Source organism: Podarcis cretensis (genome assembly GCF_951804945.1).
Source record: "Podarcis cretensis genome assembly, chromosome: 4".
Lineage (NCBI taxonomy): Eukaryota > Metazoa > Chordata > Lepidosauria > Squamata > Lacertidae > Podarcis > Podarcis cretensis.
The window spans coordinates 104,214,147-104,358,325 of record NC_137173.1 but is presented as its reverse complement, the minus strand read 5'-3'; the positions used below and the strand labels follow the sequence as shown (position 1 = coordinate 104,358,325).

General features: G+C 43.7%; 2 long non-coding RNA genes across 2 annotated transcripts; both read right to left on the bottom strand.

The window, feature by feature from the left end:
- Nucleotides 1-16,366: 16,366 nt before the first annotated feature.
- On the bottom strand, nt 16,367-21,639 carry LOC307214484. The gene is made up of 3 exons (XR_013838145.1): nt 21,494-21,639; nt 17,684-17,832; nt 16,367-16,597 (listed from the first exon to the last, which is right to left on the bottom strand). It is a non-coding gene; the product is annotated as an uncharacterized lncRNA (long non-coding RNA).
- Nucleotides 21,640-49,106: 27,467 nt separating this feature from the next.
- Nucleotides 49,107-143,738, bottom strand: LOC307214516. The gene is made up of 3 exons (XR_013838179.1): nt 143,614-143,738; nt 49,541-49,645; nt 49,107-49,126 (listed from the first exon to the last, which is right to left on the bottom strand). It is a non-coding gene; the product is annotated as an uncharacterized lncRNA (long non-coding RNA).
- Nucleotides 143,739-144,179: the final 441 nt, after the last annotated feature.

Sequence of the window (144,179 nt, the reverse complement as noted above, 5' to 3'; positions counted from 1 at the left end):
TTCCCCTCTCAGCTTTTCTGTCTTTCACATGGATTCTTGGCTTAAAACCTCCTCTAACGTGTTACATTTTTATATTGACATTTGTGTCACTTCTCTACATTTTTCTAGATCAGACATGCCTTGAGGCCTCTGTGTTGGGCAACGCAGCACAAGAAATTTCAGCTGTAGTGCTTTCTTACACATGCTCTGACACCTACACAGAAAGCAGAAAGCCAGAAAGCCAAAAGTATCTACGCTGCGGTTTAATTAAAATGATACAGCCCTGTTTCCAGGAACAATCATGTGCCGTGTGTTACGGAGCAAAGTGAAGTCATGCCCCAACTTTCTCTCTCTCTCTCTCTCTATATATATATATCTCACAGACACCCTACAAGAACAACCAAGAGAGAACTGTGTTTTTAATCTAGCCTTTGGGACTAAAATAACCACAGTTTCCCAGGCAGGGACAGGAATCACCTTTTCAAACCACTCCTTGTCAGCTTCATTCTAAGCAGGGGTTACAACATGTCTCCTTGTAGAGTTGTTGGGGGTTTTTTCTGGCTTCATCACACATTTCATAAGCTTGGGGAAAACAGTCTTTATTTCCCCTGTGGGAAAAGACGTGTGACCTACCTTCACAGGTTTGCTGAAAAGATAAATATGCAGCTAATAATGGTAAAGGATGAGTGTGTGCAATGGGAATGAGAAATAGTAACTATTTAAATTTTGACATTCAGCTTATTATTTTTACCCTTCACTAGTGTCCTGTTGGCAACTGTCTCAGGTTCCAAGGCTCCTTTATTGTGGATGAGGAAGGATTTACCCCTCGCCATGCAGGCGATTCAGTAGGAGACAAACAGAAATATAGCCATCTCATCTACTTCTCAGCAACCTTGCCTAATTCATTTTGGCATATCTACTATTTTCTTCTGACCACATTTATTAAATCACTTTTCAGATTCAGATATACATACACAATGGCTGGGCCACAATGCAGGCACATTATTTGATCGCTTCAATGTCAAGTGATGGCTGTCATCTGTGAACAGGCCCTCATGAATATATTTGTTGTTGTTGTTGTTTAGTCGTGTCCGACTCTTTGTGACCCCATGGACCAGAGCACGCCAGGCACTCCTGTCTTTCATTGCCTCCCACAGCTTGGTCATAGAATCACAGAATCATAGAGTTGGAAGAGACCACAAGGGCCATCGAGTCCAACCCCCTGCCAAGCAGGAAACACCATCAGAGCACTCCTGACATATGGTTGTCAAGCCTCTGCTTAAAGACCTCCAAAGAAGGAGACTCCACCACACTCCTTGGCAGCAAATTCCACTGTCAAACAGCTCTTACTGTCAGGAAGTTCTTCCTAATGTTTAGGTGGAATCTTTTTATTAAAATGATACAGCCCTGTTTCCAGGAACAATCATGTGCCGTGTGTTACGGAGCTGATGATCTTAGGTGGTCAAACTCATGTTGGTCATGAATATATACTCAACCAAAATTTTCACATTATCTTGAACCACAAACACACTTCACATATTCAACTCTCGCATATAGGAATTAAAGATGTGACCACAGATCACTCTGAAGTCAGTTTTTAAAAAGAAGCTTACTGACTTGACAATGAGAACCACCATCCCATAAATGAAAGCACAAAACCTCATTGCCTTTTAACATAAAGAGGATCCAGCCCCAGCCCATACTTTCTTTTGTAGCCCCAAATCAGTATTTTAATAAATAGTAAGTTTGCATGTTAAAGAATGGTTTCTAGTTGAGGTCTCTCGCTTTACACTGTGTTATTTAAGGCTTCTAATCTAAACCTTTCAAAATCCTTGTTTTTTCCAAAAAAACATTTCCAATTCTTTTAACTGCTTGTTGTTTCCTTCCCAACCTGTGGGATTTGCACTGGGAAAGAGTTAAGTGTTGTTTCCCTTAAATCTGAAAGTATTCAAGGTTAATTTGCTCTCAATGTTATCAGCTGAGAGGGAGACCTTGCTGATTTTTGGTGTTTCTGCATGCCTAAAATGGGCTTCTTCTGCGTATCCAGTGGACTTCACCTGCTTCTGCTTTTTTCTACTAACCTTTGTTGATTTTTTGAAGACTTTGTGTCAGCGCTCGTGATATGGAGTTGTTGTCAAGAAGGGTCTAATAGGTGTGAGGAAAATATTGACAGGATTGAACACAGAGGAATTACTGCTACCATTACCTTTGCTGACTGGCCAGAAACAGGGGAGGCTGAAGAGCAGCTTCTGAGTGGTAGGTGCTGCATTGATTTCATATTATATCTATTATGGACTCGCAAGGGTACAATAAGATAAAGAGATCAAGAGGCCAGTTAGGGCCTCCAGCTGTCCCAAATTCATCTAACATTGACAACTTTCTGTGTGGTAGCTCTGGTACGCTCCCTCAGACACCCTCACTGGACAGCCCTGAGCCCGCGGTTGCCTCTCTGACGTATTTAGCTAGTAGCTGATGATCTTAGAAACAGCTGACTCTGTAACCTAACAAACTCTGTGGTTAGAAGTTCCCTGCTATTGCCAAAGTTTCCTGTTAAAAAGTGCAAGTACAGTGGACGTTCGGGTTGCGAATGTGATCCGTGTGGGATGCACATTTGCAACCCGCAGCATTCGGGGGCTCAGGGCTGTCCAGTGAGGGTGTCCGAGGGTGCCTGGCTGACCAATTCGACCTCTGCTGTAGTATCCTAAATTCTGATGTTCTGCAGAGAATGGCTCACACATATCAATGAAGGATGAAATAATATGCTACATGCATAAGTGTAACAAAAGCAGGCACTACCTTTTTCTAGGGAAATGCTTGCTAGGGAGGGAAAGCATTTCAATTTTGAATATTCTGATTATTTCTACTTTTAGTTTTTATTTATTTATTTACTTGATTGGGGGGGCAACCACCCCCTTCCCCCTTATTACACCCATGATCAGTTCTAGCAGCTTCCCAGATTGAGGAAAATGAGGCAAATATTTAAAGTTTTAATAGTGAGATCTATGCCATACATACAAAGTTTGCACCCTTCCTGGTATTATCACATTCTAGACAGGTTTCACTTTCTCTGTTTTTGGCATTTACTACATATTCTTCCCTATGTTTATGTAGCAAGCATGTTGTTTTGGTTTTACTGTACTGTATTTTAATTAAAAAAAATATTAAGGGAAGACAGGGAGGAAAGGGATATAGAGGCATGGCTAAACAAACCATCTTTTCCTCAAACGGATACTTCATGAAGAGTCTGGTACCCAAGCAACAGCATTGTTCAGAGAAAGGCATAGTGTGGGAGTCCACAAGATTCAGGTTCTTTGTGTCCTTGCTGAGAGGTGTGCAGTAAGGTCAAAGAGGTGAACTACACAGCGCTTTTGAAGTGCTCTTTGAAAAAGGACATTTATTTTCTGCTGTTTTGTCTTGTTCTTTGTTGGTTTGCAGAAACCAACCAGTGCCTTTGTGCTGCACTTCCTCCTGCAAAATGTATTTTTTCTGCCAGGGCTCCATGACCAAAACCTTGACATTAGTAGATTTAAAAAGGAATTATGGTTGATGCAAATGTAAATCTGGTGATAAGCAATGTTAACAAGGTTTCTTGCTTGTCCCTTTATATGGTTTTGTCATTTAATGGTGCCATATACAAGACCTGCCCTTTCTTCCATCATGGGTTGAACTTTTCATTGGATCCTGTTAACAGTATAGCATTTAAAAATCACAATCTAAGGCCTATATTATTTAGGTATATTTTGTAAGTATCCTTTGTATTCTTTGTCAGCAGCTTAGGGTCTTTTTTGCAGTTAACACATTGTTAAATAAATTAAAGACAGTCAGTCTTACTGGGTTGGTAAACCTGTGTCTGAATGGTATCACTTCAGAAAGCATATCCTCCAACATTCCCCAGTTGAAAATAGGGACATTTCTCACTCCCCCCACCCACAACTGACCCTCCTCGACCCCCCATTCTCCCCTTGCAGAGCATTTCCTCCACCACGACACCTACAGGACACAGCACACACACCTTCCACCATCCTGAGAAAACCCTTTAATCCCGATTTTGTGTTATTATTTGGTAGATTGACAAAAAGAAAAGCACACACCAATAAATTAATTTTAGAAAGGGGCAAGATTTGATGTGGATCCACAAAGCATTTTTTTTAAAAAACACCAAGACTCCTTGCACTCTGCTCCACTCACCCTTTCTTCCCATCCAGGGTGGCCCACCCCTGTGCCTGCCCCTCAGAGACATGGGGTGGGCCTCTGCCTCGGCCGTCTCTCCTCCTCTCAGCAGCTGGCAGTGGCAGCCATGGAGAGGCAACGAGATGCTCCCTTGTAGCCATCACTGCCGCCGCCACCACTCAGGACAAGCGCTGGCTCATCCTCCTCCCTGAACTCGGTGGCGGCACTGGGGAGGGAAATAAAGACATCCCGGGAGGGGGGGGGGATGGATAAAATCATTCCAGGATGGCTTTCATAGTTCTAGAAGCATCCCTGGAAAATAGGGACACTTGGGGGGTATGAGATGTGGGGCACTCACTTGATTGAATGCTCCTGCATGCAAAAAGTTTGCTCCTCATGGTGAAGGCTAGGATAGAATCCTCCCATCCGATGTGCTAGCTTTTTATGTTCTTTTTTTGAAATGGAGAAGAAATCGGTCTTGCGCATTCCCTCCTGTAGTCACAACTGGCATATTATAGACCCAGGTTTGCCAGCTCATTGAGAATGAGATCTAGTGCACAGGATTTCAATATATCCATTCTGCGTCACAAATGTTATTCTTAACTGCAACAGGTTTTGCAGCCTTAACACTGGAGAGATGAAGATAAGACAACAGGTGCTGGCAGACCAGGAGCATGACGTTGGAAAGATTAGAAAATGCAGCAGAAACCAATTACATACTGGTCCTTTTTCTTCTCTAAGCAAAAGAAAGTATTAGAAAAGAAAAATGACTACAGCAGAAGTTGCTGTAATGTCTTTAATGAGCAAAAGATCTACATTTCCCCCCTCCGAGAACCAAATTCCAGCTTCAGAGTAAATTACAAATAAATTGTCTGCCTTGCCATGATTATTATAGTTCACTGCACTGGAAATCATGCCACCTGCACAGAGAGAAATTCATTCAATAACCTAAACAATCAAACGTAATTAATGTGATAGTCAGAATTAATATGATGTTTTCATATCTAAGACATAGCAGGCAGATGGGGAAGAAAACTCTCAGATGCATCTGGTACTAAACAATAGGAGCCTGACAAAAGATCCCCCTCCCTTTCAGGGCTTGTTATTTTCATATTTGACTAAATGCAATGGGGTCTTTGCTGTTCTTGTGTAACACAGTGCAAGAATGCATAGAATCCTACATGGTCTGTATGCTAGGGGTCTAAAAATGGGGTGGGCATTACCATCTAGAGTGAAGAAATAAGGTAGCTATTTTTTATATAGCACATGACCCCAATAAAATTATCAGCTACTAGTAATGTGTAGCTTTTACCAAACAAAAAACCCCTTAATTATGTGAAGAAGAGAGAACCAAACAGCTAACACCCAGTTTGGAGTTATAAATTTTACAACTGCCCAATCTGGGTCCAAGAGAGCTCAAGGGGACTAGAAGAGGCCCATAATGTATTGAAATAATTTTTGAAAGCATCCCTGAAAATATTTGGATCAGACATTACAAAATCTGTAAATAATGTGTGTGGGCACACTACTTTTTTGGATTTCACTTATGTGTTATTGAAAATATTATTCACAGAGGCTGAGAAACAATCTATCATCTGCATATCATACAGCAAAACAAAAACAAAAAAACATGTGGTCTGCTATCTCTTACTGATTGGTGAAAGATCATACATATATCCACTGAGGTAACATTCCTGATGTAAAACAATGTAAGCAACAAAAGGACAAAGCAAGCTGACAAATGGCGAATCCTGTCCTCCTTATTATGCTGCCGTGACCTTCCTAGACCATTCACAAATCCATAAAGACAGGGAAGTGGAATCAGCCCAGCCCCACAAATTGCCATCATTGAAGGACAAAACCTGGGAGCTATAGGTTACATAGCACTTTCAGCCTCAGCCTTGATGTAGAGCATACTTCAGCTCTTTTTTAAAAAAAGTAAGTTTTAAAGTGGTGTTTGCACTTCTCTTTGAATAGAAATGTAAAAAATAACTCTTCGGTATGGTGAAAATAAATGGCCGCTCAACTGCTTTCCTAGGTGGGCAATGTCCTTTAGATGCCCTCCCTGGGTGGCTAGAGATCACTTTGCCGGCTGGCTATAGGGGAATTTGCCTGGCTGGCTGCTCTGCAGGGCATAATTGCCCGCCAAAGCCTTAAGTTCAAATGCGCCAATCAGAGGCCCTTGTTGCTGGTCAGTGTCTTGCTGGTTGGCCAGGCATTGTCTGTTTTCATGCCCAGACACACTGACGCCAACTCTATGAGGTCCTGGGTGCCCGGGTTCTTACAATTTTGTGTGTGGAGGCTCAGCCCCAACACCGTGGGGCTCTGACATGGTTTTAACATGCACACTACATTGTGCATTTCCCAGGGCTGTAGCTAGGGGCTTGGGAGGTGGGCGCCTGCCAGGGGCGCAGGCGAGGGGGGACACAAAATCGGCTGCCAAGACCCTCCAGCCAGCACTCCCTGCCCACAGCCCAGGCAGGGCGGGGAAGAGGGTCTGGGCGGCAGCTGCTCCCGGCTGCTCCCCTCACCCCTTGGCCCTCCTGGCAGCCAGGCGCAGCGCCCCATCCCGTTTGGCTGTGAGGCACTGGCTCTGCCTCTCCCAGACCTCGTGGGGTCAGGGCAGGGAAGGTCCACCAGCCTTGGGCCCTGGCACTGCCCAGTCCACCTCACTGCCCAAGCCCCTGCCTCTCCGGGCGCAGATCCTCCTTCAAGGGTGCTAACTTGAATAAAATATATGGAGGGGGGCAGGTAAGCATCGCCCTGTATAATCAAGATGGAGCACTATTTGAATGGCAATGCCCATTAACTGGGGCAGGGCGAGGCAGAGGAACCCTGGCCCCAAGGAGTTGGCTCCCATGCCCTCCTCCCTATTAGTGGGGTGCTTCCCATTTTATGTGATTTCACTTATGCATGCAGGGGCCCAGAACATAACCCGCACATAAGTGGGGAGACGCCTATATACCATCATCTAGGTCAGCCTTCCCCATCTTGGTGTCCGCGCTCTTTTTTGGCCTCCTTCAATCAGAATTCATTGCAAAAAAAAGAATTCATTACAAGGTGAAGTGTGTGAGGCATTGAATGGGTGCCGGGGGGGGGGGGTTGGAAGAGAGGCGGAAAGAAGAGCCAATTTGTCCGTAGCTAGGGGGCGCAATCTGGATGGTTCTGCCAGGGGTGCAAGATCAGCTAGCTACGGCCCTGGCACTTCTCCACCCAGTGGCTGGGTCCACATTTTTTGTGGCAGTCTGCAGGAACAGAGAAACACACATAATTACATCACAACACGAGGTAGATATATTACTACACTTTACAAGGGAGAGAAGTATACTAATCAATATTTCCGCCGCCATACTAACTGATATTGCGGGACTGTGGTAGTGACTGAGATAATGTATATGAAATGCTCTCAACAATTAAACACTGTATATAAATGCCATCATCATCATTATTTATCAAGTTACTATCGGCCAGCCTGCAAGGATCAGCATTTTTGGGATGCGTTTACTGAACAGCATTTTACATCAGCTCATACAGAGGTTTCAGAAGGCTCCTTCTCCCACCTCAGCCACCAGCTGGGCTTTCAAATGTGCCTCATCTGGGCTGTTGCAATCCTGGTCAGCAGATTCACCGGGGGAAAGTTATTAAATGCAACCTGTAGCAATTATTCAGCAATTCCAGCTGAAAATGCAGCACTACATGCTCACCACTCTTTTCCACCAAATGCATGAAAGAATGAAGTGCCCTTTGAGTGAGGGATAAGTAGCTATGGAGGCAAAATAAAGTATGCAATGTCCTGGAACAGGGAGCAGATCTGTAGCACTGCACTGACAGATAATACAAAAGAATTCCATATAGGTATCTGAAGGTGTAAGACAGGGGTCAGCAAACTTTTTCAGCAGGGGGCTGGTCCGCTGTCCCTCAAACCTTGTGGGGGGCTAGACTATATTTTTTGGGGGGGTGAATGATTTCAGCCTACCTACAAAGAGGCCTGAAGATGCTTCACTTTACCTGTCCCAGTTGTTGTCCCAATAGCCACAGGTGGGCGTCTCCAGCTGGCCAGGCGCCGTGGTGGGGTAGAAGGCTACGTTGGCTGGTGAAGACAGAAGTAGCAGCCCTGGCAGAGGAGCCACAGACAGAGGTAAGGTAACCGTGGCGCTGCCAGAGCTTTTACCCACCACCACCTGATGCTGCTTCCTGAGTGGCACCGCGGAGAAAAGAGAGCTGCCTGCCAACCCGCAAGCAGCAGCCACAGCCACTGCAACGACCCGCCTGAACGCCATGGGAGGAATGAAGGAGGAAGGCAGGCAGGCAGCAGCGAAGAAAGTGTGTGAGGAACTGGCACGGAAAAGGAAGGAAGGGCAGACTGAGGGAGAGGGAGGAGGAGCAGGAGGAAAATGCAGTGACAGCCAGCGTCACACGCCCCCTTCACAGCGCCACCCTGCTGAGGCGGGCAGGCTGGTGAGATGATTCCCGCTGCTGACGGCTCCCAGTGGGGGCCAAGATTGCTCCGTCCCTGAGGAGAAAAGTGCCACTGTGTGAGGGAGAGGAAGGGAGAGGGAAAGAACGAGCACGCTGGTGATCCACACGGCGATTCCCGGGCCGTCCGTGGGCCAGATCGAGAAGGCAATTGGGCCTGATCTGGCCCGCCAGCCTTAGTTTGCCGACCATGGTGTAAGAGAACAGAGAAAAGGGCTGGCCTGGCCCTGAAGCAGCGTGAGGCAGTTGCCTCAGGCGGCATATCTGCTCAGTGCAACATCCCTGCTTACTGCCCAACACCAACACCCACTTCCTTTTACTCCCCAGGCACTTCAGGCAGCATCCGTGTGGCGGCATTTTTAGTTCCGCCTAGTGTGGCAACACCTTCTGGGCCAGCCCTGGTTAAGAAGAACCATAGGGGATGAATTAATACATTCAGACCTCAGCTCCCGAATGGCTCAGTTTTCAAACGTTTTGGCTCCTAAACACCAAAAACCTGGAAGTAAGCGCTCCGGTTTTTTAATGTTTTTCATAAGCTGAATTTCCGACATGGCTTCTGCTTGAGTGCAGGGAGCTTTTGCAACCAATCGGAAGTTGTGCCTTGGTTGGTGAACGTTTTGGAAGCCAAACGGGCTTCCGGAATGGATTATGTTCTGACAACCGAGGTTTGACTGTACCAGGAATTAGCTGAGAAATCAGGAGAATGTTGCCTGAAGGGGAGGCAAGTAAGGAGAAGCCCATTTATCCACTGGCTCCTTGTGCAAGCAGAAGCTGTGGTGTCCGCTCCTTGGTCTTGCCTCTTTCAAAGGATCAGAACATAAGGGGGGAAATCAAGCAAAAATCCCATCTAGTCCAGCATTCTGTTCTCACAGACTGGGTGAAGCCCACAAACAGGACATGAGAGCAATATTACCCTCCTTCGTGATCCCCACCAACTGGTATTCAGAGACATATTGCAGAGACAACTCCAGCAAACCACTGAAGGCAAGACTGTGATTCAACCATTCCTTAACAATGATGGACATTCAGGTGTGCATATTAGTGCACGTGCGCACACACAGGAGAAGTTCATTGTGACCACAAGACAGGAGTGGGGGTCCATTTCCCCCCTCCCACTCAGCTTCTTCTATTCTCCATTTCTTGATGGACCCCACATCATACCATCATTTTAGCTGCTTCCTCCTCCTTGCCCTCCCCGTCCTTCAACTCCACTGCTGAAGATGAGCATGTGTAATGGAGGCAGAGCTCTTCACCATGTCTGTGAATCTGGGCAATGGCACCAATGTCGGTGGCCACAGCTGGCAGGCCTTCTGCCCAGGAGCGGGTCCCAAGTGCCAAACAACAGTTCTGGATATGGATATCTCTCATGTAGGAAGAACTGCCTCTTCTGTTGCATCCTAGAAGGGGCTACAGGATGCACATGTCTCTCTGCTTTTGGCTGAGATGCAGAAATATGGTGTAAGGAAGAAGAAAAACCCTATTCACATCATGTCTATCCAGAGAGTGATTATTCTTAACACATCTTGTTTCTATTGATATATATTATCCAACCAATCCTTGAGGGGAAGACTCAAAATTCTACAATATGGGATCGGTGCTCTAAATTACTAATATCTTTTAAATATATAATGTGGATATATTGTGTTCAGTTGTAGAAACAAGCTTGATCACACACCCACACCCGGAAACTGTCTTCAACATGTGAAATATCCTCTCTCTGATTATCGCTCATTTCTAGGAAGAGGTCTTTATCCACTGACATACAGCGTGTGCTCTTTGCCAGCTCTTGACGATAAATAGGTTCCTTCCATGAGGCTTTAACAGCCTCTAGAGGAAATCACTTGTAGGCAGCATTAATACATTCTGGAGGTGATGGATGTAAAAGAAGCTCATTAATATTCAAACAAGTATGCTGTGTGTCTGAAGGAGCTTGGAGAAAGGAATAAAGCATGCATGCTTTCGTCCCTGGAACCAAAGCTGCATCTAATCTTCTCACATCTAAATTCCTAGTAAATTAACAGCCCATGTAGGACTTGGAACTTAGGGTGAAACCCAGAGATAAGGAGCTAAGAGACTAAGCTACCAACAAGCCACTTTCCATTTTGTCATCATCAACAACTTTATTGCTGTAGCCATGGGCCTTGGCACTTCACCGATAAAATTTCCCTTACAGAAAGTTACAATAAAATCTACTTCAAATCTCATCTCTGGCACAATTTTACCAGGAGGCCTTAGGCAAGCACTAACTCACAGTCTTAGTTCCCCATCTGCAATATAGGGATGACAACATCAGTCTACCTTATGGGGGTTGTTGTAAGGTTAACTAAGATAACAAGCACTGTGGTTTGAACATGGCTGACTTATAAATGGTACAGTGGGAGCAACTGCACTAGGGCCCAGACTGCAAGGACTATGCCAACAAGGCAGGCAAAGCCACTGCCCAGGCACCATGCCCACAGTGTCTGGCCACCTCCAGAGAAGTGTGGCCACCATCAGTGCCACTATTGGACAAGATCTCACCTGTAATTGGCAAAATCTCCCCCAAAATCAGTACCAATGGCTGTGCTGCTTCTCTACCAGTGGTGGATGCTGAGGGGTGTGCTGCGGTGGCAGAACAGGTGGCAGCAGGATCAGGTGGGTGGTGGCGGGAGCAGGGTAAAGCAGCACTTCCCATTTTGCCTCAAATGGCAAAGCAGGACCTACCGCCCCAGCTGTGCCAACAGAGTTCCTTCAGTGCAGCAACACTTCCATTTCCTCTATTTGTCATGTGCTCCCTCCAATTTTCTTCAGAGGGTACACAACCCTCTGGAGCAGATTTCAAGGGTGCACTTGGGGGGACTGCAGGGAAGGAACTGACCAATAATGCTACACCCCTGGCTGACAGAACTGGTCACATCAAATTCTGAATGTGAGGATGAGGTTGAGGATGGCGAGCATGAACCAGCCAGCTGAAACCTGCAGAAATCTTCTTGACTCTTCCAAGTCCTAAAGTACACAAATGATCTGATTGCAGAGTTTGACACCCCTCCCTCCCCCATGAAATGCAGTCTCAAGATCATCCATGAGATTACAGATACTCTGAGGCTGTACAAGCAAATGTTTGATGACTTCAAGAGACAACAGCAGCAGCTGCCAATCACCAGGTTCGTCACAAAGAAACCACCAGCAGCAGATGTGCATAGGCAACCCACCTCTGGATCTGAACCACAGCCAAGCATTGCTTCTGGCTACTGGTCAATTCCCCTGGTCCTCATATCATCTGCAACATCATTCAGAAGGGAAAAGGAGGCAGAAGGCTAAGAAGACTAAGAGCAACATTTGTCCCTCACCAGTAAGTGCAGCAATTTTTTAAATGGCTTTTAAATAGTTTTCTAGGGGTCATTCTGGCTTTACTCGATTTTGCTTAAACCTGTGATGGCCAGGAAGATAACCCCCACCTAAGATGCAAGTTACCTGTATTCATTTAAACAGTTGCGTTAGTGCAATGATGTTTAGCTGCACATTGTAACTTCCTGCCCTCTCCTCTCAACTCCCCCCCCCCCATGCGCAGACAGAAGAGAGGGGGAGGAAGCGAAGTTGTTGTGCTAGTTCATGCCAGCCTTATGCATGAGTGTAGTGGGGGGGCAGGGGAGCACACCCCCCCCCTAAATCAAGCAAATAATACAAATACTTAACTAACTAACCAATTATGTCACAGATAACTCAGTTCTGCGCCCCCCCCTAACATGATGCCCGTTTTTATGATGATGATTTGTCTTCTTTTTTTATATATATAAATATTTTTATTAATTTTCATTTGCCACGTACATAACATAAACATAGACCTCTACATAAACGTGAAAAAAGTGAGTTAAAAAAAGAAAAGTACACTTACACATAAAACACGAAAAAAAAATTAATAAAGGGCAGAAAAGAAAAAAAAAAGGAAAAACATTGAACATTTACATTACAGTATACATTTCAGATACACAGGTACACATACTGACTTCCTTCCCTTCTGGTTTCGGGTTTCTTAGATTAAAGGCTTCACTTTCTGCAGCTGGTATTGGTTACTAGTTTATACATCATGTTTTATAACATACCTACTATAGTTGGTAAGTTTCTATAGTTTCCATCAATATAGACCATAAATTTATTCCAATCTCCAATAAACTTTGTATTTTTTTGATTTCTGACTCTTTGCGTCATACTTGCCAATTCAACAAATTCAAATAGTTTTAGTTACAGATAGGTAGCCGTGTTGGTCTGCCATAGTCAAAACAAAAAAAATTCCTTCCAGTAGCACCTTAAAGACCAACTAAGTTAGTTCTTGGTATGAGCTTTCGTGTGCATGCACACTTCTTCAGATACACATGCACACGAAAGCTCATACCAAGAACTAACTTAGTTGGCCTTTAAGGTGCTACTGGAAGGAATTTTTTTTGTTTCAAATAGTTTTGACTGCCAATCCCTCACCGTTGGTAATTTTGCGCTTTTCCAGTTTTGTGCGATTAATATTCTGGCTGCTGCTGTCGAATATTGGAATAAAATTCTATCTTCTTTCTTAATTTCTTCTCCAATAATTCCTAATAGAAAAGCCTCTGGCTTTTTGAGGAATGTGTACTTAAATATTTTTTTTAATTCATTATAAATCAGGTTCCAAAATTTCTTCACTTCCTCACATGATTTGTCTTCTTACTAATCTTTATAAGCTACTCTGCAAGCCTTTTCTGGTTGAAGAGTGGGGTAAAACCACTTTATCATATGCAAAATTTAAAAAATGCTACTTCAGCAAAGTGGAGTTTGCATAGGTTCTTGAAGCAATGAGGAATGTTAGTAAAAAGCTGGAGTCAAGAAACCAGAAATAAACAACCAGTTTTTAAAAAATGGTGGGAGGAGCTCCTGTGCATCTAAGAGTAACTGAACTGGGTCCATCTTGCCCAGCACCCTGCTTTCCACAATGACAGTCAGATCCAGGAGGAAGCTCATAAGCAGGGATTGAGGCCAACAGCCTTTTCCTGTTGTTTTGTCTCTCCCCTTTCATCATATTTAGAGGCAGACAGCTTCCGAAGCTGGAGATGGAAAGGTGGCCATCAAGCCGAGATTGGTTTCTGACACCTCCAGGTTCAGAGGAAGTCTACTGAGGCATCTAATCATAAGCCTGCATTTTTATTAAAGCTTATATGTTTAATCAGGGCCTGTATCTTAAAAGACCAGTCTTAGAAGACCAGTTGCCTAAAAACCTTGACAAGATGTTTTACTCCTAGACAAGGGGCCCCCCTGATTTATAGCAGAAAACAATTCTCAAAGTCGTAAAAACGGAATTACAGGCTGACAGCCAAGGTTACACTGACCCTACAAATTAAGGGTGGATAAATAGTAAAATGAGCCATATCTTCTTCCTAAGGTTAAGAAGGTCAAGAGCAGTGAAAAAGCATCTAGCTGGCAGAAACAGAACATTTTCTGGGAAATCTTTTCTAAAGCTGTTTGTTTCTTAAACTAAGATCCTTTTAAGATTTCTTTTCCTTTTAAAAGGTTATTTATGTATTAAATATATTAGTTTAAATATAATTATGCAAAGGATTTAAGAAATGCTAGATTCTTATTTCATATAGTTGGAAGAGATCACAAGGGCCATCAGCCATCAGCCCCCCCCCCTTGCCAGACAGAAGACGCCAATCGAGCGCTCCTGATATATGGTTGTCAGGCCTTTTGTTTAGAAACCTTCAAATGAAGGAGATCTCTCAATGTTGATGTGAACTCAATCCTTGACATGCATAAGATAAAAATTCAAGATTAATTATCTGTTTTGGAAGGCAATAGGGCAAGGAGGGCAAGAGGTGAGCTGGTAATTAAGATTCCTTGTTGAGACACATGTAAGATATATTACTACTTATTTGTCATTTATAGATAGAAGAATATATAGCTTTTTGATTTCCATAAAAGGGCAAGAAGGAAATGGGTGTATCTTTTGTGATTGGCTCTAGCAAACAGCCAATAGGAATTTCAACCAGGCTGATTGGACAGAGGCAGCCACAGGAGGAGCAAGGGGGCTGGATTAAGGAAATATAAGTGCTGGCCAGAATGGCAAGAGGCCAGGCCAGAGCTTGGTAACCATATACCACTGTGCCTCATATTTATTTGTCTGACAAATAAATTACTATTTTAATTTCTCTATTGCTGCGTTGAATATTTCATTCCAGCTAAGCGTTAACCACAAGCAGGGTGCTACACTACCTCTGTATATGTTGAAGTTGTGGAGATTAGCAACAGAAAAAAGCATTGGGTCTCAAACCCTGCTTTGTCTAATCACCTTTTAAAGGGTGTGCAAGCGAATGGTGAACAGCACATAATGTGCTACGTGAAGTAGCCCTGAACATACTGCTCCCTTTCATGTTTCGCTGGGAGATCCTGAATTTTAGTGCTACTGAAATTATGAATACCTATGAGTGCCATGCAAACATTTGCACAAAGCAGCATTTGGAAAAATACCTAAAAGACAACTGGCAATCTCTTCTAATCTCAGATCTACGCAATGCACTCCTTTGCATGTTTACTCACAGTCCTAGCCATCCCTCCCATCCTCAGGCAGCCTTCAGGCTCCAAATCCTGTCCTCATGGGGTTTGAGCCTTGGAGTGTGTATTTATAGGTTTCTCCTCAGAAACTCTGGCACAATGCACTGGTTTGGCCCAATGCAGCCAGCACCCACCACCCACGATACTCTTTCACCAAATATTGGGAAACAGCCATCTACAGTGGCCCAGGGATCAAAGGGGCACCTCCAGGAGCAAAAAGTTGAGCCCAGGCTCTTTAATAATGTGCATGCCCTTTCTTTTTAATACCCCACAGCTGACTGGACTGAAGAGTCATGGAGAAGACAGGGAGTAAAGAAATCACTCCCAACTCTTAGCCGCTCCTTCCCTCGACTATCAGGGGCAGCAGGTAGAAGGGCTGGGGAGGATAATGGTTTGCTCCACATTTTGCTCCCTTCAGGCCCATACATAGAACCAAATTGTTGATATGAGGATTAAGCCACATAATCAATAGACCAAACTGTGCATGAATCCATACTGTATTTAGGAGGTGATATGAGGGCTGCCTCTTCGCTCCTTTTGCCTTTGTTTTAGATTGCTTGGAGCAGCTCTGTGACTACACCCTTAAAAAAATCCATTTAAAAATGCTTCTAGGATGCGACTGTACCTGACAGGGCAGCCATTTTTTTCCTGTATAGTTCCCCAGGAAGGGACTGCATGTTATGATGTACAGTCACTTCCTCGAAGCATTTTTAAAGGGATTTCTCTTTTTTTGTCATGCAGCCACAGAACTGCTTCAAGCAACTTCAGACATCTAAAGGGTTAGAGGAAGAAAGAAGTAGCTTTCTGAACACCTCATAAGTGCCTTTTTTGTTGTTGTCCTTCCATGGTCAGGTCAAAACTGTTTCATTTCTGCAGGCTTTCAGGAAGTGACTGCTTTTAAGGAAAGGGCTTTGAATAGCTCTGTGCTGTTTTTACTCTCTGCATTTTAATAGATGTTTTGACAACATTTTAATTCTCCTATAGTTTAATTATTTTAACTATTATATTTTATATGTTTCAGCTAGCTGTTTTAATTTTTGTGGCCTGCCTTGAGTCCAAATTCTGGGAGAAAGGAGGGATATAAATAAATGTTTGTTTATTTGAAGAAACTTACCAAACAGATTCAGAAAACAATGGGCAGAGAAATATACAAATGTTTAAAAATAACATGGTCACCCTATACAGTCTTTTCAGAAAGACAAGTATGCACTATGGATGTGGTTTCTTAGTTTTGTGATCTTCCTCTCACACATTTATAAAAATGCTATACATACTCACATCTCTGCTTTTATAATTCAAAATATCACTAGGAATATATAGATAGATAGGCAGATGCAGCTAACAGCATTTTTTTCCTCCTTCAGACATTATGGGTCTTGTTTTGCTGTTAACAAACTTCTTGTGTCACACCATTCACCTGGTGCCAAAAAAGAAAAGCAGAAGCAGATGATTCTTCTGCAGCAGCTGACCTCCCAAGCCTGGGAAAATTAAAACCATCCAAGTTAAATATAAGTTCTTCCATTTAGAAAATGTCAGTCTGGCAGCCTTTACCTGACCGTTTAGCTGGAGCTCCTAACTTGACAGAGAAATGAGCCTTTTTGGATAGCTAGGGGTTAATCCAGTCTGCCATCCAAGCCAGGGGAGAGAAGCAGATTCCCAGATGCCCCTGCTAGAGAAATTAATCCTGGAGCTTAGCATCTGGATCCTTCAACTGCCAAGCTTGCCCCAACAGTCTGTTTCATCACTGGGCCAGATTAAATAAGAATGATGAGCAGGAGCAGGTTCTGCACCGTCAGCGACAAGGAAAAAAACACACCTCCAAACCAAATCAGTTTTACCATTGTGTGTTCCCATGCTAATGTGCATTTAAACAACGTGCCACTTTAAAGCTATATCAAAGAAATCACAGCCAAGCTGTCAGTGTGCTTTTCACAAAAGTTAGAGGTAGGGGAGGAAGTGTATATAGACAGTTCCATTAGGACACCACCTGTTTCTTATGTATACAGTTTATAGTGTGGGACTAATGTATTTTGTTCCAGGCATCTTGCAAAAATTGCCTGATATTTTCCTCCATTTATTAATGCAACTTGCAACAACAGATGGGGCTTGAGCTGCTGAATTCTGATCAGGATTTCAATCCCTTGAAGCTCAGCCATTTATTACAGCAGGGAGATTACTTTGGAAGTAGCAGCAACCGGTAGCATCTGAATATTGAATTAGATTTTGAACAATATAAAAGTGAGGGTGTTTGGGACATCACTCTGAGTCAGCAAGAGCTGACCAGCTCACAGCCCTAAAGTGCTGACTGATATAAGCATGCTTCGTGTAGGGACTCAGGGTCAGCCTTGTGTGTGAGCTAGGACACAAGTATTCTCTGGTTTCAATCTGAGAGTAATTTTAGCCCTGTTTCTTACATTCATTTCTGACAAAATGTGACTTTTGCCCATAATGTTTCACATGATTACTTTTCTTGGGACATCTCATGCTATCTTCCCACCCTTACCTCTCTTTATATCCCTGCTTGTGACCCCCACTCTTTCAGCTTGACCTTTTTTCCTTAGCTGTCCATAAAGGCTCCTGCTAAATAACTTTGCCCAATGTCCCACGCTGGAGCTTTGTGGCTCAGATTCCCAGAAGAGCATGAGAGAGTAACTCAAGAGCAAAACTGAGGAAACAATGAAGAACCTATCCCCCTACAGCTAAGAGTAAAAACAAGGAGTTATACAACAGAGGTGTTGCATGAGCAGCATCTGAAGGGCATATGGATAATACCCAGCTTGCAACTCCATATAAAATGAAAGTGAGGCTTGATATCAGTAAAACTGAAGTCAATGGCCATTCGTTGAGAGCAGTGATAGGAAAGGACCATATTGTCCACCTTCTAAACACTGATGTAAAGCTACGTACCCAGATTCAATGGGCTCTTATGTGCCCCTTCATGGCCTGCATTCTGCAGTTTCCATTTGTGCATGTGGGTTTCTTGTGCCCACCTCTAGAAATGTCCAATCTGATTTATTTGTGCTGGAACATTCTACTTGAACACTTACAACAAACCACCTCTCTCATCCCTTAAGCACAAAACCCATTTTTTCCATGGCTTAAAGGTAAAGGTAAAGGACCCCTGACCGTTAAGTCCAGTTGTGGACGACACTGGGGTTGCGGCGTGCATCTCGCTTTACTGGCCGAGGGAGCCGGCGTTTGTCCGCAGACAGCTTCTGGGTCATGTGGCCAGCATGACTAAGCCGCTTCTGGCAAACCAGAGCAGCACACAGAAATGCTGTTTACCTTCCCGCCAGAGCGGTACCTATTTATTTACTTGCACTTTGAGGTGCTTTTGAACTGCTAGGTTGGCAGGAGCAGGGACCGAGCAATGGGAGTTCACCCTGTCACAGGGTTTCCAACCGCCAACCTTCTGATCAGCAAGCCCTAGGTTCTGTGGTTTAGACCACAGAGCCACCCGCGTACCTTTTCCCATGGCTTAATACCCCTTAACACTTATCCCAACTGAACCAATGTCTAAATATGTGCAGAAAGGTGAGTGATTCATTCCTGATCCACATAAATAGCAGATTAGAATGCAGCTATCCTTCAGTTTTCACACTTCTCCAAATTTTGCAGTATGGTTCTGATTTAAAAACCTAGTCAACTGCACATAAAATGCAAGTTTTCATGCTTTTTAAAATTGCAGATTGATGGAGAAATGAAACAGAACAGACTTAAGGAGGAAAAACTATTCTGGAGCAGAAATAGATGGATCTGTCCATCCTTAAGAATATGTCATTTTTCTGCTTTCCTTTTTAATGTCTAGTTATGTCATGAAAGAAAGGTTAAAATTCTACTGGTCCATTTGAAAGAAATGTTCACCATTCCAGCCTAGCATGGAAGTTGGTTTTAGGCATTACTTTGGAAAATGCAAAACAGAGGCACAAAGTTTGTAGGACTATTACAAATAACACTCAAATATCAAAGTGTATTTTAAATTTGTTAGAATTGCTTCATAATAACTGCACAGTGTTTTCAGCACAAGCAGCAGAATCACATTTCTTTGTCCTCTGTCTCTGCATTGCTTTTTAGACATAGATTCAGCATGTACAGGTAGTTCTTAGGCACATTTAATTGTTTGTTGTTTAGAACAGCCTTCCACTGGGCATTCACCTGGCAGTCATAGGTGACGAGGAATTGTATGCCAGCAAGGAAGACTCTTTTTTACACAGGCTGCCACAATCGGGGCAGGTTGCCTGCTCTGCCTCCTTCCCTCTGGTGCTTGGCATGGCAGTGATTGGGCTGGTGGTGTCTACTCACAGCTGTGCAAGATTTAATCCCAAAGAATCAAATGAAACAATTATGCATCAACAGTTTTGTTCTGCCCATAAATAGGCTAATTTTGTTTTTGTAAGTTGGTAGCTTTTGTAGGTTCATTCATAGGGCTGGTGTAAAATGAGAAAGTTGGTAAGAATTACAGTGGTACCACGGGTTACAGACGCTTCAACTTACAGACTTCGCTAACCCAGAAATAGTACCTCAGGTTAAGAACTATGCTTCAGGATGAGAACAGAAATTGTGGCGTGGTGGCAATTAGCTAATGTGGTACCTCAGGTTAAGAACGGACCATCAGAATGAATTAAGTTCTTAACCCAAGGTACCACTGTATAGATTGCAAACCTGAAGAATCATCACATTATCTTAAAGCCAGGGAGTTAGGGAGAGTTGCTATCCACTAAAATTAGGGCCCAAATGTTGGGCTTCTGAGGCATTTGAATACCTGCTGTTTTGATTTTCCAGTGCCCAAATGACCTAGGTTCTTTCCTATGCAGATTTTGCTTCATACTTTTTCAAAACATATATTAATACTGAGGAATTTTGATGATATCCTTGAAAGACAGACCTGCATGGAACCTTTCTATTGATGCTGCAGAAGTGGCTTAGGTTTGTGAGGCTACTCACCTACAAAACTCTGATTTCCAAGGCAGCACCCTTAAAAGATAATGAGTTCCCAAGAGAGAGAGCCTATATTTTACATCAACACTGAGTTTTCTTCACTGCTTGAAGGAATTATTTTGGTTTGTCTGTGTGACATGGGACTAGGTTAATTTAAAGGTGGCTTTGGGCTCTGATGTAGATGTGCAATCTGTTGGGGGAAACTCTAACACAAAACAGAGAAGGTGGTGGTTTTTATCTGATGAATGCCTGTTGAGATTTAATTGTACACTGGCATGCATTAGTGAACTGGACACCTATTCATTTGTGAGTAGCTACAGACAGAGCCCTGCTGCTTGGCATTATACTTTGTCACCAGCTTCTCCATTTTATTGTCTCCATATCTTGGTTACTTCAGCTGAAATTTTGACAAGTGACAGGCTGGTGACCTTAATCTGTCCATTTTACCCTCTTTGCTTCTTCTTCGATGAAAGCACACAACTGGGAGGTCAACCTTTGGTAAGGACCTAGCCTATCACAATGGCAATAAATTGTTATTACGGATGTTCCTAACTTAATGCTCCTCACTAATATCCCTGCAGTAATGATTAAAAAAGCAAGCCCCAACAGTAGGCCAGCATATCCTACATTAGAAGTGGAAAGCTGAGGCTGAGAGATAGTGACTTGCCTAAGGCCCCCTCAGTATGGGCCAAATTAGAGGTTATCTTGCCAAAAGCATGCAATCAAGTCCCAAGCTTTTTATAATGGGAGACAAGAAGGTCTGAGGGGAGGAAGAGTGTGGTGGGAAAAGAGGATATTGAGCATATGAAAAAATGCTACACCTGCACACCTGAAGTGATACAGTCCAGACTGTTGCCACTTCAGTCTACACAATACGTAGGTCTGCATTTAGGAAACAGCAAGGAAATTAAAATAGTTTCAAATTTACCTACAGGATTTCCACTTCAGAACACTATTTTAGATTTATTTGTAAAGATGGAAAATTCACTCTTAGAAATGTGAGGGGATACCCACCCCCAGTGAGCTAAGATGTACATTGCACTGGTATTATCTTTACTGCATTTTTCAAATAACTCATCATAACAAACCATTGTTCCTTGGGGCACATTCAAATTATAACATTTTCCTCACTGAGAATGAGTACAATGTACCTCTGGAGCTGTTAAGAGTATCCAAATATGCTCTGCAAACATTCAGAAGCTAAGAGCACAAACCTAGGAGAGAGCGCCAAATTAGCTTTACTTAAAAGGATTTAATGGGAACCTAATTTTTAGAAAGGTTACTGCCATTTGGCAATTAGATGATGATAGGAAGACAGAAAGTTCTATGAATTAATACCAAACTGCTATGAGTAAGGTAATTAATTTATTCTCACCCTTTGGTGACATTAATTTGATGCAGCCTTCCTTGATTGGCACTGTGATAGTTCAGAACTAACAAGATCAGACCATCACTGTTTTCTCTTCGGCTGATCATTTTTCCTGTATTTTTCCTGTATTGTGGTGGAGATGGCAAACTAGATATGACCCATGGGCCAAATCCTGTTTTCAAGGATTTAGATCCTGCAAAATAGTAAATCAGTTTATGGTAATATGGTTGCCCAGTTTCACCCATAAGAAAGAACATTTGCAAGCTGCATAAAAAAAAGAACCTGGAAAAGTTAATAATTTAATGATACACCTTTTTTATTTTCTTCTTTTCATATGTAATATGCATGTAATATGTGCACATTTGTATAAAATACTGTGTCTGGGTGTAAGGGCTCCGTGGGTGTGACCCATCATTGCTGGATGGTCCCAGCTTTATTACGCAGCCTGAGGGGTCGGTTTAAGTGACAAAATACTTCCAGCCTTTGGTCTGGAGATCCTAATAGCTCCAAAGAATGCAGAAATTGTTCACTAGTGCATTATGAAATTGGTATCTCATCAATATATGGGGAGATATATTGTATTTCTCTTTGAATTATACCAATTATTCCTTAATTTACACCTAAAAATATGAATCCTCACATGCAAATTTTATGCGTTGGCGTCGCTTTGGTCTTTTTTTGCTGATGCAAGTCCTCCTTTATCGGCAATTCATAACTGGCCATCCTATGTCTGTTTCAGTTTGCTCTTAGAGCCTGTGTTCATGGTTCCACCTGGTTCAGATAATTGTGTTTTCTAAAGAAATACACCAGTGTTCTCTCTGCCTAATTTGCACATCAAGAAAATGTTTTGTGTGGGGACTGTAGCTTGCTTGAAAGCTCTTCTCCTTGTTTGCTTTCCTTGCTGTAATTTCAATTCAGTTGGTTAATACTTTCTGCACAGAAAATTATACCACCTAAATTTGCTTTGTCAAAGGCAAAAGGACTTCAGGGGGGGAAATATGTTTAGGATGGGAGTGTTAATGAGAAATAGGCTGTTATTTCTCTTTCAGAAATCTAACATGGGCTATAGCTCACACACCAATAAATGCATTTTGTCTCTCCTCAATTTTCTGGTGCCACACTGGTTATCTTTTTATTAACTTGGTAGTCATAAGAAGAGCCCTACTGAATCAGGGTAAAGGCCCATCTGGCAGAGGCAGACTTTGGGCTCTCCAATTTCAGCACCCTGTGCAACACTAAAAATTGACGCCTCCCCATCTCTTGTACTCCATTGTACAGCATTGTTGTGGCATCCCCGACAGCACAGCGCCTGGTGTGCCCAAACTGTGTGAGCTACCATAAAACCACCTCTATCATCTAGAAGGGCTGTGCAACCACTTTGTCCATATCCCAAATACTAAGGCTAGCTGGGCATATACTGACAGAAATGGACCTCCAAGCTATTTGGAGACAACAGATTAAAAACAACAACAGTTACAGGTATCCCTCTCATATAAGGGAGATGCCAGGGTGGGAGGAGGGATCTGGGGTTGGCCAATTGAGAGGCCCATCTTCCAGTCCAGGCCTGGGATCTCAACTAACGGTGTCCAATCACAGTGCTTGCAAGAAAGAATGTTGGTTCTATAAATGCTTTAAAGGTAAAGGGACCCCCGACCATTAGGACCAGTCGTGGCCGACTCTGGGGTTATGGCGCTCATCTTGCTTTATTGGCCGAGGGAGCCAGCATACAGCTTCCAGGTCATGTGGCCAGCATGACTAAGCCGCTTCAGGTGAGCCAGAGCAGCGCACGGAAATGCTGTTTACCTTTCTGCCAGAGTGGTACCTATTTATCTACTTGCACTTTTGACATGCTTTCAAACTGCTAGGTGGGCAGGAGCAGGGACTGAGCAACAGGAGCTCAGTCCCTCTGATCAGCAAGCTCTAGGCTCTGTGGTTTACCCCACAGCTCCACTCGCGTCCCCATAAACTCTTTACCCAAGTGCATTTTACCCCTCACTCTTTGGCTAGTTTTCTGAATATTATAGAATCATAGAATCGGAGAGTTGGACGGAACCCCAAGGGTCATCTAGTCCAGCCCCCTGCAATGCAGAAATCTCAGCTAAAGCACCCATGACAGATGGATGAGCCCCAAAAGGTTGACACAAACAGGCAGGTCTTGCAATGACTCCAAATGGTGCTCAGGTTTAGATGTTTTATGGAGAGGGAACTCCACAGTGGGGGGGGGGTGGCAGCTGCACCTTGTTTTCTGCCCTTGCTGGCTGAACTTGATGCATGGATGTTATCATTAGGAGAGCATCATGGGTGGACAGAGCTGACCTGCTCATGAGGTGAAGCGGTTGCCTTAGGGCAGCAGGGCAACCCTCCCCACTGCCAATTTCTCTCCTAACTCACTCAGCCCCCCACTGCCAGCTCCCCACCCCTTTTGCTGGCTTCTTTTTCAGCCTCTATTTCTCCCCTTTTTCTAGTCATCAGTGTGAGGAATAAGAATATGCTTTTTCAAAGGCCATAAAGTTAAAATGCTGCGTAATCACAGACTTGCTTATAGGGCGTATCTTTAGAACAGCATGTGGTTAGGATGCTCATAGATAAGGTCCGTTTGCAATTGAAATGCTGTTTATTGTATACTTCGGCTAATATGGAGCTTGTTTACACCCACTAGTGGTTGGTATGTGGCTTAAAGGTAATCAAGGGTGGTAGTCGCCGAAATTAGAGTAATGGGTATAAGAAATGAAAATGTTGCTCTTTCATATATAAAAGCCACAAGGCCACAGCTATTAGGCAATTCCAAGACATGGTGTTGCTTTGCTCAAGGCCATAGCTACGCATAATGTTGATTTGTAATCTCAGACAGTTCAGATTAGCAGGCGTCAGCAAGAACCGGCTGACACCTGCTAGTGGTCAGAAGGTGGCTGTGATAAGTAGACAAGTACAGCAAGTACAGAGATCAATTCACACTTGTCTCCAGGTATTTTTGCTTGGCTTAGCAAATAGTTGCATAGGAAATAGACCAAATAAGGTAAATAATGAATAATGTTAATAGATTAATTAGGTGGTTGTGATAGGCTGTAAACCTTGTAGTCTCCACCCAAGGAGAGACAAGGGAGAGAACCTAGGCTTCAACTATATGGAATATAAGCTGGTGTTTTATCAGTTTGTGTGTCCCTACTTTTGGACACCTGTTCTTGCAAGAAGGTGGTTGTAATCAATAAACTCTTTGCTGCTTCACCAGTTTTGTTCAGATTTTATTTTGAGGGTCTCAGACCCACTTCTAACAATCAATATGTAATATCAGACCCTTTGTCTATAACCTTTGAGAATTCTTGGAGAACAGGTGAGATCCCTGCAAACTGGAGGCAAGGAAATGTTGTCCCCATCTTCAAAAAGGGGAACCTGCAAGGCAACTTACAAGCATGAAATATAAACCACAGCTACAGACAGCACCTTATTGTGGCTGGCTGGCTGTAGCTTGGTGGCCTCCTCTACTGCCAAGACAAAGGAAACTGGTTAGTTGGGCACTGGTGGTGGTGAGAGTGAATGAAACATACAGTTCCAAGAAACTACAATGAACATATCGCTACTGTCAGCATGAAGGTGTGAAATGTACCTATTTTCATTTGACAAATATTTAGAGGTATGGAATCAGTGAAAAAGCCCACTCTACTTAGTCTTCCCTGTGATCAGACAGACAGTTCAAATATCCTTTCAGCCACATTTGGGGGGGCGGGGGGGAGCAAGGAGGGGACAAATGAATGTCACACTTCCTAATGTTTAACGTAAGTTAAAATGATGTTTAAGGCTAAAACGGGTGGCATACAAAAGTAACAAATAAAATGTTTCTAGTGCAACACCAGGAAGTGCTCTGTTAACAGGAAGAACATTTTGCTAACATTATCACCTTCTCGTGCAAAGGCATCCAATTAGTGTTTGTGCCTGCACAAATGGGCAGATCTTTAACTTCTTATCTCTGCTGTTTTTCCAACAGTTAACAGAAGACAGCTGGATAAAATGCTTGGTCTCAAGGACAGAAAGAGCAGTCAAGGGGTTTGGAGGGCTCCCCCCTTTTCTCTTTTGTCTGGGAGCCTAGTGGAACTGCAGACTCCTGCAGATATTTAATAAAAGCCAGCATCTGTGCTCATCTCCCTCCAATTAGCTAGCATTATCCTGAGGCCAGTCGACTGTTTCTTACACGCAGTGATGCTTGAAACAACAGCTACAACAACAGAGGACCAGAGTGACCATTTCCTTTGCCTCTAGCAGCAACCGCTCAAAGTTCTGTTTGGTTTTATTTGCCTCTAGGATGGCCTTGGCTAAAGTACCATAAATGATAAGGCCCACAGCAACTGCTCCCTTATCAGGGACAACTTCATCAATCCCGAGTGCCTTTGGGGATAGGAAATCTGAGTAAGAACTGTTGTGTCATGCATGAGAAACAAATGCAGTGATAGTACAACATTGCTGGTGCTTTCATTCTGTTAGGCCAGGGAACTGCCAGAATGTAAAGGGAGGGACCACAACCATGTAAATGAAGTTCCATCAATTCTGAATAGCTCATGCTGGAGAACAGTAAGTTTTTCCACTTAGAAAACAGTTTGAAAAGAGAGCTTGCTGCTCACTCTCACTTTGGGGATGAGGTTTTTGCATTGTGTCACTTACCTATTTGAATAAGGTGACCATGTGGCCAAAGAAGAGGTCTATGTATGAGAGAGAAGAACAGTGGGTGTGACTGGTCCATTATTCTTAGACTTAGAACATGGTGTTCTACCTGGAAGGTGAGTGAGTGGGATGGACTGGAAGTAACCAGGGGAGGAGGCTCTGCATTCCTTAGAGGAATAAAGCCATGGCTGAAAGCAAGACAGGGGAAGGAGTGAAGAATCGATACATGGGCAGAAGGAGAATGAATGCTGAATCTGACATAAGACTCAAGCTGACAACTGTTACAACAAACATCAAAGATCTTTGTTTAACTGGCACATCCACAGATCCACTGCATTAGAATATTCACACTCATTTTGAACTGAATTGCTTCTTATGCTTCTTTATTGTATTTTGTTGTATTAAAATTTGAATTCCATATATTCTTTTGAAAATACTTCAACACCTAGTGCAGCACAACACTACTGCAAAACAATGGACAGAAAAATCATTAAGCTGTCACCAAGACCCTCAGCAATTCACTGCAATCCTGGACTTAATCTTTTGTGGTGGCCAGAGTCTGGTATAAAATGCAAGTGTTGCTGAACTGATTGGGAACAGTGACCACAGTGCTATCAAATTCAACATATGTGCAAGTGGGCAATTGCCCAAAAGTTCAGCACAGTCACATTTGATTTCAAAACAGGAACTCTAGAAAAATTGGGGGAATTGGTAAATCAAGAGGGTCAAAGCATGCTTCGGGGTCTTGGAGCTTATTGCAAATTACTGTTGCTAAAGTGAAATATCAGGACAGAAGTTTGGCTTGGCATTGAATTAACTGGACACTTTTGAAGTAAACAGATCAGCATCAATTGAGCCTACCTTTAAAATGCATGTTTCATAATCTAGGATTCCCCAGACACATTCATTCACTTTCCTTCACATCCCTATCTGACCTTGTGTCATAGCAGTCTTCAAATATTAAACAAAACCTAACGAGAGAAAGTCACAATTTTTTTTTTAAGCACAACAATTACGCATTCCAAATGGGACCTCCATAAATTCATTCCTGCAGAGGGCATCTGCATGAAGATCCAAGCCTTTCGTTTAGAAAATCCCCCCACTGCAGAGGGTTGCACTAGATGACGCTCAGGGTCCTTCCAACTCTGCCGTTCTATGATTCTATGAAATATCTCCAGAATGTTTGGGGAATGGTCAAACAATAATAGAAGTTCAGCTAGGATGTATTCCACAGATCAGAAAAGGTATCACTAGGACTAAGAGAATTTAGAGCCAAGGTTTCCATTATGCCTTGATATCAATGCCATCCTCTAAGACCAAGCACTCAGGTTCACCTGTCTTGGCTTGGAGGCTTCTGAGGCTTCACCCATATTGGCTCGGAGAGAAGATGACATATCATTGTCAGAAACTAGTAAAAGAACAGAGATGAGCGAGTAGGAATAAACCGACAGGCCTCCTGATGGAGGGATGTAAGATGTGGGGTTCTTCAGGAATCAAAACCTAGGCTTTTCAACTTGCTTACAGATGACCTGGAGTTTTGTCGATCAGAGAAGTGGCCAAGTTTGCTGATGACATCAGATTATTCAGTGTGCTGAGAACAAAAAGGGATTTGGGGAACTCCAGAAGGACCTATCCAAACTGGGTGAATGGGCACTAAAATGGCAAGTGTACTTTAGTGTAACAAAGTGTACAGTGATCACATTGGGGCAAAATTTTGGAGCATACTTCATACATAATCTTTTGGAGTCTGGGCTAGCAGTGAAGGACTAGGAAAGAGCTCTTGTAGTCATGGTGGGTAGCTCCATGAAAATGTCATCCCATTGTGTGCCAACTGTGAAAACTGTAAATTCTTGACTAGGGATCATTAGGAAAGGGATTGAAAATAAAAGTGCTGCTGTTATAGTAATCTATGTACTGTGTACAATTTTGATACCATGATGTAAGAATTAAAGACCCAGGGTGTAGATTTTTTATTTTAAAAATGTTTCAATATTAATTGCATTGAACCTTTGGCTAGAATGTATTAGGCTTGATTTTTATGTCCCTGCATTTTGTAACCCTCATGCCACTCTCCTGCACTGTGTAGAGCTGTGCAAACATTGCTTACCACTTCCAGCCTCATCTGACCCTAGAAGGGGGTATGTAACACATCCCAAAGAAGTATGTGTTAAGTTAGCATCCGAGTGAGGACTAGCAATTTTCCTTGAAGCTAAGTGAGGCCCAGAAAGAGGAAATGGGAGAGGAATTTATGAGCCTCTTCCCTTCTCATGGAACGTCTGGTTGTCTAGACAACTGTCCAACAAGTTGTATGCCGAGACCACATGTTTTGGGACACCCCAAGGAAGTTGATGCCAGTGTGGAGTCATGTATCTTTATATCTCATGACCCGTAACCTTTCTTAATGTACACTGAAAAATGTTCAAGGGTGTTTTGATGGCTTTGTGTGCTGTGTGTTAGTAGCCTATATAAGCTGTGTTCTGATATACCTCATAGCAGTCTTTCTAACTAGCAGTTCTGCTGAGCAGCTGGTTGGCAAGGCTGCCCTATTGCAATAGCTCTAATAAACCGGGTTCCTACAGGATGCCTCACCTTGCTATTCTATTGGGCTTTTGTTTTATTTAAGGTGTTCCCTCACCTGGTAACAAACTGATGGTGTAGAAGTAAATTCTTACCACAACTGCACCTCAAAACAGATATTGTAGAGGTGGAAAAGTTTGGACACAGGTAGACCAAAATGATCAACTCCCCTAAGAAGGAAACTTACAACATTTGGGGCTTTTTGGTTTAGGGAAAAAAATGTATAAGCAGGCATATGAAAATGATGCATACAATTATGCATCATGTGGATAATGTATAGAGGGAAGTTTTTCTCTGTCTTCAATAATACTAAAACCTAGGCTTACCCACTGAAGCTGAATGTTGGAAGATTTAGGACAAAAAGAAACACTTCTTCGTCCAGCAGCACATGGATAAATGATAAGATTCAGTACCACAAAATATGCTAATGGCCACCAAGATAGAGGGCTTTAAAGGGGGATTAGACAAGTTCATAGTTCATAGTGGGTACTAGCCTTGATTGCTGAGTAGTAGCTCCAGCATCAGAGGTGGTATGAACACTGCTTGCTGCACAGCACAGAGAGAGTGAGCTGTTGGCCTCAGGTTCCACTCGCAGGTTTCCCACAGGCTTCTGGGTGGCCACCTTGAGAACAGCATGCCAGACCAGATGATCCAGCAGAGCTCTATTTGTGTTCTTTAAGTACTTTCAACATCCTCTTCAAACTATTGTCTGTTGCCAATATTGCAATCAGTGCAGAGATCCCTAATAAGGAGGGGAGGGGAGCCCAGTGCATCTAAGAATCAATATGTGTTACAGGCATATTTACTGATAGTAAAATAAAGACTTCATTTCAAAAATCAGCAAACTGAGCACACCACAAGTTTGAAAATGGAAAGTGAGATGAGGAGAAGGAAAGAGATTCTCTCATCATCACCTGCAATCCCAAATTTGTATTGAAGTGCTAATGCAATGAAGAATATTCATGCCTATGTCTAGCTCATTGCCAAGGAAAACAGACACAAAGAGGAAGCGTCACATGGAATCCCCAAGGTGATTCTCAGAAGCATAGAAGGTGCATTTTTGAGACATTTTGTCATTGGAAACCAATACAGGAGCACAAAAATTCACATGACTCTAATAATAATGAATGGTGGTGCATATATAACTCATGTTTTCTCCATTATATTGTATGGACAAAGGGACCCAACCCTTATGCAGTCATTGCTTAGGAACACTTTACAAGGTAAGGCAGAACACCCCAAAAGCTGGTGTAAATTAAGCCAGTCTCAAGTTATACCAGATCCAACCTCCATTCAGCACCAGGGCTATTCCTGGCTGAGCTGCCCTAAGCCTGGCAGAGAAAAAACAAGCCTTTAAAAAATGTCTGCCAGCATATGCCAGGTTGCCATACAAAAGTTGGTCCTGGGGCGCAGTAGAACAGGGCGGCACAACCAGAGCAGGCTCTGACGTTGCCTTTGCCTGCTCCCCTCATTCTTCATTTCACAGGACAGACAGTGTCCTTTGATCTCAGAGTGGGTCACAACATGCAACTATACAATCATCTCTTATATACATAGAAAACTAACCTATAGGCTGCACAGATAAGATGGGTAGTTTGCCAGTTATCTTACTCCGAAACATACTTTTGCTCGTACAGAAGCTTGTTATAACAACAGTGTTTTCATCTGGTGCTAAAAGCAGGTTAATGGAGGTACCAGCCTAACTTCAGGGTGTAGAACATCCCAGAATTTCCAGACAACTGGACTTTACTTGATGATATAATAACCTGAAGGGACATCTCAACACATCTCAGATCATGGACAGGGCCAGGCCTGGAGAGATGCTCCTTCGGATACCTGGTTTTTAAGCTGCCCATCAAACAAATATCAAAATTAGCACCTTGAATTTGGCTTAGTAGCAAACAGGCAGCTAGTGTTATATGGTCCTCTTGTACTCAATTGCCTCATAAAGGTAAAGGTAAAGGTACCCCTGCCCGTAGGGGCCAGTCTTGACAGACTCTGGGGTTGTGCGCCCATCTCACTTAAGAGGCCAGGGGCCAGCGCTGTCCGGAGACACTTCCGGGTCACGTGGCCAGCGTGACATCGCTGCTCTGGCGAGCCAGAGCCGCACACGGAAACGCCGTTTACCTTCCCGCTGGTAAGTGGTCCCTATTTATCTACTTGCACCCGGAGGTGCTTTCGAACTGCTAGGTTGGCAGGCGCTGGGACCGAGCGGCGGGAGCGCACCCCGCCGCAATTGCCTCATAGCCGCAATCTATTAATAATCTCTAAGGACATTTCAAATACAGTAAGCCTGCAACTTTTACAGGGATTGCACCAAAAGCCAAAATCAGGTATATTCAAAACCCACTGGGTTCAATGGTAGGTGGGATTGCCAAAGTCGTTTTCCCCGGAACTCCTCCCTCTTTCTGCCCTCCCCCCCTTTTTAATGTTTTTTGCCAAGCGTATAAAACAGAGTGTGCATTAAGTTGTGGGCTTACAATGATAAACAAGGTGGAAATTAACTGCTTTTTTAAAAACCACCAGAAGTAATACAAAGGAAAATGAGCTCAAAATGAACAAAAGATTTTGGGATAAAAATGAAAATATTTCATCCATGTGGCAACAAAAAGGGAAAGGCTGTGGAACCCCTATTACTGTATATTTTGAAAACGACTTTAGCCTGAAGAATAGTTGAGATATGTGAAGTCTAATTGGTCTTGCTTCAGTGCCAGATGATGGACTATTGAACTTTTAAGATCCTCTTCAGGCCTTGAAATCCTATGATTTGATGCTGCAAAGGTTAGGCAAATCCACTTCAGATGGAAGTGCTGCTATTGGGATAGCACTATGGCACCAGCTTGTAGAGGTTGGCAGTCTGTCACTATAAGCTAATCAATCATTCTGAAATTTAAATACTCCGGTACAATCTCATATCATTATACTAGGTTGTACATGTCAGTCAGCGAAGAACTGCATGGGAAATTTCCAAGTCAGTTCAAAAGCCTCAAACATCAAATCTTCTCCCCCCCCCCCTTGTGTGACTGATTTTCACAGCCTCCAAGTTTCTATTAAATGTTTTTGTTCTGCTCACAAATAACTGCGTTTTTTTAATGGTTTTCCTTTTAAAAGAAGTTATTTCGAAAACAGCCTACTACAAAATACATCCGCTCCTGCCCAAATTATTTAAAACTAGCCATGCAAACACAAGTGGCTCCACATGTTATAATCCTAGATATGCAGCACCAGATATGAGCCCCATGCTTTTGCAAGATATAGTAATATTAAATGTATATATTAATGGACTGACTTCTAAGCAGTTTATTAGCATAAGGTCAATTAAGAAATCCATACATAATCAAAATATGCAAGAAAACAATTCCATTGAAACATTAAAAACATCTATATTTAAAATATACAGTAGAACAAGCCCAATAAAAAGCACAACAATTAAAACAGTTAAAAGAGAAAGAAGTTCAAGTTCAGGCGGATGGTTGCCTAACCAGGTGTGTCTTCAAGAGGAAGCAGAGTGCCAATGTGGAGGGGGAATCTCATGCTTCAGGAGGGAGGGCATTCTACATCCCTGATTTAATACTGATTTAATATGGAACACAGTTTGACCCATATCTGAAGTCATAATCCAAACTGTGCAGGCAGAGGGTGGGTCCAGTGGGAACAGAGCAAGAGCGGGAGTTTATGCAGGGTGGGCAGAGGATGGGTCTGGTAGGACTGCCCCCGAATTACAATTATTTCCTTTCCTGCCTTGTGCACAGGAGAACTGTGGACAGCAGGTTTGAGTTCCTTTGTCTTTTTAGTGAAGAAGTTCTTCATGAAGAATTTGGCGAAGCTGGAACTGTTGATGTCTCCCAGCTGCTCCAGGGTGCTGAGGTGGTGGCTCACCTCAAAGGTGTTGCAGAAGTTGAGGTTATGCCCTTGAAGGCCAGTGAGGGCAGGCACCCTTCAGGAAGACAGGTACTCGTTCTGGGGCTTTCATGCAGGTCTTGCTCCTGGATGAACTCCATTCTTCATTGGGGTGGCTCCATCCTTCACAGCCTGCTCTCTAAGTTATGTGCTCAATAAGATGAGCACCAATGGTACCTCTTATGGCAGGTAGCTGAGACTAGTGTGAGGACCTTCCAGGCCAGACACAATAATATGTGGTGACTGCCTCTACAATTACAACCACAGTTTAAGGTAGGTCATCTCATAAAAGCTATTTCTGATAAGTTCCCATATATCTGTTTCAGTCCAGCTTGATATAATAACCGCATGGAAGCTTGCTTCCACTTGCATATTCCTAGATAGATGAACCAATCACCCACAAAAACACATGTCCATTGTATTTCCTTGGCTGATCCAGGAGGGGCTGAGCTAGACCTTAAAAGACACAAAAGCCATAAGGATGAAATCAGCTGCCCCAGGGGCAGTAGGAGGCTGACCTGATTGGTGGAATTTGAACTGTATTCTATCCAGTATTTTTATCTTATGAGCTGCTCTGAGATCTTCAGCCAAAGTCCAAAACATGGGATATACATTTTCTAAAAACAGATCACCACTTTGGTGACAGCCCAGAGTCATGTACAATGCTCAGGCCCTCCAAACTGACCTGTGCAAAGTCTTGCAACTTGATTGTTGAACTCTGTTGTGGATAAATCCAAAAAAGAAACCAGACAACAAAAAGATCTCTGCCCTCCAAGAATAGTAAATAATCTCACTTAGGTTCTACTGCTCTACTACACAAAGACACTAAGCCTCTGAAGCAGATTCAGTCTACCTTCACTCAACTGCTCTGCCTGAGGCATTGACTGGAAAGACAACCTGACTGTAGCATATACTTTTTATGCCAACTCATTTGCCTCCTTGCCAAAACTGAACTGGGCAAAAGATTTTCACATTCATTCCCAAACTTGCAATTAATTACAACTTTAAGGTCCTTTCCAAAGCATTAAACACCTCTCTCTCTCTCTCTCTCTCTCTCTCTCTCTCTCTCCCTCTATCTCTCTCTCTCTCTCTCTCTCTCTCTCACACACACACACCTTTTTCACAATGTTATTCTTGTACAAGCCCAAGATCACCACCACTAGTGGAATATTTTATATATTTATATTTGATAACAATATTTATAGTCATATTCTCAAGGGCTCCCAAGGTGACTTACACTCATCAGCATAAAACAACTGATAATATAAAACATAATTTAAAAACTTGAAAACTATTAGAGAAGCATGTCTCACCATCATAGCAACACAGCACCAATTTATGCACCTCAGTCGTGTAATGAAGCACTGAAATGTCCGGGGCATTCTGGGTGTATGGCAACCCATGACAGAAGTGGAGGTATTTCTCATAAAAATAGCTCAACATCTTTTGTGTCTGAAATATGGCAGCCCTAGTCACGAGGCCTCTGCCTCAAGGGCCTTTTGCAGCAGGAATGTCTTTGTCAACCCTTAGAAGGATAATAGAAAGCAGGCTTAAAGGATCTCTCTGGGAAGGAAATTCCACAAATATGTTCACTATTTTATTTTAATCAAACATGCTGAAATGGGAGACTGCACAGCCTTAAAAGAAGCAAATAAGATCCTTATTGTTAAGTTGTGGGTTGACATAGCAGACGACACAGCGATTTCTCCAAAGCAGCTCTTTATTTTGTACGCTGGAATAGAACTGACTGCAAACAGCTCAGCCGGCCTGCTTTTATAGGCAGCCGGTTGTCAACATTGTAGCAACAACAACCCAGAGTTTCCCGCCTAAAATAACTGATGTGGACCTGAGTGAAAACTATCTACAGTATCCCCCTGCTGGCCCAGGGTGAAACTTCACTACATAACACTTATTGCAATGGTGAGCAGGGCCGGACCAAGCCAATTTGGCACCTGAGGTGAATCACAAGAAGGCCACAACCTCCCTGCCGGGGACGAAGGAGTGAGGGGAAACGGAGGGGGAGGGGACAGATCTACCTCAGGAGGCAGACTGAAGCAGTTGCCTCACCTTGCCTCATGGGTGGGCCAGCCTTTTCCTGGCATTTCACCTTTAGCATGGAATAAATACAAACAGGGCCACAGGGACACCCGAGAGAAAGTGGACTGGCCCCTGGCACTTTGCTGCCTGACAAGACCGGCAGCTAAATCTTCTTCTTTAACACAGGGAAAGGGACAGTGTCTTCCATTCCCCCTGCAGAGAGGAGGCTAGCAGAGCAGACACAGAGCAGGAGACCAGAGCACAGACAACTCCGTCCTCAGACAGATGGGGGAAATTGTGGCCAAGGGGTTCTGCCGTCTCTCCTTCAACATATGCTGCCTGAGGTTGCCTCACTCTGATTAATGGTACGGCAGAACTCAAAACAGCATCTGCTAAAGCAGATACAAACACAATTCAGTTCTCCTCTCACCCTGCCCCACATTTTCCCATTTCCCCCATCACCAATGGAAGAGAGGCATAAAACTAGGCAGTAACTGACAGATGGGAAAACCATCAACATACTGAGAATTTAGAACATGGAAAAGAGTTGTGTTGCTCACAGCAACTAAATATTGCCTCGAGTATTAGAATGCCCAGCAACTGCGCAACAGAAACACAGAGCTGAAGGAGGATGTTTGTATAACAAATGCACAATTATTGGGCTGAAAAACCAATGACACATTATTATCTGAAAAATGCTTCAGTTTCCTGCAAGAAGTGTGCTCAGTTCAGAAACATCACTTCTCACAAAGCACTGCATCAAGGAAGAACCAAAGACAAAATATGAATATGTATTTTATTTTCCCCTCCCCTCCTCCAAGCAGCTCTGGCAGTACACAGGTCACTAACCTCATTTATCCTCATAACAATCTTGTGAGGTAGGTTATGGCGATATGGGAATTACTGAACCAAAGTCACTAAATGGACTTTGTAGCTAGGCAAATATTTGACTGCCAGCTCTCTCCAGTCCAAGCACACCATCTACTGCACCAAAATGGCTCCTAATTATTTGTGTAGAAGTAAGCAATAGGTGTTCATGTGAGAAGACCATGCAGATTAAAGAGGTAGAAGCATATTCCAGCTTCCCTATTATACACACAGAACACGAGAGAAAGTAACCAAGGTACATGATCATGCTAAGCCATCCTAATGTGAAGCCAGCATTATTCCAAATTAAACAAATCTTTGATTTAAGTAAGTGTGCAGTTCCTTTTGTGATGCCATTTCAAGCTTTGTCCTTTCTCTTTGCCCGAATGCCAATTTGATGTCGTTCTTCTCAAATGTCACAACCATCACCATTTAAGTATCAAATAAAAGCCTGCCTTCTGCTCCCATAATTGAGGTAGTTCCCCATCCCACCCCCCAAATTAAATCGGCCTGAGATGCAACAGTATATTTAACCCAGCCTCAGTGACACCTTTCCTATACATAAATATGCCACAGGTTTAAAGTCCATTATCTTGCAACCCTCTATGGCTAGAAACGACAGTTTTATACTATGTGAAAAGGAGTGATTTCCCACCTTCCATTCCAAGAAGGTCCCAAGGTATTGGATGTTAATGTCATGACATTTTTAGGCATAGAAAAGCTTTTAGGTTATCCAGAGAATGTTTTATGGCTCCCATTGAGCCTTGGTGAGCATTTGAGCCAGTGGTAAATGGATGTATCTATTTTTACAGGCAAGAACAGCATGAAACGAGAGGGCAGAAAAATACAATGGAAACTAGAAAAGCTTTCCACACTAGCTGAATGCAATGCACTTTGCTTGTGCAAAGTACACTTTCCCAGAAGGTTCAAGTACAAAACAAAATGCATTGCAGTAGATATATTTAATCTACATTTTCCAAGCACATAATATCCAGACATTATGAACATATGAAGCTTAGTCATGAAAGGAGTAGGAGCGTTGCTCCACCTCATCCATTATTGTCATTTCTGCTGGCAGTAAGACTAAGGTCACAGGCCGGGGATTTCTTAGCTCTGCAGTGTGAGATCTTTGACAAAGAGATGACAGGAGATAATCTGGGACTTTTTGCATAGTAATCTTATGCTCTACCACTGAGCAATGTCCTTCTTCCCCACCAACGGACAAGCTTCTGTTCTTAACATTTAAGCAGACTGCCCCAACTACTCACTGACCCTTATTATACCCAAGCAGTGAGAAATTGCAGGGGGGCAGTGCTTACCCAGGTTTGGTTTCCTTTGGAAGGAGCTTATGGTGTTTTGTAATATTTGACTTAATTAACTTCGCTGCAGTTCAACATGGGGGGGGGGGGCACAGATTCTTTATCCCTGGCCCACATCAGGTCTCCAGAGAAAGGCAGACAGCCCTCCAAAATGCTCCCGCAGTTGCAGTTCCCCACACCCAGCTCTCTGCCTCTTGCTCTGCCCCTCTCTTATTCCTCACTCAAATCTCTGGTTTCCATTTCTTCTTTTCAACCGCAGACCAAGATCACATCTAGGAAGAGCAAGAGCAAGCAAAGGAAAATAAGAAATATAACCCCCTTTCAGGTATTTCCTAGACATTCAGAAAGCATATCTGGGCTGTGTCACCACCAAGTTCCCAAAACAAAAGGCCTGTCCAACCCCTGAATCTCACAACATAACAATGCATATCCAATATTTAAAGACATTTCTGTATGCCACTGCAAATTCAGGAGCAAATATTCCTTCATAACTTGCTGTGATGATAAACTTATTGTAAAGAGGACCCTAGGCCTAGGACTTTTTTCAGCTAAGCTAGGAGTTGCAGCTGAAGAGCCATACATGTATACCAGTGAACTGCATACAGCTAGTCAGTCCCACGTTGTGGGGTGGGGGAGAAAGCAAACCTCCCATTTCAGGTGGGGATTTGAAAGAAAAGAGAAAATGGCACAGCTCCTTCTGTCACTGACAGCTGGCTTCAGGATACCAGAAGTTATAACCATTTTTCTGTAACTTGACTGTTAAGTTGTGGGTTGACATAGCAGACGACACAGTGATATCTCCAAGCAGCTCTTTATTTTGTAACCTGGAACAGAACTGAACTGAGGAGCTCAGTCAGCCTGCTTATATAGAGCTACAGAACAATTGTAACTGTTGCAACATTCTAAAACTATCCAATCACTGAACGTCACTTTTCGATCCTTCATTTGCATACAAAACTATCCAATCACTAAACGTCACTTTTGATCCTTCATTTGCATAACTATCTACAGTATCCCCCTGCTGGCCCAGGGTGAGAACTTCAGTACATAACACCCCTCCCCACCGAGATAAGGCGTTAGTTACAATCGTAATGGTTTCCTTATATACAGCACTACACATAATGGTTCAATTAGGCACAAAAGCATATCGGTTACATTTCATATACTTAGACCAACAGTGATACATGTCCAACAACATAGTCCTTTAAATAAGCTGGGCGCTTGGAAACTCTGTCAGACTGCCGGGGACTGGTAGCCAAGTCCGGGGGGCCGCCCAATTCCTGCTGAGGCTGTGGTGCGACCCTAGGTGGCGTTGAAACCAAGTCCCCTGGATCTGCTGCTGTGGGTGGAACCTCCACAAGTGGAGTTGGCGGAATGTCAGGCATGGCAGTGGTCTGAGTCTGTGGTAAGTCTGGCAGACCCTCTGAAGTGGCTTGGTTCGGCTCCACGCCAGCAGTTTGTGAGAGAGGTGTAGGTGGAGCCTCACTATCTGTAAGTGTCTGTTCCAGAGCCACGAGCGCAGTTGGGGGCACCATGGTAGTGTCCAAGTCCCCAACCCTGCGCCTAAGCTGGTCTATGTGCCGGCGCCACAAGCGTCCATCTTAGAGTGCCACCTGGTACGAGCGAGGTCCAGTGACTCCCACTACTGTGGCTGGCACCCAAGGAATGTCCCCCACAAAGTTCCGGGCAAAGACCCGGTTTCCGGGAACAAATGACCGTGGCATGTTGGCACAGCCTGGGGGTTCGGCCACGGCAAAGTCTGGGTGCAGCTGGTCGAGCGGGGACCTGAGGCGGCGGCCCATAAGCAGTTCAGCAGGACTCCGCCCTGTGGCCGCATGAGGGGTGATGTGTTGTACGAACAAGTATTCGGCGACCCGCTCATGCCAGTCTCCCCGGTCCAGGCGCACCAGTGCCTCTTTTGCCGAGCGCACCATTCTCTCCGCTTGCCCATTGCTGGATGGATGAAATGGTGCCATTAGCGCATGGCGGATGCCCAGTCCCAAAAGATACCGCTCAAAAGTGCCTGATGTGAATTGCGGTCCGTTGTGGGAGACAAGGACATCAGGACACCCATGCGTCACAAAGAGGCCTCGCAGCACCCAGATGACGGCCTTTGACGGCCTTTGACGGCCTTTGACGGCCTCCAGCCATTTGGAGTAGGCGTCCACCACTACCATAAAGGTCCGGCCGTGAAAGGGGCCAGCCAGATCGATGTGCACCCTCGACCAGGGTGTCTTGGGCATCTCCCATGTGTGTCCCTTCGCTGCCGGTGGCGCAGGCCTCGATTCTTGGCACGCCTGACAGGCGGAAACCCAGACAGTGATGGCATCGTCCATGTTAGGCCACCAGACGTAACACCGAGCCAACGCCTTCATTTTGACGATTCCCGGGTGTACAACGTGCAGAGCCTCCAGGACACGTTGACGGAGTCTTTGGGGAATCACGACGCGGTCTCCCCACAGCAGACAGCCGCGATGAGCTGAGAGTTCATGTTGTCTGGTTGCGAAGGGCTGGAACTCCGATGCAAAAGGCCCTTGTAGCCACCCCCTCCACACCCAGTTGAGCACATGGCTGATGGTGCGATCCTGGGCAGATGCGGAGGCCACAGGAGGAGCAATGAAGCAGGAGCTGGGTCTTCCACAAACGCTGGAAGAGGGCAACGGCTGAGGGCATCGGCATGGCCCATCGATTTTCCCGGGCGATGGACGAGCCCGTAGTGGTAGGCAGCCAGGAAAACAGTCCATCGCAGAATGTGCGGCGAGAGGACCGGTGGAGTTGGTCGATCACCGGCGAGGAGGCCCAGGAGCGGCTTGTGGTTGGTGATGTCCAGCAAGTCCAGCCGTAGAGGTATTCATGGAACCTCTTCACTCCAGCCACAAGTGCCAGTGCCTCCTTGTCGAGCTGGCTGTAATTCCGTTCCGTTGGAGATAGCGTCCTGGAAAAGTAGGTGAGCGGTGCTTCTCTTCCGTCTGTAAAACGGTGACTAAGGACAGCACCAATGCCAAAAGGTGAGGCGTCGCAGGCAAGGACCAGCGGCCTGGCTTCACTGTACTGTACCAGCACACTGTCCGATGAAAGGAGAGCCTTGACCACGTTGAAGGCGGCCGTCTCCCGATGACCCCAGGACCAAGGTGTCTTTGTGCTGAGGAGTCGGTGAACAGGCTCAGCCACTGTGGCTTTGTGGGGCAGGAACATGTTATAAAAGTTCAGCAGTCCCAAGAATGCCTGCAGCTCAGTCTTGTTCTTTGGGATGGGGGCCTGCTGGATAGCTCAGATCTTGGATGTGGTCGGGTGAAGGCCAGAGGCGTCGATAAGATAGCCCAGGAACTCCACCTGTGGAACGGCGATCTGGCACTTCTCCCTCTTTACCTTGAGCCCGGCCTTCTGGAACCTGGTCAGCACGGTGTGGAGGCGCTCGAACAGCTGCTGGTTTGAGTCTGCGGACACCAAGACGTCATCAAAATACGGTACCACGCCCGGAAGCCCTTGCAGGAGACGCTCCATAAGGCTTTGGAAGATGCCAGGAGCCACACACACCCCAAACTGCAAACGGCGGCAATGGAATGCCCCTCGGTGGGTGACGATCGTCTGGGCTTCAGCAACGGCATCATCAATGGGCAGTTGTTGATAGGCTTGGGCAAGGTCCAGCTTAGCAAAGACCTTACCCTCACCCAGGGAATGCAGTAGGTGTTGAACAACAGGAACCGGGTAAGCATGCTGCTGAAGTGCCTTGTTGATCGTACACTTGTAGTCAGCGCAGATTCTCACCGACCCGTCTGGCTTGACAGGCGTGACAATGGGGGTTTCCCACTTGGCGTGGTCAACCGGCTCCAAAACTCCTTGGGCGATCAGCTTGTCCAGTTGTTCGTCCACCTTAGCCTTGAGAGCAAAGGGAACCCGGCGTGGCTTTAGCTTGATGGGGGCAACTTGTGGATCAAGACTAAAGGAGATGGGTGTACCTGTATATTGCCCCAAAGTGCCGTCAAAAACCTCGGCAAAGTCTTTGACCAGACCCTCAGTCTCTGCGTTAAAGATGCAGTTGATGCCGGTGACTTCCAGGCCAAGGGCATCAAACCAGTCTAGCCCTAGGAGGCTTGGCCGCTGACCTTTGACCACCACCAGTCGGAGCAGGCCTGAAAAATCATTGAAGGCGATCTGGAACCGGCCAACGCCTACCACGGGAATGTCGTTTCCCTGGTAGTCTCTCAGGTGTACGCGGTGAGAGTCGAGTTGCCTTTTGGACACTCTGGGTACCAGTCTTTTGATGGTGCTCCAAAACACGATGGACAGGGCAGACCCGGTGTCTATCTCCATGTCGCATGGAGCTCCTTCAATGAGCACCATGACATTCAGCTTGCGTCACGTAGGCGAGTCGGTTTGGCCAATCATGGTTCCAGACGGGCAGCAGCAGTTGGTGAGAGTGAAACAGCTTTCCTTGGCAGACTGGAGTGAAGACTTGGACTTGCGAGTTGGTGAAGGGGGGGTGTCAGACAGAGCCGATCGGCAGACCTTAGTGATGTGGCCCCTTCTGGAACACGTCCGACAGATGGCGTCTCTGAATCGACACTTGGCACGGGAATGGTTGCCTCCACAGCCGGCACATTCCGGTTGGCCCTTGGACTTCTGTTGGAACTTCCTGCGCTCCCGCTTTGTCTGGTGCACGTCATTGTCTTCACCAGAGGATGCCTCATCACTGCTGGCCTCTTCGTGATGCACTGGAACTGGCTTCCTAGCAAGACGCGGGCTGCTGGCCTTGCGGATCTCCTGGGCGGAGCGTTCAGCAGCTTCCGAGGCCACATCCTCCTCAATGGCTTTCTGCAGCGTGAGGTCTGGCCTGGCGAGGAGACAGCGTTGTAGACGGATGTCCCGGACCCCACAGACGATTCGATCCATCAGGGCATCATCTAAGTCTCGGAATTCACAGTGCATTGCAGCCTGTCACAGGGCGGTGGTGTAGTTGTTGATTGACTCCCCCTCTGCCTGGTTCCGGTGGTAAAATGCATGGCGGGCAGCAATCTTGGACGGCTTCGGTGCGTAGTGGTTGCGGAGCTTCTCTTGGATCGTGTCCCATGGTGTTTCCTGGACTGCTACAGGCGCAACCAATGCTCGGGCTGTCTCGAACACCTCAGGCCCACAGAGGCTGAGGAATAGGCCTCGCTTCCGCTCCTGTGATACTTGCGTCAGCTTGTTGGCTTGGAGGTAGCAGTCGAACCGAGCGAGGTAGGAGTCCCATGATTCAGAGGCTGGCGCAAATGGCGGTAGAGGCACAAGCGAAGCCATGATTCCGATGCCGGCGTGAAGGGCGATGGATAGAACACAGTGCTCTAGCCAGAACAGTCAGCTCTGAATTGGTTCTGTCCAGTGATTTCGCTCAGTGATTTCGCTCGGTGATTCAGCTCAGTTCAGAGGATGGCCGCATCTGGCTGTGCTCTGATGTCCATCGATCCCATCCTCATCGCCAGTGTTAAGTTGTGGGTTGACATAGCAGACGACACAGCAATTTCTCCAAGCAGCTCTTTATTTTTTAAGCTGGAACAGAACTGAACTGAGGAGCTCAGTCAGCCTGCTTATATAGAGCTACAGAACAATTGTAACTGTTGCAACATTCTAAAACTATCCAATCACTGAACGTCACTTTTCGATCCTTCATTTGCATACAAAACTATCCAATCACTAAACGTCACTTTCCATCCTTCATTTGCATAACTATCTACAGTATCCCCCTGCTGGCCCAGGGTGAGAACTTCAGTACATAAAATTGACCACTCTTATTCATGCCAGAAGAGCCACTATGTCTACAAATTTCACCCAATTCTGTTAAAATAAAAGAAAGTTTGAGCCATTTTTTTATTTCTAAATACTGACACAGGGAATTGAACAGATAATCAAAAGTACAACAGCTGCCCTTATGGGGAAAGTACAGCAGCTAGCTGTCTGAAATTTAACTGAGTTCATACCTCCAGAAGGAGTGACTGCTAATTTAATCAAATTCTGGCCAAAATAATAACAAAAATTATAGACCATTCTGGGGTGTGTTTTTGGGGGGATGTCCAGATTAGAGATGGTTGGCTCCCTGGACTATAATTTGATAGGTTTTAGCCAATACTCTGTGCAATATTCATCTACTTCTGTCAAAAGTGGAAAAGATTATCACAGATTTCCAAATAGTGAATGGGGGAAATGAAACAGACCTGGACTGCTGAGCCACAACAGACGACCTCCAAATATTGGTCCAGCCCAAATTAAGCTGTTTCACAAAGCACCAAATTGGGGTCCAGACCAATCTTGTGGTCAGCACATTGATTTTTAAATCTCTCTGATGAAATTTCACATATAGCATGATTCACATGTATCCATGTGGGAGATCCTTTGATTCCTATAAGAGTTAAGAACAAGTTTTGACTTTTTAAGAAGGGCTTTAGCTTGAAATTTAGTATTTGATATTCCGTTGTGCCAGAATATTTATTCTCCTCTGAACCTTCTGTTGCAATAGCCATGATATAAATTCAGGGACAAATGCCTGCTTCTTTATAAACTTGAATTAGTAAATTGATCCTCTTTGCCCAGCATGTTTTTAATGAACTCCGAGATAAAATTTGATAAGTTCATGAAAACAATTACTGGTAAATTAGATAGCACAATGAACAAGAGGCACTAATATAGTAGAAGCTATTCAGTGCATTCAATAAACCCAAGTGCACCGGATTGTGCAAATAAAATTCTACCATACAGTGGCAATTGTATGATGATGCAATGATTAATACTGGATTTGCAATTTTTAAAGGCTTTTATTTGCACCACACTCTTGTATGATGTTGCAAGAGGTCAAGAGAACATTCCACTGCAAGGACATATCTGACTATAAATTATCAGAATGAAATTGGGATCAAGGTTCAGGTATCTGAAATGATGGCAAGTGTAACCACTGGAAATATATTTCTTTTAAATATATATATGCACATGCCCCGAGACATTTATTATGAGGAGTCATGTCTCAACCTTAGACACATGGGCTCAAGTCATCACACTAGGGCTGTCTTCCCACTTACATACAGTCAATTCAATTAATCTGAATGAGGGTCATTTCCATAAATTTGCTTGGAGTTAAATAGATCCAAGAGAAGGAAAGTATGTTAGAGACTATGCTTAACTTTTAAATAGTCAGTGCTGAAAGTGAAAAAGCTGGTTCCAATAGATTTATTACTTCCAATTGGACAGCTCAGTTGGTTAGAGTGTGGATCTAAATGATCCACAGGGTGCCTTTCCAATTCTATGATTCTATTTCCTGCCCTGTTTCCTAGGAGTTCAATGCAGCTGTTTTGCCTGAAAGGCCACTCTGTTAAGATAGCCTATGCTGATAAAGATTTGACCAAGGTCACACAGTCTGGCACTCTGACATTCTTCTAGAATACATTTTTTTCCAGACGAGGTCATTCCTTTTTAACCAGATACCTATTCAGACATGCATACAAATTCAGATGTGCTGTGGTCAAAATCTGACTTGCAAACAAATGGAATTACCCAAATTTCTTCTTCTTCTTTGGCGATCACTCACAGCCGAGTAAGATTATCTTCCATAAACACAGTTTTAACAATGAGTCCATAAGTGACCGTGGAGGCCAATTCTGGATCCACATGTCCTTCCACAGTGGGGACATTGGTTTCCGGGCGGGACTCCCCCATAGCTGCTGAGGTCCTTTCACAAATTCCACAAAAACAAGTTAGGGGTGAGCTTGCAGTATCTCCAGATCTGGGAGAGTTGTGTTCAGCTATTAACCCAAATTTAATCTAGGTCCCTAATCACAGAACATGTCTGTTTTTTCACAAGAAGCACGTTAATGTCTTGAAGCCCAGAACCACATAGGTGGGACCAATCATATAATTCATTTTCAACTGACCATCACCAGATGAGTAGGAAGACAGGGTGACAATCAGGTAAAAGGAACCGATACAGCTGGTTCTTCCCACATCATTCTGGACTTAATGTACCAGCATGGGGAAAAGTCATGGAGAAACAACTCCTGTGCCACTGAAATAACAGAAGAGCCCCGCTTACACAGCCTTTCTCAACCTTGGGTCCCCACGTGTTATTGAACTACAATACCCAACATTGGCCATGTTAGCTAGGAATGGTGGGAGTTGTGGTCCAATAATATCTAGGGACCCAAAGTTGAGAAAGGCAGGTGTAGGCTCACCTTTTCTTTTCTTTTTCTCCTAGCCTCACCTCACCATTCCCTAAATGATTGACAGCTGTGCAAGCCTTTGCTGGTGCAGAGGATTCAGCTGGTTTGGCCTCACTTGTGCTGAAGTTCTCGTTGCAGAAGTGCATCTAAACATTTTAAAAGAGATGTAGCATATAACTTGTTTCTAGAGTGGACACCTATTTATAAACATTCACACACTGTTCAGAGAGTTTCATCCATAAAGAAGTAGAAAAAAATGGTTAAGGATAGAATCAAAAGCCTGAAAGATAAGAGCAAATTTCATATGAATTACAGATCATAGATTATGCATTCACTTTTTGATAAGTAGCCTCTGTAAATATGCCCCTGTGGAGATGCAGTGCAGCTTATCAACCCACCTATCCAACTTGATGTTACTTGAATGCAGTGCTGCCAAACTGGGACATGTTTTCCTTCATATATTAAAACTGTTATTATGATTTATCATTGGCATTTTTATCCTGCTGTTCTGCTGAAATAGGCTTCCAGAGCAGCTTACAAATATCAGTGAGAAGACAGTCTGTGCCCACAGTAAGAGAGAGGTGACACAAAAGGAACGGGGAGCAAACGAAAAGCAATACATGCACTTAATGGAGCTTTCTTTTCTTTAATTGTTGTATATCACGTCTCCACCCCCACCCCGTTCACATCATTATGACTTCATCAGTGCCCCATTTGTTTCCGTTTGTGTACACACCAGGGGACACTGAGAAGGCCGGGGTGTCCTTAGCCTATGCAAATTAGGAATGGCTTAAGTTTGAGGTTAGTTTGAGTACCAAGGCATCATACAGTCGTATCTTATAATAAAGCACAGGATACATATGCATGTGTGAAAGTGGATTAAAAACTCAGCACTGGAAAAGCAGTGAGTGTACAGTAAATGGAAGTGTGAACACAGAATTAGTTGCAGAGATCTTGTAGTAAACAGCAAAAATATAAGCATTTGGGAGATGAGCCAAAGGTTGCTAGTCTTTCAGTGGTTGAAGTGGTTCTGCCCCCACAGCAGCAAGGATCCTTTTAGCAAAGTACTGGAAGACACAAGAACTACCCACGCTGGAAGAATGGCAGACGAAGGTGATTGACTATATGGGATTGGCGGAGATGACTGGCAGAATCCGTGACCAAGAAAAAGAGACGGTGGAAGAAGATTGGAAGAAATTTAAAGTATATCTTAAGAATTGCTGTAAAATTAATGAGTGCTAAAATGTCAAGGGAAAGGAAAATATAGAATTACAGCTGTAATCGATTAAGTATGAGAAGAAACTAAAATAAGAAGATGTTATTAATTGATTGGCGTGAGGGGTTGTTGAAGAGAGTTTAAAACAGGGATGCAGAAAAGGGGAGGGAAGGGGAAGTCCGGGAAGTAAGGTTTATGAAAAAGAGGTTTTGAAATTATACATGCTTATATGTTGTTGTTGTTGTTTTGTCTGTTTGTTTATGTGTGTGTTGCTTTGCTTTTAATTTGTGTTGGAAAATCAATAAAAAATTAATTAAAAAAAATAATGAAGTGGTTCTGCCCCATCTTTCTCACTCTCCTATAGCTTGAGCGAAGGTTATTGGTGGCAGTTGAAGGAGGAGCATGGCGCAACTGGTATTTTGACAGTTACATTTTAAATTAATGAATACATTAATTATATTATATTAATTTGTTAACATTTTTGTAACCTAGAAATGCCTTAATTCTATTGTGGATGCAGTAAAGTCTTTAATGAACTTCTTGCAGTGAATGTCTGGGGTCTAGACTGTCCATCATTTGTGAGGGTGGAAAGATCACTTGCAAGCTTATTTGTTTCATGAATGGTAGTGTGAACATAGCAACATGCTTGATTACTTCATACTTTCACAAAGGCAAAGCAGCGTCTAATTTTTTTATTACTAATTAAAATGGGGCAATTAACACATTTTCTCTATGTGAAAATGAGGTGATGAGACATCGAAATTACACTACTTCAGAAGCAAACACAAAAGGCCTTTGGCTACACAATCACAGGTGCTGGCAACTTCCCTCCTCGTCACACTGTTCAGCAGCGTTTACTGTATGAAGAAAGGCTCACACAGCACATGGCCAGCCTCCCTGGCACTGGCAAGTCTGTGGACCTTCACAGAAACATTCCATTCCATTTATGATTACCACAAGCAATGCATTTTCTGTAGAAACAGAAGGTGCCCATACTTGTATCCTGAAAAATTGCTAAATACCTCTCCTCCCACTCCCCGTTTCTCTGTTGATTTTGTGATGAACTTTTTTATTAAAAAGTTGATAATAAAATTCAAAATGTTTACCATTTTATAGATGGTATTTATTACCTTGAATTATATAGAAGTAGCAATTAAGACTGCTACCAAGGGCATCAGTCCCAAAATGACCACTGGGAGGTGTGTGGCACAGCACAAAATTAAGCGAGAGTGGAGTCAGTGCTGTTTGCCCCATCCAAACTCGTGCTTAGCATGAGAAGTCGGTGCTATGCCCTGCTGGTCCTGTTTGTGACATTCACACAATATTGATTTTCCACACAGAGATGCCAGCACCAACACTGCCCCCACCCCCACCCCCCGTGCGCATACAGTGACGCTGTTATTGTCCATTGCAAAAGTTCCAGGGAAATATATAGAAAGGCCATGGCATTCTCTCTAGTACACAAATGGAGCATTCACTTAGCACCCACAAACCTCAGGCACAGATGCATCTATCCATCTCACCCACTCAGACTTTACATTTACACAACCACACATATAGGTCTCTCTCTCTCTCTCTCTCTCTCTCTCTCTCTCTCACACACACACACACACACACCCCTTGCATAGATCTCCTCCTCACTATTCAGGTGCACCCCTCCCCCACATACTGTACCTCACATACATATTTCCTTTCCTCTCACATGCATACACACAACTCCCTCCATCACACATGCCACAAATACACCTCTCTATCTCTTACACAAATCACACATTCATAACTCTTTAAAACCACACTTACACATACATTACTTGAGTATATGCACTACTTATGTATGCACAAGTACGCACACCCCATTCAGAACAGCTCTTCCTTGGGGCCAAGGCAACACTCATCACTGGCCTTGCCTGGCTAGAAGACCATGGTAGCCTGAATGCAACTGAAAGCCCTGCCACTCCTTCCTTCCCTCCCCAACCTTTCAAGAAGCAGCAGCAGCAGCAGCAAGCCCAGTATGGGGTGACAGAGGAACCTGCCAAGCCAGTACATGTGGGGATACCCCTTCTCTCTCTCTCTCTCTCTCTCTCTCTCTCTCTCTCTCTCTCCCCTCTCCCTCTCCCTCCCTCCCCCAATCTCTTTTTTAAAAGCAAGTCCCAGCATGGAACACAGGGGCTCCCTTTTGCTGGCTGTAGCATTAGCCTGGTACCAGAAAGATGGTGCACCTGCCTGAAGAGATCATTCCCAAGGCAGGCGGCCACTGCAGAAAGGCCCTTTCTTGTGTGGACCCTCTGCACCTCCTTTGGAGAGGGTACTGGAGAAGGAGCTCCAAAGATGGCTGGCCAAGGGTCCAGGCAGGTTCATATGGGAAAATACACTATGAAGTAATGGGGTTCCAAGTCATATACGGCTTAATAGGCTAACACCAGAACTTTGACTTTGGCTCAGAAACCAACTAGCAGTCAGTGCAGAAGAGCAAGCACTGGTGTTACATGTTTGGACCATCTGGTCTCAGTTATAAGTCTGCACCTTTGTATCTTTATTTTCTAGTAGCTACTAAGGAAGAATCTCTAGATTCAAAATGTACAAGGCCTTTAATAAACCAATTATTGCGCACTGCTGAGGTTTCTCCCTCTTCCCAGTTCAAGTTCGGCAAATTTCCCAGGAAAGAAACTGGATTCCTCTTCAACTTTCACAATGCTTACTTCTACGAGAGCTTAAACCTACATGGCCCTGAAATACTCATTTTAGACATGTTGCTTTATAAAATACCAAATTCTTAAGTGTGCAACTAAAGCAGCTGTCTACATATATTTGCTGATTAAATGCATGCTTTAACTGAAACCTCTTACATTGATTCTGGTAGATGCTCAGTTGCAACTTCGGAAAACATCTGAAAGAAGGAAGTTTCAGAATATTAAGCATCCGTGCCTTCAAATGTGTTGTGACAACTTTTCTTTGATGCCTTTAAGGGCACCACAAAGGGCTCATCCACATCTCTGTTTGCCCTGTGGCTTTCCCCCAGGAAAACCAGCAGTTTTGCACTGAGTTGGAACAAATGGCAATTGGCTTTCCCCGTGAATTGATGGATTGCCCTTTGTTCTGATTTAGCGCTAAAGAGCAGGTTTTCTGGGGCAAAGACAAAACCGCTTGGACCCATGCCTAGAAAGCCTGTCTGGAAACCTTTCAGAAGTGTGGACAAGCCCAAAGAGATGTTGAGCTCTGGCGGCATTTAGAATAGGGCAAAATTAGAGAAATGGCAGGTTAATCTGAATAAGACGTTAAGAAATAGGAAATCTGTCCATACCTTAACAGCATCAGGTTCTTTTTCCTTGTGGTATTTAGAAGTCTTCAATGTGCAGGTCAAATCATTTATTCTTCAACATATGTTTAGTAACAGTAACAGATTGACCTGCAATTAAAGAATAAAACATCAATTAAATAATAAAACATTGAATGACCTAATTCATCCAAGCAGGGACCCACATGGGTGGCTGCTTTTAAACATGACCATGCAGGGGCTGCACTGCAACTCTTCAGCGGTGACTGTGCCCCTTGACACATAGCCTCAGTTTGGCTAAATCACATGTGTAGACCATTCACATAAGAACATAAGAAGAGCCTGGGGGGTCAGGTCGATGGCGCATCTTGTTCTCACTGTGAACACCTGGAGGCCTGTGAAAAACCCTCAAGCAGCCCCCAACCACAATAGCAATTGTTATTCAGAAACATATTGCCTGACCAGGCAGGCAGAACATAGAGGAAAGCATATGTGCAAAGCCTACGTAAATCCCCCAGACTTAGAAACCCTTATTCAAAGTAACAAAGGGACATCGGATGAACTCTGAATTTGCATTTCTCTCTACCTTTCCCCACGATGGTCCATCAGTCGCATCCTGTAAGTTCTGACTGGCCAGAGATTGCTTCTGCCCTTGCTGCCACTCTTCAGTAGGAAAAAAAATGTATTGTGATGTCTTCTGACAGTTCACTGTGTAGCTAACCATGTTTTTAGGCTAGAAGACTTTGTGTTAAAGTTAACACCCCTCAAGTAAGTCTCTTTCTGATGACTGCACGCCTCTCACCCCACCACCTAGTGTGCTCTTTCTCCCCTGAGACTGCTGCAGTCCTCCATGCTCCCCCCCCCCTTCTTCAGGCCTGCTCCAATCCTGTGGATGCCTGTGGGAGTTCGTCCTCTTCCCTCCTCACTCTGTATCCCTGCTTCTCAAGTGATGTTTGTTATTTTGCCCTCGGGGTTAGGATTGCAGGAAGTCAGCATTTCTCAAAAGGAAAGGTCTTTTTTCTTTTTAAAATTTTTCTTCAGTGGATTCAGAACACTGCAGGGTTGTGAGTGGACTAAGCTCAAAGGCAACCTATGAATTCCACATAGAGCAGCAACCAAAACCTGTAGAGTCTGAAGGGACTCCAAGTGTCATATAGTCTACTCCCCTGCAATGCAAGAAACACAACTAAAGAATCCCTTGCAAGCAACCGTCCCACCTGTTTAGAAAATCTCCAATGAAGGAGAGTCAACCACCTTCCCAGATAGTCCCTTCCATTGTCCAACAGCTCTTGCCATTAGAAACCTATTGCTTATGTTTAGTCAGAATATCCTTTCTTGATTGAAGTCATTGGTTTTCTGTCATTCTGGAGCAGCAGAGAACAATCTTGCTCCATCTTCCATGTGTCAGCCCTTTAGATATTTGAAGGTGGCTATTATATCACCTCTCAGTCTTCTCTTATCCAGGCTGAACATACCTCATAAGGCTTGGTCTGGCCTTTGCCATGATCGTTCCTCCCTAGGTCTATCTGGAACACAGGCCATTACTCTCCTTTGGAACTACTAGCAGCTTGCTCCTCTTTCGTGTATTGACCTTTATTTCCCTAATCTCACTGTCTCTGAACCTCCCAATAGTCCAAAGCCAAGTAATTTCCATTTCAAGTTTTCCATCTGGTGTGTTTTAGGCCCATTTCATTTTACCTGGTTGCTTTTTCCCTAGCACTCTGCTACATTCCATATAAGGCAATATCTTCACCTTTTCCTATCTCTTTATTCTTATTCTACAATTCAGACAATGTGGGTGGTTACTTACTACTAACCAGCTTATTATTTTATCTTTCTGTAATAGGACTCTAAGCCACAATGCTATTTTGCTCTTTGTCTGCCATTTTGTGTAAATAAACTATATTCATTTAAATTGGCATATGTTTGGTTCTTACAGTTGCTGCAAATAAGCAGGGTATTTCTAAAAGTAATAATGTCCCTTGCAGAAATGTCTGTTGCACACAGTTCTCTCCGGTAAAGTTTCCAAAAATGATTCTTCCACCTACACTTGTGTAAGATGCTGGTTTGTGTGTGTGTGTGACACATGAACAGATGTGGTAACACACAGGTTTCAATTGTGAGAACCGGGTGTAGTTTATGGCAAGTTCTGAAATGATGAAAGCATAATAACTTCTACACAGACTGGAACTCTCCAATTGCTCTCATTTCCACTTCTAGTCCTGTTTTAATGAAATCAGTGTCATTCACAGCCTCTGTTATCACAAAAAATCATGTTTGTAGATCTGCTCAAAATTCACACGTGGGTTATACCTCCTTCATAGATTGACATAACCTGCTCAGTAGCAGATATGAGTGACATGTATCTCCCCCCCCCCCCGCATATACACAAGCCTTTAAGAAAAACTATTGAATTAGTTATTTAACTTTGAAAACAATTTGTATTGTGTTTAATAAATGCAGATAAGTAATGCATTTGAAAACCTCCCATGCCTCCCTTCCTCTTCATGCTTGTCTGTTAATTTGTTAATTTTTAAAAAGTACTCCTTGCAAAATAATTAGCTCTTATGTCTCCTTTAACACTTGAAAGGTTAGAGCAAAAGGAAAAGCAGGGTGCTTTAATTAAAGAATAAATTATTGAATACTTGGTTTTAATTGATGGAGCTCTTCTGTTATGGTGCATGTTTATAGATATTTTATGGGGATCTGTAATCAAAATCTCTCACACACAGTGAGCGCCTTTAACTGCAGAGGCTAAAAGAAAGAAGGGACTCACGTTCAGCCGTTTAATTTCCAAGAACCATGTGAAGTGTGGTTGCCATGGCAACAAGGCACTAATTGCCAACATAAAATCAAAACCAACCTTGACTGGATCCAGCAGCTTTGCCAAGACTATAAAATCCTTTTTAAAATATTAAAATTGTGTAACGTTTCCTGCCCAATAAAAATAGGAATTGGTGAAGGGTGTCCACACCCAGTCTTCCAGCAGAGGAGCCTGCCTGGAAGCCCAGGCTGCATTTCACGCCATGCTTTGATAGTAGACACCACGCATTATCATGTGAATGGAAAGAGACTGTTGTTGCTTTCTTAAGGATGTTGGCATCACTGGGAATAGCAAAATACTATGAAGCAGAATAAAAGGAAGAAACAAAAGACAAAGATGGCAACACATTTCCAGAGGGTGGAAGCAAAACAAACCAGGTGGGCATAAGAAAGGGTACTAACATCATGAATACCTCTGGCACTAGCTTGTTAGCGAAGAATCTGAGATGCTTCTGGCTAGGAGGACATTAAAGTCCCTTTTGAGAAAGTGGTAAACAGTCAGAAATGCAGCAACACTCTTCAAAACTTTGCAAGTTCTTTTCTGTTCTGTTTTGTTTGAATCCTCAGCCCAGATTTTAACTTTCAGAGCCCAGTAGGCCGATTAGGTCACCAGAAGCAAATAACAACATTTTCATTGCCATGGAAACAAAATTTAACTATCAGAAATGGAATCCTTTACGTATTTTTGCATGTTTTCATTCTTCAACCATTTAGTTTCCATGGCTCTTTTCCAGGACTCTAATTCACCAGGAACTGTTTTCCCTCAGATCAAAGAAATAATTCAGCGGATGCTTCACTCTCTTGTTCCATCTAATGTAAGAGCATGTAATCTGTTTTTTCCTTGTTGTGTTTTTTGTTTACAGGATAATTAATACAAACAGCTTCCTTGTTGTTCTGCTGTAAGCCGCTGTTAATGTTCCCTTTTTACTCTTATTGCTCATCACTGTATGTGAAATATATTGCAACTTGTGCTAGAGTTGGTTCAAGTATTCCCAAGCAAAAAGGGAATGTGATAACCCCGAGGGACAAAGGGAAAGTTTATTGGATGCAATGTATGAATGGAAGCATCTTAAATGGAAGGCCTTTGTTAGCATGAAATTGACTCATCTAAATTTATTTCAGAAGTTGACATTTTTTAAAAATAGAAATCCCATCATAATTGCGTGGGGGATCTGTGCCCCCCCCAGTGGTTATTGGATGGGAGTTACCCATCAGCCCTAGCCAGCATGACCAATGGTCACAGATTATGGGAGTTATAGTCCAACAATATCTAAGAAGCCACAATCCTGCATTAGGAATCTTTCCATTGATTTCCATAACCCTTGTCAGAGGCAAGAAAAGACAAATGATTTGTCTTTCTTCCATCATACAGATGTTCCAAAAAAAGCAAATTACCATGGATCAAGCCCAGCAGAATAGTGGGTTCTTTAGGAGTTCTGAAAAGCAGCAATGACCAAACCAGTACTTATCATGCTTAATAGCTTTTGATATCTCTCTCTTTCATTACTTTGTCCATAAAGAGGCAAACCTAACGCTCAATTATGCTATTGGCACTTTGAGCGACAGTGTTCCAATCCACAACTGCCTTGCAGCAACAAAAGGGGCAGCTAAGCAACTGCCATTTCTTGTTTTGTCTATGTCTGAGGCCTCACAAGACCTCAGACATGTGTCCCAGGCCTTGCGAGGCCTCAGAACCAGAAGTCAAGTTGAGGCTGGGGGAGGGGCGTGTGACGCCGTGATGCCTTGTCACAATGTGATTTCATGGCGTCATGCACGCTGCGCACCCATAATCCCGGGCCCAAGTCAGCTCCCCCTGTTGTTTTAGTTGAGGTTCCTGCACTGCAGTGGGTTGGACTAAATGACCCTTGGGGTTCCTTCCAAATCTACAGTTCTTCTATGATTTTATGCTTCTATGATTTTGCAATCACCCAAACCCCAAAGGGGACAAAGGTTGCGTACACACTAAACCATTTGTAATACAAAAATGTAGTTTTTCTCAATTCAGAATCGTTCATGCTTGTCCTCAGCTAGCATGCTGCTTTTATGCTAGATTGATTCTAGGCCTTGCCATTCGCAAGACTGGCTGTGCTTACTTTATGCACATTTGGACACCCCCTCTTTGAGTACGTAGTTTATACAGTGGTACCTCAGGTTATGTACTTAATTCGTTCTGGAGGTCCGTTCTTAACCTGAAATTGTTCTTAACCTGAAGCTAATGGGGCCTCCAACTGCCACCATGCGATTTCTGTTCTCATCTTGAAGCAAAGTTCTTAACCCGAGGTACTTTTTCTGTAACCTGAAGCATCTGTAACCCGAGGTACCACTGTACTGTACATGCATTTTCCTCCTTTCACATGCCTAAAGTGAATGAAGGAAGTGGCAATTGCAATCTTGATGCCCTCCCCCCCCATGGGCAGGTGTGGCTACACCCCCATTGCTTGGGCTGCCGGAACCTGTTTTCAAGTGGACACACTGCTTGGACAGAATCAATCTGCAATGAGCTTTCATTTTCAGAATGAAACCAGTTTCTCAAGAAGTACTTTTCAGGGGCAAAGGCAACATATCTCGATTGTGTGTGGAATATGTAAAACAACAAGAACAAGTACCCAGACTCCACTGATTCTAGAATAAGATTTTGTGTATACACAGTCCATGATGCATACAAGAAGCAGGTGCCTCTAGTATTTTGCTCAAAACTGGTCTGAAGTATGTAGCGGATGGGAGGGTGTAGCATAGTCACCAAGTCTATGAGTCAATATTTGGTTCAATTCCACATTAGAAGATCGTTGCTGAATTAGACAGATAGCCAATGTAGACTACTAGCAGAAAGAAAAAATTCCATATAACGAAGACCAATTTCAAAACAAACTCCTACGACTACTGTGCTTACTGATAGGTCCTCATGCCTCTGACAATTTTAAAGCTTTCACTTGCCCCCAACTGAAGTAGGTTGCTGAAGAATGTCTTCCTACCTTCACATCCTGCAGACGGGGCTGCAGAAGTGGGAGAACAACCTTTGCTCACTCTTTTAGCCACACAGCTGCACCAGTTATAGGCATTCCAGTAATTACTGCCATTATCAGAGCTGCAAATGCACATGTTGTTGTTATAGCACTATTAAGGGCATAATGTGTACAACAGAAGCTGTTTGCAGTGGAAAATGTAGGTTAGCTGCTCTAATGGACTGCATGTGATGTGCAGAAGGGGGTTCTTTTTTCTTTTCTTTTTTACACAACCCTCACAAAAAAGGCAATGCAGTAAATCAGTCTTGATTTAAAACAGCAAAGGCAGGGAATGTCAGCCACTTGAGTAGATGTGGACAAGCATAAGCCTAATGACTTCTTTTGTTCATCTGCCATGTGGAACTATTCCAACATTCTTATCTAAGATGTGAATGAGGTGCGCTAATAGCTCTGTGTGCTTCTACTCCTGGAACTGAGAAGCTAAAGCAGGTAGCATGCCCTCAGTCGTTTTGGCATTAATGATGTGAAATGACTCAGCCGGCTGCTCTCGACAAATCTGAATTGGCAAGGCCCAGCGCTGGAGAAGGGGCTGCACTGGGCTTCCTTTGCAAACTGGCTGTGACCTTCAGCCAGCTCCAGACGCTAGCTCATGTCATTTCTTGTTAAAGTTATCACAGGTGAGATATGGATATAAACAACAGTTGCCTCAGCCCTGCACACTTGCTAATAAGTGTCACAGAATACACAGGGGAACTCCCGTGCAGATCGTTAGACAAACGGCAAGAACGAAAGGAAGGACAGCTTGTCAATCCATCTTAAGTCAAGCTGGATGCCCTCCTGATCTGGGTTAACCTAGATTCCACATACAGGCAAATACCACGCATTGAATGCCACACCACCAACCCAGCCTTAGCATGATGCTGAGCAAAGGTAGCCAACGTGGCATCAGGTTAGTGATCTCTGCTATACAAACTGTCAAATAACAGGCAATGGTGCTGATTGACTGTAAAGGAGAAAAATGGTTCTGCGTCCCTCCTCCCAATATCTGATCAGTGCCCATTGTGGACAGGCGGTGGGTGCACTATTATTACTACAGGAACAATATGAAGCTACCCCATCCAGCCATCTTTAACAGGCAGTGGCGCTCTCTCCCCTAGGCCTCAGGCAGAGTTCTCCCTAACCTTGCTACCTTAGCGCACCCAGGCGCAAATGCTGGGGGCAGAACAAGGAATTATTTCCCTACAAAACAAGGGCTCTGTCACTGAGCCACAGCCCCCCCCCCCGGCAAGTTCTCAACCTGCTAGGTGTATCACGTAGAAACTTGCCTCCATGTACTGGACTGGGGCCGCAGTGCGGAATAAGAATTGTATGCCAAAGTTGTTGGAGCAGTTACATTTTTTAAAAGGAACACACACACAAATCACTCACAATTTCTTTTTTCTTCTTTTTGCCTAATAAGGGTCTAAATGATCTAGCCAAGCACTGTGAACTTTAACTAATCATTTCATGCTCCAGTAATAGCACCTATTATTTGACGTCACTCCTCATATTGGCAGGAAATCCAGACATATTCCAGGCAAGAGACATTTTAAGTGACTTGTGATTTCCAAATGTGCTCTCTTTAGTATGCATGGACCAACTTCAAGATATAATAGATCTATATGAGCACAAGGCTGGTGTCATTTTTACTCTCATCAGTTGCGTTTAAAAGTTCAAGCTACACAAATCATTTAAGTTTACAGCACAGTTACACTTGGACAACCTACAGAGCTGCCCCTGAAGTAAAGCCACCCAGCAGGCTTTGCGTGCCAATGGCTGACATCCAGAATTTGGAGTCACTGTAGGGACCATTGTGGGTACTGAACTGTTTGGTGGGCATCTGTCTGTCTCGGGAGACAACAGGTGTGTGTGCCTTTAGGGGTGAAGTCAAACTGTTGAAAGTTACATCGCCAGCTGTGGCTGTAGAGACTGATACAGGAGAGAGATGTTTTGTTGCAGGTGGGGCAGATGAAGGCGTCCAGTTGTGCTGATGCACATTCACCAAGGTGATTCTTCTCTCTGCACTCCTCCCAATGGTCATTTGTCCTCTGGTCACTGCTATGGATAAACAACCTGACTGTCTCCAGGCATTGCAGGGTTAATGTTGCCAGCCTTCATGTCACGTTTGCAGACATCTTCTTAGCACAGAGTTTGTCTGCCAACAGGCCTGGTTGCCTGAACCTAGCTTCCTGTAGATCACCTACTTGGGGATCCTGCCATCTTCCATTCTGTGGACATGACCAATCCAGTGCAGAGGTTGCAGAGACAGGATTGTGGACATGCTGGGAATGTGGGCTTGGGAGAGAGAGCACGTCTTTGTTTGCACAATCTACACTATCCAAATGCATGTTTTAAGCAGCCATTTTGGGATGATTGTGGACATGCTGGGAATGTGGGCTTGGGAGAGAGAGCACGTCTTTGTTTGCACAATCTACACTATCCAAATGCATGTTTTAAGCAGCCATTTTGGGATGAGAAATTCGGAATGGAAAATCAGTGGGGAAAGGGCATTGCTCTGCTCCAGTTAAGCCAATACTTTTCTCAAGGGTTCAAAACCCACATCTGTAAGATCAGGCATGCATCTGAAACTGTGGAGAAAAATACCTGCTGAAGGTACAATTTGTAGAAGGGGGAAAAGTGGACAATGAAAGGGTTGAGCCCCTTTCTCCCTTGCAGTTCTTCATTCTAAATCTCCCCTTTCCCCAAAGTGGCTATGTTATATATAACATCCAGGGGATAATATACACTAGCATGTAATATGTAACTAGCCCATCAGCACCACAGAAAAAAGCTGAGAAAGAGAGTTGGTTTGAAGGTGTTTTTTAAAACCTTATAATTGAAAAGATTGCGTTCTTGGAATGTGCTGAAAACCCATTTTGCCTGTGGGCCTAACCTTCCCCTAAAAACCTATTTCTAAAGAGCATCTGGGCATGCAGGAGAAAGCAGCCTGTGGGTCCAGGCTGTAGCAGTATGGGTTGGCAACACTGCCCTAGCAGCAGCCGTCATTTCCTTCTGCTGTGTTGGCATTGGGTCTGCAAATTCTTCTTGATGAAGAGAAGCAGAAAAACAGCCCCAGCCATTGCATGTCACAATAGAAGAGCCTGGGAAGGTATGTGGGGGGCAGCAGGGAGAGAGGCGGGAGAAGAGGCAAGCATACAACATCAAGATGGGAATGAGAACCACCCTTTCTGGATGCATTTTGCTAGAGCCTGAGACAGCCGGCATGTCTTTCAGCAGGAAAGCCCTCCACTTATGGCACCAAGAGGAGCAACACACAAATGTCAGTTGGTGCAATTGCCCATAAGAGGCTCTTGCAGTCAACTCAACTGGCTAATTAACCAAAATAACAGCTAGGCTGGCAACTCAGCAGCCAGCTGGCAATTCTAGCAGTAGCTAAATTCCTGACAAAATTCTGGAAATAAAAATGAGCTTGCAACAGTGCTGAAGAGGGAGCTCAGGGCTGAAAGAGGGCAAGGCTGCAAAGCTAGGGAAAGTTTGGGGGCTTTATAGCTTCCTGTAAAAGCAGTAAAGGTACAGCCTGGATACATGATTCAAAGTCAGTTCTCAGGATTAAAAAGAAGCACCTTGGCAATGTACTTCACAGGATACATGCCTTCAATAATAAATGATGAACTCATAAATCAAGGTTGTTGCAAAAGTGGGCTTCAGGTTTCTTCGAGGTTAATATCAGGCAACATATCAGATTCTGTTTGTCTCTAGCTGGATACAATCCCTTATTAGCACTGAAAGGTGTGGTAGGGGTATTGTCTTCAGGCTGTTATTTTGTCAGATAAGACTGCGACAAAACAGGTTTTGCAGGCCTGGGAAAGAACACCAAAACCTGCAACCTCCCTTTGTAGCCTTTCCAACAGCCACAAAACCTCTTTACCCAATGTGGTGGGCAGATGAATATACTCACTATGGGGAGCAGTACCTCTCATTTAACATCTTCAGCACTCAGATAAAACTATTGTCCATTGCTCGCCTCTGCTAACTACTACAACAACAGACATTCCTGCTTCCTTGAGGAGGTCTTTATTTCTGGCCAGAACAGCTGAGAGAGCGGGATCTTGTATGAAGGTGGAATTCTCTTCTCTTCAAACCACTGGGTGTGAAGGATAAGTCCCAGGGTCCACTTTATTATTTTTTTAAAAAAACTAACATTCACTCCAAAGGAATCAGAAAACCAGATTAGCAGAAAACTGGATAAACTGACAAGCATTTAGCACACACAAAAGGAGCCAGGACACTTCCAATACAAGACAGAAAATAAAACTGGGATTGGAACCATGAAAACAAGTCAAAACAACTGAGCAGGATCACACACATTCATTTTGTACATCTATTGTTTGATTGCAGCTTTTATATGAGCACCAAACAGGGGAAAGTAAAAATAAATAAATAAAAGTTGAAGCATGCTGAGGAAACTAAGTTTGCTGTTGCAGGCTGGAGAGACCATTGGAAAACTATCCTACAGGGATAGCTGGGGAAAGAAAAAAAGGAGGTGGGAGCAGACCAACCCCAACACAGCTCCCGGGTAAGCAAGCAAACCCCATTCAGGAGCTGTTTTAGGACTGGCTCAGAAGAGGGACAATTTTGTATTTGTTTTTTCCACAGATTGATGTTTGATTCAGCAGTAAATAGCGGGTTTTCCCAGGACATTACCAACAAAAAAAAACCTCAGACCTGTGATAATAGACCAATGCAAAATAGTAGAAATCGTGGGAGAAATGAAAGTGTGGATGGCACACAATTTAATTCTCACAAACCTATGAGAATTTTGCATCATTTCAAAGACATATCAGTTTGTCTTCAGAGAGCTAGAAATCCATGCAGAACTGGGTGATTTCCTCCTCCATAACTGAGGGAAGCAATTTCCCAATGGGTTATGTGCTGAACTTCCTTTTACAGATTAACAAGTTAAATCCTTTCTGATTAAACCATTAAGAAAAATGCACACCCTTTGAACCATCCCATAAATGCTATTGATGACAAGTAGCTCATTCCTTAAGACAAAACATCAGTGCCATCATGACGAGTTCTGCTGTTGCAGAAATTGTGGCTGAGCTAAAAATAATAAATAAAAATAAAAATCAGCATCTCTGGCTTCAGTAAACTGGCACCATGTGCTCAGTAATGCCAAAGTCAATAATAGCTCCTCTCATGACAGTGTTACAGTCTAAGCACTGCTGCAGGCCTTTGCTAGTCTTGAACATGGGGATCAAAGAGATAAAAGGAATGAAACTCTGTGGCTTCCACTTTATTTTCTAACACTCTGAGGAGCTTTACATGAATTCAATTGTCAGTGACATTGTGTCATTGATCTCTCTTAATATATCTTTTAAATCAGTAGGGCATCCGTCCGTCCCCCCCACTTCATTGCCTTCAAGGAAAGACCGGGAATAAAAGCAGTTGAGTGTGTGAGTCTCTTGAAAGAGCCACAATGAAGTGGGAGTTTTCTTAAGGAGAGAAAATATCCGAGCTTTGCAGGTGGGATGGAGAAGAAATTTTACTTCCCAACATGCACTGAACCAGTTGAAAAGCTGCCGGTGCCATAAGCTTCTTCATATTCTGTTTGTCTTGCTGTACTCATGACATGAACAGTGGGTTTCCTTTCCAATCCTATTTGCTAACCCTAAACAGTCTATAAAAATATACAACCCAATGGCAAGAAAGCCATAGATCATTGAATCACTGACACTTTCCAATGGCCCTCCTACCCTCTGTAGAACATTAACATGTGTTAATGTTCGCCAATATATATTTGTTAAGGCTATGAGCTGTTCCTGGTATAAAACTGAGTTAGAAAATATTCTGAGGTGGAGGAATGTGACTGAACACCTAACGAGGTTCAAGTATATTGTAACAATGTCAAGAAATCATTTTTCATGCATTAAATTATTCTACCATCTCTATTCTTCCCTGTGGCTGACAGATGTTTGGAGGAAAAAATACCTCTAATTCATTCTCACTAAGCTGTCCCACACATCTCTTTTTCATCTAAAAAGAATTCCCTTGTGATTCCACAAATGTGTGTACTTTCTGCACAGCCCAAGGACATACACAAAAATTTGCAAGGGGCAAGTGAGGGAGGACCCAAATCCTATCAGATAGTAAGAAAGGAAAATACCCTTCTGATTTCAATTTGTTTTGCCCACATATCTCCATGAGAGGCTCCCGTGCTGGAAATAAATCATAGTAGGCATTTGTGATAACAGAATGTGTCTGCTTTCTCACATTTATCATTACATTAGAGGCGTTTCTTGCTAAACACCTCTGGAGAAAAATCTACATTTTAAGAAGATTGGGCATTGTAGTAGCAACATTGTACAGCTGAAAAAAGTGCACAGAAGGGCAAAGCAAATGATCAGAAGGCTGGAGCTTTTCCCCGTTGTGTTACAACATGAGTGGGGGGTTAAATAAATAATGGATGGGGAAATGATACAGATGTACATAATTATGCATGATTTGGAGAAATTGAGTAGAAAGATGATTTGCTTCCTGTCCCATAGAAGTTCAGGACAGACAAACAAAGTACTTGGTCACATGGGACATATTTGAACTATGGAATTCACTTCCACAAGATGATGTGGTGGCCATCACCTTGAGTGGCTTTAAAAGGGATCTGGACAAATGTGTGAAGGATAAAACCACTACTAGTCGTGACAGAGATTATATATGGCCTCCGGGATCATAAGCGGCATGCCTCTGAAGACCAGTCTCTGAACTGCGGAGGAAGAGGACCATAGGTCTCCTCGGCTGCCTGCAGGCTCCCTGGCGCACCTGGTTAGCCACTTTGAGAACAGGGGGCTGGATTAGGTGGGCTGTTGGTCTGATCCAGCAGACCTCTTATTATGTTCTTATGGCAGGAGAGACAGTGAGTTGTGACTATGTGAATAATACAACTGGAAAATCTCAAAACCAAGCAGGGGAGGAGACAAAGTAGGAGACAAAGGGAAAAGAACAATGGAAGATAGGAAACAGGAAGCAGAAGACAGCTTAATAATTTAGAATGGGGAAATTTATCAGATCAGGAAGTGTCATTCAGTCAGAATCTATTATCAATTCCCCAGCTCTAAACAGATTTAGTCTAAACAGGAACAACATCCTATACTGAATAAACACATTCTACAAAATGTGTATTTTGAATCTAGACTTGAAGAAATGCTGCAAAACAGAATGGAGAAATTCGCTTAACCAGGATTTGAAGCTGAGAGCAACTCTGGCTAAATGGAAATCTGATGAACTTTCACCTCTGTGAACATCTGCGCTGGAGCAGTAATGCCTCACGTTGATTAAGGTGAGCCAGGAGAGTACCGATCTCATGATAGCCTAACTACAAGTTTGTTAAATCTGCACTGCTCCATCATAACTTGTGATATATTTGCAAGACCACAATGAATGTTGCAGATGTTCAAAAAGGCCTGAGGTGAAGTGTGGTTTAGCCACCACAGAAGCCACAGCCCAGCTGCTCATGGCGCCTGAAGCAGCAGCAAGTGAGGGGGGGCAGGGCAATTGGGTCCAATCTCTGCACCAGCTCCAAGCCAGTCTGGATCAGGCCCAATGTCATGCAGCAACAGCAGCAACAGCAGCGAGACAGGCCAATATGCTATAGTTAGCACTAAATGGCGGGATGCTATGTTGCTGTTGGTGGTGGCTTCCCAACTCCCTACAGTGTTTTTCCCATTTTACCAGTTATAGATAGGTAGCCGTGTTGGTCTGCCATAGTCAAAACAAAATAAAAAAATGGTATCTGAAGAAGTGTGCATGCACACGAAAGCTCATACCTAGAACTAACTTAGTTGGTCTTTAAGGTGCTACTGGAAGGAATTTTTTTATTTTGTTTCCCATTTTACTCTTTTTTGCTATCTATTTCACTTTTCTTCCTCTTTGAAAATGTTTCTTTCTCTCTTTGCCTACTGTTCTGTGCACAATTCTATAGTTGAACAGTAAGTGCATTTATCAAAAGTGGATAGTCAGACAATCCTTGGGTTCTTGCTCCTATCTATAAGGTGTCTGTAGGCAATTCTATGCATTACATAGTGCAGAATATAGTCACTGTTAATGAATTAGCAAGTACTAGAGATTGTTTATGCATTTTTCCACAAAATTTTCATTATAGCAATAGTCTGTGCACCTCTGACAGCATTCTTGGCAGCAGTTACAGGAACAGCATCTTTGGGGAGAAAGCCGTAAGGAAGAAGCTTATTAAATTTTGTAAATCATCAAGCTTGTCTGCAAATGCATGGCTTTGTAGTTGATTCAGTTGTTGGCTTTGAAAGTCTGCTATTAGGTCCATTAAACAGGCCCAGAGTTTAACTTGCCTTGTAAATTACAGAGAGAAGAAAAGGAGACACAGCACCTTGTTTTTAAAAGAATACAACACCTGCATTGCAGTACACAAAGAAGTATGTTGAGAGCACATGCTGCATACTGTTCTTCATGAATATAAACTGATGGACCTAGAGCCTGGATCTTGATCACCAGGTATGCAGACACCCAGTTCTCAATAGTAAAACTGAGCCAGGCTTTGCTATAAGATGGCCTGGAACCAGATCATGTGCTCAGAGCCTAGGCTCAAGTATTTCACCGGGATACAAGGCAATTTCTCTCTGTACTGGAACCAAGTTACCTGTGACGTGAGGGGTCAGTTTGTGGACTATCACTCAGTTGCATTGCCAGGGGCATCACCCCCGCCAAACTGCCATACCTTTGCAGCCCCCTCCCTTTACACCTGATGAAAACTCCTCCCTCTCCCTTTACAGCACCCCAAACCCCCCTCCCATCAGAGCTGACCCCAAATCACGCCTCCCTTTGCACCTTGCCAACCCCAAACTCCACCTCCAGTTACACCACTGACAGGGGAGAGGGGAATGAAGGAGAGAAACTCCTTATCCCCTTCACCATCTCTTTGCACTCACACACATGCCAAGAGCGAGAGAGAGAGAGAGAGAGAGAGAGAGAGAGAGAGAGAGAGAGAGAGAGAGAGATTGCTTTGGGAGGCTATTGCAGTGAGGAGGGGAGAAAGAAGTCTGTGTTTCAAAATGTCAACTTTTTCTCTCCTTCCCAAAGCAGCAGCCATGGCTGTGGCAGCAGCGTGGAGGAGAGCAGAGTGGCAGAGGGACCGTAGGAAGGCTTGAAAACCCTGCCTGCCTGCCTGCCTGCCTGCCTGCCTGCCCAGCTGCATCCACCTCCAGTTCCTTCCTCCTCACTCACCTGCTTGGCCGAAGAGCAGCCCAAGAAAGAGGAGCAGGCAGGACATGCTGGGGGAGCTCCTCAGAGCAGCCGTCCAGAGCTGCTACCACTTTTCCTCCTTGGCCTGAGACTGAAATGGCAGCGTTGGCATGAGGTGGCTGTTTCTCTGAGACCCAACTGGACTGGCCATCCCCTGCACCACTTGCCTGGGCCTCCTCTGCCTGCCCAAGCCGCCTGCCTGCTGTTCTGTTGTCGTGTTAGAATGTGTGTGGCCATCTTTGGGCAGCCACAGAAACTGAAGTGTGTTGACATTCTTACAATCTTATTATATACTAATATTTACTTAATGTATTTTAGTAAAGCCTTCCTGTCATATTAACACAAACAAATGGTCCAAAGTATTTTCAGGCCCACTTCAAGAGCTGATAGTTATGTGCCCTCTGGCCCAGGCTTGCTAGCTTTTGCATTCCATTCATAGCAGCCCCAAGGAAGGCAGAAGAGGAATAAGAATCATTTTAAGTTGCATTGACAAATGTCAGTATAATCAAGTTTTGGGAAATGATAGCCCCTCTCTGTTTGGGACACACTAGATCTCATTTTGAGAACGGACTCAGGCAAAGACAACTACATGGCTGATAAGAGGTGTAAAAAGCAAATAAGACGAAAGTTGTGTGAAGGAACTGAGGGCTACTTCACACACACATTGCTATTGATGGATCAGTTAAGATTTAAGAATACACTTACATGTATAACACACCAATGAGACCCATTTGGAAGTTTGCATGTTTTACCGGGACATGCATAAGAAAAGCAAGAATGACTGTAGAAGCCACTCCAGTGTACACCTGGTACCAAATCCATGTCTGTTGCCATGTGCAAAGTGGAACAGTCCTATGTGCCAGTAATTAAACACAAACAAGGTAAGTGCTTTTATATATGCCACAGAAAAGAGCAGCTAACAAATAACCTAGCACTCCACTTTAGAATTTAAAATCTACAGTGTAAATGCTGGCTTTCAAATCTAATCCATTACCATCACATGGTATTTAGGATTTTAGAAAAGATATGTAAACTATTTTAACACCCATCATGTTCACCACATCTACAAAAAGGTGAGGGTGGGTAGACAGCATTGTCGGCTTGTATTCTTGAACTGTTCATACCAAAAGTTCTGTCCACCAAAGCCCGGCCTATTTGCCCCCCTCTCCAAGTCCACCCACCATTCCTCTCTCCAATAACGCTTTGCATCCCATTGGTTATTTTCTCTTCTGTATGAGAGATATTTTCAAGGAGGTATCAAGTATCTTCAAAGCATTTTTAATGAGGTGCTACAACTGCGGGGGAGGGGGATCATAAAAAAACATACCTAATTACCCTTAAGTTATTATAAAAAGTAGTAATTAATTATGCAATTATCCAAGGTTTTATGAAGTTTTTACCAAAGTCACCATCCTTCATAAGGAATGCCCCCCTGACATCTTTCATTATAGGCATGAGAAAGGAGATTGGCTCCCTTCCTCCCAGGGTGAACAGCAGTTTCAGGGGAATAACTTTTGGCATAAAGCGAAATGGTTAAATCCTGCACATATCCACCACCACCCCTTCCAAAATAGACTCATTCAATGCATTCATAAATGTAACGTCACAACTAATTTGGCCCAGAATCTTGCACATATTGAACTCAATTGTTTCATTTGTATTTTATTCATATTCAGCTCAACTGTTTTCAACATATTGGATCCTCAAAGCCGCTTGTGAGAAGAATGCACTTGCATTTTGCAACAAGAGGGAATCCAGTTTCTATGGATGTCTCTCTCACACCAGCTGCCACCTCACAAGCCACATGATATAGTGTTCTGTAGAACCTGTTGACTTTCCAGAGTGGCTTTTTAGGAGCCCGGAGGCTGTCCCATTACAGGGATGGAAAAGACACACACATAAACACTTCATCTTCCTTATATTTTCTAGGTGAATATATCCAATTTATCCCAGAAAACCAAGAATTTCACTCATTCAATTGCTAGAAAATAACATTCATAATATTGTCAGTGCTTGACTAGGCACACTCCAGGTAGTAATCTGAACAAAACTTTAAAACAAAACCTGAATAAATGTGTGACAGAGGCTATAACTGCTTTACATTTATCACAACATTTCCTCCTTGTTTTTTTAGCAGCTCCCTTTACTCTGACATACAATGCAGGCTGTGTTAAAGGGCAGTGTGATTAGGAACCAATCAGGATTGAAGTTTTTCTTGAACAAAGGAAAATAAGATTAGTCACAAGCACTGGGTTTGCCTGTGTTGAACCAGCATGCTAGAACTGGGGGAAATAAACTCAAAGGATTGCTTCCAGGCACTGAAAATAGGTACTTTACATCCTCAGCTGACAACAAGCCCTTTTGTACTTTAGACAGATAATCACATCATTATGCTAAATTATAATCTATAAGGAAGTAGTACACCTAAATGATGAAAATTCGGCTCCATGCTGAACATTGTAAATCATTTTATGCCAACTGTCAGCAGGAAGACTATTAATTCATATTGTTTCCATCTGAGTAGCAGTAACAAGCACCTTCCTTCGAGTCATCTCTGTTGTGGATTTGCAGGTTTGGTGCCAGGATAATGATCACTCTATAATCCCAAAGTCACAAAACACAACAGAAGTTTTAACAAAACTTTTTAAAACATAACGAAACAGGTATGCACACTTACTTGGAAGGTCTGTATTACAATATTGTGTGTCCCAGAAGAATACTTTTTTAGAGTTCCTATTGAAAAAAAGGAAATAGTACTGAACAGCTCGATGATGGATGGATGGATGGAGGACAGAACAACTATAGCTATATCTTTTAACTCGGTGTAAATGAAATGGTATTAGGCCAACGTATTCATCCCAAACTTCTTATCTGGGAGGGGAAGACATCCTGGAGGTGTCCCCACCCCCAAACTGCCAGAGCCATCTCTTCACTGGCTCTCCTGGAGCAGATCTGGCCGCTGAGTGAGGGGAGACGCCACCCAGAGCCTGTGAGCAGCACAGCCGGCTTGCTTGCTTGCCCATGGAAGCGGTGGGAGCGCATCCATCCATGCCCTGCTGGCCCCTTGAACTCCTTCTCTCACCACCTGCGTGCCCGGAGCCTGCTCTGCACCACTTGCGGTCCTCAGCGAGGAGTGAGAAGGGATGCTGGCTTGCTGAATGCACCATGGGGTGCCTGCCTTGATACTCTGACTTCTTGCCATCACCTCCCAGCTGTGGGGACAGTGAAAGGGGAAGGGTTGTATGCACGGAAGTCCCAAAGCCGGTCAGGGGAGCTGTTCTGCTCTCCCTCTTGTATGGGGTAGTGGTTCTTTAACTGGGAATATGAAGTGTCGTTTAGGTTTTCTCCTCTGTGGGGAGGACAGCTTGGCAGCTGAAATGATGCTCCCAGACTGGAATGCTTACATCTACTTGCCAGAAACTAGTCAGGGAGCTACTTCTGCTTCTCTTTGTGGCCACATCTATGCCCCCTGCCACCTGAATAGTCAAGCCTGCTGGCAACTGAAAAGTGGCTGCTCAGACCTCTTTTGCAAAAACCAGCCAAGAACTGTGCTCTCTTGGCAGACAGACCATTGGGTAAACACCCTAGAAATTAGACCGAAAAGTAGTACAACCATGCCCCTTTATTCTACTTTTTAAAAGCATATCTGCTTAACCCCACCCCTCAACCTGCATCCACCACCCTGGGTTGTCTGTCTTCATGCGATGAAACCTTGGGAAGCAGCTGGTCCAGGGTTGTAGGAAGGAGCTGACATGCTGCCAGCAGAACCATCCTTCTCACAGTCACGCCTTGTCGCATCCTGAACAGGGTGGAGGGAGGGGGAATATCAATAGCTGAAGCACAGGCAAAATTGTCATAGAATCATAGAATGGTAGAGTTGGAAGAGACCCTGAGAGTCCTCTAGTCCAACCCCTGCAATGCAGGTATCTCAGATGAAGTATCCATGACTGACAGCCATCCAACCTCTGCTTGAAAACCTCCAAGGAAGGAGAGTCCACAACTTCCAGAGGGAAACCGTTCCACTGTCAAAAGGCTTTTACTGCTATAAAGTTCTTCCTGATATTTAGTCAGAATCTCCTTTCTTGTAACTTGAATCCATTGGTTCTGGTCCTGCCCTCCAGAGCAGGAGAAAACAAGCTTGCTCCTTCCTCCATGTGACGGCCCTTGAGATATTTGAAGATGGCTATCATATCTCCTCTCAGTCTCTTCTTATTCAGGCTAAACATACCCAGCTCCTTCAAACATTCCTCACAAGGCTTGGTTTCCAGACCCTTGATCATCTTCGTTTTGATGAGGTCTAAGTCCCATTGGTTTTGATGTTTACTCCTGTGCAAGTGGGCGTAAAAGTAAAGCCTTCATTTTTTTTTACCTCAAGTAAAAGGTGGAGCTGGCACCAGAATTATAGGCCTCCAGACAACCTGTTTATTGAGCATCCATCTTAATTTGTTTGCAGGGAGATTAAAGGGCATTGGCTTTTTAATGAGCATTCATTCTGATTTGTTTTCAGAGAGGTGACATGTCAAAGGTAGGGCTATCACATACTTTCCAGTGCATTTTCCTGGCATGTTCCCTGTTTCAGAAAGTCTGATCTTTGGGGAAGTGCAAGACATCCCTGTCAACTATAATTGCACAACTTAGGTTTCCTAGTACAGTAGTACCTCTAGTTACGAACTTAATTCATTCCGGAGGTCTGTTCTTAACCTGAAACTATTCTTAACTAGAGGTGTGCTTTCGCTAATGGGGCCTCTTGCTGCCGCTGCGCCGCCGGCACACGATTTCCATTCTCATCCTGGGGCAAAGTTCTCAACTTAAGGTAACTCTTCCAGGTTAGCGGAGTTTGTAACCTGAAGTGTTTGTAACCTGAGGCGTTTGTAACTCAAGGTACCACTGTATGCTAATGAAAATAGCAAGGAAGCACAGCAAGGAAGCACAACTAGTCTATTTATCTATTTATTGCATTGTCTACAAATACATCTATGCCCTAAGTGGTTTTTCAGGAGCACAGTGGGGCAACACTGTGCCCCCACCCTCCCAACAGCAGTTCCTGGGGTAGTGCAGAGGAAGGGCAGCAATGAGGTAGGGCTGTGTGGAAGGACATTTTAAATGTCCTTAAATGCATTTTACTTTAATGACATCAGTATTTTCTTAAAATACCACACATGTGCTTGGGAGGTAAGGGGTTCAATACTGGACTGGAAGAAGGGAGTCAGGGAGTGCTAACAGTCCATGAGGTTATACAATACAGTCCATGAGGTTACACAATACTTCCCTTGCCCCCAACGCTGGCAACCTACGCTACACCACTGAGGCCGTGTGCTGTGTCTGAAGCCTTATGACCAAATTTAAGCAGGTTTCTGAATTATACACACATGTATGAATCCTAACAAAATAAAAAAAATCCTTCCAGTAGCACCTTAAAGACCAACTAAGTTAGTTCTAGGTATGAGCTTTCGTGTGCATGCACACTTCTTCAGATACACTGAAACAGAAGTCACCAGACCCTTCTATATAGTGAGAAGGTGGGGAGGGGTATTACTCAGAAGGGTGGTGGGAATGGGTGATTGGCAGATAGCTGTGATGAGCCTGTTGACGACTCTTAACGACTGCAATAGGTCTTACAGGAAAAAGCAAGGGGTGAGAAGGTGAAAAATGGCTTTGTCATGTATAATGAGATAAGAATCCAATGTCTTTGTTAAGACCAGGTCTCTCCATGGTTTTAAGTTTGGTAATAAGTTGCAATTCAGCAGCAGCTCTTTCCAGTCTATTTCTGAAATTCCTTTGTAATAGAACAGCTACTTTGAGATCTTGTATAGAATGTCCTGGGAGATTGAAGTGTTCTCCTACTGGTTTCTCTGTCTTGTGATTCCTGATGTCAGATTTATGTCCGTTTATCCTTTGGCGTAAGGTTTGGCCTGTTTGTCCAATATAGAGAGCTGAAGGACACTGTTGGCATTTGATGGCATACACAATGTTAGACGATGAGCAATTAAATAGTCCCGAGATGGTATGTGTGATGTTGTTGGGGCCAGTAATGGTGTTGTCCGGGTGTATGTGGCAGCAAAGTTGGCATCTGGGTTTATTGCAGGCTCTGGTGCCAGTGTCCGTGTTAAGTCTGGTAGTAGTATTATTGTGGGTTAGGAGTTGTTTAAGATTGGGTGGCTGTCTGTAGGCAATGAAAGGTCTTCCTCCCAGAGCTTGAGAAAGCGAACTGTCACTGTCCAGGAGAGGTTGTAGATCTCTGATGATGCGTTGTACTGTTTTAACTTGGGAGCTGTATGTGATGACTAGAGGTGTTCTGTTATTTTCTTTTTTGGGTCTGTCTTGCAGCAAGTTCTCTCTGGGTATCAGTCTATACAAGATCTCAAAGTAGCTGTTCTATTACAAAGGAATTTCAGAAATAGACTGGAAAGAGAAGCTGCTGAATTGCAACTTATTACCAAACTTAAAACCATGGAGAGACCTGGTCTGAACAAAGACATTGGATTCTTATCTCATTATACATGACAAAGCCATTTTTCACCTTCTCACCCCTTGCTTTTTCCTGTAAGACCTATTGCAGTCGTTAAGAGTCGTCAACAGGCTCATCACAGCTATCTGCCAATCACCCATTCCCACCACCCTTCTGAGTAATACCCCTCCCCACCTTCTCACTATATAGAAGGGTCTGGTGACTTCTGTTTCAGTGTATCTGAAGAAGTGTGCATGCACACGAAAGCTCATACCTAGAACTAACTTAGTTGGTCTTTAAGGTGCTACTGGAAGGAATTTTTTTATTTTGTTTTGACTATGGCAGACCAACACGGCTTTGTTGTTGTTGTTGTTGTTTAGTCGTTTAGTCGTGTCCGACTCTTCGTGACCCCATGGACCAGAGAACGCCAGGCACTCCTGTCCTCCACTGCCCCCCGCAGCTTGGTCAGACTCATGCTGGTAACCTCGAAAACACTGTCCAACCATCTCGTCCTCTGTCGTCCCCTTCTCCTTGTGCCCTCCATCTTTCCCAGCATCAGGGTCTTCTCCAGGGAGTCTTCTCTTCTCATGAGGTGGCCAAAGTACTGGAGCCTCAGCTTCACAATCTGTCCTTCCAGTGAGCACTCAGGGCTGATTTCCTTCAGAATGGAGAGGTTTGATCTTCTTGCAGTCCATGGGACTCTCAAGAGTCTCCTCCAGCACCATAATTCAAAAGCATCAATTCTTCGGCGATCAGCCTTCTTTATGGTCCAGCTCTCACTTCCATACATCACTACTGGGAAAACCATAGCTTTAACTATACGGACCTTTGTTGGCAAGGTGATGTCTCTACTTCTCAAGATGCTGTCTAGGCCTGTCATTGCCCTTCTCCCAAGAAGCAGGCGTCTTTTAATTTCGTGGCTACTGTCACCATCTGCAGTGATCATGGAGCCCAACACGGCTACCTATCTGTAACTGGATGTATGAATCCTGTTTCACAATCATGTGCATTTGGGGCACAATCTACTGCACACACAGAGAATGATTGCCTTGGAGCTCAACAGAGCTCATTTTCTCGTCCTCATTCTCTTTACGTATGCACACCCATTAATACCCACAGTGTAGCAAGTCAGACCATTACTGGAAATTTGAATCCTGGCAAAGGAAGACATTCTGTCCACTCACAGATCCTGCACAAGCTTTTAGTACTTACCTTCAAAACCCACCATGGCCTTGGACTAAGGACAAGCAAATCAATATTTTTGGTATATGTCACCTTTATATTTGTATACTTCTGGTCTATAATATTTGCATGTTAATATGTGCAACAGGGACGCAGGTGGCGCTGTGGGTTAAAGCCTCAGCGCCTAGGGCTTGCTGATCGAAAGGTCGGCGGTTCGAATCCCTGCGGCGGGGTGCGCTCCCGCTGCTCGGTCCCAGCACCTGCCAACCTAGCAGTTCGAAAGCACCTCTGGGTGCAAGTAGATAAATAGGGACCGCTTACTAGCGGGAAGGTAAACGGCGTTTCCGTGTGCGGCTCTGGCTCTGGCTCTGGCCAGAGCAGCGATGTCACGCTGGCCACGTGACCCGGAAGTGTCTCCGGACAGCGCTGGCCCCTGGCCTCTTAAGTGAGATGGGCGCACAATCCCAGAGTCTGTCAAGACTGGCCCGTATGGGCAGGGGTACCTTTACCTTTACCTTTTTATGTGCATTAGAATCTTGATGAAAGTTCACTTTTGAAATGCATTTTATCTCAATATACACATAATAAGTGCAAAATTGAGTGGACAACTGTCTCCATCCCCATATTAATTCAACAAGGACAGCTCAGCCAAGTTGTTAGCAGAATTCTATTAGCTGCAACAGGAGTTCTCCTCCATCACCACAACCAGTCTAATTGTGGTGCAGGAGTCACAGTGCATGCGATGGGGAGGATGCGCTGCAAACCCTCCCCCACCAAAATAAAAGCCCCCTTTACAATAATTAGACTTGAAAAAACATTGCCTATGATCTGATAGAGGGTTTTCCCCCAGCCCCATTTCTGTGAGGGGTGTGGATGAGATGCTGCAGATTGGATGGGGCGGCCACAGAGCCTTCATCCAGCCCATGGGGTAGTAGTTCCCCATCCCTCCCGTGGCCCCAACTACCCTTTAACCCAACTAAGTTGTTTGCCCTATGTTGAATTACAGATTACAAATCCCTTGCAATAGGGGGCATCTTAAACCTTTCTGGAAAGCTCCATATACATAGATTGTAGTAGTAGCAGTAGCTGCATATCAAAGCATGTACCTGCCATACCTAATGAATTGCACCTGCACGGAGGGAGGGACGGAGGGAGGGAGGGAGGGAGGGAGGGAGGAGTTTGGGGGCCCTATTGAGTCTTATGCTGATCTTCTCCCTCTGCAGGCAGCTGCAGCTACATGAGAATTATGCCATAAATGGGTTTGCCTAATTTGTCTGGTTTATTTAAGCCGCATAATTTCTCTCAGATGTACATGAAAGTTTTTAGTGCTCATTTTCAAACACTTTTATCTGATTAAAGAAATCTTCCTCATAAAACGGAAGGATGCTGAGTAGACAAGATATTGTACACAGCAGTTTAGGCTTCGGGGGTGAGGGAATAACATTGTAATGCCAAGTGACTAATGCCACAGAGAGTAGGATTTAGCAAACAACACAACAGATTACAATTCAGTAAGGCTGCACTGTGTATAAAACCATAAAATATTACACTGAGAAGTATTAACAGGAGTACAGCATGCAAAACAAGCGAGGTAATTATTTTGCTCTTTTTGACACTGATTAGGCCTCAGCTGGATTACTACATTCATTGGGGGGGGGAGCAAAATATGTTTGAGAGGACAGACAAATTGGAGTGAGTTCAGAGGACAGCAAGGAAAAAATGATAAAACGTTTGGGAAAATAGGATCTGTGAGGAAAGGGCAAGTGATTTAAACATGTTCCGTCTAGAAACAAGAGGACTGAAAGGAGACGTGACCCATCTACAAATTCACAGAAGGTTGCCTGAAAGGAGGAGGATAGAGACCAATTATTCTCATTAGTGAATGAGAACAGAACAAAAACTAATAGGCTTATATGGCTGCAAAGAAGATCTGAGCGGAATATAAAGGACAACCGTATGCCATTAGGAGCAGAACGAACACAGTAGCCAGAGTCTTCCTATACATGAATCTGGCTGGCTCAAAAGCATGCCAGGGCCATATTGTGTATTACACAGCAAAAACTGGCTTTGCTACCTTGTGTATATTTGACCACAGCCCATCCTAGCTCTTTTAGCCCTCTGCTGGCAAACAGGTCAAATTCATACCATACATTTTTAGGTGTGCACCTAAAAACATTAAAAGTCTGAAGAGGTCTTTAGGAGGGACCAAGAGGAAGGCCTGGCACAAATTGCAACTTTTAGGTTCCACACTTCTTGCAGTAAATCATATCATCATGATATTGTAATGTACACCGAACTCTGCAGTACTAGTGGGAAACAAGGGCAGGCCACATCAAATGGCAGTTATTTAGCATCAGAATGACAGACCTTTCACTCCACAGGTGTTCACCGGAGAGTAAGGTATAAATATTACCAAAAGGTAAATATGGAAGCAAGGAAGAGAGGGAGAGCGACCAGACTCAAATGGAAACAGTGTTCTATGTAGCTGTGTGGTTTTTGTGGCAAGTGACTTGCTGGGTCCCTCACCCAAGAATTTCCTGGAGGAGAAATCACTGGGAAAATCCTCTATGTCAGTGGCTGCATACAGTGGCATAGCGTGGGGGGTGCAGAGGGGGCCGGCCGCACCGGGCGCAACATCTGGGGGTTAGGGTTAGGGGCGCAAATCCACGGGTTTGGGGGCGCAAATCCATGGGTTAGGGGGCGCAAATTACTTGCCTTGCCCCGGGTGCTGACAACCCACGCTACGCCACTGGCTGCATAGAATGGATTATTCATTTATAATTAAATTTCTATCCCACCTTCTTCTCAGAGGAGCCCAGAATGGCAAATACAGTGGTACCTCCGGTTACATACGCTTCAGGTTACAGACTCCGCTAACCCAGAAATAGTGCTTCAGGTTAAGAACTTTGCTTCAGGATGAGAACAGAAATCGGGCTCCGGCGGCGCGGCAGCAGCAGGAGGCCCCATTAGCTAAAGTGGTGCTTCAGGTTAAGAACAGTTTCAGGTTAAGTACGGACCTCCAGAACGAATTAAGTACTTAACCTGAGGTGCCACTGTACATCAGAGCAATAAAAAATAGTAACAACATCATAGCCAAAAACATCTAAAAGCATCTAAGTGAAGAGAAGCTGTGACTGTGAGCTGTGTCCCACCATTGCTATAACAAAACCTCTTCATGCAGGATTTATAAATCAGTGAATCCATACAATCTTGTAGGGAATCTTCCAGCTGTGAACACTTTCATGGTGCTAACGCAGTTATTTTGAATCTTCAGTTCAAAACAAAAAATACAGATACTACCCCCCAACCCCCCTTAAAGGATACGCAGAAGGACATGACAGTAGTTCCTATGGTAATAAAAGAACTAATGTTATTTTAGTACTCAAGAGTCACTGGATGACATGGGGGGAAATGGATGCCACATGAAGTATTTCCTGGCATTATTCATTGCAGAATACATGTTCATCTGGAACTGTAGTTAAAGCTTTCATAGGTTCATGGGTTTTATTTGCATTCCCCCCCTTCGCTTTAAGCTTTACTGCTTCGCTGACGGCAGTAATAGAAGGGAAGGCGTATTTGTCTTTCCCAACTGTCACTGATGACACAAGATAAGCAAAATGGATGTGGGTGTTTCTGTTTTGTTTCTTGCTAATGAGGCTTTTCAAGTATTTTTGTAATGAAATGAATTTGACATTCAAAGTGTTTATATCCATTTCCCTCAGCGGGGTTGCTTTGCGGGAAGAAAATATCTACAAAGTTTATGCAAAAAAGAAAAAGGGGGAAGGGGGAAAAGACAACATATATCTGACAAAGGCAGACAAAGGCCAGCTATAGAATTTGAACCATTAATTACCCCCCCCCACTGCATTAATTTTTGTTATGTACTGAGTTGAATAGGATCCAAATTGCAGCAGTCTGATTGGTCCTAGAACAATAGGATTCAGAATGCAGCAGTATGATTGGTTGGCAGGAACCACCCAATCATGCTCCAGATATAAGTGAATCCACAACCTGATTGGCTTACAGTAGAATTCCAGAATTAGCCAAGCATGTGCAGCCCATTGTGTAAATAATGTATATAAAGCAAATACTTTTGAGGGGACTTTCATTCATTTCTCCTCACCACTATGAGCTGAATAAAGAGCATGAAATCACTTTGCGACTCTGAGTATATTTCAATTTTGTATACCAGTAACTGTTGAGTCAATAGAGGCTTCAGCTGGGAACCTCGAAGTCTGTGGTTGGGGCCTGACACACAAAGTTCAGAGTCTCTTTCATGTAACTAAAACAGCAGGGATATTCAGCTTCAGCCCCAGTGGTGGGCAAGAAGTGTGAAGGCTCTGACTTTGCAAGATCCAATATTAAATCAGTCCTATATGTGTGGGAAGTTCCTAGTTTGGGCATGAAGGGGGGGCTGAGGGGGAGGAGTTTCCAGAAGGATGCAGGAACACTAGAAGCACAAAGACATATACCCCATGCGAAGTCCTGGAATGTATTATATTTAATAAATGGATGGGCAGGGAGCACCAGGAGCCTAGTATTTAGCACTTCTCTAATGAGGCAGAAGATTCCATGAGCAACAGCATCCAGATTCCACAGCTCAAACCTCTAAATCAGTGGGTCTGCCTTGGGGTCCCCATCCTGGCTTCATCTGCTGCCGCAGCCTGACTACGGCCTTATCTACACTTACCTTTTGTCTCACGCTTTCCAGGCTTTTAAACCTCCAGGCCCAAGCACACTTTGTTTTGGCCTTAGAACTTTCCCTGCAAAATCCCGCTCCTTAATGCTGAAGCACAACAAATGGCAATTCAGGTTTTCTGCATATTGTCATTTGCTCTGATTCCAGAGTGATTTAAAGAGTGGACTTTCATGGGGAAAGTGTCAGGAGAGAGAGAGAGAGAGAGAGAGAGCACTTGGACATGGAGCTTGAAAGCATGGACGATGCCTGAAAAGTAGAGAAAAGATACCGTAAGTGCGGATAAGTCCTATGTTACACACATACAGAATTTTACCTGTGAGTCCTGCAAGATCTGCCTCCTGCTTTGCTGATTTAACTCTAGAAAGGCAGGAGGCCAAACTGATGATGCCGATGGTAAGGATGTAAGAAGAACCAAAGACCTGTTTAATTCATCATCCTGTTTTCCACTATGGCCAGATACACATGGAAAATTCACCAAAATCTTCACTCCCATTTCATCATTTGTGAATGCAATTATTACGGTTTTGAATAACCCTAAAGTTTTCTGGAGAAACAGACTCTCCCTTCCAGTTTCCTTTTCACCTCACTTTTTAGAGCTTTCCTCTTTTGAAGTCAAATGTGACTGTGATGGACTTCCTTGGCCACTTGCAAGTATGTTGAATATGATAACACTAAATTTGAATTCAAGATCTATTCCAGACAATGAATGAGAAACATTATGCTTTAAAAAAGAAAAAGCCTCATAATACTCTCTCAAGGTAACTTTACCGTAGTTGAATTGCTAAAGGAATTATTAGATAGACATCATTTGATAAAGCAATTCTCAGCAGATTTTAATTTCCTTGGGGGAGGGGAGGAGAGGAGAAATCTAACTCTCAAAGCTTTTTGTGTCTCTGTAACTGACACTCCAGATGCAAAAGATAAGGAAAAGGCATTATTTTCAGGAACATATTGGCTCACTTTTGCCTTTATGTTTTTCATTTATGAGGACGAAGAGCTAAGCAAGCTCTCAAGCAAAAAGCAGTGTGGTTTTGTGATTAGAACAAAGTGGGGGCCAGAGAGAGAGAACCAAATAAAGGATGACTTTTAATGTTTTTCTGGATCTGCTGTGTGACTGTAGAGTTGTTCCACTCTTCTGAGCTTTTCCAAATGCAAAATGGGATGAGACACAAGCCTTTATTCCTACTGTTTTGAAATTCATGTTGATAGCAAATCCAACACAAAGAGAAGTCTACATTTATTTCAGCCATGCTGTTGTGGCAAGTAAAACCTTATTTTAAAGTAGCTCCTCATATACTCTCTCAGTGCAACACACACGGTTCAAGCATCCTTCCTCTTGTACCACAACTTCTCCCCAGGAAAACCTGCTCTTTACTGCTGAATGCCAATCAGGTTTTTTCTGTATTGACGTTTACCCCAATTTAGTACTAAAGAGTGCATTTTCTAGGAGAAAGTGGTGGGGCAAAGGCAAAACCAATTGGACCCATGCCTAGCAAGCACCGGACAAAGGGAGAGATCACTCAGACTTGTGGCTTCTAGACTCAGGGCAAGCGGAACGGTGGATGAGCCCCTGTCCTGGTTCACCTCCAAACAGCAGACACAGAATGCAGCGAGCCATGTTTCACGCAGTGGTAAATGAATCAATGCAGTCTTCTTTATGAACAGAATAAAACTTTTACTTGAAGAAAATAAACTTGTTCATAAACAGCATAGTTAAAGAGCATGCACAGAGTGCTCATAGCAGCTATCTGAGTCTTCAGAGAGGCACAGATCTTAGTTTCTGATTAACTGGAGCCTGGAGCCGCTCTGTCTGCTACTCACATACTGAGCTGAGACTGACTCAGACTTGGAAGAGAGATGGCTGGTTACATTTACAGGGAACCCAAGACAAGTCACGAGTCACAGCGACCTGGCAGTTTACTGCTAACAGTTACTGCTAGCAGCCTTGAAATGATTGTGTAGGACCAGACAGCCCTTCAAACAGGGTTCTTCTCTGTAAAGAAGGAGAACAAGCCCCCTAAGCCCATCCCAAACATTAAGGTGTAGCTGTTTCTAAGCAGGAGCATTAAGTCGAAGTGCATTATTTGCCCAAGAGGTGAAGAAATCAATAGCAAAATTCAGAGTGACTTTATAAAAGTAAGGATGCACCTCTTAAGTTACCAATTACAAGAAGTTTTACTTTTTTGACAGCCACAAATCATTAATGGAAACATTTAGGGGTCAAAATGATTCACTACAAGCTATGCCTTAAAAGGTTTTTGGTTTTTTTAATGAATTTATGCTATTATTACACATTTAAAAGATAAAACCAAAACCATTACTGTTTTGGTTAGTTGGAGGCAGAGTGAGAAAAAGAGTCAAAGTGAGTTTTGCACTTGATGGAGAAAATTGTTATTGTTATGTATTGAAGTTCTCACCCTGGCCACCAGGAGTATTGTGTACAGTGGTGCCTCGCAAGACGAAATTAATTCGTTCCGCAAGTTTTTTCTTCTTGCGAGTTTTTCGTCTTGTGAAGCAGTTTCCCATAGGAATGCATTGAAAATCAATCAATGCGTTCCTATGGAAACCGCCTTCAGTCCAGGTCCGGGGACAGTCTGTCCCCCGATCTCTTCTGAAGGCTGGGGGGGGGGGACACAAGGGCTTTTCTTCCCACCGCCAGCCTTCAGAAGGCTGTTCTGAAAGGCTGGCGGTGGGAAAAAAAGCCCTTCTCCCCACCTCCCATCCCGCAAGCTGCGGGGACAGGAGGGCTTTGCTGCCGACCGCCAGCATTTTAAAAGCCCCCGGGACAGCGGAGACTTCTCCGCTGTCCCGGGGCGATCTTAAAATGCTGGCGGCGGCAGCGAAGCTTTCGCTGCCGACCCCCAGCATTTTAAAAGCCCCCGGGACAGCGGAGGTCTTCTGAAGGCAGGCGGTGGGCGAAAGTCTTTGCTCCCCCCCCCCCCCCCGCCTGCCTTCAAAAGCCGTCCGGGATAGCGGAGAAACACGCTGCGCTTCTCCACTATCCCGGGAAGGCAGGCGGGGGGGGGAGCAAAGATAGCGCTATCCCGGACCGCTTTTAAAATGCTGGCCGTCGGGAGCAAAGACTTTTGCCCACCGCCAGCCTTCCTGGACCTCTTCTGAAGGCCGGAGGGGGGCGAAAGGCTTTGCTCCCCACCACCAGCATTTAAAAGAGGTCCCCGGAGATTTCCCTATGGGCTTTCTTCTTGCGAAGCAAGCCCATAGGGAAATTCGTCTTGCGGAACGACTCAAAAACGGAAAACTCTTTTGTCTTGCAAGTTTTTCATTTTGTGAGGCGTTCGTCTTGCGAGGCACCACTGTATGTAGTTTTCACTCAGGTCCGCGTCAGTTACTTTAGGCGGGAAACCCTGGGTTGTTGTTGCTACAATGTTGACAGCCAGCTGCCTATAAAAGCAGGCCAGCTGAGCTGTTTGCTGTTCAGTTCTGTTCCAACTTACAAATAAAGAGCTGCTTTGGAGAAATCGCTGCGTCTTCTGCTATGTCTACCCACTATTTAACACTGGCGACGAGAATGGGATCGATGGACATCAGAACACAGCCATAAGCGGCCACCCTCTGAGCTGAGCTGAATCACAGAGCTGAAACACTGAGTGAAATCACAGAGCGGAACCAATTCAGAGCTGACCGTTCTGGCTAGATGGATGGATGTTCCATCCATCGCTTCCACGTCGGCATCAGAACCATGGCTTCACTCGTGCCTCTACTGCCATTTGCCCCAGCCTCTGAATCATGGGACTGCTACCTCGCTCGGTTCGACTGCTACCTCCAAGCAAATGAGCTGACAAGAAGGTCTGTAGAGCAGAAGCAGGGCCTCTTCCTCAGCCTTTGTGGCCCTGAGGTGTTCGCGATGGCCCGAGCATTGGTTGTGCCTTTAGCAGTTCAGGCAGCACCGTGGGACACGATTCAAAAGAAGCTCCGCAACCACTACGTGCCTAAGCCGTCCAAGATTGCTGCCCGCCATGCATTCTACCACCGGAACCAGGCAGAGGGGGAGTCAATCAACAACTACACCACCGCCCTCTGAGAGGCTGCAATGCACTGCGAGTTCCGAGACTTAGACGATGCCGATGGATCGAATCGTCTGCGGGGTCCGGGACATCTGTCCGCAACGGCGTCTCCTCGCCAAGCCAGATCTCACGCTGCAGAAAGCCATTGAGGAGGCCATGGCCTCAGAAGCTGCTGAGATCCGCAAGGCCAGCAGCCCGTGTCACACTACCGCTGTGCCTGACTGTCCGCCGAGTCCACTCACGGCGGTTCCTTCGACAGCAGCAGAGCCAGGGAACTCGGGCTCAACACCACATTTGGTCGCACCACAGTGGCAGCCATAATCGGAAGGCCACCCGGACTCTGGTACTGGCCCTCGGCGATCCAGCAGGGTTTCCAAGCGCCTAGCCTATTTAAGAGACTATGTTCACTGGACAAACTGCACATGGAAAGGTGTATGGTGAATAGGGTCAATTAATATGCTTATGTGCCTTACTGAAACCAATAAGGGTATTGCTGTATGTAATGGAACCACTATGATTGTAACTAATGCCTTTTCTCAGTGGGGGTGTGTATGTGTTATGTATTGAAGTTCTCACCCTGGCCACCAGGAGTATCGTGTAGATAGTTTTCGCTCAGGTCCACGTCAGTTACCTTAGGTGGGAAACCTGGGTTGTTGTTGCTACAATGTTGACAGCCGGCTGCCTATAAAAGCAGGCCAGCTGAGCTGTTTGCTGTTCAGTTCTGTTCCAGCTTACAAATAAAGAGCTGCTTTGGAGAAATCGCTGCTTCGTCTGCTATGTCTACCCACTATCTAACAGTTCTGATATTCCTGGCTCCCAGAAATAGCCTGTAAGATACTTGGCTGGCTTAAATGGTGAAACTGTCTATTAACTTCTTTTCTGTCTGTTCAACCTGTGTATATGTCAACAAACTGTTAATTTCAACAGACATTAAAGTCTCCAGAACCCTTTCCTAAAAAAGAGAACAGATTCTGTCAAATGTCATTCCTAGAATATCTTACCATTCACAGTAGGGAGATGCAGGAGAGCCATGAAAAGGTCTGTGTCGTATCCTTCCATATGGAGCCAGGGTAGCCTTATCACCGGGAGCCATTAGTAGGATTAAAATGACCAGGTAGTTCTACAACATCTGAAGGGGACCACATTGGTTACCCTTGGCCCCTACCTAGAACACAGCTGCAGCCTTTGGAAAGAAACCTAGATGTAGAATGGACTTTTGGCTACAGCGACGTGAGTGGTTTTTGTAAGTTGTCTTGTAAGGAGTTCTCTTAAACACTGGGTGAAAATGTTTTAAATAATAATAACAACTGATTGAGCAAATAAATAAATAAGCAACACACAATTTGGAGAGTCTTGGCCAGGCAAGAATCATGTAGGAATTTTGAAAGATGTTAAAAGATTAGTGAAATCTCTCGAGGGGGTGTCTCACTGCTATGCAATTTTAAGAAATGTAAATCCATCTTGTTTTACTGAGTCTAGTAGGGGGGATATATATTATAAATAAACACCAGCTATTTTTAAAAAAGAAAAAAAAACCACCAATGTGACACAAGACATTAGGCAGAGAAAATTGAATGTGGGTGTGGAGACACTGCACACAAACATGCACATGTGTAATTAAACCTTTAAAGTACAGCTGAGTGATTTTCTTACCCCAGTCCAAGATTTATTAATACACATGTCAATGTCAAATCTAATAAAGGCACTGTGTTAATTGTAATTGTAGAGCCAGCTGCTAACACCTGTCAAGGTATTTCTGGCGCAGAATATGCTCATTGTGTGTGAGCCTGGTGACAGCCCTGAGTACAAACAAGGCAGTCTTTTATTTCCACACTCTGTATTTCAAAAGTTGGTTTAAGTGTCAAATGAGTTGCTTGCTTTGCGTCACTAAAACCATGAGATGTGATGCTGTTCTGTGCAAACAGAAATCCAACACTCAAGAAAGGCCCAAGAGTAAAATAGCATGAGATTTGCTAATAAGCACTAGGTAGAGCTGCCCATGGAATTTGCCTAAAGCAAACTCCGAGGTCAACTTGAAGAGTCCTGCTGTGGCAAAAAAAATTATTATTAAGGACCTAATGTAATGAAGTGCTGTACAACAGCAGATGCCCACAGGCTTACAGTCAAGAATAGAAGCCATCATCTTTTATTCAGAAAATGCTTAAAGTTCAGCACTATACAAAAATACTTAAAACACAGAAACATAAGAGAATGGGAAGCTCGATTCCTGACCTTTGTATCAGTAACTACAGCAGCCATGTGGGATATGTTGGCTCAAGAACTGATGGATTGCTGTGTTTGGGTTGCTGCTTTTAATGTAGTCCATCACTGGGTTCTGTGGTTCAGTGGATGGGATTGAAGCCAGCCAATTCAGTCTGCTTCCTCCCTCTCTACCAACAAGCAGACCAAACAATGAAACTCGGTGACCATGTTTTTATTTGTTAGCCTGTTTCTTGGCATTGGGGAGCCTCCAGACCACGGGCCTAGGCCATTCCCTACAAGCCACACCCACCAGCCCCAAGGCCAACAGCACATCATGTGTGGGGCAGGCATGACCATGGCCACAGAGGAGCAAGTGGGAACTTAATATGAGCTCCTGCCTGTTTCTGCGCAAGCAGGGCTCCCTTTCCCTGACAGGAAGCCCCAATATGCGGCTGGGGGGGGGCTCTTTGGCTCCATTTTGAAGACGCTTGCATTCAAACTGCTTCCTAAAATGGAGTGCTCCATTTGGGGAAGTGCTTTGAAATGGAGCAAGCTGCTTTGAAGTCACTCCTCCAGGCCAGGGGTGCCAATTTGAATAAAATATGGGAGGGGCAGGTAAGGCCTGCATAATCAATCACAAGACACAGCACACAAACACATCTTTTGAATTGTTCATCAACTTGGGGGGGGGGCAGCCCCCTCAAATATTTTTTTGGGTGGCACCCTCAGCTGCTAGGAGTTGGCTCCTAGGCTATGGTTACCATATTTTTTTCAATGAATCCGGGGACACTTTTTTTCTCTTTTTTTGAAGCTGAGTAACAACAGGGAGTCAGTAGTGGGGATGGTGAGGCAAAAGACCCTGGGCCCAAGCACACATGCATATTGTATAAAGGTGCAAAACCCTTCTTTCACACCCTGTGAAACATAAATGCACAGAGTTTTTAAAAAAACTGGGCAACAGCTGCCCGCCTGCAACTCCTGAGCCTCCCCCAATCTGTTAAAACAAAGGGGGCAGGAGATCTGTACTGCCAGACGTCCCCAGTTCCCCTTTGGCAGTGGTGGCGGCAGCAGTTAGCAACCTGGAGCCAGCCTGGTAGCGCAGTTGGCTCTGGCTGGCTTCAGGAGCTGCTCGCTGCCATGGCGCCCACCATTTTTCCTCTCCGGAAGTCCCCATATGATGTGTTGTGCACAAGACACATCATATGGGGAATTCTGGTGAGGAAAAATGGCAGGCGCCATGGCAGCGAGCAGCTCCTGAAGCCAGCCAGAGCCAACTGCGCTACCAGGCTGGCTCCAGACTGCTGAGACTGCCGCTGCCACGTTGCCCGAGGACATTTAATGAAATCTGGGGACATTCCAGGAACGGAATTTGTCTGGGGACAGATTTGCAAATCCGGGGACTGTCCCAGGGAACTGGGGACATCGGGTAACCCTATCCTAGGCCCCTGATGTCATTAAGATGCCATGTGATTGACAGATAGGTGTTCCTACTTACCTTGCAAAACTGGCTTGTGAAGGGTGGGGGAATTAAGAGATCTAGCACACTGCCCAGATTGGGCTCCCTACTCTTGCTGAAGCAGTCTGCTGACTCTTTGATCATACAAAAATTACAAGTTCTAAGCTGTAAACAGGCTTAAGCCAAATTGCTCTCACTTTGCTATTTTTGTTCTGTGTTTCCTGCAGAACTGCCCATTTGCTCCCTATGTGCCAGGTGCCCTTTTCCAGATACACTCCTGCCCCCTTCAGTTTGTTTGCAAGCTTTGTTGTTTAGTTGTTTAGTCGTGTTCGACTCTTCATGACCCCATGGGCCAGAACACGCCAGGCACTCCTGTTTTCCACTGCCTCGCACAGTTTGGTCAAACTCATGCTGGTAGCTTCAAGAACACTGTCCTCTGTCGTCCCCTTCTTCTTGTGCCCTCAATCTTTCTCAGCATCAGGGAGTCTTTTCCAGGGAGTCTTCTCTTCTCCTGAGGTGCCCAAAGTATTGGAGCCTCAGCTTCACGATCTGGCCTTCCAGTAGGCACTCAGGGCTGATTTCCTTAAGAATGGATAGGTTTGATCTTCTTGCAGTCCATGGGACTCTCAAGAGTCTCCTCCAGCACCATAATTCAAAAGCATCAATTCTTTGGCTGTCAGCCTTCTTTGTGGTCCAGCTCTTACTTCCATACATCACTACTGGGAAAACTATAGCTTTAACTTTATGGACCTTTGTTGGTAAGGTGATGTCTCTGCTTTTTAAGATGCTGTCTAGGTTTGTCATTGCTTTTCTCCCAAGAAGCAGGCGTCTTTTAATTTCATGACTGCTGTGACCATCTGCAGTGATCATGGAGCCCAAGAAAGTAAAATCTCTCACTGCCTCCATTTCTTCCCCTTCTATTTGCCAGGAGGTGATGGGACCAGTGGCCATGATCTTCGTTTTTTTGATGTTGAGCTTCAGATCATATTTTGCGTTCTCCTTTTTCACCCTCATTAAGAGGTTCTTTAATTCCTCCTCACTTTCTGCCATCAAAGTTTTGTCATCTGCATATCTGAGGTTGTTGATGTTTTTTCCGGCAATTTTTATTCTGGCTTGGGATTCATCCAGTCCAGCCTTTCGCATGATGAATTCTGCATATAAGTTAATAAGCAGAGAGACAATATACAGCCTGGTCTTACTCCTTTCCCAGTTTTGAACCAATCAGTTGTTCCATATCCAGTTCTAACTGTAGCTTCTTGTCCCACATAGAGCTAGGGCTTTATTAATCATGGTGTGCCCTGTCTCTTTGCAGCATTAACCCACATGCTTTGATGTGGAAAATATTTGCTATGTATTTTCTGATTAGATACTGAGTGATCTTATGGACAAAGATAATTTCCAACAGAACCAGCAACCCCAGTGTTGCACAAACGGAGACTTTTCTTCCTTGCCCACAATCTGGAGTATTAGTAAATGGATCATTGGTTCACATAATAGTGCATATAGCCTAGGAGAGCAGACTCTACCACTTATGTATCACTCCAGTAATTTTCACCCTCAAAACACAATAGAGGCTCCCTCCCTAAACATGAACCAAGGGGCCATATAGTTTTCAACTGGTATACACAACCCAGCATGTAGAATATAGGATTCCAGCAGGTGATTACTTTCTGCACCATGTGATGACAAGGCAGGGTCAGAGGAGTCTAAAGTTAAGTGACTGGTATTCTTGGGTGCAGCTGGGAGGTTAAAGTGTCACCCATTTTAATTTCTTCTTGTACCCAGCCCTCCACACAGGAAAATTCCAAGTTACATATTGATGCTAAACTCCCCAGTGATTGGAGCACAGTCTCCAAATCACACTACAAATTCAGACTAAAGGATATCTATTGGGGTAGCAGATGTTGTCCTTCCAGATGTGGTAAGTTATGACCCCATCACTGGTTGCCATATTGGCTAGGGTTGATGGGAGATGCCACTCCAAACATTGGGAAGGCACTACAAAGGGTATCCCTGATATATGCCATTTCCCAATCTCTTCCTCTTTTCCCCAATCCACACACATATTAAAGTGGCTACCAATGTGGTCAGCAATGTGACGCATATTAACACATGTCAGTAGGGGAATCCACAGTCAGCAATGTTTGTAGATACAGGATACTGTATCTTCTACAATGTCTATTGTGAGGTCTTTTAGAACCAGGTGAGGCAAGCTGATCCAAAACCTGGAATAGGAGACTTTGAAATGTCCCACCCAGCTGTCTTCTGCTAGACTGGGAAATTTTAGAGCTTGAGCAGGAAGCAACCAGAACTGGAGTCCAGTGCAGTATGCAAAAGATACTGCTTTGCTCAACCCCGTTCTAATCGCTACACTACCCAGGCACTCATTTCCCCCTAATTTCAGGTAAACTGAAAATATGCTCCAAATTAGGTACAGATCACAGATCCTATTTTCCCAAAGGTATCATCCACCACACTAATAAAGTAACTTGTAGCAAATTTCTATCTTTTGCTAATGTAAGGCAGAGCTTTAAACATTCCACTTATGTCTGTGAATATTAATGTTTCCTTAGCAATTAAGGCAATGAGTAGATAGTGATAATGAGGAAATGCTATTTGCGTTACATTATTTGATTTTGCCTTACCGTTACCATTGGCTGCTTAATTCAACCAGAAATGTCTTGTCATTTTAAATATTAGTCATGCACATCAACCATCAATGACTAGATGAATCAAAGGGATTAGGGTCTCACATTCCCAAGTCAGAGCTGAGCCATTAACAAGGCATGCTGGGGCACATTAGGGAATACCCAACCCAACACACAACTTTGCTCTCTCTTCCCCCAAGAAACAAAACCAAGCTAACCAAGCTAATTGGAGAAATGTCCAGAGCTGGAAGAAAGTAGAGAAAAGAGGAGAAATGGACAGCATGGGAGAGATTTTGTTTTGATGGGGAGGTCTAGTTTTAATTTGTCATACTGGAAAAAGTGACAAGTGGGGTGCCACAGGGTTCTGTCCTGGGCCCATTGTTGTTCAGCATCTTTATAAATGTCTTGGATGAAGGAATTGAGGGGATATTCATCAAATTTACACCAAACTGGGAGGGTTTCTCACAGAAGACAGAATCAGGATTCAATATGACCTGAAGAGATTGGAGAACTAGGCCCTATATACCTGAAGGAGTGTCTCTACCCACATTGTCTAGCCCGAATACTATCTCAAAGGGCCTTCTGGTGGTTTCCATCCCTGTGGAATGCCCACCCATCAGATGTCAAGCAGACAAATAACGATACGACTTTTAGAAGACATCTGAAGGCAGCCCTGGACAGGGAAGTTTTAAATGGTTGATGCTTTATTGTATTTTTAATATTTTGTTGGGAGCCAACCCAGTCAGATAATTATTAAATTATTATTATTTACAAAATGAATTTCAACAGGGACAAACATAAGGTTCTATACTTTGGCAGGAATACCCAGCTACACATATATAAGATAAAGGACACCTGGCTTACCAGATTTAGGGGTCTTAGCAAGCGTAACATGCGTCAACAGTGTGCTTCAGAAGCAAAAAAATCTCATGCTATTCTAGGCTACATCAACAGAAGTATAGAGTTCCAATCAAGGGAGTAATTGTTGTTGTTTAGTCGTTTAGTCGTGTCCGACTCTTCGTGACCCCATGGACCAGAGAACGCCAGGCACTCCTGTCCTCCACTGCCCCCCGCAGCTTGGTCAGACTCATGCTGGTAACCTCGAAAACACTATCCAACCATCTCGTCCTCTGTCGCCCCCTTCTCCTTGTGCCCTCCATCTTTCCCAACATCAGGGTCTTCTCCAGGGAGTCTTCTCTTCTCATGAGGTGGCCAAAGTACTGGAGCCTCAGCTTCACAATCTGTCCTTCCAGTGAGCACTCAGGGCTGATTTCCTTCAGAATGGAGAGGTTTGATCTTCTTGCAGTCCATGGGACTCTCAAGAGTCTCCTCCAGCACCATAATTCAAAAGCATCAATTCTTCGGCGATCAGCCTTCTTTATGGTCCAGCTCTCACTTCCATACATCACTAATAGTCCTGCTCTATTTTGCCTTGCAGACCCCACCTGGAATACTGTGTTCAGTTCTCGGCACCGCAGTTTAAGAAAGATATTGACAAGTTGGAACGTGTACAGAGGAGGGCAACCAAGATGATCAACAGTCTGGGAAGCAATCCTTATGAGAAATGGTTGAGGCATTTGGATATGTTTGGTTTCCTATAGGGGCCATCCAGGTCTAACTCATAAGTTCCTATATCAGACACCTGTGTTTGACTTTACCATCAGCTCTAGGGGGGCTTAAACGGAAAATGTCACAGTGTTGGAGAATGCCACAGAAAATGCCACAGTGTTCACCCCTCACCTTTCCATAGTGAGTCCCTGTGATGCTAGTGGTAGTCAAATACAGCGGTTTGCTATTAGGAACTACTGGATCTGGTCTGGAGGGCCCCTCTAAGAAACCAAACACTTTTGCAGAACCAAAATGCCCTGCAAGAGCATCACAACTAGAGACCCAAGCACAGAGCATATGTTAAAAGTGCACCACTCACTTTCTACCTGGATAGGTTGTCTGGGTTTATGCTCCCTCTTTGCTAGGGATGGATGCTAAATTGTTGGGAGTCCAGGGATTCCAGGCCATGGATGAGATTATTCTACAGAAGCATGATAACAGGAGTTTTATAAATCTACATGTGATCTATCACATCTTTGCCCAAGTTTTCCTTCTAAGGGTCTATGGCAAAGCTGCATCCTTAACCCTTCTGTAATTCCATTAATGCCTTGGGTTATGTGCTTTTAAAATCACCCAGCACTGAACTTCCGGGTCGGCTGGGTAGGAGTCGGGTCCTGCCGTGCCGGCGACGCGGGGACCCTCAAAAACCATGGGCGGAGATGCCCATGGACTTGGTGACTCGGCGGGCACCGTTTGTGCCCCCCCGACCCGCGAAGGAGCCTTTTTAAAGGCTGCGGAGCGGGTGACGGGGGGGTGTGGTGCTGTGAGTCCAATGCTTCCCCTGCCCAGCGAAGCCGCATGCCATTCGGCGGAGAGCAACGACTTCTTCTTTGAAAATTTCGGATTTGGACTAAAAGGAACAACCCGTGAGTAAATTGATTGGACTTAAAAGGGAAATTTGATCTTTGAATTTGGAGCGAGCGGGGGGAGTGCAAAAAGGAAGTCCGCCCCCCCCCCCCCGTTGTAGATGGCTCAACGCAAGGATTTGACAACTAAGATCGAGAGATGAACTTGTTTACCTGAAAAAAAAAATTTAACTTCACGAAGGGAAATTACAATAATTGTGCTGGAGGAGAAGACTGATTTGTGGGAACTAAAATGCAACCCCCCCCCCCCCGGGAACTGGGAATGATCCGCTATGAGAGACTGGTGAAGAGACACAGAAACTTTGACAGCTGTCCAAGTAGCTGTCAAAGCAGGAAAATAAAAGAGAACTTTGTTACGATGGCTTTGCTGGTTAGATTTGTTACAATTTGGACATAAATTATTGGAAATAAAGGCAACAAGTTATTTGACTTTTGGGTCTGATTTTGAAAGAAATTAAGTTACCATATTTCCTCTAGAGGGAGGCTGGGACATTGCAACAGTAGCAGCAAGTGGAAAAATACTATGAATTTGAGCAGGATCTGTTATCTCTTGGGAAAGCTGCAAAAACGAAGCATTATTTTGTCTACAGAGGTTTCTATACTAAAGGAGACAATGGATTTATCTATTGAAGAAAGGAAGGGACTTGACGCAAGTTATATTCCTGAATAACAAAAGCCTCTGTGGAGAACAAGAAGTTTCTGAATTAGAAGGTTTCTGCAGCAGAACAGGAAAAAGCAACCTGAGGAATAAGAGCTGGACCAAATTTGAAGCCGGAGTATTTGGAACATCCAGACTTTAAAAGGACCAAGAAATAGAATTTAAGTTAGACTCTTAAACATAGAGGTCTGGATGGAAGAACAATGACTTTTTCTGAGAGTTTTTTCGAGATTGGACTTTCTGAAATTAAAAGCTATCAAAAGACGGCAAAGTGGAGTTGAGATATAGACGTGGATACACCAGGCTGGCAGTAGACAATGGATGAACTTTGGGGATTGGAACCGGGGAATGGGGGGGGGGGGGAGATTTGGAATCCAAAGGCTGTAAAATTATATATTATTTCTTTCTTTACTTTTTTCATGTTTGTTGTTTGAAAATAGGGGAATTCGTGGAAGGGAAATGGGGTCGATCTTAGGGAATTATATAAAATATAAGGAGAAATGGTTCATTAAGATAAATAAGATAAATTAATTTGGAATAAATGGGTTATTTAAAATTACAAATAAGGTTTTAAAATTTGGGGTAAGAATTTGTGGAATCAATTTAAGGGAAATGGAATACAAGAGGGGGAGGGGGGGAAGTCCGGGAAAGATGCCACTGAAACCAAGTGTAAATCATATTTGTTTTTTCTTTCTTTCTTGCTATCTTTCCTTTTTATTCTGGAAAATTTTTAATAAATCTTATTTAAAAATAAATAAATAAATAAAATCACCCAGCACTGAAATTCTTCCCCCTGCTAAAGATAGTGGGATTGGATTGTAAATGCGCCTAAACAAGCCTGTCACACAAATGACATGCTCATTTTTTACCAGATAATTTACCTCAAATGCACGAATACTCAACTATGCACCAATTAAAATACATGTCCCCTTGTACTCTGCACCTGAAGATTGTGACTTATCTTCCTAATCCAGCATGGCCCATTAAAAGCCACTTAACTTGCCAGGCTTATCGCCTTCCAATTAACAACATGTCACAATCCTCCAGAGAAATGTAGCAAACTTCACTATTCTGCATGTCCTAGGTGTATCAGTGACAAATAAACATTAACCTTTTCAGGACAATGCTGTCCTGGGACTAGTCCATCTACTATATAATTATCATGGGGATTTACAACCACAACCTGATGGGAAAGAAAGCATTGGCTTGGGGGAGGGGGCATAGGAGCCAGCCTGTAGGGACTGAGGTCCCTTCGCCCCCCATTAAATATTTGAGGGAGGCGGGGGGCCCCATCAGATGGTGTGTGTACACCGTATCTTGTGAATGATTATGTGGGGCGGAGCTTAGCTTCTCCCCTCCATATTTTATTCAAGTTGGCACCCCTGGGCCCCAGAATTGTTATGCATGCAGGCTTTGTAGGCCAAACCCATGCTGCGTGCATGTCATTGCAGGCCTAGCCCTTAATGCCTCCTGGAGCTTCAACTGCATAACAAAAGACAGGAAGGATTCTAAAATGCTCCAATGAGGTTGTCGGAAGCTGGCAGGCAGCCAATCCCCTGCTGCGAAAGGGCCAGCGTTGTGATTTGCTACTTGCAACACAAGGTGACCTATTACCTATAAGCCTGGGCTGGCTTAAGGTGTCTATATACTGGGCCCGGGGTCGGCAACGTGTGGCCCATGGGCCAGATCCGGCCCATGAAGATGGTTTTACCGGCCCACTCGGCGAGTTCCCCACATGCTGCAATAAACTGGCACAGCACGGCGCGGTGAAGGGACTCACTGAGCAATGCCAGAAATTGCGTCTGTGCATACGCAGATACTGAAAATTGCTTCTGCCCATGCCCAGACACCGAAAAATGCTTCTGCACAGGTGCAATTTTCAGCGTCTGGGCATGCACAGAAGCGATTTCTGGCACCCTGGACATGTGCAGACACAATTTCCGCATGCGCATGTGGCGATACCTGAAAGTAATCACTTCCAGGTTTGCTGCATTCGTAACCCGAAAGTTACATATCCAGAACAGTGCGGAACTAGAGGGTCCACTGTATAGCTAATGGGCACCACTGAACTTTGTTTTATACAGAATGATTAGAAACCTGAATTGCATATTGAAGCTGAGAGCTTAGAGGAACTCTTGAAACCGATCATAGATAGATAGATAGATAGATAGATAGATAGATAGATAGATAGATCTCATGCAAGGCCAATCCTGGGGCCTATACACACCCCTAGTATTTACATATGAGCAAGCCTATGAAGCTTGCTCATATGTAAATGACCAAATTGCAAACATGCGCTGGATTATGGAGAAAGCTAGAGAGTTCCAGAAAGACATTTACTTCTGCTTCATTGACTATGCAAAAGCCTTTGACTGTGTCGACCATGGCAAACTATGGCAAGTTCTTAAAGAAATGGGAGTGCCTGATCACCTCATCTGTCTCCTGAGAAATCTCTATGTGGGACAAGAAGCTACAGTTAGAACTGGATATGGAACAACTGACTGGTTCAAAATTGGGAAAGGAGTACGACAAGGCTGCATTTTGTCTCCCTGCTTATTTAACTTATATGCAGAATTCATCATGCGAAAGGCTGGGCTGGATGAATCCCTAGCCGGAATTAAGATTGCCGGAAGAAATATCAACAACCTCAGATATGCAGATGACACAACCTTGATGGCAGAAAGTGAGGAGGAATTAAAGAACCTTTTATTGAGGGTGAAAGAGGAGAGTGCAAAATATGGTCTGAAGCTCAACATCAAAAAACGAAGATCATGGCTACTGGTCCCATCACCTCCTGGCAAATAGAAGGGGAAGAAATGGAGGCAGTGAGAGATTTTACTTTCTTGGGCTCCATGATCACTGCAGATGGTGACAGCAGCCATGAAATTAAAAGACGCCTGCTTCTTGGGAGAAGGGCAATGACAGGCCTAGACAGCATCTTGAGAAGTAGAGACATCACCTTGCCAACAAAGGTCCGTATAGTTAAAGCTATGGTTTTCCCAGTAGTGATGTATGGAAGTGAGAGCTGGACCATAAAGAAGGCTGATCGCCGAAGAATGGATGCTTTTGAATTATGGTGCTGGAGGAGACTCTTGAGAGTCCCATGGACTGCAAGAAGATCAAACCTCTCCATTCTGAAGGAAATCAGCCCTGAGTGCTCACTGGAAGGACAGATTGTGAAGCTGAGGCTCCAGTACTTTGGCCACCTCATGAGAAGAGAAGACTCCCTGGAGAAGACCCTGCTGTTGGGAAAGATGGAGGGCACAAGGAGAAGGGGGCGACAGAGGACGAGATGGTTGGATAGTGTTTTCGAGGTTACCAGCATGAGTCTGACCAAGCTGCGGGGGGCAGTGGAGGACAGGAGTGCCTGGCGTTCTCTGGTCCATTGGGTCACGAAGAGTCGGACACGACTAAACGACTAAACAACAACAAAGCCTATGAAGCACATATGATCAAACATGTTCAGACAAGTGGTATTTACACACTGTCCTCACATAGGGACATGGCTGGAGAGAGAAAGGAGCTGGCTGCTTGAAACTGCGAGAGACTATTTACCTCCACCAGCAGTCAGAATCTGCAGAGCTGGGTCCACATGCTCCCATTTTAAATGGAGTACTACCTTTTTATGGAAAGTAGTCATAAGGGTTGGTTTGTCAGTGGCTGTTAAAAATCCATTATGCCCATGAGTCTGAGACCATTAAAAAGCTGTCAGCAAAAAAAAACCAGATTGCTCTATCATCATGTTAATATGTTACAATTAACCTGTGATTAGTCATTTTGCACATTAAGATCAACTCTCTCCTTCATAAAGCATTTTGAAGCACTCTCAATTTGGGCCTATATAAAGCGGGACTAACCCTTCTCTGCACCCGGCAGCCCAATCTTGAAATGATTTCCCTCCAGCCATTGCCCAGGCATTCTTGTTGAGAACTTCAAACTTGGTAATAATTATAATCAACGTTTATACCCTGATGGGCTATTGTAATCAACTTACAACAAACATTGATGGGCTATTGTAATCAACTTACATCATTTTTGGAAAAACTGAAGACCAAATTCCCCAACATCAATCTGCTAAGTGCAAGCAATTTCAATGCAAGAGTGGGAAAGACAATTTTGAGCTTGCAAGAGAGCTGAGTTTTGACACCAAGGATCCCCTGCCCGAGCTTCTCTCTAGCATGCAGCATTCCAAAGACACCCATATAAATGAGGCCGGAGTTTGCCTTGCCAAGTTGTGTGCACGTTTTGACAGTCATCCTGAATGGTTCATTACCAGGTGATTGGCTAGGGGAGTTCACATTTGTCTCTGGGACAGGAAGTAGCATGATCAACTACATCTTAGGCTCCTCTGCTCTGATAAATTAGGTTGAAACCTTTGAGGTGGGATACCACAGTGAAAGCGATCACCTCCCTGTGATTCTAACCATCAGCTCTTCCTTCCCCGTGCACCCTCTTCATGAATCCCTGCCAATGGAACTGATCCGACATGAGCCATGAACTTTGCACCAATGGCGATTATTCATCTTTGACTCTGGCCACCAAATTTAAAAATCCTTTGCTCACATCTGCATTGCCTCTGACTCCTGAAGCAAGCAAAGATTTCCTGCTTAGAATCCCTTGGACCAGAGACTCAACTCACAAACTTCTCCAACTGTCCCAAACTGAGATCATGTTGGAATGTAGAGCTTCTATAATTAACTCAGTAATCCCCCAAGATGCTATTGAATCATTTGAAATCCTAACAACAACTCTGAATGAGTTTCCAAAACAACAATTCGTAGTGCAAAGCCCTTTGCTGCAATCTGGTTTGATAAGGAATGCAGAGATCTCAAAACACACATCTGGAATATCTTCCAACAACACCGTAAGGAAGAGGCCACTGCCCCACCCCCAGAATATATCAGATCTAAAAATGTATTGCAGCATCTTATTAGAAAAAAGAGATCTGAACATACCAACAAACAATCGGAAAAGCTCCACTATGCCATAACCTCAAACATTGCATTGTAGAATTCTCCTCTTCAGCAATGCCCCTTTTCAGAGTACTCCATTGCATTCCCACTCCTCCAAAGTTTTATATTTACACAGAGAACAGCAGTCAAACAATTTTAGATTTATTTTATTTTTAAAAAAGCTTATCCAATCCTTTGGGTTTTCTTAAGCAATTAATGTGCATATTAAAAGCATAGCCTGGCAGCAAGAACACAGTACAGGTAACATAATTCTTCTAGCCCAGGGGTTGGCAACCTAAGGCCCATGGGCCACAAGCGGCCCAGGGGGTTGTTCAACTGGCCCACGAGCCACCCCCGAACCAAGCCGCCTGCTCAGCGAGTCTCCACACGCTGAGCTAACCCGGCGCAGTGCGGTGTGGGGACTCGCTTCTGCAGCGTCGGAAATGGCGTCTGCGCAGAGGCTGGAAATCATGGGCAGGTGCGCGCAATCTGGCCCACGGAGGGATCTCTGCTGGAGTGAACTGGCCCAGGCGAGGTAAACCTTGCCGGCCCCTGATCTAGCTGGTATCACCTTTGTCTAGATATTTAAATTACTGGCCTTATTGTCAAGCTTTTTGTTACCCCTCTGCAAGAAGTTTATTTTTCTCTGCTATTCTACCTGAATTACTGCAAATCCATATAACCTGTTGAGTACTACAGTCCCCTTTGTGTATGTGAAATGACACACTGGTATTTCAGATGAGAAACAGAACTGCTCTCTGACGTCAAATCTCTACAATCACCAAGCAGACGGTTCTATATTTGCAAGCCTCAAAAGGTTTGGGGTTTAGATGATAAAGGGCACTGCTTTTTATAATCTATTATTAACTGCCATGTGTGTGTCTGTATATATTACCACCAGGATTTCTCCAAAGAGAAGCAAAGCACGTTTTAGACACAGAGTGATTAACTACTTTCCCCATCTCCACCTTTTATATATTGTTTACAAGAATAAATTCTTTAAAATACTGCTTCCAGTATTTCCCCATCTCTCAAATATCAGAATCCTACAGAACATTTTGGTTTTAGTACAAGCGATGTCTTTAAATAAGAAACATTTTTAGAACAAAATAATAGAACTCTTCGGTTGCTTTCAATAGATTCTGTTCAAATGCATTAAAATTTGGTTTTGAATGTCTCACCTGAATGATTATTTTATAATTTATTGGGCTATCTACATTTTTTACTGCTGCTTCAGTGGTAAATAAAACCACTATAAACACTGGTTTACACACACACACACACACACACACACACACAAGCACACCCAGTTAGTAATGTTGTTGTTGCAGTAATGGGGGGGGTTATCTCAAAAGTAGGGCCATCACATTTGAAATAAGCAAAAAAGCACGTGCACACATCTTTGACCACACACTACTTTTTAAAATATAAGATAAAACACATTTTATTTGGGCAATGAAAAATTAGACAGTAGCTATATTAAACAGCCAAATTCAACCAAGTCTACTGGCTCTCCTCCAGCCTAGACAAAAGGAGGGGGGTATCCATCTAAGATGGGTCACAACTGTCACCAGATTCTGCTGCAGAGATCCCTTTCCACTTGAAAATAGATAACTTTTCCAAATGATTTATTGAGTTAAGAATCCTTTTTCTCTCATCCTGAAGAACAATTGCACCAAGCAAAATTTTCTTTTGTAAGCCTGAGCTGAGCTAAGGAAGAATCTGCATCCTTTGCCCTACAACAACTCCAGCACTACTTGTGATCTGTTGCTTCAGTCTTCTATCCATAACAAAAAGTGCTGATCACAAACCAGCTGTGTTGCTTTTTGTGTTAGCACTCAATCACCGTAGGAAGAAATACCTGAGAGATTAATGAGATCTTTTTTCTTCTCATATTGCTCAGTTTATCTCATAAGATCTATTTCCTGTACTTTGATTTCAAGGAATGTCATCTCTCTGTTTCCACATTCCTCCAATTTTTCATTTTCTTTTGCTGTGCCCTCTCAGCAGTTTCTCAACATTGCCTCATTATGAGACAGAGAAATAATTGTTAACCTCATGTTTTCCCCATAGGTTCTGAAGTCTAACAGTGCAGTGAATCTGAAAACAGAAAAATACCCATTACACAAAAAGATACAAAAAGAAAGCCATACACAGAACAAACCCAATTATTTGGAGATTGTCTGTTCTGATGGGACTTTTCTATCAGACATGGATTATTTACTGAGATCTTCTAATCTGCTTTAATCTGCTTTAACAGCAGCCCAACATCAGAGTTCATCCAAGGTGGAGCAGAGAATCAGGTGAGAAGTCTTAGAATCATAGAATTGTGGATTTGGAAGGAACCCCAAGGCCATCTAGCCCAACCCTCTGCCATGCCGGACTCTCCACTCAAGTATCCATAACAAATGGCTAAATATACAATCTTGACTGACTTATATTACACATCTTCCAATTCACATTTTAAGCTCAAACTGTGATTCCTCAGCCCTTCTGCAGTTTACCTCTGCAAGACAGTAGGAAATGGCCTCAAGAGCTACTCTTCAAGAATGAGCATCCGGTAAGTTCAGCTGCATTGATGCATGGACCAGTTTTGGAATACTGCCAGTGGCGTAGCGTGGGGGGTGCAGGGGGGGCCGACCGCACCGGGGGCAACATCTGGGGTTAGGGCAAATCCACGGATTAGGGGGCGCAAATCCACGGGTTAGGGGGCGCAAATCCACGGGTTAGGGGGCGCAAATTACTTGCCTTGCCCCGGGTGCTGACAACCCACGCTACGCCACTGAATACTGCAGGTATCCAGTCTAGATGGTTCTGGGAAGGAGAAAATTCACTTTAAACCTATCAGTGAAGTGACTGAACAAGATGAGCAACCGTTTATTTTATGATTACATTTATATCTCATCTTATCTCCAAAGAGCTCAAGATGGCAGGCATGGCTCTGCCCTCTCCATTGTACTGCACATGGCTGGTATGTTCTGTTTGGCTTGGTGGGTCACACACTGCGCAGACCCTGCCTTCCCTCAGTGCGGCTGCACAAACCCCTTAAGGAGGATATTATTTTGTATTTTATTTACCACATTTTTATTCAAGGAGCTCAGGGTTGCCAAGGGTCAAATTCTGAGGTTGTAGATTCATTTTCAGGAGGAGCCGTAGGAAAGTTCAGAACTGGAACTCATAGCTGCATTCACCCCAGTAACTTGGGGATTCCTATGGTAGAAATGCATTTTATAATGATGTCAAGTTCTACCTCTCTGTATTCTGCAATTTCAGTGGTGTCCAGATGCCATTACAATGTATATTTCCCCCCCTGCATCACTAGCTCCTGGTGGTGGGGAATTGCAAAACATAATGCTGTAAGGACATGATTATAGTGAAAGAGAGGGAAAACCCCACCTAGGCTGCCAGCCCTCCCCACCTTCCTTCCCCAGGCACTGGAGAACGGTGAAATATTAAACTATCAGGATAATAACGACAGGCACCTGGCATATTTATATAGAATGGCATATTAAATGAATGACGTCACTGATTTGAGAGTGAGGCAGGTTGTTTTTTGTGTGTGTGTTTTTTGTAAAATCTGCTCTTTTCAAGACCACCATCCTCTCTCTGCAGACCAGAGAATTACAGAATCATGGAATTGTAGAGTTGGGTGGGACCCCAAGGGCCATCTAGTCCAGCCCCCTGCAAGGCAGGAATCTCAGGGAGGTGGTGGTAAAAACAGTTTCCAATTGCTTTTTTGAGATTTTTCAACTCTGGCTATTTCACACAGTTCTAGCTGGAACAATTTTGACAGTATGATTCACCTGAAGAAAAACTGCTCCTTATGATGTATTATTGAGGCTGCAACAAGCTTTATCGGTATTGCTTTCCACCTGTGCCAACCACTCCAGACATTGCCAGAAACTGGCATATATATGTATGTGTTTTTCATTTTCCTGGCCTTCCAAGCATGTCAGGTCAAATGCTCTTTAGCTCCAAAATTGATTTCTGATATCATATGATAGAAATTCACTACCGTGTATTTTTAAGAGGACTTTAGAAAGGGTATGTGATTGGCCCTGATAGACCTTGACACACTGAATGCTTGGAAGCAGCTATCCTTTGACCTTATCCTGCTAAATGCTTTTGTATCAGAGCAGCACTGCAATTGTACACCTATAGAATAGGTAATGAACTATCTTTTGTTGGACCAGTTGTAGCAGCTGAAATTGATTCCCCCCCCCTTTTTTTTTTCTTTGCAAGCTGGATTCGGGGAGTCATGGCCAGCCCAAATCATAAAAAGTTTTAGTATCTGTCAAATGACCACCTTTTGTGCTTGATTGCCTGCTAAGGGTAGTTGATGTGTCTAAAATGAGACTTGATGGTTCAGAGCTATTACCAGCCAGGTCACAGCTGAGATCAGTATTCTGCCAGTATGTCTTTGGGGCAGAGAGAGAGAGAAAACAGCTTGGAACTGCAAAGTAGCCGGATCAGGGAGAAACAAGCCTGGCTCTTCCAGCTGGCTGGAAGGAGTTTTGGCCAGTTTGAAGCAGATGCTGCTGGTTGAGGGGAGCTCCCTCCCTCCCCACCCGTGTCTGTCTGTGTGTGTGTGTGTGTGCGCGCATTGCACATACAAGTATCCCTAACTTTAATCCAAAGATAAATCGAGCCCTGTAGGGCTGTTCCTTGAATCTCTCACTTAAAAGAGAAGGACGGAAGGAAGTGGGTACGTTTAGCCAGAAATAGGAAGAGGGTTGGGGGGAGGGTGGCACACGTGATAAAGGTAAAGGGACCCCTGACCGTTAGGTCCAGTCACAGACGACTCTGGGGTTGCATGATAGTGCTCTTCAAACACCTAAATGGCTGTCACAAAGGCTGAACACCATTATACCCTTAAAGAACAACTGAAGCACATTATTTTGCTCAAATAATTCTGGGCTATGTGATTTAACCCTCACAACATTCTACTCCCAGCAACCCTTAACAAACTACAGTGCCCATAATTCTTCAAGTGGAGGATTGTGCTTTGAATGTGCTTTAAAGGTCTGTATGCAGCCAAAGACTTGCTTTCTGCTATCCCCACAGGGAATGACTCTGCCTAAGGGGCTTGAGAAGTTATGGGAGGGTAGATTTTGACTGGGCATTAGGAGAAACAACTCAACAGTAACAGCAGCTTGACAATGGGACCACCTTCTTTATAAGGGTGATATGCTCTTCCTGACTGGAGGTCAGCTGTCTGCTGGAGATGCTCTCACTCTGGGTTTCCTGCATCAGCAGAAGGTTGGACTCTATGGGTGGAAAGCTCCCTCCAAATCACAGTGGCAGGAGTGATTTCCTGCATGTACATCATGCTACACAATCATCTTCCCAAATTCATCTTAGCAGCTAAGTGGTATTTATTTGGTGGGGGCCCTTATGAAGTTGCAAGATTAGAAAACAACAGTCAACAGTGTGATGCAGCAGCAAAAAAAGCTAATGCCATTCTAGGCTGCATTGACAGAAGTCTCGTGTCCAAATCAAGGGAAGTAATAGTATGACTCTCTACTGCCTTGGTCGGACCACACATGGAATGCTGTGTCCAACTCTGGGCATCACAATTTAAGAAGGTTGTTGACAAGCTAGAACATGTGCAGAGGAGGGCAACCAAGATTATCAAGGGTCTGGAAACCAAGCCTTATGAGGAACGGCTGAAGGAGCTGAGTATGTTTAGATTGGACAAGAGGAGACTGAGAGGAGATAAAATAGCCATTTTCGAATAACTCAAGGGATCCCACATGGAAGAGGAAACAAGCTTGTTTTCTCCTGCTCTGAAGGGTAGGACTCAAACCAAGGGCTTCAAGTTACAAGAAAGGAGATTCCAACAAACATCAGGAAGAACCTTCTGACAGTATGAGCTGTTTGACAATGGAATGGTCTCCCTTGGGAGGTTGTGGTCTCTCCTTCCTTGGAAATTTTTAAGCAAAGGTTGGGTGGCCATCTGTTATAGTGGAAATTCCTGCATTGTATGGGTTCTGACTAGCTGACCCTTGGAGTCCCTTACAACTCTGTAATTCTATGATTCTATGAAAAATGAAGCAATCAGCCACTAGGTATTTGCAATTCCTTCCCAATTTTTATGCTTCTTCCAAATCCTGCATCAGAACTGGTGTCCTGGCCCCATTTCCAGTTTACTCTGAACTCAAGAAACGTGCCCAGTGCAATGCTATATATGTTGAATAAGTACTACTTATTATCTCCCCAAAGACAAAGAAATGGAAAACAGTGTGACACATATGAACTTGATAATGTGATTTACATGTGAAAGTGCCCCTATGGTTTGATTTGCATATGAAAGAATCCCAAGACACAAAACAAAGGATTAGAAAGCATGGCAAGAGTGCTATTAGCATAGAGAACAGAGATTGTCCTACAGACCAACCTTTTTAAAGAATTTCGGTATATTTATCACTCACAAGTAGATAGCTCTAGTGGGTTTTTACTGCTGTAAAGGATGGGGAGGGGAGAGAAAAAGTTTTTTATCATCTAAAAGGGCGGCACACTCACTGAAGACATAAATGTCTGGATCTGCAGTCAGTTCTCCTTGACTTTTGCTCCGCCATTCCTTTAATGTGCGCATTTCAACAAATATCAGGATCTGCCTACCCTGGCTGATGCAAATCTGTGTGAATATGAGTTAGCATCCCAAAAGCAGAGTCCATTACAGAGGTGGTGAAAGATTCGTCTCACTAGTAGAACACAGGATGGCTACGTCTGTCCATCCAGCTGATCCAAACCAAATTGAATTCATTGGCATAGAGAATTCAATATTCTAACAGCTCCCCATGCACCAAACCCCATGGAAACAAATGCTCCCTAGCTATACCAGCCTGGTGATAATAAAACATTATTGGATGATATAGTTGGACAGACTGTAAATAATAGAGAGATGGGCTCCCTTTCCATCACTATGGATGGAGCATCATCTCACAAAAACCCTGTCACCAAGGAAGAGCATCGAGGTCAAGGAACCCAGGAAAACACGATCCACAGATGTGCTACCTGTCTGCACCTACCTGCCATTAAGAGGGGGTCAGGGAAGGGGGGAACACCCCACCCTCTTTCATGAGCATCCGCAGGTCTCTTGCGAAGCACCTGAGCAGTTCCTGTGGCAGCAAGCTATGACAAAGATCTGCCTTGCACTCTGAGGTTTGAAGGCCAGGATCATAAGGTATGTTCAGCCTGGATAAGAGATGACTGAGAGGAGATACGACAGCCATCTTCAAATTTCTAAAGGGCTGACCCATGGAAGATGGAGCAATCTTGGTTTCTCCTGATACAGAGGGGAAGGACCTGAACTAATCAAGTTACAAGAAAGGAGATTCTCAGTTTACAAAAGTATGTGCATTGTAAACCTTTAAAAAAATATTTTAAAGAAAGAAAGAAAGAAAGGAGATTCCCACTAAACATAGGAAGAACTTTCTGATTCTAAGAGCTGCTGGACAATGGAGTGGGCTCCCTTGGGAAGTGGTGGGCCATCCTTCCTTGGGATTTTTTAAACAGAGGTTGGAGGGCCATCTGTCATGGATTCTTTAGTTGAGATTCCTGCCTTGCAGGGGGTTGGACTAGATGATCCTTAGGGTCCCTTCCAACTCTACAGTTCTGTGATTCTATGTAATCAGGAAGGTGAGGGTCTGGCTACAGAGAAAAACTCTCAGGCTCTGCCAGAGGAGCACCACATGTTCTAGCATATGGGAACTTTTTTTTTTACCAATTTCTAGTTTGTCTTCATTGGCTTCAGTGTCCTTCCAACATCAGCACACAAGTGCTGCAAACCCTTTTCTAGATCAACTATAGTCCTCTTCCAGCTGAGGATTCAGGTTGCTTGGCCCACATATATGAAGAATGGTCCTTGCACACTGGAGGGGGTAGCTAGGAAGTGTTTTACCACATTTCTCACAACTTATGTTCCATAACAAGAGCTATGCTTAAACCACACTGTTGTCTGCTAAAAAGGACCCCTGACAGTTGAGTTCAGTCGCGAATGACTCTGGGGTTGCGGCGCTCATCTCGCTTTACTGGCCGAGGGAGCCGATGTTTGTCCGCAGACAGCTTCCAGGTCATGTGGCCAGCATGACTAAGCCACTTCTGGCAAAACCAAAGCAGCGAAGGGAAATGCCATTTATCTTCCCGCTGGAGGGGTAACCATTTATCTACTTGCACTTTGACATGCTTTTGAACTGCTAGGTTGGCAGGAGCTGGGACCAAATAACAGGAGCTCACCCTGTTGCGGCGATTTGAACCGCCGACCTTCCGATCAGCAAGCCCAAGGCTCAGTGGTTTACACCACAGTGTCACCCACATCCCCTGTCTGCTACTCATTAGTAAATGACAGTGTCATAAAGGGTGTCATGGAAGGAGGAAGACAAGGAAGAACAGAGCTCAGGAAACGCTTTATGTGCACAGAATGAATCCCCCACCCCTCTCGTGAAAACAATGTTCTTGGTGCTATCTTGGGCAAGTCACACATTCTCAGCCTTCTCATCTGTAAACGAAATGTGGTGATGGCTGCAACCTTGGATGGCTTTAAAATGAATTGAGACAAATTCCTGGGTGAGAAGACTATCAATGGCTGCTAGTGCTGGTGGCTGTGCACTTCCCCTTGTATCAGAGGCCGTATGCCAACGAATGCCAGCTGCTATGGAGCATGGGCAGAAGAGTGTGCTGGTGCTGATAACTTGCTTATGGGCACCTGGTTGACCACTGTTAGAACAGGATATGTGTTTGGTCATACCCAGCAGGGCTCTTCTTACATGATGTTCTTAAGTAGGGATAATAATACTTGCCTATTTAACATGGTTGTCATAAGTGCTACCCAAGAATATATGTTCTTGTATTACCTGCTTGGTAATAGGTAATGGTAAAGGACCCCTGAACGGTTAAGTCCAGTCAAACTTGACTATGGGGTGCAGCGCTCATCTCTCTTCAGACCAAGGAAGCCGGTGTTTGTCCACAAACACTTTTCTGGGTCATGTGGCCAGCAGGACTAAACTGCTACTGTCACACAGAGGACCGTGACAAGTGCATGCAAATGCCATTAACCTTCCCACCACAGTGGTACCTATTCATCTACTTGCGCTTGACATGCTTTTGAATGGCTATGTTGGCTTGGTAATATCACCTGCTTGGTGAAGGAAAAACAATTAAACTGGCACACTCTTCTAAGACCGGTGGGGGGGGGGCTATATGACTGGTACCTTCCTTGGACCTTTGCAATAGGATGTAGTTTCAAGCCAGTTTCATAAAAACACATGACTGTGCCCTGTAGGATTTATATTTCTTAGGATGTATTCCACTCTGCTTACCAGGCAGTAAGTTTCCACAGTTGCCAATCAGATGCCTATAAGGCAGCCATGAGCAGGGCATAAGAACAAGGGAACCAGGCAGAGGGCCTTCTTGGTAGTGGTGCCCGCCCTGTGGAACGCCCTCCCATCAGATGTCAAAGAGATAAAGAATTACCTGACATTCAGAAGACATCTTAAGGCAGCCCTGTTCAGGGAAGTTTTTAATATGTAATGCTGTACTGTTTTTAACACTGATTGGGAGCCGCCCAGAGTGGCTGGGGAAACTCAGCCAGATGGGCGGGGTATAAATAATAAATTATTATTATTATTATTATTATTATTATTATTATTATTATTATAACAATCGCTCCCTCAGCCTTACTTCTGAGAAGTAAAGGATTATGCTGTTAGACTTAGGCTTTGCAGGGGACATGGCATGGCCTTAATTGTATAATCCTGTACATTTCTACTAAAAAGTATGGCTCAAGTTCAATTGGACTTACTTATAGAGAAGTATATATACTGTAGGATTTCCACTGAAGGAAATGGAAACATGTGTGTAACTCCATTCATTGGTTTTTTTTTACCACACACACATATAGTAGTAGCCTTTAAGCAGAATTGTCCATTACATGCAAATACTGTTCATTTCGTGATGTGAGATCACTTAGTATGATTGCACTTTTTGTTCAGTAACTGGACAAAATTCCAAGCCACTTCACGCAATGGAGACCACTTAACACAAATATTTGCATGTAATGGGCCATTTTACTTAAAGAGCCCAATGTAACTTTAGAAACAAATTAAGAGCAGAGTTCACATGATGCTATAAGAACAGCCTTTGTGAACATGTACAGAAAAAAGCAGCAAAGGACATACGGGATATGGGGCCACTGAAAGCCATCTCAACTGTACACACTCTAGATCTGATAAACGACCCTTTTCTTAATGGTTTTTGTCCAATTTGTACATACGTAGTTAATTTGACACTATGCCGTAGTTTACTAAGCTACTCTGTTATCAAAAGAATGTTGCCCTTTCCCCATTTATCAGCGACTTTGTGCCCTTTAAAATAGAGAAAAGGGGCATGCACTCAATAATTGAGATACACAGAATGATTCAAAGAGTTTTCTGGAGGCCAGTATGTGAAGATGTGGCATTAGTACATCCCTATGCGGGAATGAAAGAGTGTGTTGCCATATGCTATGTAAGCTTATCAGCTTTGGTGTTTCCAGAAACATGAAAACTCCAAAACATATTTTCAAGAGGGTATAGTCATAACATCTTCTAATACATGTTTAATTTTGTTTTTACTTGGAGGTTAGATAACTGCTTTGTCCCATTCTGCTGCAGAAAGAGATAAGAACACAAATGGAATAAGAATGAATCTGCATGTAAAAACTTCACCCAGGAATGCCCCACCACCTGTGACCATAAATTGCAGTGTGATCTTTGTTTTGTTCTTGGCATAACTCCACACTTGAGATTTAAAACCTGTGTGATATCTTCATGGGACCATGAAGCATGCTGAGGCTATGAGGCAAATTGTCCCCACATAATATTTATTTAAAATATTTTCTCCCACAAAGTAGGATTGAAGGGAGTTAAGTGCATAATAGTAAATCATCACAAAACAGTCATTATAAAAACAAAATAATTTACCATTACATGCAACTTTCAGTAGCAGCAAAATAAGTACGTATATAAATCCAAAGGCAGAAGCAAAAACTGTATTGAAAGGGAAATTTAAAAACTTACAACCAATGAATTAAGCTTCCCACCAAAGGAATGAGAGAACTCCTAGCCTTTCCCCAGCTGTTTATTATGGATAGCTGTCTTAGACATAATTGATGGATATCAATATTTATAATAATAAACACATATTGTGAGAATGATTCTTTGGGTCTTGGACAATCTGTACAAAGCAAGTTGTGTGATTCAACAGTGGTCACTGAGAGACTCCCAGTCCAGCGAAGGCACTCCTGAAAACGCCTCAGCCAAGTGCATTGCAATAATCAGTCATGCTCTTCTGCAGCTAATTTGTGTTATGGGTTTATTTGGAAATTTTCTCCTTATTCTGCAGACAAAAGCTTTGCCCTTATGGCACTTCTATTTTTTTATTCACTTCCATTTAGTGAATCGCATTGCCTTTCAATGCCCACTAATTGTGCAATTTGCAGCTCCAGCTTTGAAGTGGACGTGTGTGTGTGTGTGTGTGTGTGTGTGTGTGTGTGTGTGTGTGTGTGTGTAGGTCACTCTATTTGTACAGACCTGTGGTTCACATCCTGCGGACTGCAGACCCACAGTTATCCCAAGGGGTCCGCGATTAATACCCTTCCAGACAGTGCTTGGTTTAGTTCTTCTGCCACGCTCTTCTTCACAGCAGCAACATCTCCAAGAACCTTGCTTATCTCCAGGAGTGCTGCTTGCATCTGTTGCAAAGTGCAGGAACACAGTTCAACAGCTTTGGCCTGTGTCTTCCTCACTTCCCTTGCTGATGCTCAGTGAACTTCAAAGAGCCTGGCACTGAGGTGCAGGAAATCAGTACTTTGGGGGTTGCATTCCCCGCTTTGCCGTATTGTTTGTGGAGGCACATTTTGCCCAGGGCCTTTTACGTTGCACCACACAAAAGACTTATTAGTAGGAAGCAGAATACAGCTTGGCAGCTTAAAGACCCCAATTTGATTTCAGCGGGCTTTGCATTGTGGACCATTGGTGGGCTTTCTGCAGAAGAATTGCTTGTTGAATTCTGTTTCCTTGGTTTACTTCTGGTGCCTTATTGGAATAAATTCTATGGCTGGGGCTTTCCCCCTGGTTTCCCCCCCTGGTTTAGGTGATTTTGGGAGTAGATCTTTTGGGGCAGGTTGTTGTCCTAAGTGGCATTCACTGCCCATGCCCTCCGGCTTTTAAGAACAAAAAATACTAATAAATACATAAATATAAATATTTAATTATATATAAAAATAGATTTAATTATAGGGATTAAGGATTGCATTGAAATATTAAGTCTTATTTCTAGGTACATTAATGGCAATAAATGTTTCCATTTTAATTCTTTTGGGATCACAGTGGTCCCTCGGGTTAAGAACTTAATTCATTCCGGAGGTCCGTTCTTAAGCTGAAACTGTTCTCAACCTGAGGTACCACTTTAGCTAATGGGGCCTCCCGCTTCCGCCGCACCGCCCGAGCACGATTTCTGTTCTCATCCTGAAGCACTATTTCTGGGTTAGCGGAGTCTGTAACCTGAAGCGTATGTAACTTGAAGCGCATGTAACCCAAGGTACCACTGTATGTCAACTCAGTTCCGTTGGAAATTAATACACAAGTAAATTTACATTTTGTTCAGATCGATTGGTAAATTGCATTGTTGATTGTTGCTGGGGAAATAAATGAATGTATTTATAATTATAAATAAAAAACTTATCTTTCATACCTTTTTAAATTTATTAACTGGGTTAATCAGTGAGCATATTTGTGAAATAAATGAATTTGTATTTATAAAAAAACATATCTTTTAAATTAATTAACTGGATTGATCAGGGGGCATACTGGAGAAAGAAATGAATTTATGTTTATAAATAACAAATATATATTTAACACCTTTTGGAATTAATTGCTTGGGTCGTTGATTAGAGAAATAAATAAATTATTATTTTTTCTTTCTTTCTTGATTCTGCCACATCCATGAATTTCTTCAAAAGTGCTACTAAGTTCATAAAAATTGTTTGTCATTTTGTATTTTCTCAATTAATGGAGCCTAAAATTGCAACAGTTAGCATGTGGGGCTCTATGAATTTTTTTGAGATTAGACAAAGGCTTCTCACACAAGCAAAGGTTGGAAAATGCTCATATAGATGAAGGGCAGGTTATAATTTTTTAAAAAATAACAGTAATAATAATTACAATAAACCCTCTGTGGCCAGCCTCAGCATTTATATGGGAACCTTAAAGGAGGAATGATGGAAGAAGGGCTGCAGCGTTTGCCCAGCCCCTGCTTAAAGGCAGAATCAAAACAAATGCGCAGGCTCCTAACATTGCTCCCCCGAGAGCAAAACTAGTGGGTTTATTTTGTTTTTCCTTTTAATAGCTTCTCTTGGGTGCTTTATGGACCAGTTCTCTCATCTGAAGTGTCTGATCCCAAGACATAAATTAATTTTAGATGCACCTTTTATCCTTTGTGGCTGCTAAGGCAGTGCTCACTATTTGTTTTCGTTGCCATGGAGATAATTGACTTCCTGCAGTGGCAGAAGCCTTGTTTGGGGTATTAAAAGGGTTTGGGTCCAGGGATTCTTTAATTTTCATGTGGCGAGAAAAAGTCATTTCATCAACAAAACCTTCATAAAAAACCCTCTCCCCTCATAATTTGTATCACTCTCTTTATAACCCTGTGAACATTTTCTTTGTTTCCCCATGTGCTCCATTTTGTAGCTCTCCCTGCACACTCCACAGTAGCTGCTAAAACCACAGCAAGAGACATATTGCCTATGCATTACAATTCTGCAAAAATTGGTCAGGCAAAGTCTCCCTCCAGAATATTATTTGGCAGCATTGTAAAGCAACAGCAGACCTATAATAAAACAGCTGATTGCCAAGGCGCACAAGAATGGAATGGAATTTGTGTGCGTACACACACACACACACACACACACACACAGAGCACCTCATCCTAGGGCTGCACCAAATATTCTCCAGTTTCAAAATTAGTTCAAAATTAGCATATTCAACAAAGGTGAACAAATCACACAGACACCCCACATCTCCCCCCAAACCCTCATTGATCATGTGTGTTGATTTTACAGTGCTTGCTGACTTCTTCTTCTCTATTCTCTTTATCTCCTTTGCCAACAGGGGCATCTCCTGCTTGCAGTGCTGCAGGTGCAGAACCCTCAAGGTGGGTTAAGGATAAATAAGAAATGCAGTAGCAGCAATCAGCAAGGCTGCCCTGATCAGTCACTTCCAAAACCCAAACTCTTAAGAAAAGCTGCAGCTGCAGCTGCCACTGCTACCACCGTGTGGCCCTAAGAGAGGATTGAATCTTTGCTAGTAGCCCATCCCCACCATTCCTCCTGCTCCTTCTCCCATCTGCTGCAGCCCACATCCATGGAGAAGGCAGGCTGCAGCAACTCCTGCTTGGTAGGCAGGGGCAGGCAGGCTTAGTGGTTAGGGTGATGAGGCAGAATGGCCACGGCTTGCTTGTCCTATGCTCTCCTGTGCCCTTGCCTGCCCATTCTGGCGTGTGGAAGAGGGGTCATCAGAAGGTGGAGCCGCCAATGCTGCCCAAGGAAGAATGGGCTGCATGTCTTGCTCACACATCTGCTGGACCAGGTATATAAACAGCAAAGGAAACTAAGAGCGGCAGCTAAGCGGGGGGGGGGGGGGAGGGATAAGTGGCAGAGGTGGGGGCAGGTTCTTCTTCTTGTCACCCATTTTGTTGCTGTTGCAGTGGGCAAACAAGCAAGCAGCTTTCTTGCCATTCCTTCCCAGCTCTCTTCTCCATGCATAGGCTGGGAACACACTGAGGTGGTAGCAAGTTCTGCTGCTGCCCTTAGCCCTGTGCTTTCAGCTCTGAAAGGGGCTTCTGTGCACCTACAGCTGTGTGCATAAAGAGCCTACGTGTGTCCACAGTGGCCCTTTTCAGGTCTTCCTCTGAATACACAGACATCGGGGGTGGGAGGGAGAACAGTCCCACTTCCCAGTCTGCATGTGCAATCTGTGTGTGCCTGAAGGTGTCCAAGAGGCTAATAAAGCAAACGGAAAAGGACCTGTTGCTGCCATTCCATCAGCCGCAGCAACTGGGAAGGAAGGCGGAGGACACCAAGAAACAAAAGGCTCTCAAGAGCAGTGCAAATGTTTATTACAATGAGGGTGTGACTGAAAGAAAAGGAGGGCCAGCACTTGAAGGGTGAGGCTTCAGCTGTTCAGTATTGCAATATGTCTGTTACAATTGCCGCAAATGGATGTGTGTGTGGCGGGGGGGGGGGTACTTTTCAACACTTGCAAAAGGAACACACACAGATCAAGACAAAAAAAATAAACTGGCTCCGTCCTGCTTTATAGCCCCAATGCATACACTTACCTGAGTGACGGCAGCACTGCTTTCTCAAAGCTGCACCCCAAGCTGCTTCAGTAATGTACTAAGTATAGGACCACTTTTTAAAGAAGAGAATTGGGAGGAGCAGCTCCACCCAATCTGCACAACTTACTGGACAGGAGCGAATGAGGTCCAAAGACTCTTGGCGCAGGGAATGAGTCTCTGGATGCTGCAACAGCACCTGGGAATGCCAGGGTCTGGAGGAAATGAAACTCCATTACCTGGGGGTGGGGTGAGGAAGCAAGTCACCCAATTGCAGAGTTTATCCTACCACTATAGCCAACACACTGCGTGTAAGCTGAGATGGTAATATGGAGAGTATAAAGTGAAGTCCTTTATTGCCTTTACTGTCATTGTTAGAATAAACTACTACCGTTTGAAACCATAGCTGGGAATACAAACTTAATTTACTTCCAGCAACTGGGCAGATAAAACAGAAGCTCTCTGGGTTGATTGCTTGTTGCTTTGCCCTTGGCTAGCCTCTCTTGCTCATACGCATTACATCAGTGTGACTGATGAAAGATATCATGGTACGCAGACAAGAATAAAACTCTAGTGTAAGAAGAGCCCTCTTGGATCAGGCCAAAGGCCCATGTAATCCAGCATCGTGTTCTTACAGTGGCCAGTCAGATGCCTATGGGAAGCCACAAGCAGCACCAGAGTACAACATTTCCCCCACTTTTGCTCCCTACCAGCTACAATTTGGAGACATGCTACTCAGATACTAGAGGCAGCTAACATTGCTAGTAGCCACTGATGGCCTTATGCTCCTTAGATTTGTCAAATTCCCTTTGAAGGCTGTTCAAGTTGGTGAGCATTACTCCACACAGTGGTACTGCAGAGAGGAACCTCCAGCCTTCAGGTCCAATTCAGCTCCGCAGGGGTCCTCATCATTAGGGCTGCCCTACGCCCCAGTTTTCCCCGACATTTCTGCAAATGAGACTATTAAAATGGCGTCTGGGTGGATTTTCGCTGAATTGGCAAAATGTCCAGGAAAACACAGAGGTATGGAAACCAGGGCGATTTTTTAATTTAAAAGCTTTAAAAATCTCCCAAAAGCCCAATGGCTCAACAACTTCGGGGCGGTGGAGGCGAGGAGGTCAACAATTTTGTCTAGATTTTCACTTTTGGGAATCTGGCAACCGTAGTGCTTTCTAAGTCCATGTCCAATTGCTGCTGCTGTTCTGCTGCTTTCCCCAGGAAAAGTCACTTTTTAATGCTGAATTGGAACTAATGGCAATTTGCAGATTGTCATTTGCTCTGATTCAGTGGTAAAGAGCAGGTTTTTGTATGGAAAGCACTGGTGGGGAGGGATGCTTGGACAGGGAGCTTTAAAGAGCCGACCTGTGCCTAGCAAAGGTAAGTATGGAAGAGCCCTGGGTCTCTCTCAGAAGCTGACAGCACAATGAAGAAGCAACTTACTTATTTGAATCTCTCTTTGGGATCAGAGAAATAATAGTTCTTAGACTATATAAACAAGTAAGAACTTAAAGAAAACTGGACTGCATTGCTCATTGTTTAAGAGCAATGTGTTGGTTTGTATGTACAACTTTTTGTAACAAATTTAAAGACAATTTGCAGTAAAACTTTGGAACTCTTTCTTGGTGTGGAGAGCTTATTGAGTCATACTCTGCTGCCAGCCTTTTGCAAGATGCATCTCCTCAGAAGAGGCAATGTAGCCTGCAAATTTCATCCAATTCTGGTCAAAAGTAAAATACAAAACAAAACAAAAACAGATAGACGGTTCCTTTTTTTTGGGGGGGGGGGAGAAGAAACAAATCACATTTTAGCAGTGTCCAGCACAGAACTGCAGGACCTATTTGCTTGTAATTCATCAAGTTTTATCCATTGGGCGACCCTACTCTGCTGGCAAATTAGACCCACATGTCAAAACACAAAAGGTTACAGCCATTATTTGATGTCCCAAAAGTGAATGCAGATGGTAGGGAATGAAGCTCTCTCCCCACCAAGCTCCATAAGGCAGCCTCTGAACAGGTCTAAGCCAAATTGTGCTTTTTCATAGCTTTTCATATTAAGCAGCACAGTAAAACAGAAGGTCATCCAATTGATATGGAAAGAGCATCACATTATCTCTACTACTGGGATACATTTAAAAGCACAAACAAGTCCTCACCCCCTGGGCAAAAGCTTACTTTGAGAATCCAGGTTCAGCAAGGATTATAGTCTACTACCAAGCTAGAAATATGAATAAACCAGATCCATATTTACATAACTTCCCTATTAATCACATCATTAGCCTCACAGTCCCAAGGTGCTGCTTCAAAGACTAAAGACTATGACCTGCAAAGGAACAGGGCCACTGGAATTGGGCTAAGGTGGCATTTCCTTGCCAGCTCAGAAGATCCCCCCAAAAAGAATGGGGAGTCTATTTTGCCTCACAGAATATGTGTCATTTGTTTCTTAAAATGACAAGCCCTTCTCAGCAAAGGAAAGATGAAAAATAAAAAATCAATAGTACAAATGGAAATCTTTAAAAGCAAGTCATACAGAGACAACCCCCCTGAAAAATCCCCCTCAGTTCTTTTTAGTGTGCTACACAAAATCAATCTGCAGTGACCTGAAGAGTGAGCCATCCTCACCCCTCTGACAGCCAGAGAAGGAAAAAAGAGAGAAGGAAAATTTAGCTCTTCTTTTGCTTTCCCAAGGCTTTAATAGGCTTTTGAGCTAGGAGGGCACTATCAATTCATCCTTTTCCCTGAATGAGGACAGATATCAGAGCATTGCTCCATGGGTAACTTAGTGCTATTCTGTGATTTGTGTTCATATCTGCATCTGCAATTTTGCTCTCCATGAGACACATACTACCACTGATACTGCACATTTTTACAATTCTTTCAAATTGTGGCCTTATCTGCTTTTAAAAACTCAACATTTGGTACGGTGTTGATTCATACCATTTCATTCACTCTTATTTTGTTTAAGACTCCTGTCCTGAACGCTTGTACCTGCTCATATGCTCCTCTTACTGTTCCCATGTCAGAATCCTGTCATGTATCTGGATTGTGTTGGCTTTATGTATTCCATCCACATCGGCTGGGACAGGAACTGGAAGTCTTGGTCTTCTCCAACTCTGTCAAAGATTGGAATACCCAAAGCTACTGCCCTAAGTGTAGACAACGTGGTTTGGCAAAGAGCATATTTCATGCAGGTACACTAGGACTGATCCTCAGAAGAGCAATTGTTTTCTTTCCTGCCTGCTCAGTCCTAGACATCTCTACCTGAAAGGAAGTTCCACTGAGTTAAATGGGGCTTCCTCCCAAGTAAGTGGGGCAAGGATTGCAATCCAGGACATTAGACCTGACAAGCAACCAGAAAAGTCATTTACAACACACTGATTCCCAAATGGTTTAAAATATGTTGATCTACAGTCCCAGTAAGCTCTGTGGCAGACATATTCAGTTTGCACTCCAGGGAACCCTGTGGTTCCTTGGGAGCATCTCAGGAGTTCCTCAGTGACATGATCAGCATCAGCGGAAAAGCATCACTGGAAATCAGCTCCCTCAGCACAGATCTTCTCCAGAAAATTGAAGCATGAAGGTGTTATCTGGTGTACTGTTAGTAAATATGTAGGGAAGAAGCAGCCCAACACTGCTGGATGACACCCCACTTTACCTAGAACAAACCTTATAATCCTTTGTCCGTCATCTAGGAATTCCCTGACAGGCACCTATGAGGAAAGGATTGCTTTTAAATTGATATGAGGTTTGAAAACCACGGCTTGGGCTGGAGTGTGGTGGGGGAAGCCAGCAACACTGTAGGAAGAAATATGTATACATACTAATATAATTGAATACAGCAGGTGTAATAAAATAATCAAATACAACCCAAGTACTATTATATTTACAGGAAACTAGAATGCATATACTACATTTCATGAGCCATGCTGTTTTTACTGCATTATAAAATCCTGAATGAGAAGATCTGATTTTTGTATTATAAAAAGGTCAAATTGCATCTAGTGCTTTCCGGTAAAGAAGACTTTCAGTGGTTTACTAGAATGTTAATATATCTAAAACCACTGAGACCCAATATTGTGGTCTTTCACAATGATTTACAGTAGATGGAACTGACAATTGATCTCGGCAGCTCTTTAATACACAGAATTTTACTAAGTAGCAAAAAAGAAAATATGTGTTGAAGATAGTATATTCGCAGGTATAGATGCAGTCAAATCTATTGGATTTGAGGCTTTGCATTAAAATCACTCATGATCAATATATATTACAATCTTAAGTTTATATAGGGTTGCCATATGTCCAGGAAAACCTGGACATGTCCTCTTTTGGGGGGCCAACATGCCCCGGAAGCAGAAGTGCCACAGCAGAGTGAAGCCTTCTCAGCAAAGACCAGGGCGGAGCTGGGGTCCTGCCTCCCCTCAGGCTGGAAGCAGCTTGGACTGTCCTTCGTTTGCTCTTCAAGATGTGGCAAACCTAGTTTATATTGGCTTTTTTATGTCAATCGGAGCTTTAAAATGATTACAAGTTTGGTGTGTGGTAAAAAATACATTGCTGGAGCCTCTCTTTTCTGACTATTCCCAACCCACCCTCATTAATTCAGTATTTACACAACAGAATGCAGAGTTTCATAAGTTTACAAGAGGTTTCTGGTATATGCAGCCTTCATTGATCTGCTACTGCAATAACATTTCTTTTTATGACAACAAACTCATGTAAAAATGGCCCAATCCTTAAACTATGGTGCCAGTATAAGCCTCACCAAAACAAATGGGACGTGCAGCTGCAGAGACCCTTGAGAATTACAAAACGCATCTGGCAAGGAATGGAGCCATCAGCTACGGCAGATGTTCATAATACAGAGGTTCTGGTGTGGAGCTGTAATAACCACAGCTGGTACATACACACAAAGTGCACTGAAGCGGCTGGCAAAAGAAACTGAGAATATCACTTTTTGCCATTTAAACAGGCAGACACTGAAAAAGCAGTCTGATAAATTCCTCATTTTTCATATGTATGAATCTACACAGACAATGCAGTCAGGGGAGGGAACTCTGGGGCTCTAGGAACACGATAAAAGTTGGTGAATTGCTGGAAGTGTGCCTTAGGATGGTATTCAATGCTAAATGCACAGGGACAGAGGCAAGTCATAGAAATTAAGCGAGATTTAACAGTGCATACCTTGAGTGGAAATACATACAAGTATTTCTTCCATGAAACCCAGGGCTGAACTGAGACCTTCCCTTCTTCTAGGTTCAGATCAGCCTCGCACCAAAGAAGGGGAGGCCTTGCACTGGCCGTGGTCTGGCCCATCCTTCTGCCTCTTCTTTGCCTCTCTGCCTGCCCTAAGGAGTCGGCATAGGGGTGCACAGGGTCCCTAGGGGAGCCCGAAGGAGAGGCTCTGGCTCAGATCCAGGTGTGACGCTACTGCCTGGATTGTTATCCAGCCTCGTTGCTTCTGCTGCCACTGGGCCCACGGATCTGGCTGGGCCCTCCTCTTCTGGGTCACATTCACAATTAAGACTGCTACTCAGGGGGGGTGACTTCTTCAGTAACTGAAAAGTGATCACTACCCCCAACTGCATCTTCAAGGACCCTAATCTCTTGTCGGCTCTCCTCCAGAATGCACGTACCATGTGGGTAGGGAGCAGACTCTCCTCCCACACCTCACTGTACATGCGTTCAGGGGCATATTTGTAATGTCTGAATGCTGACATATTGCAGGCACCTCTCTGAGCCATGGCGATCCCTGCCTTTGCAGATTTCCACTTCACAGATGCATTGTAGACATGCCAGTGAACGCAGCACAATCATCCATTAATATGTGCCTCCCCTACACACAGCAAACCATAGAATACTTCTGTGAAGGATCCACTCTTGGAGAGACCCGCACAACTAGGACTGGCAAATAAGGTTCTTGGTGAGTCTGTGCCTATGACTCTTGCCATTGCAGAAACTTCAGTGCTGTGAAAAGGGTTGGTTTCATGTATTTCAGCTCTCCAGCTGTGGAATTTTGAATTGCATGAGGGATCTAATGCAGAAAACGATAGCCAGGATAACTAAATAGAAAGGCTTCTTAATGAATTAACCGCCGGGATATGCTCTGTAGTTCCAGTGTGCAATTATTTTTGTCTCTGCCACAGCAGACTCAATTTGCTCAGCTATCCAACCTGCTCTCTATACAGTTAGGTCAGATTCATACCTTAATCATTCACTATTGCTGGCTTCTCAACAAGTTGATTCTGATTCATCCCATCAGCCATATCTCCATCCCAGCATGCAGAAAATCTTAAGTAATATATATTCATCAGAACCCTTTAACTGCTTCCTGCAGGCGCTGGCAACTACACAGAAGTCTGTTTAGATGTTCTAGAAAGGCATAAGCAGGGAAATTGGTTTTCAGTAACACAGGACCTAGAAATGCGAGTTTAGAGACATCCTCCCTGCCACACACACTCGGTGGCTCCACACCTTCCAGGCAGCGCCCACTTATTAGAAGTGGTAGGTGGATGGGGGATGGCATGCCTCCATCTGCCACACCATGTTGTCGCCAGGTCCTGACTCTTCCTTCATGTTCTGCTGATGCGGCAGGGACATAAAGGCGGGTTCAGGCTTTGATGACAGATGCAGTGTGGTTGACTGTGCTCAGAAGTTTTAATTGGCTGGAAGCTGCCTAGAATGGCTGGGGCAACCCAGTCAGATGGACAGCAAATTTAATAATAATAATAATAATAATAATAATAATAATAATAATAATAATTTCCTGCTGCAGCTTCTCACCTCTTCCTCTTCCTAGGGCAGGCAAGGAGACAGCCCTTTCTATGGAAGCCTGCATGGGACATGAAGAGCAGAAAGACTTTCTCACCACCTCCACTCCCATACACACACATTGGTGCCAGCCATGGGGCAGACCAGTGCAGTGCAGACCTTTGGTCCCTAGGGGAAAAACTGCAGATACAGCACTGATATTAATGGGGGTCCAGAAGGTTTGGGGGACTGTCTGGAGAAGCATAGAAAGTGATGCAGGGAAGTGCAAGGGAAAGAGAGAAGCAGAGAATCAGCAAAAAATCTGCTCCCCTCTCCTGTAAACCTTCCAGTTGACAGAAGTGAGAGTCTGAAACCAAGTGCCTGGCTGTGCTGTAATGTCTAGTTCTGGCTGGCTGCTGTTGTAAACAAGACGCTTGACTCTATGAACCCTCCACCTGATCCATCAAGGCTCTTCTTGCAGATGTTTGACTGTAAACATTCCAGGCACCAAACTAGTTCACACAGTGCATGTCAGGGGCTTCACTGCCACAAGGAGAATAGAATCATAGAATCATAGAGTTGGAAGAGACCACAAGGGCCATCAAGTACAACCCCCTGCCAAGCAGGAAACACCATCAGAGCACTCCTGACATATGGTTGTCAAGCCTCTGCTTAAAGACCTCCAAAGAAGGAGACTCCACCACACTCCTTGGCAGCAAATTCCACTGTCGAACAGCTCTTACTGTCAGGAAGTTCTTCCTAATGTTTAGGTGGAATCTTCTTTCTTGTAGTTCGGATCCATTGCTCCGTGTATAATATAAATATAAATAAATACTATATATATATATATATATATATATATATATATATACAATATAAATGGAAAGTTAGGGTACCCTAAAGTCTTGCATATTTCATACAGCAACCTTGAATGCATTTTTAAGATAGATACATGAAGAAATTAATGCCCAAAAGCTACACTAAGAATTATCCCTCCTGGGCTTTAGAATATTTTCCCAGAAATTAGAGCTAAATAGATGTAAGTGATTTAGATTTGTCTTTGAAATTCTTCTATTAGTGAAATCCATTACACTGTTGGATGTACAATATATCTTGTTTACATTATTTCATGAAGCATTAGAAAGAAGTTGGTTTTATTCTGATGCTTACATCTGACTTAACAGCAAATTCTGAAGTGAGGAATCCAGCCTCTCTCCGTCTTGGGTCCGTAGATGTTATGAAACTACAACCCCCATTATTCCTAGCAAGGAGGCCAGGGGTCAGGGATGATGGGAGTTGCAGTTCAAGAACATCTGTGGACCAAGGATGAGAAAGACTGAAACAGGAAATATTAAATGAAAGCAAATTAATATATACTAATTAAGCCCTTCATCAAGCCATACTTTATATGGCATATTGTCACAAATTCCTAATGTGACAATGAAGGCTTAGAAGCAGAGCCATCATATTGGAATGCGCAGTTTCATTTTTTATTTTTACTTTGCATACTTTTAACAGGAAAGCAAGAAAGGAAGAAAAAGAGATTCACCATTGGATGATGTTGCTCTGCAGGTATGCCAAGTTGCAAAAAGGGATAAAAACATGCCTATTCTTGCTCTAAGGTATTATAAAGAAACAGTGGTCTGAGTTTCATTCCTTTTTCAGTTAGACATCAAGAGTGGGAAAATCCATTTCAAATGAGAAGAGCTCTTAACAATCTCAAGTGCCTAAGCTTTTTTTTTTTTTTGCGGTCAGTTGTATACCATTTCTAGGCTACTGATGTACTTCAGCAATGCTTTCCCCTGGTTAAAAGCTTATACACTTGATCCAAGAGACAGAAGAAAAGATCCTCACAATTAAAAGATTGTGGGAACCAGAAAAACATAAAACAAAGGGAAGTTTGTGAAGTCTTTGAAGAATTCTCTGAATATCTTTGTGCTTTTGGGACTCGGGTTTCTGGATAAGAAAGGTCACATTATACAGGCTAATGTGTCTAGCAATTCAGCAGAACAAAAAAGGGCAGACTCAAATATCCTCCTGAGACCCAGGAGATTCAAAAGGTGATTTAAAATCATGCCAAAGGGAAAGGCCTCCAGGCATGTTCCTTTCATCTTTTCCTTAAGGGACTTCCCAACAAACTGCCCCTGTCTAGCTGCTTTGGGGACAGTAAAACTTCACACGCTGCCACTGTCCCTGTTTGCTGGGCCTGCCTCTGCTAAACCACTGCCCTCTTTTTGCCCTTGGGTGATAACTTTTGAAAGTTTTGTTCGCACGCACACAATTGCACTAGAATTCCTCAGAGATTTACTGCTCTCCCCTTGAGTCTGTTCAGGTTAAATTTCTGAATCAGAGCAGACATGCAGCTCCGTTCTAATGCACATGCATTTAAATGCATGCAGAGACACAAACACCAGCACATTGCCTGCTTCCCTTCCATCATATCTCCTTATAAAAACCCACAAAGTGCCATGACATGCAGCCTTGACTGCAGGCTCTGGAGACCCTTCCCAAGGGAAGCTCAACTTGCCTCCTCATTAAGGACTTTTTGCTGCATAGCGAAAGCCTTCCTCTTCCAGGACGGCTTCTGGCTCTTAATTGTTTTTAACTCTGCTGGAAATTATTTTAATGGGTACTTCATAATGCTATTTTATCCAGCCAAACATAGTTTTGCTCCTTATTTCTCATTTTTAAAATCTATAGGATATTGTTCTTTCTACACTCTTTGTACGTTTTTATTGATTGCAAGTAATGTTCTGCTCTCTCTTGAGGAAAAGTAGAATTTTTAAAATAAATAAATAAAGTAATACAACACCATCAGATCCATTATTAATCTAAACATAATACTGAACAATCTTAAGTGAAAGGGAAATATTGGGGTATACTGCAGGCTGATGCAAAGTAATTTAATAGAGAGCAGAGGATTCACAATGCGCTTCTTTAACAATCTGCAATGGGCTCATGCAGTGATTGTTGTTCTAAGGATACATGTGTGCCCCATTTATCATTTGGGAAATGCTGGAGACTGTGAAACAGTTCTGACACCTAAGAGGCTAGTTCCTTGTGGGCAATCTGAAAGCCACTTGCATATGTGAAGTCCCATTCACACACACTGCAGTCCTTGACATGTCTACTCAGACCACTAAATTCAGTGGGATGTAGGGACTCAGTTTTTAGTTATCTACACATTCATGACCTTTCTAGATCCCATTTTAATGCTTCACATAAGGTCTTTTAAATTAAAGGGGTCCTTTCCCCACAATATATCAAGTCCAGCTTATATATGTGACATATGTCAATGAGGAGGCTTTTGTTTATAAAATCTGAAAGAGAACTTGCACATGACACAGGCATGCACACAGTTCCAGTGTGAGCACAGCAACACTGGTCTGAACCGGAGCAACTTCAGATGGAAACAGGAAACCAGCTGAGGAGGGGAAATCCAACTTGGAATGGTTTCAGACATATAGGATTTATTTGAAATGTCTCCATGGAGAAGTTTCCTTTTCAACATAACAAACTGCATCCACACACTCCTTGTAGTAGGTGAAGCAGCTCTGAGATTCAAACCTGTGGTCCAATTGTTTCAGAGCTTGCTAAAAGCTATTGAGGGTCCAAAGTTAGAGGCTTTTTCTAGCCCTGCTAACTGTGATTGAAGATATGCTGAGGAGTCAGCATGCAATACTCTAAAAGTTGGGCACATGCTCTACAGGTGAGGTGGGCCTTTCTGCACCACCTTATACTAGCACAACCACAGCAGAGCTGCAATATCATCCCAGGGAGTTGGAACATCCACCATTACCAGATGCTGTTTTGTAAAAGCGGTTACATGCCATAGAAATAGGCAGTGGAGGCAAGGTGTGGGAGTGGAGAGCAAAAGTCTGCAGCCTTTCCCCTGGTGGTCAAAGAGAAAAGACTTAACTTTATAAAGGAAAAGACTCACACCAGACTTGCCAGCAGATGAGTTCACTGAATGGCTGGAGAGCTATGTAAGCTGACCCCACGGGGTTCAATGAACTCCAGGGCTTGTCTCATACAAGGAAAAAATACCTACTTATTTGGAGAAGGAGAGACCTGACCAGAAGGATCAATATTATCCCCCCCCCCCCATTATATACACATCACTAATATTGTGCGGAAAAAGTACTAAAACAATACATTGAAATGTCACTCGCATAATGAGGGCATGATACATTAGAGAGATTACATTTGCTAATGAGTTGCAAAAGCTCTAAATTTGCAGCTACCAGAATGGGGGCGTGGTTTCACTCCTGAAAAACCTAACCTTTCCATGCATCTCATTAGTCAACTGTCATAACTCATTAGTAAATTTGATTTTCACCTGAGCGGTGGTAGGAAAAGCATAACAATACATCTTACTAAAAATCACATTACCACAGCTTCACTGGGAATGCAATACATACTATGTATAGACGTTTCTGTGAGGTGTCGTTTTTTACACAGCATCACAAACATACACAGCATTTTCCAGCGTAACATAAAGGGAGCAGTGACAGACCCCACCCCCCAATCTAAACTCTGTTCACTCTGATGCACAGAGGGAAGAAAGAGTAGCAAGAGATGAAGAAGCAATTATAGGGAGTTAAGATTTCATTGTGGAGCTGAGCCAATAAGATTTACCTCATTTTTGCATGCATGTTGGGAAAAAATGTCCTGTTTTATTTTCTTATTTTATTGCTCATAAGGTGCAACAAAGAGAAATGGCAATAACTGTTTAGGTAGCCAAGGATGGTGGAGATTGTGGGCAGGGATGAACAGACTGGAATAAAGTTACATTGCCACTCCCATAGGCAAAAAGTAGGTTCTCCCCAACAGACACACTGGAAAGCTGACCATGTGCTCCTGTCACATTTCAGTGTCAATTGCCTGCAAATATTAATGTAGTTGCTGCTTCATGAATGCATCCAATTTAAGCAGATTCTTAAAAAAAACAAAACCCAACACCTCACCAATAGTATTTTAAGAGGTAATCACCTTTGTACCATCAGTTCCATTGCTGAAGAATAGTTTTATGGAAGATAACATGAGATATAAAGCCGAGTACAGAAAGATCCTTTTGGTTCTTTTATATTTACTAAATGGCAGTGCATTAATGGAACCACAAGGATACTGAAAGGCGTAAGCTTTGAGCTTGTTTGAATTTTCTTATCAGAATGAGAAGCTTAAATGTTTGCCTTTCCATCCTCATCAGCTTAGAGGCAAAATCATTTTGTCCTTTTGAGGGTTTTGCCAAGGATAAAATGAGATGAATCATGTTGGCTCTTTGTCTATCATCCAATGCTCCTATTGCCATCAAAGCCGGTCACTCTAGTCTTAACTTTTCAATGGCAGATGGATGCATGTAGATGCTGGCAGGGGTTGCAAGAGCACTGTGCAACAGGAACCCCTCCCTATCTCCTCAATGACACTGCCCTGCAGTTCTGATTCTGCTTGTCACAGAGAATCACAAACCAAAGTTAAGAGTTGCTTAACAACCAGTAATCTACTGTTGCACCTCTTAAATGTCTTTTCAGTATTTTCTATACAGTATTCACTGTATAGAAGTGGGTAAATTAAGTCATCAAAAACCTTTTCCCGCTTTGATCTGAAGAGCAAGACCCAACCGCATAGGAACCGCCTAAAGAGAAGGACTGCTACCTTTATACTACCTATTTTAATACCAAGATTAATCTGCTAGTAGTAAAATCAAGAATATTGCCTCACAAGAGTTTTAACTATAAGCCACAAAGCATTGCCTCGTGTCTTTACGAGCTGAAAATTTCCAACCAGTTTTTATAAGTATCATAAATTTTTAAGTTTAATTTTTTTTGTCATCCGATTTCCACAAAACCTGTATTTGTCAGAAAATCAACACAGTTTAATCTACTAAAATTATACAGTGGTGGGTGGATAGCAAATTCTTCCACAGCTAGTGAACACAAGCCCACCCATCATTTAGGTTAAAAGGGGATTTAAATTCCAGTGACATCTTCTGCAACAAATAGACATGAATGTGTTGGCTGTGAATTGGAAAAGCAACTTTTACTACATGAGGAGGATTAGGATGTAAAGTGTTGCAGGAAGTACGTCTGCTCTCGCTGTCTCCACATTTAGCTGTTTCTCAGAAGAAGCCATTATAGAATTTTTGGGATTCTCTAGCGTAACCTTGCTCAGGCAAGTGGTGTGCCAGGAAGAACTAATAATATTAAGGAGTCTTGGTGAACCCAGAGCTGCCTGCAACCTCTGATTCATTGTTCTGGCCTTGGCTTTTTCCAAAGAGCCTCTTGCTGGAAGTAGGTTATTTTGTTGTGCCTGCACATTAGATTTGACTGGACAAATCACTCCCAGCGCAGAGGGAAGGGATGGCTTCAACTTGGTCAAGGCTCAGTTTTCGGCAGCTGTCAGAGGTGAGCAGGAGACAGCAATCAGAAGTCAGTGATTTGAGGCAAACCAGAACCAGAAGAGCATTTTTGCGTGCCAGTAGCTTCTAGTAAGAGCAAACAGAACTCTTGTAAGATCTTGCAGAGTTCAGCCAGATCTCTCCAGAAGCAGCTGCTGCAGCCACGCAATCCCAGCAGTTGCAGCAGCAGGCCCCCAGCAGCAGCAGCAGCGCTGGGGCCAACTAGAGGGGCCCCTGGGTGCTCAGCACCCACACAGCGGGGCTCCCATTCCAGTAAAAACCGTCAGTCACATTGGAGGTCTCATGAGGCCTTCAGCGTGGCCACTTAGGCCCTGCGAGGCCTCAGAAGCACGACTGCGGTGTGCCAATTTCACATGACATCTTGATTTCATGACATCATCATGCCACCCATGTTATGTCGCGGGTGCCATTGGGCCCCCATAATCTGGGACCCAAGCCGGGGCCCCTGAGCAGCAGGAGAGGAGCAGCAGCCAGGTCAGCTGCAAAGCAGGTAGAACTCTGGTTCCCGTCTTCTTCCTGCTTTGCTTTGTTGCTGCTCCCCATGAAGTGAAAGGAGAGGTGCCAGTCTGGACGCCCCACCATGGAGGTGTAGCAGCTGGCCTTGACCCCAGACTTCTGGGTGGGCGGGGAGGTTTAGACAAGAAATATTGGTCTGGTGAGAATGAATTTGAACTATGGGGAGTTTGAGGTTTTGTGTATTTTATTTCTTTGGTAATTAGTGGGTCTGAGCATTGCTTTGTTTATTATTTAAATATGGGTTTTTTGTGTGGATATTATGGTATATGAAATATTAATGCATTATATGATTCCCCCCCTTTCCCTCCTATAATAATTTGCAGTGTATATTTGTTGTTGTTGTTGTTGTTGTTGCTGCTGCTGCTGCAAGTCGCTTGGAGACCTTCAGGTGACAAGCAGCTAATAGGGCTACTAAATGCAATGCAATGCCAGGGGCTGGTGGGGCACCTGTGGAGGTGCCACCCAAGGTGCGCTGCTCCACTCTGCCCAATGGGCGGGTTGGCCCTGCCTTCCATTTCAGGAAGACCCAGTAGCCTCACAGGTGGGTGGGGCAAGTCCAGAGTCACTGTTCAAAAGGATGCTTTAAACTGCAGTTCTGATCATTCACTGCATGGGCCAGTTCTACATACAGCAGGACTAAACATTCCCAGTTCTAGCCCAACAGTTTCAGGAGTTCAAAAGCCTCTGGGCTTCCTTCCTTCTGTGCACCCAGAAGCATTGCCTGATCAGTGGTTCACAGAGAACTGCACAGTGCGTTGTCCTCTGAGGGTGGTTGGCACTCAGTCTTATACCCATACATGTTTACAGCTTATGTGCAAGCAAATTTTGCCTCCAATTTTATTTTGAAAGAAAAAACAGCCTCGGCTATCAGCCTTTAAGAGGGACACCGCTGTATGTCTAAGTTAAAATTAGGCATGCTTCCTAAGGGGTTAAACCTATTGAACGCAGTGGGACTGCCTTCTGCATAAACCTTCTTCGGCATGCGCTTCAAGGCTCCCAGGTATAACAATGAAAGCATTGTGCCCTTAATTGTTTTCAGATGTGACTTGCATGTGGAATAAACATGCGTGAAGGACGGCATTATGGCATCAGCCTTGAAAACCAACCCGCGTGTCTTTATTAGAACACTTGAACAGAATCCCTTGTACACAGCTGTATGCGAAGAAAGCTCTTTGCATGCAGCTGGAGCACCAGCAAGCCATGGGTAGAGATGGATACACAGCCCCTGCTCTTCTAGTATTCCTGTGCAGGTGGCCCAGCAAGCGCACATTCAACAACCAAGCCGTGCTCAAGGCCTTGCTCTGAAAATGTTACAGAAAAACTAGTGCAGCCAGTAATAAATTAAAGGGAACTATACTGTGTTTTTCAGGCATTCAGCTGTAAATCAAAATGATCTTATGGATATTTGGAAGCACCTTGTGAATATCTCTTACCTGGTAACAAAATCTGGTTGAAACATCAATAGATGCTCCCACCTAAAGGTTTATTCAGGCTTGGCTAAGAAGATCTGCACTTGTCATCCAGGCACCACCAACCTTCACTACTAGGCTGGGTCTGGGGCACCACCTTCAATCAGCAATTTGGTACCAATAAAAAACATGTGCTACACACATGTAAAAACTGCTTCTTACAGGATCCCAAGCTGTATAGTCTGCAAGTATAGTCTGTAAGCATATGACATCTATTCAGTTGACCAGCTGAAAGTATACCTTCTGACAGAAGCCCGCTTCCCTCATCTGTGTGAAATCAGTTCCTGTACATGTTTAAGTCATTTACAGAGTCCTGGTAGAAGGAAAGAAGCAAGCAAGTAACAGTGCCATCAAGGCAGGACTTTGAGCCAGGATCCTCAGGGTCCTACTCAGCAGAATGAGCAAAAGAACTGTCATTTGCAGCAGGCCTGGCTTACTACATTCTAAAAGGAAGCAATACATACAGTAGTACCATCTAAAGAGGAGGCTCTCCTTAAGACCTTTAAGTTCAAAGCATAACATTACCTTTTTGTTCCTGAATAAAACAGGAGACCAGGGTAGTGATTTGTGTTGAAATTCACCTTAACATGTGGAGTTTGGGGAATCCTGGTCTAGCCTAAATGTTCCTGGATCTCATAAGCCAGTCACTTTTATTAGGATGACCTCAGAGACCACCCCTGCTTTATGCAGAAGTTCTTTTGTCTGCACCAACAGAGATGGTGTGCCGACCTTTTAAGGGAGGCGGAGAATTACAGTGACTGAGTTTTTCTCACCAGCTCCCATCACTGAGCATGTAAAACCTTCTAGCACCTGCTTTGGAGAGTATGCAGTAATGCAATGACGAGTCATAAAAACCTGGATGCATGCTGTAACCAACTGGAGCTTTTCCTATTCACCAACTTTTAAATCCATATGCCAGTGCTGCCTTGGAACGTTCGCTGTCCAAGCTACATCAAGGGACAACTCTTGCCTACTTTTTTACAATATAGCTACAATTTGGCGTTCATTCTAAGGCTTATTGTCCATCTGTGTACAGTACTGCAAAAATATTAAGAGAACACTACCAGCTCAAAGATGGCTAAGCATCTCACATTATTGTTGATCTTCCAAGTGGGATTACTAGGATGGGCAATAAGGAAGATGGGGGCTGGATCTGATAATCATCTTCTACCAAAGCTTCCCAATTCTTCACTCCTCCTCATTTGTTATGCTCTAATCTTCTGAAATATCTCTGTCTGTCTGTCATTTGTTCCTCCTGTTGCAGAAGTCTCAAGTAGCTGCACTCCTGGCCCTTTCTGGCCTTGCCTGGAGGTCCCACCGATAGAATCACAGAATCTTAGAGTTGGAAGGGACCCAAGGGTCATCTAGTTCAACCCCCTGCAATGTAGGAATCTCAGCTAAAGCATCCCTGACAGGTGGCCACCCAACTTCTCTTTAAAAACCTCCAAGGAAGGAGAGTCCACCACCTCTCGTGGGAGTCTGTTCCACTGCCAAACAGCTCTTACTGTCAGAAAGTTTTTATGAATGTTTAGTCAGAATCTCCTTTCTTATAACTTGAAGCCATTGTCTTGAGTCCTACCTTCAAGAGCAGAAGAAAACAAGCTTGTTCCCTCTTCCATGTGATAGCCCTTAAGATATTTGAAGATGGCTATCATATCTCCTCTCTCTCTCTCCTCTTTTCCATGCTAAACATACCCAGCTCCTTCAAGCACTCCTCATAAGGCTTGGTTTCCAGAGTCTTGATCATCTTGGTTGCCTTCCTCTGCACACCTTCCAGCTTATCAACATCCTTCTTAAATGGTGGTGCCCAGAATTGGACACAGGACTCTAGGTGGGTTCTGACCAAGGCAAAATAGAGCAGGACTATTACTTCCCTTGATCTAGACCAAGCACCCCCAAACTCAGCCCTCCAGATGTTTCGGGACTACAACGCCCATCATCCCTACCTAACAGGACCAGTGGTCAGGGATGATGGAAACTGTAGTCCCAAAACAGCTGGAGGGCCATGTTTGGGGGTGCCTGATCTATACACTAAAAAGGTAAAAGGACCCCTGACCATTAGGTCCAGTCGTGACTGACTCTGAGGTTGCGGCGCTCATCTCACTTTATTGGCCAAAGGAGCCGGCATACAGCTTCCGGGTCATGTGGCCAGCATGACTAAGCCGCTTCTGGCGAACCGGAGCAGCACACGGAAACGCCGTTTACCTTCCCACCAGAGCGGGACCTATTTATCTACTTGCACTATTTCTCTACTTGCACTTGACGTGCTTTCGAACTGCTAGGTTGGCAGGAGCAGAGACCGAGCAACGGGAGCTCAACCCGCTGTGGGGATTCGAACTGCCAACCTTCTGATCGGCAAGCCCAAGAGGCTCGGTGGTTTAACCCACAGCGCCACCCACGTCCCGGATCTATACACTACACTTCTGTTGATGCAGCTTAGAATAGCATAAGTTTTTTTGCTGCTGCATCATCACACTGTTGACTCATGTTAAGCTTTTCACATGTACTGCTAGTAAACCAGGTGTTCCCCATTCTATATTTGTGCATCTGGTTCTTCCTGCGTAGGCGTAGAACCTTACATTTGTCCCTATTGAAATTCATTTTGTTAGCTTGTGCCCAGTTCTCCAATCTGTTAAGGTCATTTTGAATTCTGATTCTGTCTTCTGCAACATTAGCTACCCTTCCCAATTTGGTGTCATCTGCAAATTTGATGAGCACCCTCTCAATTCCTTATCCAAGACATAAAGATGCCAAACAGCAGCAGACCAGGAACCCCATGGCACACCACTTGTAACTTTTTTCCAGGAGGACAAGGAACCATTAATGAGTACTCTTTGGGTTTGGTCAGTCAACCAGCTGCAAACCCACCGAACAGTTACCTCATTCAACCCACATTTTACCAGCTTCCTCGCAAGAATATGGGGGACTTTGTCAAAAGCCTTACTGAAATCAAGATATACTATGTCCACAGAATTTCCCTGATCCACCAAGTTTGTAATTCCATCAAAAAAAAGAAATCAGATTGGTCTGGCATGACTTAGTTTTGAGAAACCCATGCTGGGTCTTAGTAATCACAACATCCTTTTCAAAATGCTCACAGGCCAACTGCTGAATAATCTGTTCCAGGACCTTCCCTGGTATCAATGTCAAGCCCACCGGTGGGTCTGGGTCTTCCTTTCCCCCCTTTTTAAATATGGGGACATTTGTCTGCCTCCAGTCTGTAGGGACCTCACCTGTTCTCAAAGAATTCTCAAAGATAATAGACGAGGCTCTGAAATTACATCCACAAGCTCCTTTAAACCCATGGATGTAGCTCACCAGGTCCTGGAGATTGGAATTCATTTAAAGTAGCCTGGTGTTCCCTTACCATCTCTTTTCCTATCTTGGGCTGCAGCTCCCTCCTTACATCATTTATTCTGTTATCACCAGGTTGGGAATCACTTTTCCTTTGGGTGAAGACAGAGACAAAGTAGATGTTGAGGAGTTCCACCTTTTCCCTGTCACCCAATAGCATTTCTCTCTGTTCCCCACACAGAGGACCTACCACTTGCTTGTTCTTCCTCTTCAGACATAGCTGAAGAAACCTTTTTAATTATTTTTAACCTCTCTTGCAAACCTGAGCTCATTCTGAGCTTTAGCCAGCCTGACTTTCCCCCTGCAACTGTTGACTACTTGTGTATACTCCTCCTTTGTGATTTCCTCTTTCTTCCATTTCGTATATATACCCTTCGTAACTCTCAGCTCATCTGTAAGCTCCTCATGCAGACACACCGGTTTCCTTAGATGCCTCCCACTTTTCTTTCCTGTTGGTATTATCTAGATTATTACTGATACTGTGGTACCTCGGATTAAGAACTTAATTCATTCCGGAGGTCCGTTCTTAACCTGAAACTGTTCTTAACCTGAAGCACCACTTTAGCTAATGGGGCCTCCCGCTGCCACTGCGCCGCAGGAGCACAATTTCTGTTCTCATCCTGAAGCAAAGTTCTTAACCTGAGGTAATATTTCTGGGTTAGCGGAGTCTGTAACCTGAAGCGTCTGTAATCTGAAGCATCTGTAACCTGAGGTACCACTGTATACTACTTTATTTCCTTCCCCCCTTTATACCCCAAATTCACATATTCTGAAAAACCAAAACTCAGTCCCAAGTATACTGAAGCCTGTGTACATGCAACTTGATTTGCTCTCATTTATCTTTTGCTACCTTTACTTCTCCCATTTTTCCTTCAGCCCCCAAGCACGATAAAGCACCATGTAAAGGGAAAGGGAAAGGGGCCCCTGACCGTTAAGTCCAGTCGCAGACGGCTCTGGGGTTGCGGTGCTCATCTCGCTCTATAGGCCACGGAAGCTGGCGTTTGTCTGCAGACAGCTTCTGGGTCATGGGGCCAGCATGACTAAGCTGCTTCTAGTGAACCAGAGCAGTGCACAGAAACGCCATTTACCTTCCTGCCACAGCAGTACCTATTTATCTACTTGCACTTGACGGCTTTAAAACTGCTAGGTGGACAGGAGCAGGGACCAAACAACTGGAGCTCACCCCATTGCGGGGATTCCAACCGCTGACCTTCTGATCAGCAAGCCCTAGGCTCTGTAGTTTAGAGCGCAATGCCACCCACATCCCTAAAGCACCATGTACAATGTACAAAGAGTTCCAAACTGGAGGTGAGCAAGGGTTTGCCCACACAGGAATAGCCCTGTGCCTAGAAAGAAGCAGCTACCCAGTTCAAACTGCATTGCTTGCTTTGAGTTTCATAGAATCAAAGAATCTTAGAGTTGGAAGGGACCCAAGGGTCATCTAGTCCAACCCCATGCAGTGCAGGAATCTCAGCTAAAGCATCCAGGACAGATTTAAAAGATTTTGATTGCAAAGCACACCAAATTATATCTGAATGGAATCAAAGGGAGGAGTGACCCTTGCCAATCCCCAGACTATGTGGGGAAAAGAGTTTGATTGGACTGGGCACAGGCATGGAATACGTATATGACTTCCAAGCGGAATTACAGGACTGGAAAGCATTGCCATCGCTAACTTTTTGTGAATCATCAATTTCCCCAGCACAGAGATGGAAATATTTTCCTCCACACTGTCAGTTCATTCCTTGAGAGAGTTAAGTGTAAAGGGGAGAGAGTTTTAGAGCAGGAAACTCTGGGCTGAAGTCTCTGCTCCGTCAGAAGGGTCACCGGGTAGCAAGTCTCTCTTTTGACCTATCCTATCTCACAAGCTTGCTGTCAGGGTGGCATGAAGAGGGAAGCCCCATTAACACTGCTCTGACCTCCTTGCAGGAAGGGTAAACTAAAGATGCAATAAACCCATTTTTCTTAGCTTTTCAATCATAGTTCATTCATTCATCTGCACTTAAAGCACTATTATACCACATTAACAGCCACGCCTTTCCACAGATAATCCTGGCAACTGCAGTTTGTGAAGAGTGCTGAAAATTACTGAGGCTTCAGGCAGAGCTGGAGCTAGGGGGGGCAGGGGGGCTAGTCAGATTTTATGCCCCGGGTGAAGCCTCCAGAGGGGCGTCATTCAGGCTCCCAGTCTGTGTGTGTGTACACAAATGGGCACGGTGTGTGTGTGCGTGCACCAAACTGTGTCTTTGACCCTAGTTTTGCTCCTGCTTGAGGTCCCCCTATTTCCCTCACAGAGCTACAATTTCAAGGGGGGTTTGTTAAACCCCTCTGAGAATTATAGCTCTGTTAAAGGAATAGGGATCTCCTAACAACTCTCACCAACAAACAAACCACAGTTCCCATGATGCTTTGGGCAAAGCCATATCTATCAACGTGGCATAATCATGGGCAGCAACAGAATGAGACAAGCACCCCCCAAACAAGGAGATCACCCACTCCCAGCCCATTGCTGGACTCCTCACTAGGAAGGGTAGAAAAAGCAAGGCTCCCCCAGCAGGTAGTGCCAGCTGTCATTCTGGGAGGCCAGAATGCCCCGCCTTCCCCCCCCCCCATAACACAACTGTATATAACACAACTGTATAATAACACAACTGACATAAAAGAGGGACTATATGTGGTTGGCCAAATACTTGGAAATGACCTCGCATGCACAATTTTTGCACATTGTCAGACCTTTTATCTTTTAATGGGTTTTTCTTCAGGGTTTCACTGCAGCGTTCGCATGCTTACAACACTCGCAAATGCCAACATTCTGTATTGAAATTGTCCTGCTGTTGTCTCACTTCCCTCATAATATCAGTATAAAATTTAATTACATAGATTGAACTTTTTAGTCTTGTCTCAGGATATAAAATTAGTTTCCATAAATCACTCCCTCCACAGAGTCTGCTGGGTGAGCTCCCCTTTCTGGACTCTGGCATAAACAACTATTTTCAAGTGGAGGCCGACAAAGCTGGTTTTTGCAGCTATTTCTCAGACTTTGGGAGACAAGCACAAAAACTACCACTTTTGTTCAGCGGGGCGGGGAGGGGGAGCAGTTTCATATGCCATTTGCTAATTGGACAGTACATTTAAGGTTCAGCAGTGATTTAATCAAATCATGGTTCAGAGAAGGATGCATTTTCATTGTGATTTTTCCCTTCCTCTGAAATCACATGAATTTTAACTCATGCATATCTAATTTTAGTATTTCATGTTTCACGGTGTCTTAACTCTGCATTTTACTGAACCCTGATACTAAATTTCTCCCCTCCCCCCGTCAAATGTCAGATATTAATAGGGCAACTGCATGCGATAGTTGCATTCCCAGATGATGCTGGATGAGAAATTTTGCTTTGCACTAGAACTCTGAATCACCCCTCCTACGCGCATAAGGAGAGCCTCCTGGATCAGACCAGAGGAGCCCCTCCAGCACTTAGTCTGCCATCCACAGAGGACAACCAGAAGCTAAATGAAACCAACAAGCTGGACCTGAGCAGGACAGCACTGCCTTCACACAGCAGTGGGTATTCGGAGCTTACTGGCTCTGGCAATGGCGGCAGAACATTGCCAACATGGCTAGTAGTAGCCAGGATCTTGATGAAGGGTTGGTTTACAGTTCCAAACAGTATTTTTTGTCATCACCCCAGGGCAGAGAGACAAATGGGGGGCTGGGGAACCTGAAAACTGCTCCTTCATCTTGGGGGCACTGAGGTGGAATCTACACACATATAAACAAGTTTTGAAAATGCTTTTTTTTGAAAAGCGTTTTAAAAAATACAGTCATACCTTGGGATAAATGTGCTTCAAGTTAAGTATTTTCGGGTTGCGCTCCGCGGCGACCCGGAAGTAACGGAGTGCATTACTTCGGGTTTTGCCGGACGCACATGCGCAGACGGTCAAAATGACATAATGCATGGAAGTGGCAAAACGTGACCTGCGCACACGCAGACGCGGGTTGCGTTTGCTTCAGGATGCAAACGGGGCTCCAGAACGGATCCCGTTTGCATCCCGAGGTACCACTGTACATTGAATTTTCCATAAGGCTCACCATCGGCATCTAGTGTCACATTGTATATTGCACTTGAAACGTTTTATTTGCAGTCACCCAGAGATGTTACATGATAGCCCCCAAACAATCTTTCTCATCATTGGGGTCCCTAAGAAATTTGGGGCTGTGTGAAGGATTGGGGAATGTGAAACCTATTCCCTGGGGTTAGATACAAAAATACAAATGCATAAAGACTCACAACACACCCAAAATACAATGTTTAAGGGCAGCACCTCAAAATAGCTTTTTCATGCAGAATCCTAAATGAATCTTAAAGGGAAGTGGGACTTCTAGTGAAAAGGGGAGAGGGACACCTGTCACTTTTTTGGATGATAGATGATAGTTCCTATATACTTCTTACATCATATGGTATGTAAGAATAGCCCAGGCACCTATTTCCTTGCTGCAAAACAGTACTGGAAGTGGGTGGTTTGGAATGAAAACACGGGGTGTAAATGGGGCTGCCTAGTTCTTCCCCTGCCCACCTCTCAACATTGTTATATTGTGTTTGAGGGGGCGGTGGGAGCATCCCTCCCAGCTTGTGGGGTGCGGGCTGAGGTTTCTCAGAACCATGGCAAAGCAGGAAGAAGGGTTGAACTCATTTCTCCCCAAACGTGATCAAACCCAGCACCCAGTTACTATTAATACTTCTAGATTCATAAAACTGAAATCAGGGGTGGAGAAGCTGTAGTTCTCCACATGCTGTTGTGTGCCTGACTATGCATTTGCCTCCAAGAGACGCACAGGTCTGCCAGTTGTCTGCCTTTTAAATAGATATAATATAGACAACAGTAGAATATGGCAGGCTAGTTTTAAAGATTGGTTACCTTAATTTTGATAGTGTTCACATTTTCCCATCTAGTAATTTCACCTAAAGTCTGACCTTTTGGGCAGGGAGATGGAGCAAAGTGACAGTAAGCTCTAATGTTTAGGAAAAGAAATGTTTCCTTCTAAGTGGCTGCTCCCAGACTTTTGAACTCCCTCTCCAGGGAAGCCAGCCTGGCTCCCTCCTTGTTGTCCTTCCTCCAGCAGGTAAAGACCCTCTTGTTCCTACAGGCTTTTGGGAACTGACTTTTAATGAAAGGACTGATTCCATACTGTTTTTATTGTAATTATCTGTATGTTTTTAATAGATGTTTTAGATAGATAGATAGATAGATAGATGCTAGGGAGGGAGCTGGATAGATAGTGTTACAAGACCTGGGTGCTTCCCCCTCTCTTTGCCGATGGGGTTCCAGGCACGCACCCAGGTCGGTGGTCCTTTGGTGAATTGAGACATGGTGGAGACTGTCGTAGCTTTAAGAAATATGATTTATTCACCTATTTACACATTCAGTCTGCATGGAGTGAGTCCAGTCCTTACAGCATGGTCATTTCAAGAAGAGCTCGTGCGACACAGCAGTGCAGCCAGCCTGCCCAAAATGGAGCCCAGTCTTTCTTCCTTCTTTTTCCCAGCAACCCTGGCTCAGGACTCTTCCTATCATCTCACATTCAGTTACCCTGGGAACTTTCCAAATCCCTTGTCTCTGTTCACTCCTCAGGACAAGGGGAAAGGACAGTTCTCTTGCCTTGCCAATGGCCCTGTATTGTTTCTTAATGGCGCTAGCCTGACCAGGTCATTTAGCTTAGGCCAGCTCAAGAATTCCTCTGCAGCTTGTATTTCTCCCTTCACATTGCAGATAATCAAAATCTTATCACTTATTAATTTCTAGGGTTTAGGGGGTCCCCCTCCCAAATCTATAACACTAGATAGATGGATAGATGATGATGATGATAGATAGATAGATAGATAGATAGATAGATAGATAGATAGATAGATATAATTCTATTAAGGTTTAGTTGTTTTAGTTCACATTTTATCTGTTGACCTACTTGAGTCAGGGGAAAGGGTGGGGTATAAATAAATATAACAACAACAACAACAACAACAACAACAACAACAACAACAACAACAACAACAACAGTACCTCATCTTGTTGTTTGTATTCAGTTAACCAACTTTTCTTTGGTCATCAACTTTATCACCTGGAAGGCAAATAAAAATGATCCTACAGGAACAAGGCAGCATTTAGGCTAATCTTGTTCAATTGGAAGAAAGAAACACAAGGATTTCCAAAACTTGAGCCAAAAGTCAGATACGGAAATTCTGGGAGTTCTCTGTTATTGGAAACATTGTGAGTGATTCTGCTAGAGACATTTTGTAACAAATCAAATGAAAATGAAAAACTTTAAGCACAACCAACATCAAAACTGGAAGGAGTGGCAATTTTTCTATTTTCACTAATCTCACAACACAGCAGTCTTGAAAAATTCCATTCTCCATGACTGCCAGCTCCACAATTGGGGAAATCAAGGGAAGACAGCAGGGGGTTATCACATGACATGAGAAAACTGTTCTTCAGAAGATGACCTGAAATGTTCTAATTATTGGTTATTCCCTCTAGTCGGCAAATGCAGCCAGCAATCACGTAAAGTTCAGTGAACCCACAAGTGTACAGCTGTTATCTTTGACTTGTGGCCAAAACAAAATTGGAACAAAATTTACTCAGACAAGAAGAAAGTCGTCTCTTTAAAAGCAGTTATTTTTTGAGCCAGATATACAGGTTTGAAAATAAAAAGTAAATGATCTTTTTTCTTCCTATGAATTGAGCCATGGTCAACATCTTGGACAAAATGTTAACATGGATTAGCTCCTTGACTGAACAAAGTCTCACCAAGACTAGCTGCCCAGAGTCTCTAGAGCTTTGGATAGTTTTTCCCCTTGATACTGACTTTTTCGTATTTTATCTTTTAAGACATGTTGTCTCTCCTTCACATATTTATGAAAGACTTGGTTGATTTTATTTTGCTACAAACAAGAGGCTCAGTGGTGCTGGCAATGGCAGCACTCTGGCACGCTTTAATAGATGCAAAGAATGCCAGTGTGGTCAAAGTGAGGACAAAAGAAATAGCTGACTGCTGTTTTCCTCACTCAGCATATCAATTTTCTTTATGCTGTTAGGTAAAGGATCCCTGGACAGTTAAGTCTAGCTGAATTTTACTATGGGGTTGCAGCGCTTATCTCACTTTCAGGCCAAGGGAGCCAGTGTTTGTCCACAGACAGCTTTTTGGGTCATGTGGCCAGCAGAACTAAACCGCTTCTGGTGCAACAGAACACCACAACAGAAGCCAGAGCACACGGAAATGCCATTTACCTTCCCGCCACAGCTGTACCTATTTATCTACTTGCACTGGCATGCTTTCAAACTGCTAGGTTGGCAAGAGCTGGGACAGAGCAACAGCTCACCCTATAGCACGAATTTGAACCGCCAACCTTCCTATCAGCAAGCCCAAGAGGCTCAGTGGTTTAGACCATAGCACCACCCGCATCTCCAATCTTTAAAGTGTATTGCAAGTTCTCATTGTGTGACGTGACATGTAAATGGCAGCTTTGAGATGCAGCCAACATCTTTCTTGTCTCATTTCCCCCCCACCCCACCCCAAAGGAATTTCAATGGCCTTTAGATTAATCATGCATTCCCTGGCACTGAAGGTTAAGAACAAATCATAAATTGGGAATAGAATTCCAGGGTTTTTGATGTGTAAAAAATGACCTAATATAGCAGATGTGGGGAATTGTGACCCTCCAAATGTTGCTGGACTGCAGCTCCCACCACCCCTGATCCCTGGCCAGGCTGGCAGGGGGGGATGGAGTTCAGCAGCATCTGGAGGGTTACAGCTTTCCCTCCCCTACAATACAACAGATCAGAAGAATCTTTATTTGCATCAGCCACTAGCCATAGAAAAAGGTCTACATAAAAACACTGTTCTCCCCTGCAATTATAAGGTTAGACTTGTAGAAAGAGAAATAAAGTGTTGGACTCAGAACAGGGTGGGATCAAACCTGAGTTCAACCATGTATGCTACTGTGTCCCTGTGGAGGAATCCTGAGCTCCAGTGCTTTTTCCCCAGGTATGCAGGTGAGCGGTATGCAGTGCTGGAACCCTTTTCCCTTTTGTTTTTATTTTACACATCCACACTTCAAAATATTTAGTTCTGCTACATGTGCAATTTCTCCACCTTTTTCCTCTACCCATCTTCCTAGCCGTCTCATTCCTTTTCCTCTACCGCCTTGGAGCAGACTGTAGCAGATCCTACCCCTCTGTCACCAGTTGTGGCAGATACCACCTATGTATGCACTGTACATAACCACCATGGGTTATCTTATGGGGTTTTCTTTTGTGGGGGTAAACTTAGATCTTTGGAGACTCAGGCAGAAGCTGAACAAATAAAAGAACTAATTTACAGAACAAAGTTGATAAAACAAAGGATGTGTCAGGAGACAATGTTCTTTCAGGAAACAGTTAACTTATTAATATTACACTAAATCTAGTGGGTGTTACAGGCTTCTAGACAAGGCTTCTAGATGCACCTTTCTGTTGCTTAATTCAGTTCTTATGCTTCAGTTACATGTTACAGGTTTCTAGCCTAGATGGTCAATGCTCAGCTTATTTCCAGTTATTTCACTTCAGCTCCTTAGCTTAGTTTTTGCATAGGTGTTACAGCTTAATACTTTGGTCCTTAAGCAAGGTGGAACTTTCTGTCAGATCCCCAACCTTCTGTCAATGACACTCCTGAGGTACTTCTGGCAGTGCAACAGACCCAGGGAATCACCTCACCCCTCTTAACAGGCTTGGGAGTCTTCTCTACCTAGAAGATCTCTCTCCTCCCGACTGGATCCTCACAACTTCTAATTCTCCTGCTCAAACTCAGCCCTCCAGTTCACTCCTCTCTGAATACTCTCCCAAGACACCACACTCTGTCTTCCAGTCTAAGCTCAGGAGACTCCTTTCCCTCAGAGCAGAGACCAAGACCAACTCTCTAAGTCTCCCCCACAAACTATCTCTCAACTATCTCAGAAATGCCTTCTTTTATTTCCCCTCCCAAAGTGCAGGCTCCACCCCCATCATCTGGCTGGCAGTCTTGGCGGCCAATCCAAGAGAGGTTCCAGCCCGCTAGTGGATTTCTGAGGCACTGCATCACCAGATGGTCTAGTTCAGCTGTCCGTCACATACATATCTGAATTGCTCTGGTTCTAGTCTAGAGACTGATCATTCACTTAGTTCTGTGTCTGGCAAAAGGTTATTGCACACTTTGCCATTCAGAAGCATTCAGTTCTTGTATGACAATCAGAAGTGGGGGGGGGGGCTGTATTTGTCACCAGGGGACAGCTCTCCCACCTGGGACACCTTACATGTTGGATGGCAAGTTGGGTCAACGTTCTGGCACTCTGGTTAGCCAGCTTGTTGCCTTTCATGTCTGCAGGCATCCAATAAACAACATTACAAGCCTCCAATGACAGACAGTGATAGGAAGTAACAATCAGGAGATGAAGCAGAAAAAGAAGAATTAGTCAAGATAAAGTCCAGATTTGCCTTACCTCAGGAATTCAACACAAATCAGAGTTTTCCCCAAAGGATGAAAGAAGTTCAGCATTAATTACAGATGATCCAATTGGCATCTTTCTTACTACTTTCCAGTCCATTGTGGATGAATGTTGCTCCCTGGGATTTAGATCTATCTGTAAAAATCACAAGATAATCAATATGCATTGAAAAATGTTTCAGAGATACAGTTGCTGATACCGTCGAGATGTAACCCTAACTCACAGAAGCTGAGCAAGCAAGTAAGTCTGAATAATTGTAAATGAGTGCAATTTCAGTTGTTGCAGTAACTATTTAAACCTAAATGCAAGAATGGAATCAGTAGAGTGAAGAGACTATCCCTGGAGGGGCCGTCAGTACCAATAAGAGTTTAGCAGCATGCAGCAGAGACAGTTGTGCATGACACAGGCGCAGCAGTGGTTCAAATAATTCTGAATAAAGGCTGAGCACAGGAGATGTGAAATATATTCTAGTAAATCATTAGGTCCCCTGTGGACAAATAGGGCCCTGTTTCTTCAAAGCTGAAAGCTTTGCAGAACAGTACACTATAGAGCCCCAGTTCAGCTTAAAACAGATAGATACACTATAGATTCATAGCACACATGCTCCTCATTTTGGAAGTTTGGCTGTCCCTCTCATTGGTAATCTTCCAATGTCAACTTAAGGTGTTTTTATTTAATCAAGTTTTTCAGAGATAATAAAAATTGTGGGCCATATATAGATACCAGAGTTTTGAAGTTTGTTGTTTTAAGGATGGTTTTAGAATTTTCATTGCTGCATTTTAGTGGATATCATATTTTGTGGGATTGTGTGTTGTAAAACTATGATGTGGCCATTATAGATGAAGAGTGGGATATAAAACAAACAAGTATACATTCCCGCCAGTTTAGGGTTACCAGATGTCCCTGGTTCCCGGGGACAGTTCCCAGATTTGCAAATCTGTCCCTGGGAATACCAGTCAGCCTGGTAGCGCTGCTTGCTGCTCGCTGCCGCCACCACTGCCAAAGGGGAACTGGGGACGTCCGGCAGTAGAGATCTCCTGTCCCCTTTGTTTTGACAGATCGGGGGAGGCTCAGGAGTCTTGGGTGGGTGGGCGTTGTCCAGTTTTTTAGAGAACTCTGCGCATTGATGTTTCACAGGATGCAAAAGAAGGGCTTTGCACCTTTATACAGCATGCATGTGTGCTTGAGCCCAGGGTCTTTTGCCTCGCCATCCCCACTACTGACTCCCTGCTGCTACTCAACTTCCAAAAAAGAAAAAGGAAAATGTGTCCTCGGATTCATTGAAAAAAATCTGGTAATCATATGCCAGATGTCCACTATAAAAGAACTACCAGAATTTACTAATTAATTAAAACATTTTAACCTTGCCTTTGATCTAGGATCTCTTAAAGCAGGTACTACCATCCATAGTAAAAATAATAATAAAGTAAGAATACATAGCCAACTAGAGGTTATACAAAGACAGAGCACAACCACAGCACAACAATATGGAACAGTCCTACATACAAACATTTTTTATAGGGTGAGGTGGGGGACATGATCTATGGTATTTATACACGAACAAACTACCTGTGTGCTCAGGGGACCTGCAAAAATATGGTAGGGCAGGATGCCACAAGAGTCCTGCTTTAGTGATATAGACAACTGAGTTAAAGATCAAGGGTATAAAAAAACTAAAGTTATGCCAGCAATGAATGCTGGAAAAACCACATCTTTCAAAAGGCTAGAAGGAACAAGGACAACTAGGAAGCCATTCCATCTCCAAGAAACCTCTCTCACGTTCCCACCACCATATTTAAGATGGATAATAAATGGCTTTGTCATAAAAGCTCTAAGCAGTTTGTAAGAAACAATAAAATTATCAACAAAACAGTTAAAACCAAGTGATTGAAAACATTTAAAAGCTACTCTAAAATTGTAACACCACATTATATAACAATGATAAGCAATTAACTGTGTTTAAAATGGCTTCCTGAAACATGGTGAGAGGCAACCATAAAGCTTATATGAAAACCAAATAAGGCCCACGACATCCTACTGACCAATCTCACAACTGTACCAAGATGCAGAGATTATTTTATAGCTATTCTTGCTAAAAGAATGAATAAAATTATGCTATACACACACACTAAGTTCCAAAAGGCTTTATGAAAAAAATCACAAACCCTTCTAAGAAATGTAAAAAGACTGATCAATTTCTTAGAAATGAGTAAAGAACAAAATCAACAACCACTTTTCTTTTCTTATTTGACATGGAAAAGCCTTTTGATCAATTACAGTGGAGCTTTCTTACCAGGGCCACGCAAGAACTGAACTTAGGTAGCCTTTTCAAGACATAGACAAATTTTCTGTATCAATGCTTAAAATAAAAAATCTACATAAATAATCCCATGCCAAAAATGCCACCTATCTACCAAGGAACACGTTTGGGGAGTCCATTATCCCCTTTACTCTTAACTGTATTTCTTGAACTCTTGGCAATTCACATACAAGAAAATAAGAAGATTAAAGGATTAGATCCAGAATTTAAGAGGTAAAAATATCTTTGTATGCTGATGACATAATATTATATCTATCCCAGCCAGAATGTTGGGGGGGGGGGAATGCCCTCCAGCTGTATATAGGAAAGCCTTGGGCTATAACGTAAATATTCTAAAATCTGGTTTTTTGGAGTAAACATCTCAAGTGAACAACAAAATAAGCTTCTAGAAACTACTAAACTAAATTGGAAGTCCGCTCTGATATCTGGGGATTTGGATTCACTCAAATTTTGAACTAATGAAGGAATACAACTGCAATTTATTTTATACACAAATATAGAAGGACTAAAATAACTGGGGAAAATATCCAGTGTCATGGCTGGGGAGGATAGCTATCATAAACCTGGTTACTTAGCAAAATTGATATTTCTGTTCGTTTTTGCTGGAAATTGTTATTTTAAAAAAACCTAGCACTTTGGCAACAGAAAGTAATAAAATTTATCTGAAGAAGCAGACCTTCAAGAACAGCTAATGAAAATCTCTACCAAAAAATTAACAAAGGCAGCCTTGAGGTGCCTGAATTATTTGCTATCATCAAGCATCTAAACTAGCTCTAATTAAGTGGATGTTATATGTCTCCTATATAAGTAGAAGAATTCTTTATAGAAAATCTCTGTGGAAGACACTTTGATATAAGCCACAACAAAAACATCTCAAACTAAAAATTTATACTTTCTACCAAAGCAACAATTAAAGTTTGGATTAAGCTCCCTATTTATTTAGCCTCTGTCTTTTCACCACTGGCATCAATTCTACAGGATGAATTGGTGGATAAAGAACTATATAGGACAATCAATACTTCAATATGGATAAATATATTGTGGGTATGTGAATCATAGAATCATAGAATCCTAGAGTTGGAAGAGACCACAAGGGCCATCGAGTCCAACCCCCTGCCAAGCAGGAAACACCATCAGAGCACTCCTGACATATGGTTGTCAAGCCTCTGCATAAAGACCTCCAAAGAGGTGCTTGGATTTAAGATGAAAATATGATCTCTCAACACCAAGCACTCTCCCATTATTTCAGATTTGCGTGTGTAGGTCCCCAGGCCACCCCTCAAATAATTTCACACATAACACGTAATTTTAGTTTTGGTTTTTGGGCACTATTTTGGCCACAACTTTATTAAAATAAAAAATCAGTGAGTGGTTGTTTAGACATTGGTTATGACTATCTGTCCCCCCGCCTGGGACAGAACTGACATCCCGAGGTCCGATTGGTAGAAGGGAAAGTCAAACTTGGGGGTAATTTGAGCTAAGCGTCGGACCCACGCCGCTCACCCCAGCAGCTCCCCGAAAGCTTGCCAGCCCTGGTCCCATGACAGGGATTCCCATGACAGGGATTGGGCGGCCCTGGTCCCATGACAGGGATTGGACGAAATCGTGGCAAGCCCCAGGATTCCTTTAACGGAATTGCCTTCAGCGCAATAGGAGGGGCAGGCACAGCCTAACCTGACCCCTCCACCACCAGCATATTATAACCAATGCCTAACCGCAACCTTACAAGTTGTGACGAATTGCTGATTAGTAGGCAAAAACCAAATGGCACAGCCAATCACCAAATGGCAAAATTCCTACTAGGCCCCTGCTCCAAAGCAGACAACCCCATGACAGGCAAAGCAAGGTCAACCGGAAAAGAGGGCGGGCGGGCGGGTGATCCGATGCACTCTGCAAAGAGAAAGAGAAACCAGAGCGCACCAATATTTAAAGACTATGGTCCCACCCACCCAATTTGCAACATACAATTTGCCACAGCAACCCGGTTACCCAATCAAAGTACCAGGCAACAACCATTAACCTGCCTGGCAACAAATAGGGCTGACCCGGCGGCCCACACCGCAACACGCACTCTCATTTATGGAGAACGCGCTTTTTCAACTTAGACATGTGGCAGAGAAAATAGTAGATAAATATGGTAAGCAGCATAAACTGACTGCATTTGAAGCTCTTATAATGAAACTCAACCCAAAAAGATTGATTACTATACTAACATCTACATAACCCTTTTGGAAATTAAACTCGTTTGAACGTAGTCCATATGCAAGATAAAATGGGATTATAGAAACAGTTAAAATGGGACTATAGAAAAAGTTCTATTAAGCATAAACTCCAACATGCAACAACAAGAATGGACTTGGGTGTTCAATAATATCCTCAAACATTTAATAAGTTTCCAGCATTAAAAAGCATTTCTTTAAGAGAATATCCCAGTGATATCTCACTCCTCATAAACTAACCAGAATACATAAAGTAAAATTCCCAGCTACATGTGTGGATCTTTAAGAACAGATTATCTGAGCATTATCTGGGACTATAAAAGGTTGTAATGATTCTGGAATGTATATTTAATATAATGCATGACAGCACTGACCTCAACTTGCTGCAGTGCTTCAAAACTGCTCTTCTCTGTTGCTTGAAAACAGAGGTAAGACCAATAGATCTAGAAGTGATTGCAACCTTCCGAGCAACTTCTAGCATCCACATCACTAATTACTGAAAGACTAAAACAGTCCCTCGATTAAAAGAGTTTGTAGCCAAGGGCAGAAACTTTGCAATTTTCCAACAGTTTGCCATAAGCGCCTTGCTTGCACCTTTCTGCACAGGGTAGCAAGCACAGAGTAACTGCAGGTTATTGCTACAGCAATGCTAAGCAATCCTGCTGTTTAGGCAACCAAATGCATAATCTTAGCCAACTTCATAAATGGGTAAAGAGTTTTCAAAAGCCTTAGAAGAGGCAGTTTTGAATCAGTGGATTTCCAATATCTCAAGCAAGACCTGATAGCTCAAAATCACACTTAAGAGGATTGGTTTCTATGTGGAATGGTTTTATAGTTGAACTTCTTTGGTATGAGAGATAGATTTAGTATAGAACAAGAAACTGTGCCAAAGCAAAGATTGTTCTTTACACGATATGGAAGGGTGACATTGCTAATGCAG